Here is a 144,179-nt window from a genome sequence, read left to right as displayed (position 1 = left end):
GAACATGTTCCATTTCTAGGTCCGTCAGAATTTAAAAAAAAAAAAGCCAGATGAGGCATACACATTATCGGAATAGACGATGAAAAGCTTCCGTCTGACTTTTTCTGTCAGACATTCCGCTCGTGTGTACACGGCTTTAGAGAGTTAGAAGAAGGGTTTCACTGAGGATCCGGTCTGGAGGCTCCACTGGGGAAACTTTCTGCCTTAGTCTGGAGGCAGACATCCAAGTCCCAGGGACACTGTGAGTAGAGAACTGAGAGAGGGATCTTAGTGACTGTTGATCCTGTTAACCCCTGGTGTACTAAGTCTAAGGCTTGTCTGGCCTGGAACATTGCTAATGGTGTCCCAGTGCTGTCCACTTTATGTCCTACTGTTTAACCACTTGCTTACTGGGCACTTAAACCCCCTTCCTGCCCAGGCCAATTTTTAGCTTTCAGCGCTCTCACACTTTGAATGACAATTGAGCGGTCATGTAACACTGTACCCAAATGTTATTTTTTTTTTTCCACACAAATAATTAATCAATAAATTAATCACTGCTGGCTTTTTTTTTTTTTTTGCTAAAAAAACAAAAAAAGATAGAAAATTTTGAAAACAAAAAAAAAAGTTTCATAGTTTGTTATAGCATTTTTAAAAAACGTCATTTTACTCCTTCATTGATATGCGTTGATGAGATGGCACTGATAGGCTGCACTGATGGGCACAAATAGGCTGTACTGATAGGCACTGATAAGGCGGCCCTAATGGGCACTAATAAGTGGCACTGGTGGGCACTGGTGGACACTGATAAGGCGGCACTGATGGGCACTGAGAGTTGGCACTGAAAGGTACTGATAGGTGGCACTGAAGGGCAGGGCCGATCCTAATGGTCACAGACGCTTGGGCGTGGTCATCTTACCAACTCCTCCCCTTTACAAATGTTTCTATAGCAACGACTCAAACACAGAGATGCTCCCCTTAGAAGTCTTCGTTACCTTGGGATCCTCCGATGATCTCTTAACAATAAAGAAAATACAGGAAGAGAGTACACTAATGAGACCTGGAGGGGAGTCTCTCTGATGCACACACAGAGGGCTTCTGTTAGAAAGAGCCCCTAGACATAATACGGTCAAAGACTGCAGACATGATACAAGAGACGGTCAGAGATTGCAGACATGATACAAGAGACAGTCAGAGACTGCGATCATAGTACAGGAGATGGTCAGAGACTGCAGACATGATACAAGAGATGGTCAGAGACTGCATATATAATACAGGAGATGGTCAGAGATTGCAGACATAATACAGGAGATGGTCAGAGACTGCAATTCCTATGGACGTTAGTAGATAATGGCCGATCAGCCCTCTCACCTGACCCAGCGATACAGCAACGGTTCCTCTGATCAGGAGTCAGCTCACTCTGAATTGCCGCGGCGACTCCGCTGGGTAGCACCCAGATCTGTATTCCTGCAATGACCCCATTCCTTTCTCCGCCAGGGATGGCGCCAGGCTGTGTGGCTTTCCCTCTGGTGGCGCAGGGCAGCGGGGTTCTCTCTCTGATGGTGTTCTCTCAGCACTGCCCTTTCCCTCTGGAGTCCTGGGTGTACTTTCCTGGGTGTAGACCCCCCCAGGACAAACCACCCCCCTCCATTAGTACAGACCCCCACCAGGACAAACCCCCCTCCATTAGTACAGATCCCTCCCCAGGACAAACCCCCCTCCATTAGTACAGACCCCCCCAGGACAAACCCCCCTCCATTAGTACAGACCTGTGAAGGGAGCTGCCTCTGGACACAGAGAGGAGGAGGAGAAGGGAGGGGAGCACCCTGGCGCTTCAGCACCCCCACCTCTCTGGCGCCCGGGTGCACTGCACCCTGTGCACCCCACCTGGGATCGGCCCTGCTGAAGGGCACTGATAGGTGGCACTGATGGGCACTGATAGGCACTGGTAGGTGACACTGATGATGAGGCACTGATGGGCACTGATTGGCAGCACTGATGGGCACTGATAGGTGCCAATGGTGGGCATTGATAGGTGACACTGGTGGGCACTGGTAGGAGGCACTGGTGGGCACTGGCAGGTGGCACTGGTGGGCACTGCATAGCAGCAGTGGCTCTCCGGGATCAGGACCAATGTCCCTCTGATGCTGTCAGCGTGAGGAAAAAAGAAGCTGATTACGATCTTCTGTTTACATCACGTGATCAGCTGTCATTGGTTGGCAGCTGATCACACGGTAAGGGGCCAGGATACTACTGTACTTATCTGCAGTAAAATTGTGTTTTATTCAACTTCTGGCTCTTAATAAACAGTTGGAATCCAACAGAATATCTTGGCTAAAGTGCATTGTGGTGTCGCTATCCTCTTGTCAGTCCGAAAAGAGTCTGGCACTTCAAAGGTGCCACGTCTGCTGAGAAACTTGGTCTGCATGATGGTGTCCCCCTACTTTTCAGATTGGGGGATGTCTTCTGATCTTTGTGAACATTTGAGAGACTTGCATCTCTGAAACTTTCTTGTTTCTAATCTCCCAATGTCCTCAAGGACCTGCACTAGGTCCTTTCTCGGCCCCTATTGGGTTTCTGGATCAAGGTGCCTATACTCCAAGTTCCTGCTGAAGAGCGATTTCAAGGATTTGACTTCCTAAGACCAAAGAGGGCATTTGCCCCTTTGTAGGCCTCAAAGGGGCCACAGCCTGTTGTAATATTCAGCAAGACTCATCTATCATTTTGACAGCTGGGAATTCCCCAAAAGCAGTGAGGGGAGTGACAGAATGAAGAGAGGAGCAAGACATGTTACGTACACCTAATGTGCTTCGTTTAGGGTTTTTGGTCTGCAAGAGGTTGAAATGTTAAGTTTGTCATTACTACATTATAATGTCTAACAAGTAGGGCCTTCATACCTCTTGTCTCCTGTTGCTTTAATTAAATAGTGTTCTTAACAATGTATATTTACTATACAGCATATCATAAATCACTAAAAAAAGTTCAACGACACTAAGGGACGTATTTATTAAACAGTGAATGTGACTTTCACCAAATACCAGTGGTGATTCAATTGTTTGGGGTTTCAGTGTTTGGTGAAGGTCAGATTCCCTGCTTTATACATTTGCCACTAAATAAAGGATAAGAATATTATGAGCTTTGTTTTTTTTCTTATAAAATGTAATTGCAGGTTGGGATTACTGATAAGTGGTAGAGTTCAGCCTAGACATCTCGCACAAGACATATCTGGCAGGGCTGAGAATAACACAGGTGTTTCGTATCTCTCCGATCTTCTTTACAGCTTCTTACAAAACAGCCTATCCTTCTCTTCAACCAAAACAAATTCTTTTACTGTGCAAAATACCAGAAGGAGTTTTTTTCTTGAATCTTGCAACATACTTTGACAAAGGCAAACTGGTGTTTTTGGACAATACGTAGCTCTCTTAGTCCTTTTTTGCAGCCCTTGACCAGTTTAAAATGGAACTAGACCCTTACACTTAAATTATGTGTAAACCAAAACTGAAATAAATGTAGTTTGCTAAAGCGCTAGGCATCATAAATAACTGTCACTTTTTAAAATACTAAAATAGTTATTTGCACCTTTTTTATGGTGCAATAGTCTTGTTATTGATTTTTTTCATAAACTTGTCACAGAATGCAAATAAATCGTTGAATAGCCAGGAATATAGGACACAAACATTTGTGCAAGAAACAAAGGTAGTAGAGTGATTGTGTTGTGTATATGATGCTGTTTTTAAGCATCAGGTTGCTCTATAACGCGCAAGGTTAATATAAAGGAACTACATATATGCGGCGGTTCGATAAACAGAATCTCAATATATAGTAGAGATGTGCACAACAAAAAAAATTGTTTCATTTCATTTAGGATTCATTAGTTAGATTAATCGTTTCATTTCGTCATATTGGTTAGGTTAGAATGATTCATTTTCAGAATTAATTTCATATATTCAGATTTGTTTCATATATTTGTTGTTCACAACTCATTCGTATTTTCAGAAGTTATTTCGGAAGATTGGCTATATTTGTTTTAATGTGTTAATTCATTATTTCGGGGATACTTATGCACTCTGAGTCCCTGCTAGTCCAAACCACAAACAGAATGGAATGGGCTGATTGGAAGATATTGACAGAATTCATGTGTATCTGAAAGAAACGAATGGGTCAAACTTCAATGACTCTGTCCTGTTGCCATGGTAACAGATTAAATGACTTACAGAGACACCCATTCTAAGGCTTCAAAGAGAACTAAAAAGAATAATAAACTGACGAGCGGGACAACCTTGTGGACCATACCTCTACCTTTCAACCCTTTTTCTTCTTTCTCTTTCCTTTTCTCCACCTTACGATTAAAGCTCATTATCAGAATTTATTTGACCTATATACACTCTACTTGTAAACAATATGTATAGTAGGTATAAATCATTTAAATACCTACAAAAGTAACTAAGGAAATGATATATATCTTTAATTTAGGTTTACGTGAACCCAATGTTTAATATTTGAAATTTCATGATATTTACCTATATAAACCCTACTGTAAAACAATGAGCTTACTTTATAGATCCTTGTAAACTTACTTTATGTATCTTTATAACATTGTATACTCAATAAACTTCTTTTGACAAGGAAAGAAACGAATGGTACGAAATTAATTTCATATTCATTCGTTATGTTATGATTCAGAGATTCTGATGGATACACCTCCAGCCAACCAAACACAATAAGTAGGAATGATCTTATTTCACTTTAATACCTTGTAGTACAAAACAATCACTTCCAGAGGTCCTCAGAGATCCTCCACTGTTGAATAGGACTGTGCAACAATTTCAAATGCTAGGCGGATGCAGCCTTCTATGGATAGGGGAATCCAATGTGGAACTACAAAAACAAGGAGACAGGAAGGTGCAAGCACCTAGTGCATGACTGCAAAAAGTTTATTTGAGCAAATAAAATGGATAAAAATTGAATACTTACAAAAGTGCAACTGGTAAAAACACATAGACCACATAGTTACATAGATACATATAATTAATTAAAAAAATATATAATAATAATAATAATACAAACCCATATACACAATCCTTCACCCACAGTTAATCCAGAGGAAGACAAAAAAAAACCCAGCAAAGCATGATCCAATTTGCTGCAGCAGGGAAAAATTCCTGATCCCCAAGAGGCAATCGGATATTCCCTGGATCAACTTTACCTATAAATTACAGTACCCAGTTATATTATGTACATTTAGGAAAGAATCCAGGCCTTTTTTAAAGCAATCCACTGAGCTTGCCAGGACCATCTCTGGAGGGAGTCTATTCCACATTTTCACAGCTCTTACTGTGAAGAAACCTTTCTGTATTTGGAGATTAAATCTTTTTTCCTCTAGACGTAAAGAGTGCCCCCTCTGTGATGATCTTAAAGTGAATAACTCAACACCGAGTTCACTATATGGACCACTTATGTATTTGTACATGTTGATCATATTCCTCCTTAATCTCCTCTTCTCAAGAGGAAATATAGTCAGTTCCTCTAATCTTTCCTCATAGCTGAGATCCTCCATGCCTCTTATCAGTTTGGTTGCCCTTCTCTGCACTCTCTCCAGTTCCCCGATATCTTTTTTGAGAACTGGTGCCCAAAACTGAACTGCATGTTCTAGATGAGGGCTTTCTAATGATTTGTACAGGGGCAAAATGATATCTCTCTCTCTGGGGTCCATACCTCTCTTAATACAAGAAAGGATTTTACTCGTTTTGGAAACTGCAGCTTGGCATTGCATGCTATTATTGAGCTTATGATCTACCAACCCCCCAGATCCTTCTCCACCATTGATTCCCCCAGTTGTACTCCCCCTAGTATGTATGATGCTTGCATATTCTTAGCCCCCAAGTGCATAACTTTACATTTATCAACATTAAACCTCATTTCCCACTTAGTTGCCCAATTGGACAGTGCATTGAGGTCGAGGCTACAAGATGCCATATAGTATAAGATCCAATTTTATCCCGCTATATGGCCAAGCTGACGCATTTCTTTCTCAGAGCTGTTTTGTAAGAGCACATTTGTAAGTATCCAACTTTTATCCATTTTATTTGCTCAAATAAATGTTTTTGCGGTAATGCACTAGGTGCTTGCGCCTCTCTGTCTCCTTGTTTTTGTAGTTTCATGTTTATGCCTTACTGTATTTATTGCAATATGTTTCTATGTCATATGTAGTACATTTTTTTATACCAATGAAAAATTTTAAGGCAAAAAAGAATTTCATGTGAAACATAAGTATTAATTCATATGTTATTAAGTTTAATTCATTTTCGTTTTTTCAGATGCTTCAAATATTAACAAAAGACACAAAACTATGGCATCATGTCATCCAAATTAAATTTCTGAATATAAATAAACTTGTGGTTTTCATTATAATTTATTTCTGATTTGTTGAAATTCGTTACTATTGTGATTTGGAGATTCTGATGCATCTGAATCTCCGAATAACGAAAATTTTGTTCGAATTTCGATTTGAATTGAATCGCACGTGTCTAATAAATGGTAATGAGACAGTGGGGATCACATAATGGAGGAAAGGGAAAAGGACTTTCCTGTCGCATCCTGGCAGCATACACCTATGGGTTGTGGCTCCGCCCCCGCAACCTGATAGGACCGCGTAGCTATTAAACTCTGAGAGAGTCCCTGCCCCAGCATTCTCCTTTTTTCCCTCACCTGTCAAGGACCGAACATGCATCCCTTACCAAACTCTCGCCCCAGCCACGTTCTAGCCTCTCCTGGTTGGAAGTCCTCTCCTGAACAGCCTCTAAATGAGCTTAACGAAAGGAACCCCACTCTGATGGTCTCAGGGATATGTTATTTTGCATTACAAACCTTAAATAGGTTTCTGTCTTGCAGCGGTGTCCAGCTCTTCTCATGTGCACTTGTGGGTAACTTCCCTTCTCTCTGTCCCCATAGCATCCAGCTTTGTGTCTCCTCTCCGCTCTCTGTGCTAGCGCTGAGCATCTCAGCTCTTCGCGCATGCGCAGACAGCGGTATCTCGTCCAGGGCACCCCCTTTCCAGCTTCCAAGATGGCGTTGAGCACCTCGGATCGCTTCTGCGCATGTGCGAGCGTGACGTCATCACCAACGCGACGGCGGCAAGTTTAAAAACACTGCAATATCAGTTTTTCTTGTCTCTTCACTCCTGAGCCTGCTAGGAGGAATTCTGACCGGATTTTTTTGCTACACTATCCAGCTGCACTGCCTTGTCTCTTTCTTACTCTCTCCACGTCCAGGTAAGCTCTCTGGCTTCTTTGCTTGCTCACTAACTGCTATATCTCATGCATGCTAAACTACCTATATGTTATAGGTTGGTTCATCACCTTTCATGGAGACCGCTGCCCCGGTAGACCATCGCCAGCCTACTAGGTAAGAGGGGATGATGGGTAAGTATGAAGAAAGGAAAAAAGAGAGCCTTCACTAATGCTGTTTAAATTGAACAGCCCCACCAGGTCTTCCAGATCGTCATATTCAAGACGAGGGTAGCCTTCAAGAAGGAACCGCTCAAGCCACAGGCAGAGTCGCTCAGAGCGCGGCAGAAGTCGCTCAAGTTGCAGAAGCCGCTCAAGTCGCAGGAGGAGCAGATCAAGTCGCAGGAGAAGCCGATCAAAATCAAGGCATAGTCACTCCCATCACAAGAAATCCCCTGCATGCAGGAAATCTCCTGTCACCCAGTCTTCCCGTCCACCCGGGAACTCCTGCTGGATTTGCAGTGCTACAGCACTTCCAGACAAACTAGCCTGTTGCACGTGCTTCATCGAGGCAACTAAAGACAGGGAAACAGACACAAGGGAACCGAACGAACCATCCCTGCAAATCGCAGGGCCAGAAACCAGCAGACCCATACAAAATACCTCATCCGCTGCTCCATCATCATCAAAGACGTCAGACCCTCTCTCTGACATTGATGATCTAGAGGCATCCACCGGCTTTGACTTTTCACTAATCGATCCATTTGTGAAGTCAGTAAAGGAGGCGATCGACTGGGTGGAGGAAAAAGAAACTCCTCAAAAAGTGAGGAAATACTTTCCAAATCTTAAAAAAGACCCGGAGACCTTCCCGTTCATTGACGAACTTGAGGATCTAATTAAGGATGAGTGGCAAAAGCCAGAGAAAAAGACCGGCCTTAGCAACAGATTAGCAAAGCTCCTCCAGTGGTCGACTCCTCTCTGATGCACCTCGCTAGACACGTAACACTCCCAATAGAGGATGCAGTCACATTCAAAGATGTCCTGGATAGGAAGATCGATCTGGATCTTAAAAGAACCTACCTCTCGGCAGGTGGCGCTTGCAGGCCAGCAATAGCACTGGCTGTTGTCGGCAAAGCTATCTCAAGCTGGTCCACGATGGCCGAGAAACTGGTGTCAGAAGGAGTGGAACAAGAGAAATTTATCTCAGCCCTCCAAGAGCTCAGTCTTGCAGGCGACTTTGTCGCAGAAGCCTCTGTGGATATAATTAAAACCACTTCAAGAGCAATGTTAAGTTCAGTAATGGCCAGAAGGGCACTTTGGTTAAAACCCTGGTCGGCAGATCCCTCCTCAAAGTCTAACTGGTGTAAAATACCCTTTGATGGCATAAATCTTTTTGGAGTAAAACTGGACTCGGCCATTTCTAAAGTCACCGGAGGGAAATCGGGACTCATTCCTTCAGATAGGAGGCCCAGACAGCAGAGACCACCTGTTTCTAGAAGAAATCTCCCGGATAAATACAGGGAGGCAAGATCCTACAGGCCTGGGAAAGAGTATAGGAGGAACTGGAAGAACCCCCAGTCATCATTCCTCAAGCTCCAAAAGTCTAAGACCCCTACCACAGGGGATCAAAAGTCTTTTTGAAGGTGCGTCCGCCCAACCAGCTATAGTGGGGGCCAGACTCATGAGATACAAGCAGGTCTGGGCGGATACAATAAAGGACCCATGGACGATAGACACTGTCCAGTTCGGGCACAGATGGAAATTCAAGACACGGTCTCCAAGAGACCAATTCTCTGTAACCAGATTACCGGCATCTCAGGAAAAAAGGACGCTACTAACAAGATACGTCCAAGATCTGCTACAAAAGGAAGCCATAGTGGAAGTCCCACTATCCCAAAGGTCAACGGGATTCTACTCCCCGTTGTTTCCGGTGAAGAAAAAAACAGGGGATCTCCGTCCTGTTCTAGACTTAAAGAATCTCAATCGCTCAATCTTAGTCGAGACATTCAAAATGGAGAGCCTCCAGTCAATTCTTCGGGCCATGAATATTGGGGATTGGATGCTTTCCGTCGATTTACAAGACGCCTATCTGCACGTCCCCATTCACATCTCATTTCAAAAGTTTCTCCGCTTTGCGGTAGGTCTTCATAATTTTCAATTCTGAAGTCTCCCGTTCGGGATCTCCACCGTTCCAAGGACATTCACAAAAGTCTTACTGTCAGTAATAGCCTTACTGAGAGAACAAGGATTGAGAGTCCATCATTACTTGGACGACATCCTCTTGCTAGCAGACAATCAGAATTCCCTTCTATGGCATCAATCCATTCTGATCACCACCCTACAAAACTTTGGCTGGATTATAAACTGGGGGAAAAGCAACTTACAGCCCACTCAGAGAATGATATTCCTGGGGGCGGAACTAGACACCCGTCTCAACACGATAGAACTTCCGCAGGGAAAAATTCCCAGTCTAATTCAGAAGGCAAGAAAGCTATTAGCTTCTACCACACTACCAGCCCGGGAGTACCTCAGCATACTGGGGTCATTCTCAGCAACCATACCGATGGTACAATGGGTCCAGTGGAACACCAGACCCCTGCAAGCATCACTGTTAAGACAGTGGAACGGGGTGTCATTGTCTCAGCCAATCATAATCCAGAAAGATGTAAAACAATCACTCTGGTGGTGGACCAGATTGAACAATCTGAAGAGATGCAGGCATATAGTCCCTCTTCCTCAAGAAGTAATCACTTCAGACGCCAGCCTGAAGGGCTGGGGGGCACATTACCGCCATCACGCAGTCCAGGTCCTTTGGACATTCAGGACACAGAACGTGGTTTCAAATATATTGGAGATGAAAGCAGCATTCCAAGCTCTGTTAGCCTTCAGTCCCCTCCTCAGGGGGAAGGAGGTCCTGCTAAAATTAGACAACAGGGTGGCAGTTGCCTATATCAACAGGCAAGGGGGCACCAGGAGTCGCTCCATGATGCAGGAAATCCATCCAGTCTTCTAGTGGGCACAGCTGAACCTGTCGGGATTAACGGTAATGTATGTCCCAGGAGTTCAAAACCAACTAGCCGACACTTAAGTCGGACCTTTGTATCAAACAACGAGTGGGCTCTAAGTCACCAAGCCTTTACCCTCATAACCCAAACCTGGGGGATACCGGATATAGACCTGGCAGCAACACCGGTCAACACGAAATGCCAGAGGTATCTAGCCAGAATTCCTTTCCCATCGGCAGAAGGCACGGATTGCCTACAGCATGACTGGAACTTCCGTTTGGGGTACATCTTTCCGCCAACGCCACTCATTACGAGATTCTTACTCAGACTCAAGAGGTCGAAATCCACAGTGTTAGCAGTCCTCCCATTTTGGCCGAGACGACCATGGTTTACGACGCTCCTCCAATTGAGCACAGCAGAACCACTGACACTCCCAATGACAGCGGATATACTGTCGCAGGGGCAACTCCTTCACCCATTTCCGGAGAGGTTGCATCTAACAGCCTGGAGATTGAAAGGACTAGGTTCTTAGTCCAAGGATGCTCTCAGAAAGTGGTAGACTCTCCTTCAGGCCAGGAAATGCACGACCAATAAAACCTATAAAAGCATCTGGGAGTGTTTTCTCTCAATCGCACAACGGCAATCTTGGAACCCGGCATCTCCATCAGTTGCTCAGATCCTCGAGTTTCTCCAGCTAGGACTAGATAAAGGTCTTAGGTCTAGTACTCTTGAAGGTACATGTATCAGCCCTGTCCGCCATGACAGGAGTGAAATGGGCTCAAGAACCTCTTATCATCCAATTTCAGAAGACCTGCCTAAAGTTGAGACCACCTAGAAAACCTTCCTTCCCGACATGGGATCTTTCGGTAGTGTTGGAAGCCTTATCCCATGAGCCAGTTTTTCCGTTACAGGACGTTTCCCTGTGGGACCTAACTCTCAAGGTCACCTTCCTAATAGCAATTACATCGGCCAAAAGGGTCTCGGAAATTCAGGCCCTACAGGCTAAGGAACCATACCTAATGTTCTATCCAGACAAGGTAGTCTTAAAACCATCGGATCACTTCATCCCGAAGGTGTCATCGTCTTTCCACTTTAACCAAGAGCTATGTCTCCCCACCCTCTCCACAGAACAGGGTGATCCACACCCACTTGATATAAAGTCTAATATCCAGGCCTACCTCTTGGCAACCAGCGATCTGAGGAAGACAGAGAACCTACTAGTCATTCCTCATGGCTTTAGAAGAGGACAAGCAGCAACCTCTCGCACCATCGCAGCATGGTTGGTGAAGATCATTAAAAGAGCTTACGCATCTAACAACACACGAGTATCTGAGGGCTTAAGGGCACACTCCACAAGGGCAATGGCGACCTCCTGGGCGGCCTACTGCAGGGTATCAGCCGAAACCATCTGCAAAGCAGCCACTTGGTCTTCAAAAACCACCTTTATTTCTCATTATAAAGTGGACTCCGCTAGATTGTCCACGGTTGAATTTGGGAGAGCAATTATTCAGGCTAACTCCTCAATACCTTCTAAATAAAACGTATCTTTTGCTCATACCCACCCAGTTTGCGAGTTATTCCCCATAGGTGTATGCTGCCATGATGCGACAGGAAGACGGAAAATTGTATACTCACCTTTACGTAATTTTCCTTTCCTGTCGCATCTCATGGCAGCATACAAATGCCCACCCATCTGAGGTGAGGTATATATATACGGAGAATGCTGGGGCAGGGGCTCTCTCAGAGTTTAATAGCTACGCGGTCCTATCAGGTTGCGGGGGCGGAGCCACAACCCGTAGGTGTATGCTGCCATGAGATGCGACAGGAAAGGAAAATTACGGAAAGGTGAGTATACAATTTTCTGTTTTTGCACCTTTTTTCATCTTCTAAACATGCATGTACTCTAGTGATGGAAATATGGCATTTCTCAAGGAAGACTTACTGGTTGTGACGAAATTGGACCATACCTGCACAATGTAAGTTAAAACATATGACTGCACAGTGAAATACACTGTGGGATGGATTTACTAAAGGCAAATAGACTATACACTCTGCAAGTGCAGTTGCTCCAGAGTTTCATGAGGGAAGCTCTCCACCAATCATGTGCAAGCAAAAATGCTGTTCTTTTTATTTTTCTTGCATGTGATTGGGTATTCTTTGCAAAGCAAAGCTTCATCTCATTTACTAAGCTCTGCAAAGCAATTGCTCTTAAAGATTGCAAGTGCACAGTCTTTTTGCCTTTAGTAAATTCACCCCTATGGGTCGCTTACTGTGCCCTATTGTCCATTCAGCAAAAGACCTTGCATTCTTTTCACAGCAAGCAAGGTGTTCTGCAATAGGAGGAGAGACGTTCATTTGCACTTCCAACAATTACAGAATAGAATTGGAAATCTCAGTTGCAAACAGTCTGCAACAACGGGCGAGTGCTGTCTGAATGAAAGTAAGAGCTTTAACCCACGCTGCCGCAGCCAGAAATGGGGCATGCTTTATTAGTAGAATTTTATTTTTATTAATCTTTTTAAACAATTGATCAATGGACGACTATTGCTATGGTAAATAAAATAATCTTTTCAGTCTTTCACTATTATTCATTTATTGGCTTTATTGTTTTATTTTGTGAAGTCATTGCTCTTATAGCAGATTACATACCACTGGTGTAACCATTGCCATATAAAGTTATAGAAATCAAAACTGGAATATGGAGATGTCTTTTATGAATTATCAATAGGGATTTCACAGCAGACTGCACACACTAATGATTCTTGTGCAAGCAAAGAATAGAAGTGCAGATCCCTTAAACCTTCATAGAGAACATCTACCTTGCAAACAAAAGGGGGATACACATGACCATACATTATGTTTTTATTATAGATGAATAAAGACTGAATAATTTCTTGTTTGTTACTGTCAGTTGTGTGTAATATTGTGTGCTAGAAAGTGTGCACCTGTTTAACAATCAACAGTGAAGCATCAACATGATGCAAACATAGAACAGCTAAAGAAACATGGTTGCATTACACCAACTAAGGTCTTATTCTCTTAAGTAGACCCTAACCTAACTGAACTTTACAAAAAGAGAACTCTAGGTATAGTACTTAGGGTCCAGCATTGAGGCAACCCTTCTGTTCTCATTGCAGGCTTTCACATATGGTTCAACATGTATAGCCTGTGGGCAATCTATCAGAACCTTATTCTGGAGGATATGTCTCCCATTGCTAAACTTACGGAAGTGAAAGTTGAATGCCATTTGATAGTAAGATCTCAGGTTCCAGTGAGTGTTTGGAACTCCCTGAACCCACAATGTATATAATCTGGCAGTGAATACCCAAGCGGTTGAATAGTTTTTGAGACGGGAACTCCAGTCTGTTGTCCAGTTTAACATACACCTTTAAGTACTGCTGTAACTAAGACAGGTTGGGTAGATCTCTTCCCAGTCCATTATCTGGTGGGAGATGCAAATCTGCTACCAGAGTCACAACCCACATATTGGCTTTACACTGTACTACGGCCCTTGCAGAAGGCATAGAGTTGAGAAGGAACCACCCTGTATCCATTTTTCCCTCTCTGGACTGGATGACATAGAAATTTAACAAAAGGCATACTTAGAGCTATAGACCACATTGCAGGTATTCTTCCAGATGGCACAACGGTTCGTTGCATCCTCAGGCCTTTCCACTCTCAGGGAAACCAGCATGGGACAATGGAGCAGACAAAATATAACTTTCCATAGCTCAGAGAACTTTCTTCCTGGGTCCAGCCAAAGGAACTACTTCAGACTCTGGGGTTATATCACAGACATGCTTTGGCATAGCCTAAAATCAGGTACTGGAGAACACAGAAAGGGACATTACCAGGGCCTCAGCCCATCTGTATTTGCCAGCGTTCTGTTATTCAGAAGCTACTGACGTCTGTAACACCTGCTTCCTGGGTACCTCCAAGGTCATTGCCCTGCTCCAATTCAGGTGCAAGTTCCTTGGCTCAGTATGCTCTGGCAGCAGTTTAAACAACAGTTCTTTGCAATGTTCACACCTGTCCCATGCTCAAATATTGAGTGTCACTTTCAGACTGCAAAACAAACTGGCAGGGACACTTCCAAAAGTGCAATATGGTAAAGCACCAGATGCAATTCAAGCAAAAAAATGGAGGCCAGCATCAAATTGGGCCCATTTAGCAATGGTTTGCATTCATCCTTTCTTCTATCCTCAGTAGTACAACATGTCTTGGCTACTACTGCTTAATCCTTGTGGGTGTAGACTGGCAAGAAATCTGTACTATACTTAAATAAGCACAATCCTGTTCCAAGTAATTTCTAACATAAAAATTAATAAGAAAAAGAAATCCTTTCTCATTTCAACTCCATTGCCTTGAGGAGGATCATACCAAATTATTCCATAGTATCCCAGCATCTACATTATTATTATCATTATTATACAGGATTTATATAGCACCAACAGTGTGTGCAGTGCTTTACAATGTGAGGGCAGACAGTACAGTTATAATACAAATCAATACAGGAGAAATCAGAGGGCCCTGCGCATTAGAAATTACAATATAAAAGGGAAGGTCTAAACATAATAATGATGGGGGAAGAGCTGATGGAGAAAATAAAAGTACAGTTGTTAGGTGGAGGCAGGATAGGCTTCTCTGAAGAGAAAAGTTTTCAGAGATTGCCTAAAAGTGGCCAAAGTAGAAGCTAGTCGGACAGATTGGGGTAGGGAATTCCATAGGATGGGAAAGGCTCAGGAGAAGTCCTGGAGGCGAGCATGGGAGGATGGTTAAGTTGGTATTTTGAGACTAGGTTAGTGATGTACCTGGGGGCAGAGTTGTGGATGGCTTTGTAAGTTATTATTAGTATTTTTAATTTAATTAGTTGGGAGAGTGGCAGCCAATTGTGGGATTGACAGGGAGTGGTGGCAGACACTGAACGGCTGGTAAGATGGATGGCAGCAGCATTCATGATGGACTGAAGGGGGGATAGCCTATGTAATGGTAAGCCAATGAGGAGGGAGTTGCAGTAGCGGAAGCTAGAGATAACCAGGGAGTGGATTAGGAGCTTTGTGGTGTCATTGGTTAGGAAGGGGCATATTTTGGAGATGTTGCAAAGGTTTAGAAATTGATTGGACGTGGGGCCGAAAGGAGAGTTTAGAGGCAAGGATTACACCTAGCACAATGGCATGTCAATCTTGACAGAGAAGGAAAAAGGGAGCAAGGAGATGGGGCATGGTTGTTAAGATTGGTTGAGTCGAAGGAAGGCTTTTTAAGTATGGGGGTGACTTATGCCCCGTACACACGGTCGGACTTTGTTCATTCCGACAACAAAATCCATGGATTTTTTCCTACGCATGTTGGCTCAAACTTGTCTTGCATACACACAGTCACACAAAGTTGTCGGAAAATCCGATCGTTCTAAACGCAGTGACGTAAAACACGTACGTCTGGACTATAAACGGGGCAGTGGCCAATAGCTTTCATCTCTTTATTTATTCTGAGCATGCGTGGCACTTTGTGCATCAGATTTGTGTACTCACGATCGGAATTTCTGACAACGGATTTTGTTGTCGGAAAATTTTATATCCTGCTCTCAAACTTTGTGTGTCGGAAAATCCGATGGAAAATGTGTGATGGAGCCCACACACGGTCGGAATTTCCGACAACAAGGTCCTATCACACATTTTCGGTCGGAAAATCCGACCGTGTGTACAGGGCATAAGGCATGATTTAGAGAGTTGGGGAAGATGCCAGAAAAGAGGGAGAGGTTGAAGATGTGAGTTAGAGAGTGTAGGATAGTGCCAGAGGGTGACCGCAGTATTTGAGAGGGAATAGGGTCAAGGGGGCAGATGATAAGGTGGGCGTTAGAAAAAAGTTTAGCAACCTCATCTAAAGTAGCAGGGTTGAATAAGGGAAGTGTTGAGTGTACCTGTGGACATTGGGTGTTAAGTGGGGAGGATATCTGTAGAGTTGAGATTTCAACATAAATAGTAGCAATCTTATTTTTTAAGTGATTGGTGATCTCCTGGGCAGTGAGTGAGTTAGTGGATGGTGGTAGTAGAGGACGATGATGACTTCTTATCCTCTACTTGAATTCTACATGATGACTTCTTATCCTCAATCTCCCCCAGTGGAATTAAAAACCCAACCACTCACTTGCCAGGCCTCTACTCTCCACACTGACACTTCATACACCACACCAACATGTTGGCATGATATCTTAACTGGTGACTACCCATGGTCTAAAAAATGTTCTAGTACAGACAATTAAAAGCTAAACTCTAGCGAACAGATAAAGTTAAAATGATATTGTTTCAATTAAAATAAAAAGAGGTTATACTTTGCAATGATATTGTAAAGAGCAGTCCCTTACCTCCCATTTGGCGGTCTCCTGCCGGCACCATCCGCTCCTTCTTCCTTTGGGTGCCCCCTTAGCAACTTGTGTGCTATGGGGGCACCCGTGCAGACATGCTCCTGATCTGGGCTGTGTGTGACCATAGATACACACAGAGCCAGGAAGCCATGCCCCCACACCCTCCTCACTGGAGTTTGACTGACAGCAGCGAGAGACTATGTCTACCGCTGCAGTCAAAGTATTCTGTGAGACCAGGAAGGAGGAGAGGGAAACAGTGCTGCATCTGGGACAGTCCCGGGAGATGCAGCAAGTCCTAGCCGGTGGTCTTAGCAATCGACAACTTAGTGAGGGGCCGGGTTGGGCAAGCATTGTCAGGCTGTGGTACCTGCACTGTATACTGTCAGGGGTGAGTATGCTGTGCAGTTCCTGCTACCCGACATAGCTTGAGCAGAAACCAACCCGTCTAAGGACTCAAGACTCATAAAAAACTTCCCAGCTGGGTGTGGCCCACGGCCGTACTTTGGAGACCCCCTGGTCTACAGGACAGGAATCCAAGGGAACACTCTCTAATGAGACACAGATGAAAGCTGGCAAAAAAATGAAAAACCTGAAAAAAGAACTAAACAGATTCTACCCCCTATAAAAATATGAAAAAAAGTTTTGGCTTTAAATAAACTTTAAACTACATATAGAATATGTAATTCTGTCCAGCTAACATATCCAGTCCTTAAACCTCTCTGTAGACTACACTGCAGTTAATCAGTACAGCCTGGTCCAGGAGCCACCTCAACCTGTAATTTGATGCGAAGGAGCAGCAGCACACTGAAATGGTCCTCCTACTCAAAGATAGAAGGTCATGGTTTCCTTGGAGTACTTTCCCTCTGTCACCCAGTGTGAGTGTTGTAGTACACAGAATTACCGTAAGCTAACATAATAACAGATTTAGGTACTGATGCCAGTTGTCGGTAAAAATACATGTACTTTTTTAATGGTTAATATAACAGCATTTAATGGTGTTTTTTTTTTTTTTAATGTACCTGGATTTCAGCTACAATTGTTTTTGTTTTATAAAGTTTATGGTGACAAACACAACTAATTTTCTCTTTAATGCTTTTTTGCATTCCATGTTCTTTATTGAATACCCCCAGGATCGCGGGCCAGCAAAGTACAGATTTTAAACCAGTTAACAAATTCTAAAATTCTTTCAAAAACAAAGTTATAGCTCTCAAAGTCTTCTTTCGGTATCATATTTCTTAAACATGTTTCAGGCTCGATGTTTCCACACTCAACACCAGTTCAGGCACCATAGGGCGTTAATTTCCTTTTTAAAATGTATGAAATATGTCATTCTTTTTTTTTTTGTAACTGCACTGTCAGCAGGGACCCAGGCAGCCTTTAAATTTTCTACATTTATAATCTCCCAAGCATCCATAAAATGAATGACTCACACCATCAGAGGGACAGTAATAGGGAGGCGCAATTTGCAGGAGTGATAGGTTAATCTGTGTGTATGCATAGATCAGATTAAATTGTTTAAAGGTTCCATCAAGAAGAGTGTTCGTGATGGCTGGGTGAGAGAGAGAATACTACTAGCCAGAACAAGGCTTTAATCGCTTCCAAATGTTGCCTTCTGCGCTCCGAGTGACAATTTTCATTGTGATCTTGCCAACATTTCAGAAATCCGAAATTACTGGCATATTTTCAGGTTTCATTAAATTTCACATTTAAATTAATTGCATGCTGTGATCACACCTCTGTTGTTTATGAGGTTATGTGATTGAATCCATGTTTTCTCACACATACAGTACAGGACAGCAAGAGGTAAACCTGAGGAAGTTAGAATTTATGTTGGGAAATATCCAATATGTAACTGTTCATCAAGACTGGGTTCACATATATGCGAATTGGATGTGGGTTTCCCTGCATCCAATGTGCATGACAGGCGAGTGTGACTGGCTCTCAATGGAGCCGGATGACACAGGTGCGGGCCAACCATGGTCCGGATTGCAGAAGGGTATTGTGCGTCTTTGGGTCCGGTTCAGGTGCTAATTCATGCAAAAATTCAGACCTGAATTGCGCCTGGACCGGTGAATAGACACACACCGGACCCCAGGCACGAACCCGCGGCCACACATTCGTGAACCCAGCCTTATACGTGGTTTTTACTATATGCAAAACAAAGTTGTGGGTTATTGGTGCAAGGCAAGTGCCAGTGTGTCCAGAAGATGCTGCAGATGTCAAATATTAAAACCAATAAATAACTCTAGGTAAAAAATGCAAATAAAAAATGTCCATAAAGTCCATGGAAGTCTCTAAGCTTTATCACTCAGTGGCAGCTCAGTGGGCAAACAAGAAGCAACTTGAAATGAGCTGAGGAAGAAGCACAAAGCGCCTTACTAAGTGTAGCGTTTTTGTAGATTTTAATGAATCATACAGAATATTACTCACAAGGAGAGTATATTATGAAGCATATGACACTGTGAAGTTCCCCGTCCCTGGAGCGGTCAGTCCGGAGGGTCCTGTGCGGCTATGGGCTCGGAGGGACGTGGCCGGTGGATCTCTGCATTTCCTGAAGCAAGGGTGCTCAATGGTGACGTCACTTCCTGGATGTTGTGGGGTAATCTAGGCCTAGAACAACATTCTGTATGAATGATTCATTAAAATCTACAAAAATGCTACACTTATGCCGCGTACACACAATCGCACATCCCGACAACAAAATCCATGTTTTTTGATGTTGGCTCAAACTTGTCTTGCATCACACAAATCTTGTCGGAAATTCCGAACGTCAAGAACGCGGTGACGTACAACACGTATGACGGCACTATAAAAGGGAAGTTCAATACCAAGTGTGCCACCCTTTAGGCTCCTTCTGCTAATCTCGTGTTAGTAGAAGTTTGGTAAAAGACGATTCACGCTTTTTAGCCTCGTGCTTTTCAATTCGTTCCTGCTCTTCAGTTTGTGCTTGTGGGTTTGTATCTGGTTTTCAGTGCGTATAGTCAGTTCGCATTTGTTTTTCAGTGCATATTTTATAGTACGTATTTGATTAGCAGTGCGTTCTTGTCCACTCGTTTCTGATTTTCAGCTCGCTCTTCTCAGGCCTTTCTGTTTTTTTCTGTTTTTCAGTGCTTTCTGTTAGTTCGTTCTGACCAGCCGACCATTTTGAAGCAATGAGGACCCTCACCCCGAACCAGAGGGTTTTTAACTACAGGCTGGCCAGAGTGGTGAAGAACGCTTTCGGGATAATGACCAGCCGATTCCGCCTATTCCTTATGGCAATCAACATGGCGGAATATAAACTTAACCATATAATCCTTGCATGCTGCATTCTCCCCACTTATTTAAAGGAGAAATTCAATGAACTATGTGGCCTCAGTTGGGCCTAAAGGCCGGACTTCAAGAAGAAAACCTGACGGCGCTTGAAGCTGACCTTCCTGGCTTGCCCCCCCAAAGCGCCCGCAAAGTAAGACAGAAGTATGTCGAGTACTTTGCGGGTAGGGGGGCCATTGATATGCCAGAAAATGATTAAGAAACATTTAAAAAAAAATTTTTAGTTAAACTGAAATAAGATTTACTTTGAGTTACTGCTTGTGTTTCTTTTAGCTGTCTCCTAAATTATCCAATGGGCTTTTCTTTTTGGCCATTTTCTTCAATAGTGCAAATGTAATTTATTTGCTACATGAGGTGACAACCTCTTCTTTAGCGAACTATTATTATGTTGTGGGTCTGCTACACACACACACCTTGTTTTTGTTGTTAATGTATGTAATGCATTACTGATAAAAATATAAATCGTTTTCAGCACGATGAATGAATTTTGGTAAATCACGAAAATGGTATGTGGCAAATTATAAAGCACTGTGGGAGTTATTTACTAAAGGAAAATCCACTTTGCACTCCAAGGGCACTGCATAAGTGCACATGAAACTGCACTTGAAACTGCACTGAAAGTGCACTTCTAGTGCAAAGTGGATTTGCCTTTAGTAAATAACCCCCATTTCAGTGTAAACACCAACTTAGTCCAAAAAATGATCTTGAGCCTTGAAAGAAGAAGCCAAGTTGAGTAGAAAACTTTTTACTCTGTGCACATTCAAATGTGCTTTAGAAAAGGGTTTTTGAATAAACCAACATATTTTAGTAATAACATTGTTGTTTTTGACAATACAAATAGCCTTTTTTGTCTTTAAACAAGCATGTTTAAAACCACAAAACAATACACAACTCAGGAACTTACAAAGTTCAACTTTGACAAAGTGAAGGCAATATCAGACATTAGTATGTCCAAACTGTGTTGATCTTGCCCTCATCAGATGGGGTGATGTTACCCCTGTGAAAGCCAAATTTTGAAGATGCACACAAAATGAGAGTTAAAATTGGGATTTCCCTCCTGATCCCATGCCTAATGTCAACATGTGCTAGCTTCCATCATGGGAGATCAATGGACGTGTTTCAGGGGTGCAACCCCTTCCTTTCATCTACTTTAGTTGCGAGGAAGGGGTTGCACCCCCAAAAAGCGTACCTTGATATCCCGTGATGGCAGATAGCACATGTTGACAAACTGTGTGTATGTATCTTCAAAATTTGTCTTTTTAAAAAATATTTTAAATGTGTGAAAATAATAAAAATACAAAGAAACTTGAAGAATTTTGGGGTGTTTTAGATTCTGCCTAAAACATCAATGATGTTTTTGAGTCTTTTTTCCACATAGTTACATTTTTCCTCTTTTTACATAGTTACATAGTAGGTGAGGTTGAAAAAAGACACAAGTCCATCAAGTCCAACCTATGTGTGTGATTATGTGTCAGTATTACATTGTATATCCCTGTATGTTGCGGTCATTCAGGTGATTATCTAATAGTTTCTTGAAGCTATCAATGCTCCCCGCTGAGACCACCACCTGTGGAAGGGAATTCCACATCCTTGCCGCTCTTACAGTAAAGAACCCTCTACATCATTGATGTCTTCCTGGATCTTCTGTAAATCACGATTGCACACCATGATTTCCCCGATGACGTGTGCACTTGCACTTGTGAAATTAGATTCTTCTTCCACAACATCCACATCACCTAAAATAAAAAAACACACCATGTATTATAAATATGCAGGCATACATCTATTACGTGAAGCTGTGGTCTCAGACACTCACCTGTTGTGGTCACTATTTCGCCCACTTCATAAACCTCTCCTTCCTCCACATCTTTTGGTTGTGGTGTGGCGATTTCCTTTTCTTTAGGAGGTGGGGGGTCCCTGGTGTCCTCAGATGTCCTGAGTCTTTTCTCCCCTATGTGAATAAAAAAAAGGTATACTTAGCACACAGATATTTAATGCGAGAAATAGTAATATGAAAGATTGCTTGGAAGTGTCATACAATTGTCTTTTTTGGCAGAGTTCCAAGCTGAAGACATTATTTTTTTCCCTTTATAAATCTGGAATACTTAACTTTTTTGTACATTTTTTCCCCATGGAGACACCCTTAGTATCCACTGGAGCACCTGTGTGGGACACCCTAAAAAGGGCGTTCTGGTGTCCCACACTAGTGCTCCTGTGTCCAGATGTGTAAACAGCTGCTGAGTGTCCTCTCCTTACACTGAATCAAGTTAGCATTTCATTATAGTTACAAACCCATCTAGACAACAAACTTATTTTAATACAAATAGGCATGAACAAATGTAGTTAACCTGCATCTGCCAAAAACATAGTATTAGTGGGCGAACGAACAATGTTTACTACGAACAATTACTGTGCCCACGAACCTGAAACTTGCCATTTTAAACTGTACAACAGTAAAGAAAAGCACATGGAGCAGCATGCATGTAATAATAATAATAACAGGAACACATGACAACTACTTACTTTTTTGAAGAACTCTCTTCATCCTTCTGTACTGATCGTGCTCCCTCAATTTTAGATCTGACCAGCGTTTCCTCAGTTGATCCTTGGATCTCCGTACCCCAAAATTCCTGTGCAGACTTTTCACAACTTTAGTCATGATCTTGGCCTTTCTCACATTTAGGTTTTAGTAAGGTCCATGCTTCCCGTCATAGTCGGCCCTCTTCAAGATGTCCACCACCTCCACCATCTCTATAAAAGACATATTTGAGGCCTTTAATCTCCTCTGGGATCAGGAAGTTCGTGGCTCCGGCATTTCGTCGTTGCTGCTTCTGCTGTCTGCATGCACTTGCTGTTTCTCCGCCATGTGCTCTCCCACTGCGCTGAAAGACAAGGGGCGGAGAATAGACTAGAAAGAACATCAGGGGCAGGAGGAGTTTCACGCATGCGCAGTGTATATAAAGCGTAACACGTGTGCATCGTACATATGATCTGTGAGCAGAGGAAGGAGTATCGGAAGTGCCGATCATTAGAACGAAGGTACAATTTTAACTTGGTGCATCAGTGGCCTATACTGCTTCTAGTTTGAGTCCTATATTGGGACAAGATTAGGAGAGTATAGCCTAACATTAGGGTTTGTCTTGTGTTGTGTCTTGCAGAGAAAATGGATCTATTCAATTATGAGGACTTTATCCCCATATTCATTGCTATGTACAGGGAGCTGCCCTGTCTGTGGCAGGTAAACTACCCCTTTTATAACAATAAACCAAAGAGGAAGGCAGCGCTGGATCAATTGCTGGAATTTGTGAAGCTGGTGATCCCCACGGCAGACATCCCTTATTTGAAGGCCCTATTTGGTGGCATGAGGAGCACTTATAATAGGGAGCGCAAGAAGGTTCAGGATTCCCTGAGATCAGGAGCTGCAGAAGATGACATTTATGTACCCAGGCTGTGGTACTATGACAGACTGCATTTTCTGACAGGCCAGACTGAACCCAGGCCAGCACTCTCCACTCTTCCTTCAAGGCTTCCTTCCACCTCAGCTGAGGCTTCCGACATCCAACCTGGGCCTTCCAGCCAGGAAAAAGTGGAGGAGCACAGCTTGAGCCAGGTATAGCATTGTTCAACATATTTCTAGTCAAATAATTAATGATGTTAATTAGATGTTATTATTGATCTGTAATTTCTGATTTTACTAAGTGTTTTGCATATCAATAGATAGTAGTAGCCACAAATGATTGGGACAAGAATGAAAAATGCTAGCGTCAGAATGATAGTCTCTTCTATTTATTAACATTCAATTAGCAACAGTCATGAGCTGAAAATTGTGTGTGATGAACCAAAAACCAAAACTATGTCCCTTTTTCATACACAGGAAAGTCTCAGCCAGGAGGAGGCCATGGAAAGTGGCAGCCAGGAGGTGGCCGGACCCAGTAGCCTGCCCGAATCCCAGGTCCCTCCCCTCCGCCTTCCAAAAGAAAGTCCCAGGAAGAGGAGTAACCTGGAGGAGGCAGCATTTGGCCTATTTCGGAAGGCTACGGCGGCCCTCAGATCCCCCCAATAATCAAGATGACTATGCCTACATGGCAGCCTGCAAAATGCAGGAAATGGAGGAGGGCCAATGCCTCTTATGTGAGGAAGTTATGTTACAAGCCCTAAATAAGGGGTTGAGGGGTGAACTCACAAGCCAAAGCCACGTTTGTGAGTTCAACCATGGTCATCCTCCTCCACCTTCTGCCACAACTACAACACCAGAGTCACAGCTTGGAAGCAAGCATGGAAGGAAGACAAGAGAGTGATGGCCTGGGTTCAGTCTGGTCTGACAAAAGATGCAGGCTGTTGTAAGACCACAGCCTGGGGACAGATATGTCATCTGCTGCTGTTCCTGATCTCTTGTAGTCCTGGACCGGATTGTGCTCACTATTATAAGGAATCCTCAGGCCAACAATTTTGACTGTAAAATAATTGATGTCTGCCCTGGGGGGTACAAAGGCTTTGCAAATTTCTCCAGTTTCTCCAGCGTTGCCTTCCTCTTTATTTTGTTATGACCCATAACAAATGGCTCCTTATTTTTCACAAATATTTGCCTATGTGTTTAACTTCAAAAAGGACAGTTTGTTTGTGGGTAGGCAGGTACATTTCAAAAATACAATGTCAAATTAACAAGGGACACCAACCTCCTTGAGGTTAAAAAATACAAGATAATAATGGTGTTGTGGTAACTTGACACAAAACGAAAGAAAAAATTATGGAGATCACTATAAAAAATAAAAATAGGAGATCTGGTCTGAATAAAAAATCAAAAAAAATCACTATAAACAAAAATTCTAAACATTTATATGGAGATCTGACGAAAAAAAAAAAATTATTCATGAGATCACGAGAAATAATAAAGAAATCAGGTTGTCAGAACTGTGTGAATATCAGCAGCAAAACAACTTCATTATTTTAGCATTATAAAGAAGAAGAGAATGCGCTGCATTAAAAGATTTTAAAATTTGCAGTGTGACAAATGTGCTATGTCCATTACGAATGCTAGTTTTACCAGACCGAGCGCTTCCCTCCCGTAATTGATTCAGAGCATGCGTGAAACTTTGTGCATCGGAATTGTGTACACACGATTACGAGAACGGATTTTGTTGTCAGAATTTTTGAGATCCAGATCTCAAAGTTTGTTTGTCGGAAATTCCAACGGAAAATGTCCAATGGAGCCTACACACGGTCGGAATTTCCGACAACAAGCTCCCATCGAACATTTGTTGTCGGAAGATCCGGCCGTGTGTACGCGGCATTAGTATGGCGCTTTGGGCTTCCTCCTATATATAAAATAATATTGTTATCAAACTGGATATTGATAAGTGGAGACTGGGCTTGTAAATAAGGATCAACACTCAAAGAACCAAAAGCTGAAAAAAAAATTACATGTTAATAAAGTCAAGTTCAATACAGACATTCAAGATAGCCATTAGATGTTTCATTATTGCCTTTAATACAGGGTATAAATTACACCATACTATGCATTTTTTAAATAGTAGAAAACATCTCCATTGGTTAATAAATGAACTACGAGATTGACAACTTCTTAAAAAACGTAAACATTCAAAAATATACATTGAAGCAGATGGTATTCTTGAACAACCAAATATATCTGCTCCAGCATGGATATCTTGTTTCCAGCAAAAACAGGGTTGCATATTCGTTTTAACACAGTAACTTTTAGGAAAGATATGTCACTTTTCTGGAATAACTACTTTCCCAATAAAAGAAGAATTTACCCTCATGAATGAAATAGACAAATGATTATGCGATAAATACCATAGACAGGTAATACTTCCCTGTAAAGATCATTAAAAAAGAACTGCAAAAATGATAACCATACATACTCACATAGATAGCTGCAGCATCCATCCCCTGACAGCTCCAACACCGAGAACTGAGCAATCAAAGACAGTTGATCAGCTCTCTGCTCTGCCCTTCTAGCACTCATGGGAGAGCTGGGTGGAGGGGGTGGGAGCGGCTGGCTCAGGCTCTCAACTGAGAGCCTAAGCAAGCTGCCGGGCATGCATCTGGGCGGATCCCGACATTATTGTCGGGATCCCTGCAGAGCCTGGAACGACTCTGTGACCTCAGCCGGCAGCGGGTTTTAGTGCACTCCTATGACCCACAGAAGTATGGCCAAGAGAGCCCTACGTCTCCTTTAATTTCAGTTTGTACACTTCACTTTTCAACTTGCAGTTTGAAGATCTTTTTAAAAGTGTTAATATAGACAAAGCTTCTTCAGAGAACACCGCTGTCTTCCATTTTCAATGCCAAACAGCTAACCTGCTGCATAGCAAACACTGAATGCAAAGTGCTCTCAGATTGGACAAGGTGGAGATTGTGATGTTGCGACTTCTGATTCTCTACTTTGCCCAATCAGAGAATGTCTTGCATCAGGAGCAGCATCCCCGACCTCTAAAGTTAGGGAGAGCTGACATCCTTCTTCACAGTATGGGTTACTAGGCATGGTGGGTGTAATGCAAGTTGAAAACATGGGCGCCTGTCACTTTTTGGATGCGAACAAAAGAGATTTATTGTTTCTTAACAAGAACTGAGGGAGAGAGGGTTTAGGGTGAGGACACCCTTAGGCAGATGCAATAGCAATTGTCAGACTAGGAGACAAAGATAGGCAGACATCTATACAGGTAGAGGGCCTTTAAGCTGGATGCAGCAACTCTATTTGTAGACCTGCTGTCTCCTATGGCAACTGAACATTGAACAGTCGATAGAGATCCATACACATAACTCACAGTAACCCGTTATAGATCTTTTCTCACATCTCACAGTATCTTACTGTAGATCTTCACTCACTGAGTGCCCGGTCTCTCACTAGACTTCAAGATCCCAGTCATCACTGGATTCCCTGAGCTCTTCCACAGCTAACCCGCTGTATTCCCCTCAAGCGACACCCCTTGCTAACCCACTGGGTCCCTGGCTTGGCATTCTGCTGAAGCTTTCTCACTTCTTCACCGTTCCCGGCTAGTGAATAAGGTTGCTCTGGTACTTCTTCAGACTTCTATAACTGGCCTCTGATAACCAGAGTGATTGTCCCTTAATGGCAACTGTGTCTCCTTTATGTCTGACCTTGATCCTCACTTGCTTCTGGTAACAGGAGTGGTCATCCCATGTGGCAACTGCTTCTCTGTCACAGCTGGCAACGATGCAGTTCCCCGTCCGGTGGAACCTCTGCAACTTGGTTGGGCTTCCAGCCGAAAGACCCAACCCCGCGCTGCTTCTCTCAAACCTGGATAGGCCCCAGACAGCCTAGCAGCCAGATGCTCCCGGGATAGGCCTCAGGATTCTGGCCTAGCAACCCGGAGCCTTGTGACACACGTCCACCCAGACAGCCGTCCGGGTGGCACAGAACCCCGATCACCTGACTCCTCCCAAACAAACAGGCTCTCCAAGCAGGCCAAGGGACTAAAGAAACCCCTGCCAATTCGCTGAGACAACCCATCCACTCCTAATCTGAATTCACTATGCCCTAGTCATACTAATGCCACAGGCAATGATGCCAAATAGTGACAGAAGAGAGTGGTGCATCAATCCAGAGTTAGGGAAAAGCCAGTGAATCCCCTATCAATCAGTCAGGCTAGTTACCACCTAGCAAGCTTAATTTGTTAACAACCCTGCCTACTACCAGGGTGCTACACATCCATTGAGAAAAATACTTGGCATTCTGTGAATGCCGCCCATAGAAAACGAATGCAGCCACCACATTTAAGGAATGGTAAGCTGAAATATATTACATTTTTGTTCTCGGGTTTGATATACTTGTGCGTCTTGTCACTTTGGACATCAAAGTCATGCCCCCTGGTTTCCAATGATAATCATTCATATATGTGTGACTTAAAGTTGCAGCGACTTCAAAGTAGTTCATGTACTACTTTGGTCCAACTTTAATGAAACTTGAGGGTCACAGACTTCAAAGTTAACCCTCAAAAATTGCATGAAAGTCATACCTGAATGTTATACAGTGCAACAGTTGTGCAACAGTTATCCATTTTCACTGGTCAAAGCCAAAGTGTTATCCAAGTTAAACCCATCCAAAGTTGCATCAAAGTTACTCCAAATTTGCACTCCAAAGTCAGTGCAACTTTGGGGTTGTATAAGTGTGAATGGAGCCTTAAACAAAGAGAATCCCGTGCTATCTTTTTGATTGCCACTTGATAAAAGCCAAGTGAACTCTCATCAGCAGTCAGTTAACTGGTCCCCGACCGGCTCCTGTAGATATACGTCGGCAGAATGGCACGGCTGCGCAAAGTAACGTACCTGTACGTTACTTTGAATTTGCTGCCGTGTGTGCCGCCGTGTGGGGTTGCGGGTCCCGCAGACTAGAACGCTGCGGGGATACCCGCGATCGCCTCACGGAGATGACGAATGGGGAGATGCCGTAAACAGCATCTCCCCGTTCTGCCTAGTGACAGTGTCACTGTTCTCTGCTCCCTGTCATCGGGAGCAGAGATCAGTGTAGTGACACACACAGCCCATCCCCCCTACAGTTAGAATCACTCCCCTAGGACACATTTAACCCCTCCCCGCCCCTTAGCGGTTAACCCCTTCACTGCCAGTGTCATTTACACAGGTATCAGTGCATTTTTATAGCACTGATTGCTGTATAAATGGCAATGGTCCCAAAAATGTGTCAAAAATGTCTGATGTGTCCGCCATAATGTCGCAGTTCCGATAGAAATCGCTGATCGCCGCCATTACTAGTAAAAAAAAATTATTCATAAAAATGCCATAAAACTATCCCCTATTTTGTAAACGCTATAACTTTTGCGCAAACCAATCAATAAACGCTTATTGCGATTTTTTTTACCAAAAATATGTAGAAGAATACGTATCGGCCTAAACTGAGGGAAAAAATGTTTTTTTATATATTTTTTGGGGATATTTATTATAGCAAAAAGTTAAAAATAATGCAATTTTTTCAAAATTGCCGCTCTTATTTTGTTTATAGCGCAAAATAAAAATCGCAGAGGTGATCAAATACCACCAAAAGAAAGCTCTATTTGTGGGAAAAAAAGGACGTCAAGTTTGTTTTGGAGCCATGACGCACAACCGCACAATTGTCAGTTAAAGCGAAGCAGTGCCGAATCGCAAAAAGTGCTCTGGTCAGGAAGGGGGTAAATCCTTCCGGGGCTGAAGTGGTTAAACTGGCCTGAAAAAAAAAGAACATTTTGGTTTTCAAAAGACAGGAGCTTTGGAGGATCCCCTTCTATTAACATTTTCATTGTTCATGCAGGGTGAGATTTTCAGTGTTACCGACCTTTAGTTTTCCAAATGAGCATTTTAAAGGCCAACCAGTAAACTGCTAATTCTGTCCAGCTAACATTGTGATTGTGCTAAGGTCTAAAAGTGTCTCCAATTTTCTTTATGTAAACATATGCTTTTATCAAAGCAACAGGTTCACTTTAAAGCTGCCCATACATGGATTGAAATTTGGCCGGTTCAGCAGGGACCCGTTGAACTTTGATCCATGTGTGGGCATTGTGGGTGAACAGAAGGCGATCTACCGATCAACTTCTGTTCAATCGCCCTGTTGGAAAATTTCCATTTGATCAGCACTGAAGACTACAGAATACACTGACTCGGGGGGGGGGTGAGAAGTCCCGCATCCACATCGAGTGTGTGGACTGGGGAATCGTTTGAGTTTTTTCGTGCAACCCACTGGTTAACAGAAAAAAAAAAGTGATTCTTTTGCTTTGCCTCAAATAGACAAATTGGTTTGTTTTAAAGCCCAATCCTACTCTCCAAGTCCTCAGAGGTAGTCAGTCATAGCCAATAAATTAATTTATTTTACATGAAAGCAGCGCAAAAAAATCATATGCACTATTATTAAAGGCTCACCCTGTTCAAAACTGACATTTAAACAAAGACTATCTGCTAAATACTTGAGTTCTTCATCAAGGAATTGCTATACTGCACTCTTTTTTGTCGATAATCTGGTGACCCTGAAAGACATCAACTAGAAATGTTGGACTAGACATATTTCATCATTTAAGAATAACATACCTCCCAACTTTTGGACTTGAGAATGAAGGACACATTAGGAAGACAGAAACCGTTGGCATGAATGTAGCATGCCCCAGCAAAAGTGGGTGTGATTAAATTATGCAAAATTTTTGGCGTGGAATAATTGCTCCCACTCCCTTTTTACACTACCCTGTATCTGTACACACTGCCTCCTCTCTGTGTACACTGCCCATCCTCCCGGTACTCCATTTCTGGGGGAGAAGTTGCACCCCAAACCCCTGTTTGTGCTCATGTCTGCATTTTACTCCCCCTCTTCTTACCTTTACACTCCAATCACCCTTTGCTGACCCCTACATCCCAACAACCCTCTCTTCTAACCTCTGAACCTAACCTCTCTCAGCTAACCTCTACACCATAACTCTTCCTTCTCTCCTAACCTTTGCTCCCCTCTCTGCTCACTGTTGCACCACACTCTCTCTGCTAACCTCTGCACTCCAACCCTTCCCTGCCCTGCCCAACATTGGACCCCCTCTCTCTACTCACCTCTGTACCCCAATCCCAGCTCTGCACCTCAGACCCACCTCTAAGCAGGGCCAATCCTAGGGTCACAGACGCCTGTGTGCAGAAATATTTCTGGCGCCCCCCCACATGGGCATGGTCATCTTACTAACCCCTCCCCTTTACAAATGTTTCTATGGCAACGACTCAAACACAGAGATGCTAAGTCTTCGTTACCCTGGGATCCTCCCATGATCTTTTAACAATAAAGAAAATACAGGAAGAGAGTACACTAATGGGACCTGGATGGGGGTCTCTCTGATGCACACAGAGGGGGCTTCTGTTAGAGAGTCTGTTAAAAAGAGCCCCCAGACATACTGCAGACATAGTACAGGAGATGGTCAGAGACTGCAGACATACAACAAGAGATGGTCAGAGACTGATGACATGATAAAAGGAATGGTCAGAGACTGTGGAAATGATACGAGAGATCAATGCATCAAATGCAGCCTACCAGTGCCCCTCAAATGCAGCGCCATCAGTTCCCACCAAATGCAGCCTGACAATGCCCACCAATAGCAGCCTACCAGTGCCCGCCAATAGCAGCCTACCAGTGCTCACCAATTGCAGCCTACCAGTGCCCGCCAAATGCAGCTTATCAGTGCCCATCAAATGCAGCTCATCAGTGCCCACCAATTTCATCCTACCAGTGCCCCTGACTCACACAGAGCGGCGACGATCTCCTGCTGTCACGGAGCTTGGATTTGAATCTCCCGGGCAGCCACTGTAACAAAGTCCTGCCTCCTAGACCGGCTCTCGGCTCCTATGATACACGTCACACTAATTCAATTTCACTGCATTGGATCAGTGTTTTGTCTATCTCACAGCAGCCTGTCTAGGAGGCGGGACTTTGTTACAGCGCTGTCGGGCATTTCAGACCAAAGCTTGCGTGGTGTGTGTGCAGTGGAGACTCTAGGAACAATATATAGGGGGGGGGGAACACATAAGATACCACAGTCAAAACTGGGGGGGGCACTAATAATTTTCGCACTGGTCTCAGCGGACACACTATTAACTCCCAACACTGGTCTCAGCGGATGCACTATTAACCCCCAGCCCTGGTGTCAGTGGACACACTATTAACCCCCAGCACTGGTGTCAATGGACGCATTATTAACCCCCATCACTGGTGTCAGTGGATGCATTATTAACCCCCAGCACTGGTCTCAGCGGATGTATTATCAACCCCCAGCACTGGTGTCAGTGGATGCATTATTAACCTCCAACACTGGTCTCAGCGGACACACTATTAACCCTCAGCACTGGTCTCAGGCGGATGCACTATTAACCTCCAGCCCTGGTGTCAGTGGATGCATTATTAACCCCCAGCACTGGTGTCAGTGGATGGATTATTAACCCCCAGCACTGGTCTCAGCGGACACACTATTAACCCCCAGCACTGGCCTCAGCAGATGTATTATCAACCCCCAGCATTGGTGTCAGTGGACACACTATTAATCCCCAACACTGGTCTCAGCAGACGCACTATTAACCCCCAGCACTGGTCTCAGCGGATGTATTATCAACCCCCAGTACTGGTCTCAGCAGATGTATTATCAACCCCCAGCTTTGGTGTCAGTGGACACACTATTAATCCCCAACGCTGGTGTCAGAGGACGCACTATTAATCCCCAACGCTGGTGTCAGAGGACGCACTATTAACCCCCAGCACTGGCGTCAGTGGATGTACAATTAACCCCCAACACTGGTCTCAGCAGACGCACTATTAAACCCCAGCACTGGTCTCAGCGGACGTTCAATTAACCCCCAACACTGGTCTCAGCTGATGTACTATTAACCCCCATTACTGGTCTCAGCGGACGAATTATTAACCCCCATCACTGGTCTCAGCGGACGCACTATTAACCCCCAGCACTGGTCTCAGCGGATGTACAATTAACCCCCAACACTGGTCTCAGCAGACACACTATTAAACCCCAGCACTGGTCTCAGCGGACATACAATTAACCCCCAACACTGGTCTCAGCTGATGTACTATTAACCCCCATTACTGGTCTCAGCGGACGCATTATTAACCCCCATCACTGGTCTCAGCGGATGCACTATTAACCCCCAGCACTGGTCTTAGCGGACGCATTATTAACCCCCATCACTGGTCTCAGCAGACGCACTATTAACCCCCATCACTGGTCTCAGCGGACACACTATTAACCCCATCACTGGTCTCAGCGGACACACTATTAACCCCCATCACTGGTCTCAGCAGACGCACTATTAACCCCCATCACTGGTCTCAGCGGACGCACATTAACCCCCAACATTACCCCCTACACTTCACAAATACCCCCCTTCACAAAGACCCCCCACTTCAAAAATCACCCCCCCACTTCACAAATACCCCCTTTTCACAAATGTCAACCCCAGTCACCCCACTAAGGACTTTGCTCAGCCTCTGTGTGATGGCTCACTCACCTCTCCTCCTGGCAGTCAGCTGGTGGCCTGATCTCCTGCCTCCCGAGTCCTCTCCTCCTGTTAGGTCCGCCAAGATCTCCCACCCTGATTGGAGGCGCCCGATGGGTAGCAGCAGGATCCTGGATCCAGGGCGGGCACAGCCTCCGAGGGAGCTCATCTCTCGCTCATCTGTGCCTAGGTGGGCGACGGGCGGCTCATTCCTCTGCTCGGTTCTCTCTATTCTCTCCTGTACTATGCGCGCTGGGCTGCAGAAGCATGTGTGGGAGAGGACACAGGCAACAGAGAAAGCTCCCAGCCTCTGCGTGCTGCCGCATGTGACCCCCCAGCCCCCAGTGGGGGGCACAAGCGGGGGGGGCAAGGAATAAACATGCTCTCCCGTAGCGATGCCACTGCATAGCACCCAACTGTCTCGGATTTTGAGGGACTGTCCCTGATTTGGAACAATGTCCCTCTGTCCCTCATTGCTCCTCATTTGTCCCTCATTTTGGTCTGATCCATATAGTTGTAGATAAAATGCACTTTTTATCTATCAAAAAATGTTTTCCAGTGCTAAACCTTTCATCTGATTTCTAAATTGCTGCATTTGTAAATTTCAAAAGCCAATATAAAGGAATAGTAGTGGTATAAAAAGCACTTGTGGGTTTACCCAATCTTGATCTTATTGTACAATTCTCCTTTAAGGGGGTGTGGCAGGGGGTGTGTCCTATGCCTGCATACTTTTGCTGATAGGTGTCCCTCATTCCCATCTCAGAAAGTTGGGAGGTATGCCACTGTGTGTGTGACACAGACAAGGCCAAGGAGAGGAGGAGGGAGGGGAGCACTCTGGCTCTTTGGCGCCCCCACCTCTGTGGCACCTCGGTGCGGTGCACCCCACGCACAAGCCCAGGATCAGCCCTGCCTCTAAGTATAACTAAAGGCAAACTTTTTTTTTTAGTTTTGGAGAATAACCCTTTCTATATGTCCTGTTTACCATTATCATTGAAAGTAAAAGTAAAACCCAAATTTTGTCTCCTCCCCAGAAAAGTAATAAAGGGGAAATCTTACACTGAGTACACTAGTTAGAGATTTTATTAATTTGAAGGGATTTCCTGTCACTTTCCGTTTAGCTATGGGACAGGGAATGAAGAGAAATCTCTGAAATGAGACACAGAGGGCAATATAAAATATGACAGGGGTTCTAACCCTCCTTGATTCACTTCTATGCTTTTGAGCGTTTCTGCAGTGCTTTTTGCTGTGCTTCACGCTTTTTTTTTTACCACGATTTGCGTTTTTTTATGCTTTTTTTGGTGGAAAATTTGTTGTTGGGCAGATTTAAAAGCGCAAAATGTGGCACAATCACCGTAAGAATGCACTACATGCTTTTTTAAATGCAAAACACTGTTTTGCATTTAAAAAAGTCCCTGACCCTTTGCAAAAACGCAGAGGCACAAAAATGCATTGGTACGAACGTGTTCCATAGGAACCCATGTTAAAAAAATGGCCTGCATTTCTGAAAAAAGCATAAAAAAACACATTGGTGTGAATTGTGCCTTACTCTATCCAAAATAATAAAAAAAAAAGTTTATAGTTCTATTTGCCTATAGTTAAGTTCTTTAAAGAGGTTGTAAAGCTACCTGAGACATTTGTACCTATAGGTAAGTCTAGAAAGGCGGCCCTATAGGTACTGTAAATATCTCCTAAACGTGCACCTTTTAGGAGATATTTACAAATGAAAGGGGGGAGTTTTGGGAATTTAAATGAGGCACAATGAATGTACCTCCATCCCTGATTCAGGTAAACAAGAAAGGAATGTGGGCCTTTGAATGAGGCAATTGACTTGTTAAGTTAGAGTGGTTATATCAATGCATTTTTGTGCCTCTGCGTTTTTGCAAAGGGTCAGGGACTTTTTTAAATGCAAAATGTGTTTTTTTTTTTTTTTGCTTTTTTGGTTTAATAGAACAGGGGAATAATTCTAGCCCTAGACCTCCTCTGTTTTTAAACATCGCCTATGGAGGTTTTAAAGGGTAAAAGTTTGTGCGGGACTTGGTGTCAGCCTTATTCGGAAAGGGGTACCACTTGTATGTGGACAATTATTACATGAGCATGACACTCTTTATTCACTTGTTTGATCATGGATTTGGCGCATGTGGCACCATGCGATCTAATTGTCGGGGCTTACCCCAGCGGCTTGTAGAATCTCGACTTAGGCTGAGGGAGAGAGCCTGCTTGAAGTGTAATAATTTGCTCGCAGTGAAGTGGAGGGATAATCGTAATGTTTTCGTTTTGTCCTCCCTTCACACAGATACGACGGTCCAAATTCAAACGGCAACTGGTGTTGTTGAGAAGCCCCTCTGTGTCCACGAATATATCCTTAATATGGGAGGGGTGGACCTCAATGACCAGTTGATGGCGCCGTACCTAATTGCCCGTAAGGCCAGATGCTGGTACAAAAAAGTGTCTGTATACCTTTTTTCAATTGGCTCTGCTGAACACTTATATGCTATACAAGGGCGAACTGGATCCTTCCTTAAATTCCAGGAAGAGATCATCACAGCCCTTCTGTTTCCAGACGGTGCTGTGGCCCAACTTCCCAATGCAAATGCAATGACCCGGGTGCATGAGAGGCACTTCTCAGAAGTCCTCCGTGGTACCTCAGGCCAAAGAACACCCTAAAAAAGATGTCGTGTCTGTAGGAAACGCGGATACAGGCGTGACACTCTCTTTTATTGTGCCTCCTGTCCTAACTAACCTGGTCTCTGCATCGGTGAATGTTTCCAACGCTACCACACACTAGTGGAGTATTAGCGTAGGGTACAGCACTGCACAGTCATAGAGCACACTTTCACAGAGTCTCCAAAGATGCCATCGCATTTTTAGAAACCCGAATCTGGAACCTTTACAGTTACAGTTACAAATAAAAGTGTCAAAGAAATAAACAAAAAGTAAAAAAAAATAAAAACATTATAAAATAAAAAAGCCAAAAAATAGTTGTTGTTTTATTGTTCCTCTCTCTCTATTGTTCTTTCTCTATTGTTCGGCTCTATTTTAAAACTGCAATGTTTTAGTGTTACTATGTTGTATCATGTTTACTTTGCAGGTATGTAATTCTTTTATACTTTACTGTTTACTGTGTTTTATTGTTAACCATTATTTTGTTTGTAGGAACGCCATTCAGCTGTAGCACTGATTTTTATATTTTGACAACAACAGCGACTTCATCGGTGTAGGTGGTGAATTTACCACCACAGTTAAAAAAAACATATATGCCGAAGCATGGGAGCAGGGGTGGAGGGGCGATTTGCTCCTAAAATTAGGGGCGGATTGCCCCAATGCTTTAGCATATATTTTTTAGGCACAGATTGCAATAAAAAAATAAGTTGTTTTGTTGAGTTAATGTTTTATTGTTACCATTGTTTGCTTTTCAGGTACACCATTCAGCTGCAGCACTGATTTATTTATCTTGACAGTAACAGGGATTGCTCTCATGATACGTAAATCAGCGATTCCAGCGCTGAAGGAGGTGATTTCACCACCACAGTTTAAAAAAAAAGGGTGCATGTATGCCCATCATTAGAAGTTGGTGGATGCAGGGCGGTATTCTAATGGTGGGCATACCCACCGATCAATCTCTTTTTTTTGTTCAGCCCACAGGCTGCATGAAAAAAAGAACATTACAATATATGTCCAACAAGGACCAGCAATGTACTGGTATGTTCCTGGACTTTGAGTGGTTATACCAGAATGATGCCTGCAGGTTTAGGTATCATCTTGGTATGAGAAAGCAGTCGGCTTTCATGTAAAAGCAATTCTAGCGGCTAATTAGCCGCTAGACTGCTTTTACAAACAGTAGGAGGGAACATCCCCCCGCCATCTTCCATAGTTTTCTCGGGCTCTCCTGTCCCAACGGGGAATCTGAGAATGCAGGCGGTGGTTCCGCCAGCTGACCATAGAGCTGATCGGAGACCAGAACGGCTCCAATCATCTCTATGCCCTAAGAACCCAGAAGCTATGAGCATTTAATGACTTCGGTTTCGCCGGATATAAACAGTGCCATTGGGAAATTGAGAGAGCATCTTATCACACCGATCTTGGTGTGGTCAGATGCTTTGAGGGCAGAGGTGAGATCTAGAGTCTAATAGACCCCACTTTTAAAAAAAAAAGAGTACCTGTCACTACCTATTGTTATCATAAGGGATATTTACATTCCCTGTGATAACAATAAACATATTAAAAAAAAAATGAAAGGGACATTGTAAAAAAAAAAAAAAAATAATATTAAAAAAAAGCACACCTGCCCCCCGTGCTCTCGCTTAATGGGGAACGCAAGAATGTGAGTTATCACCACGAAGGTCAGATTGAGGGTAGTAATTTTAGCAGTAGACCTCCTCTGTAAATCTAAAGCGGTAACCTGCAAAGGCTTCTAAAGGCTTTTAAAAATGTATGTAGTTTGTCGCTGCTGCACGGTTGTGTGCAATTTTAAAGCATGTCCTGTTTGGTATTTATGTACTTGGCATAAGATCATCTTTTATATTTTAGCAAACATTTGGGCAATATAGTGTGTTTTAGTGCATTAAAATTCAAAAAAGTGTTTTTTTTTTCAAAAAAATTGCGTTTGAAAAATCGGTGTGCAAATACTTTGTGCAACACTCACGATTTTATTTTGTAGGGCCTTTGCTTTAAAAAAATATATAATGTTTGGGGGTTCAAAGTAATTTCTAGCAAAAGAAAAATATTTTTTCATGTAAACAAAAAGTGTCAGAAAGGGCTTTGTCTTCTAAGTGGTTAGAAGAATGGGTGATGTGTGGCATAAGCTTCTTATGTTGTGCATAAAATACCAGGACAGGTCCCCCCCCCCAAATTACCCCTTTGTGGAAAGTAGACACCCCAAGCTATTTGCTGATAGGCATGTTGAGTCCATGGAACATTTTATATTTTGCCACAAGTTTCGGAAAAAATTACAATACGTTTTTTTTTGTTTTTTTTTTGTTTGATAATGATATATTGCTCAAAAATGGCATAGGCATATGTGAAATTACACCCCAAAATACATTCTGCTGCTTCTCCTGAGTACCACATGTGTGAGAGTTTTTGGTGGTCTAGCCGTGTACAGGACCCCGAAGACCAAGCACCGCCTTCAGGCTTTCTAAGGGCGTAAATGTTTGATTTCACTCCTCACTACCTATCACAGTTTCGGAGGCCATGAAATGCCCAGATAGCACAACCCCCCCCCCCCCCAAATGACCCCATTTTGAAAAGTAGACACCCCAAGCTATTTTCTGTGAGGCATGTTGTGTCCATAGAATATTTTAAATTTTGCCAGAAGTTTTGGGAAAATTACAATTGCCAATCACCAAGGCGGCGATAGGTTTTTGAGGTCCTGTATGCGGTTAGAGTGCCAAAAAGTCCCTCACATGTGGTATCCTCGTACTCAGGAGAAGCAGCAGAATGTATTTTGGGGTGTAATTTCGCATATGCCCATGGCCTGTGTGAGCAATATTATCATTTAGTGACAACTTTGTGAAAAAAAAAATAAAATAAAATTATTGTAATTTTCCTGAAATTTGTGGCAAAATATAAAATATTCCATGGACTCAACATGCCTCTCAGCAAATAGCTTTGGATGTCTACTTTCCAAAATGGGGTCATTTGGGGGGGCTTTTGTGCTATCTGGGCATTTCATGGCCTCCGAAACTGTGATAGGTAGTGAGGAGTGAAATCAAGAATTTACACCCTTAGAAAGTTTGAAGGCGGTGATTGGTTTTCGGGGTCCTGTACGCGGCTAAACTGCCAAAAAGTCCCACACATGTGGTATCCCCGTACTCAGGAGAAGCAGCAGAATGTATTTTGGGGTGTAATTTCACATATAACCATGGCATGTTTGAGCAATATATCATTTAGTGACAAGTTTGTGTAAATTTTATTTTTTTGTCATTTTTTCAATCACTTGGGACAAAAAAATGAAGTATTCAATGGGCTCAACATGACTCTCAGCAATTTCCTTGGGGTGTCAACTTTCCAAAATGGGGTCATTTGGGAGGGGGGTTTTGTACTGCCCTGCCATTTTAGTACCTCAAGAAATGAGGTAGGCAGCCATAAACTAAAAGCTGTGTAAATTCCAGAAAATGTACCCTAGTTTGTAAACGCTATAACTTTTCCGCAAACCAGTAAATATTATTGACATTTTTTTTAACCCAAGACATGTGTCTGAATGCTTTTTGGCCTAAATGTATGACTAAAATTAAGTTTATGTATTTTTTTTCCCAAATGTTTGGTCTTTTTTTGTTTATATATTGCAAAAAATAAAAATGTCAGAGGTGATCAAATACCACTAAAAGAAATCTCTATTTGTGGGGAAAAAAAAGGACGTAAATTTCGTTTTGGTACAACATTGCATGACCGCGCAAGTACCAGTTAAAGCAGCGCAGTGCCAAATTGTAAAAAGTGCTCTGGTCAGGAAGGGGGCAAATCCTTCCGGGGCTAAAGTGCTTAAAGTGGTTGTAAACCTGTTACAACCACTTTTACCTACAGGTAAGCCTAGATTAAGGCTTACCTGTAGGTGCTCAAAATATCTCCCAAACCTCCACGGTTTAGGAGATATTTACAAAAAAGGGGATTGCCGATGTCAACGGCGCATGTGCCGCAGGCACACTTTAGACTCCTTTAGAAATGGCGAGCGTACCGTTTCTAAAGAAGATCGTGCCGTGACTGGCGGCTCCTGCGCGCATACGCGGGAGTGACATCACAGCGCCGGAGCCGCGATACCTGGAAGGAAGATGGATGCTTCGTGGAAGAGGGGACAGCGGTGACATTGGATGCTCCGGCTTCAGGTAAGTGACACATAATGGGCTACTATGCGCTGAATAGTAGCCCATTATGCTTTACCTTTGTAGGGAGACAAAGAGGAAGTAAAACCCATCAGGGTTTACTTCCTCTTTAAGTGGTTAATTCCTATATATTCTATACAATTGACATGGGATTTTATAGATAGGCAACTCCTATCCTCATATTGATTAGTGGTTCCAAATTAATAATAACTACTGCAGTAATTGAACAGACACAAAGATACGCTCAGCATCTTTCCAAATAACTGTTCTGCTTTATTATGACGAAATTGAAGGTTTTTATACACATGATTACGTAGGTATCACATTAATATTACAATTGTACGTTTATGGTAACAATTGGCGTAACATAGGCAGACTAATTCTAATCAGGACTCTGAAGTATTCAAACATGTAATGAAAACATTATTAGTGCTGTGTGCACAGTGAGGGCAGTGTGCAATACATACAAAATACAATACAATTATATACAGAACTTACAAATTTCCTTTACACAATATAATTAAAAAATAATTGTTTTGTCAATATGTACACTTCAATGTGTATCAATAAATAAATGTGTATAAATAAATAAATGTGTATCAATAAATAAATGTGTATAAATAAATAAATGTGTATCAATAAATAAATGTGTATAAATAAATAAATGTGTATCAATACATAAATGTGTATAAATAAGGATTCCTCATCAGTGGGATCTAACACTCTTGCCGAGTCTGAGTGATGTGACTCCAATATGGCTCCCGGAGGGTAGTAAGACACTTAGTGTCTAAGGGGTTTATCCTCTAGTGCTCGCTAATGACTCCCACGCCCCCTCTAGCGGCGATCGCTTAGCCACGCCTGTTTTGTTCTTCCCTCCGCACGCTGGCTTCTACAGTGTCAGTGTAATAAAGTTTTACCGCCTTTGAATCCCTCTTCCCTTCACGCCGCCGGCGGCCACCATGGCGGACTACGATCTCACCACCAGGATCGCTCACTTTCTGGACCGGCACCTGGTCTTCCCGCTGCTCGAATTCCTTTCGGTGAAAGAGGTGAGTGATAGGAGAGGGATAGGGGGATATATGGAGAGGAGGGGAGGGAGGCCGCGGCCTGCAGGCTGAGTCTCCCGTATGGATGAGAAGCGGCGCCATGTTGGGCCCTGGAGAGGAGTACAGCCGGGGGGTTTATCATTATTGGGGTCCTGTGATTGGCTGGGAGCAGTGCTGTACAGAGGCGGTTATGGCACCACAGACAGGTCATTGTGCAGGCCTATCATCTCATGGTGTGTGTCCTGTGCTGAGTCTCCAGAGGACCATCAGGCTGGGTGTGCGGCTAAACTCTCCGCTCCTCTGAAAAGCGTTTTGATTTTTAGAGGTGAATCCACAGTGGGTGAGGGGACGCCGTCTCGCCCCATTTTTGCAGAATAAACGCACAGCAGCTGCAGGTATTGCGGCCCTCCGCATCGCATTCAGTGGGCTTGTCGTCCCCCCCCGCCCCCCTGATAGCACCATGTTGGAGATCTTGTACCGCGGGAGCTCAGCGTCATCACTGAAGGATGTGATCACCCCGTCCATCGCCAGCGCAGATTACCGCCATGTTAAAGCGGAGTTCTGCTAAAAAAAAAAAAAAAAAAAATTAGCAGCTACAAATACTGCAGCTGCTGACTTTTAATAATCGGACACTTACCCGTCCCGGGGTCCAGCCATGTGGGGGAAGGAAGCCTCGCTCCCCTCCTCTCTGCGGCGCTGGCACTGTAACTGTGGGCGCCCGGCTGTGGCTTCGCATGCGCGAGCCGTGACTGGCCAGGCAATCATCTGAGACCTGTGACGTGTCCCAGATGATTGCCAAGAGGGGGGAGAGGAGATCTCCCTTGCGGTGCGCTGGGAGGAAGTGGGAGCTGGGACCTTCTGAAAAAGAGTATCTGCCCCCCCCCCCCCCCCCCCCAAAAAAAAAACATGCCAAATGTGGAATGTCAGGGGGGTCACCATCACTTAGGGCTGGGGGATTTTCTAAAAAAAAAAAAAAAAAAATCTGCGATTTTTCTTAAACTCCATTAACGATTCAAATCCAAGTTTTTTTTGACACGCCGCGGCTTCGCCTAAAAACTCCTGCTCCTGAGGACTGGCGCGGTGTCCAAAAAAAAAAATCTAAATTTTGAATCGATTTGACCTCTCAACTTGATTCAAGATTTAAATCGATTTTTTTCTTTTTTCCCCCTAGCCCTACCATCACTTAAAGCGGAAGTTCCATTTTTTTGGTGGATCTCTGCTTTAACCACTTGCCAACCGCAACACGTATATATACACACAGGTTGCAGCTTTGAAGTAGTTTATTGGTGTTCTGTCTGAAATGATTTTCCATATCCCCGCTATTGTGTTTTTTTTTTTCTTCTCATGATAGCGTTCTGAGCAGCTCAGGAGCCAATGGATCGCTTTCAGAAGCGCCAGCAGGGGACACCCCCCCCCCCCCCCAACCACGCACACATCCCTCCACCCTTGCACTCACCCGAAAAACAATCCAACGGTGCAGCCGGTGTTCTATCAGAAAGAGCAACCGAAGTGATGTTCTGTTGCGGCCATCTTGGTACACCCAATCTCGCCTGCGGCAAGCGAACATCTTTTTTACACCCACCGGAGTCTCTTGCATTTCACACTAATTTTTACCAGTAAACTAATAATCTCTATTTTATATAGCGCCTTTAAATGCGGCTTCTCAAAGCACTTTACAAGGAAGACACAAGAAATACACAGCATAACGTGAAGGAAAAAGGGACAATTTAAGTGAAAGCTTGTCTAAAGAAAAACGTTTTTAGATTTGATTTGAATGAGTTTAGAGAAGATGATTCTCTGATGTTCTTTGGAAGTGAATTCTGGAGTTTTGGCACATAGCAGGAGAAGGCTCTGTCAGCCATAGAGTGTAGGTGAGTAGGGGGGACAAACAGAATTTGAGGAGCGGAGGTTACGGGGGAGGGGGGTAGTAATTTTAAAAAAAAAGTTCAGACAAATAATGGTGTGCCAAGCCATGAACGGCCTTGTAGGTGAGCAAGAGGATCTTAAAGTGGAGCTCCACCCGTTTTTTTTTTTTTTTTTTTTTTTTTTTTAGTTTATTAAAAGTCAGCAGCTACAAAAAGTGTAGCTGGTGACTTTTAATAAAGACACTCACCTGTCCCACGGTCCAGCAATGCGGACACCCGAAGCCTTCGCTCCTCTCACCCTCCTCTCCACCATAGCAACTGTGGGCACCTGGCCGTGACAGCCTACGGCTTCACAGCTGGGCGTGCACTGCGCATGCACGAGTCGGGCTGCGCTCAGCTATTGGCCAGGCAATCTTCTGGGACCTGTGACGTGTCCCAGAAGATATCTGGTGGCCGAGAAGAGGAAGCGGGACAGGAAGTCCCACTAAAACCCCCCCCCCCCCCCCCCCCCCCAAAAAAAATGACATGCCAAATGTGGCATGTAAGGGGGTGAGGAGTGCTTAAAGCTGAAGTTCCACTTCTGCCTTTAAAGTCTATGCGAAATCTGAGCTTATATAGTGAAATGCAGTATTTTTAATTTTTTTTTTACTGCTTCCGTACCACCTACCGCATATTTACCGCGGCCCGGCTGTACAAAACCACGTACCTGATTTAGTGCACAAGGACTGTGGCGCGCGTACCGTCGGCGATTTGCTCCCGCTAGGATCGGACACGGGGAGCCAATCAGCGGGTCCAGCAGAAGCAATGTACACCGGGAACATTTGTAGAGAGGCAGAACAGCGGTCTGCCTATGTAAACAAGTCAGATTGCCGTTCTATGAGAGGGAAAGAGGGAGATCTTGTGTTTCTTTCTAAACAAACGAAAGAATACATTACATCATCTAACGAGAATTTTCATAACTCTAGCAACCTATTAATTTTCAATATGAGATTAGCATGCATAAAAAAAAATGATTTGTCCAATATTCTCAAGGCAATAGCCCCCATCATACTGTGATGTGGGTTGTTGTGCTTCTCACATAGAGCATCCCATTACTTTCAGTGGGTTGTCCTTCACACCACCAGGAAGCTCAGGAATCACTTTGCACATTATTAATATATATTTTTTTTTCAATTGTGGGTTTTTCATGTACAGGACCACACGCCTTGCTTGCCGCATATGGTCTGCCAATAAAGCAGAACTAAAGGGTGAATCCTCCCCCATACAACAATCTCATATCTTCATCTTCTGAGTGTTGGTCTTCAGGCCTCTCTATTGGCACAGGATGACATCACTCCTGCACATACACAGGAGCCAGTTGTCCCCGTGTTCTGTCGATTTGTGCCCTCCATTGAAAAGTGCATGCGCAAAACGGAAGGGCACTCCAGCTGATTTCCCAATCAGATGGCGTGACGTCACGGTAGCGAATGCCTACGTCGTAGGAGGCTTTTGAAATTGAAAGCTACGCAAAGAGCGGAGGGACACCGTAGTTGTCAGATTGAGCCTCACCATTAAAGGGCGGGTTTTGTCTGTGTTGCAACCCGCCGTTAAACACACAAAACCGGACCTTGAGCACACTGTAAACCTGCCCCACAACAGCGAGGCACAATATGAAAAAATACGGTGTCCCTCTGCTGTTTGCATAGCATTCAATTGTGCCCGTGAAATGGTATCTCCCGACGAAAAAAGCCTCCTACGATGTGCGCATGCGCTTCGGTGACGTCATGCCAGCTGATCGGAAAATCAGCTGGAATGCCCTTCCGTTCTGCGCACGCGCGGCCACTTTTCGACGGAGGGCACAAATCAACAGGACACAGGCACAGCACTGTAAGCGCAGTTTACAGTGCCAAAGAAGACAGCGAGGCGGTTTATTGCAGAAGAGACATTGCATGTTCCTTGTGCAATCAAAGCTTGCCTGCTCGCTCTTTCTTACAGTGGAACTTCAGTTTCTCTTTAACCACTTCAATACCGGGCATTTTCACCCCCTTCCTGCCCAGGCCAATTTAGAGCTTTTAGCGCTGTACGTGCGACGTTGTACCAGAATTTGATAATTTTTTTTCCCCCCACAAATAGAGCTTTCATTTGTTGGTATCTGATCACCTCTGTAGTTTTTATTTTTTGCGCTATTAACAAAAAAAGACCGATAATTTTGAAAAAAAAACACTATTTTTTGCTATAATAAATATCCCAATTTAAAAAAAAAAACAAACACAGTTTTTTTCCTCAGTTTAGGCCGAAATGTATTCTTCTACATATTTTTGGTAAAAAAAAATCGCAATAAGTATATATTGATTGGATTGTGCAAATGTTATAGCTCCTACAAAATGGGTTATTGATTTATGGCGTTTTTATTATATATATATTTTTTTTTTTTACTAGTAATGGGGGCATTCTGCTATTTTTGTCGGGAGTACGACATTGCGGCAGACAGATCGGACATTTTTGACACTTTTTTTGGGACCGTTGACAAATTTTACAGTGATCGGTGCTATAAATATGCACTGATTATTGTGTAAATGTCACTGACAGGGAAGGGGTTAACAGGGGGCGATCAAGGGGTTAACTGTGTTACCTAGGGAGTGATTCTAACTGTGGGGGGATGGGACTGACTAGGGAAGGAGTCTGATCAGTGTTCCTATATACTAGGAACACACGATCTGTCTCTTCTCCCCTGACAGGACGTGAATCTGTGTGTTTACACACACAGATCCACGTTCCTGCTCTGTGGCGAGCAATTGTGGCCGTCAGGCACATGCACCGGCTCCCGAGTGGCGCGTCCCCCCTACAACACCGGAAAGGCGAGGACGGTACGGTTTAGGAGATATTCACTTTGCATGCTGACTTCAGCGGCACATGCGCTGTGAATGCCCGGGTAAAGGTCCGGCAGACGCTGCCGGACATTGCCGGGAAGAGGATTCCCGCGCATGCGTTGGAGTGACGTCATCGCGGCTCCGGCCACTCACACCGCTGGAGCCGCGAACCCGGAGGACACACTGAGGGTAAACTGTCAGCTCCCTCGGCATGGACAGGCCTGCGATACGGGGACCTCGTTCTAAGGTAAGTATTTCATAATGAGCTAGTATACAGTGTATACTAGCTCATTTTGCCTTTGCCTTACAGGGTTTTTTTTTTTTTCTTGAGGGTATACAACCGCTTTAAGAATGAAAGGCGCTCTGCATGTCCACATGATGGACAAGTGTGAATAAAGCCTTTATAGGGACCTTCACTTTTTTAATGAAAAGGTGAACAAACACCAAATATCCTGACCACCCCTCCAGACCTCCCTGCACATAGCAGTCAGTATACACTGGTGTAGTGGTCCGTACAGCACAATACACAGCCCTGGATGGAGTATTCATTATAATGCACACGGTGACAAGTGCTCCTTGGTCAGGGCGGTCACATGTCCACATTGAGAAGCTCTTCATCCAGGACACCTTACTGGAAGAAAGAGCTTCAGATACGTTTCTCATTTTACAACACAGTCACATGATTGTACTGACCAATGAGCACTTGCCATTGTGAGCATTATGATGGATGCTCACTCCGGGACTGTGTTGTGGTTTTATGGTCTGCTGGCTGGGGTGAGGAGGTGTTATGGAGCGGACTTTGTGTTTTCCCTTCCAACAAAACTGGAGTTCTACCTTAAAATCTGTACTGCTAGAGAAAGTCTACCAGTGTGGACCTATCCTTATGAAAATACTAGTTGCTTGCATGTTATGCTTATCTTATAGATTTAGTGTTTTGTAAGTCGCTGACCCTGAATGCTGATCAGTATTTCTGACTCCACTTGCTACATACTTTCTTCAGTCCAGTAACTCAGTGTTGATGTGAGTGGCAGCCAGACGACGAGCATTTTAAGAAGATGGTTAGCAATGATAGCCTTCATTCATATTCTTCTCAGTGCTGGTTTATTTTCAGGTGTTGTCACATGTCATTGAACAATGCAGTATGCCTCTGGAAGTCATATCCTTGTTGATTTAAACAAAATGAAAATCCTGTGTTTTCTCCTTTAGTGACTGCCATCTGTCTTTTGCATCACCTACATATTTTGCTTTGTCTTTGCAGATTTACAATGAGAAAGAACTCCTTATGGGCAAGTTGGACTTGCTCAGTGACACCAACATGGTGGACTTTGCAATGGATGTGTATAAGAACTTGTATCCAGACAAGGAGATTCCTTTTGGTAAGTTATGCTGAGGTAACACGCAGTCCTAATCCAAGGGGGAGAATTTGAAAGCCCAATTGAATATTCAGTTCATTTTAGGTGTATCAAAACAAAAGGTGTTCACAGCCTTTATTTTAATTTGAATAGAAAAGCCCCTCCCCCGCCAGCACACTGCTGAGGAGGACAATTGCTCTCTGTGTGGAATTGGAGATCTTTCTGTAGAGGTTTGTCATGTACCTGCTGATTCAGTGTCCAATCAGTAGGGGAGTGTAAGCTTTGCTGGTTGCAGACCTGTAGGTCTGACTTGGCGCGGGGGGGTGTTAGAACTCTGCACAGAGACCAATGCTTTCACACAGATAGCAAGGGTCCTTGTCTTCGGAGTGCTTATGGGGAACAGGCTTTTCTGCCTCATGTAAAAAAATAAATAAACACCACAAGGATAAAGCAGGTACCTCCTTAAGGCTACAAAGCAGTTTTATTGAAAAAATGGAAGTAATATTATCAAAACATAAGTGTATGCCTGCAACCCACCATGGGAGTTGACCCACCCTTACCCATCCCTCCTATAACCCTAGTCCCCCCATGATAAAATTAGGAAGGCAGTCCTATAGAATATAGATTCCAGACAAAATGATAAACTGAGATGAAGAAAAAAATGAAAGTAAGTAAAGTTGATTTACAGCGTCTCTGTCTAGGGAATGCCAGGGATCTGTGACATGGAAGGGAGCAATGAGGAGCTTTTATAGCAACCTCTGAATTCTTAGTTGGTATAGAAAGAGGAATGGCATAGTTTACATTAAAGTTGAATTAAAGTCAGGTAGAGGAGGTCGGCATTTGCCATAATGTGTTACTATGCATAGCATAGTATAGAATGTTAGTAAGGCAAGGGTTACCCCTATTGAACCCTCAGAATAGGATAAATTAAGGTTTTTATTTTATTACATAATTTGTGCTACTTTTTGGGTACCGAGAGAGTCTAATTTTTTTTTTTTTCCTATGCTGCGGGTTCAGTAGGGGGTAACCCTTGGCTATAACAACATCACTATTAAAAGGATGATGGTATCTGGTAGAGACCTAAGCATTTTGAGGCATACATTCTCCTATATGTTTAGCATATGCACATTTTGTTTTGGTTGCTCTCCTCCAGCGTTGTGGGCCAAGCTCTTCTTTTGCACTCTAGCCCTGCTGGTGCCATATTGTTCCCCTCTTCCTCCGGGTCCGCCATTTTTTTTTTTTTTTGTCCATTGAATATTCACTAATGATGTAACTCTTGTACTTCATTCCCCTAATCTGTAAAATTGTCAGTGTTTTCAATGCTTTTGCACTGTTTGAGTTTGTATTGTAGAATAAAAAAAAAATCAGACAGAGCGGCATCTCTATCATATGATCAAGCAATGGCCTCGTTCACATGGGTGTACTATAGCATACACCTGTGCGAGGGGCCACCTTTACCTCAAAGGGGATGCACAGGTGTTCAGGCATTCCCCTTCAGGTAGTCCCATTCATATCAACTGGTACACTGCCGCTGCTCCCAATTTGACATCTGTGTGGGTGCAGGTGTGTGTCCCCAAACACAGTGTGCTTTCAGGGTTTTGCACCCACACGGATGTTGAACTAGGAGCAGCGGCTGTGTCTCAGTTGATATGAATGGGACTACCTGCGGGGGGAGATGCATGAACACCTGTGCATCCTTATGCGAATAAACATGGCCCTCGTATGCTGTAATATCCCTGTGTCACCGTGGCCCAACATACAGTCCTTTTAATTTCAAGTGCTGAATCGTCGCTGCCGGAGTCTCCACTGTTAAATTAACGTACTCCTCGGCAAAAACAGAAACCTCCAAACAGTGCACAGACTCGTGCTTTAGCTTTCCATAAACTTAAAGGAATAACCAAGGGGAACCAATGATTTGAGAAACTCAGATTATTTTGATTCAATAAAAAGATATTGTTAGTTCCCTGGAGATGTGGCGGTCTTGGTTTACCTGTGCCAAATCAGATTTGTCAATCTGGCTTTCACTCTACTTTGCTCAGCATTTTTTTCTTTATACCGTGGGTAAGAATCCTACAGAAATTTTGCTGGTTTTTGTATTTTTTTTTTTGTTTGTTTGTTTATAATGTACATAATTGTAGTATTTAGCAAGTATTACCATTTTCCATTATTTGTAACATCTTTTATGTTTGCTGATTTTGTGCAGCTCTCAAAGAGAAGAGAACCACAGTTGTTGCACAGCTGAAACAGCTGCAGGCTGAAACAGAACCCATTGTAAAGATGTTTGAAGATCCTGAAACAACGAGGCAGATGCAGTCTACTAGGTATGTAAAGGACTCTTTATTGACCTCCTGCATTGGAGTCAGAAATAAGCACTACCCGTGGTCAGCTCTCACCTCTAATGTACTCAAATGGTGAAATATGGTTGTAAACAATACTGTTATGCCTGAGAACTTTTACCAGCAGCACATTGGTAGGGTCCTGAATGTGCCGTAAAGTTGATGACCATAAGACAACTGTCTCCTCCCTCAATTGGATACAGTATGTGTGTTTTATGTATGTACAGTGGGGACGGAATATATTCAGGCCCCCTTAAATTTTTCACTCTTTGTTATATTGCAGCCATTTGCTAAAATCATTGAAGTTCATTTTTTTTCCTCATTAATGTACACACAGCACATCATATTGACAGAAAAACACAGAATTGTTGACTTTTTTGCATATTTATTAAAAAAGAAAAACTGAAATATCACATGGTCCTAAGTATTCAGACCCTTTGCTCAGTATTTAGTAGAAGCACCCTTTTGAGCTAATACAGCCATGAGTCTTTTTGGGAAAGATGCAACAAGTTTTTCACACCTGGATTTGGGAATCCTCTGCCATTCCTCCTTGCAGATCCTCTCCAGTTCTGTCAGGTTGGATGGTAAACATTGGTGTACAGTAATTTTTATGTCTCTCCAGAGATGCTCAATTGGGTTTAAGTCAGGGCTCTGGCTGGGCCATTCAAGGTCGCGGAGTTGTTGTGAAGCCACTCCTTCATTATTTTAGCTGTGTGCTTAGGGTCATTGTCTTGTTGGAAGGTAAACCTTCGGCCCAGTCTGAGGTCCTGAGCACTCTGGAGAAGGTTTTCGTCCAGGATATCCCTGTACTTGGCCGCATTCATCTTTCCCTCGATTGCAACCTGCAGCTGAAAAACACCCCCACAGCATGATGCTGCCACCACCATGCTTCACTGTTGGGACTGTATTGGACAGGTGATGAGCAGTGCCTGGTTTTCTCCACACGTACCGCTTAGAATTAAGGCGAAAAAAAGTTCTATCTTGGTCTCATCAGACCAAAAAATCTTATTTCTCACCATCTTGGAATCCTTCAGGTGTTTTTTTAGCAAACTCCATGAGGGCTTTCATGTGTCTTGCACTGAGGAGGAGGCTTCCGTCGGGCCACTCTGCCATAAAGTCCCGTCTGGTGGAGGGCTCCAGTGATGGTTGACTTTCTACAACTTTCTCCCATCTCCCGACTGCATCTCTGAAGCTCAGCCACAGTGATCTTTGGGTTCTTCTTTATCTCTCTCACCAAGGCTTTTCTCCCCCGATAGCTCAGTTTGGCCAGACGGCCAGCTCTAGGAAGGGTTCTAGTCGTCCCAGACCTCTTCCATTTAAGGATTATGGAGGCCACTGTGCTCTTAGGAACCTTAAGTGCAGCAGAAATTTTTTTTGGTAACCTTGGCCAGATCTGTGCCTTGCCACAATTCTGTCTCTGAGCTCTTCAGGCAGTTCCTTTTGACCTCATGATTCTCATTTGCTCTGACATGCACTGTGAGCTGTAAGGTCTTATATAGACAGGTGTGTGGCTTTCCTAATCAAGTCCAATCGGTATAATCAAACACAGCTGGACTCAAATGAAGGTGTAGAACCATCTCAAGGATGATCAGAAGAAATGGACAGCACCTGAGTTAAATATGAGTGTCACAGCAAAGGGTCTGAATACTTAAAACCATGTGATATTTCAGTTTTTCTTTTTTAATAAATCTGCAAAATGTCAGTAATTCTGTGTGTTTCTGTCAATATGGGGTGCTGTGTGTACATTAATGAGGAAAAAAAATGAACTTAAATGATTTTAGCAAATGGCTGCAATATAACAAAGAGTGAAAAATGTAAGGGGGTCTGAATACTTTCCGTCCCCACTGTAAATAAAATAATATGCAAAGTGGTTGGAGGGAAGCTTCAGAATGTCAAAGATGTTTTTATTACCAATTATGTGAGTAGACTGAAGTTCCTCTTTAATACATATGTGCAGCGGCAGGAAGGGTGGGCTGTAAGGCCCACATGCTGCACGTAATGCATTTTATAGACAGCTGAGGTTTCTGTGCTGAGAATGCGCTCCTAGCTTAGTAACCGAGCTGTCAGTTGGCTCTTAGTCATCTGTAACCATGATTGGGAACTGGTAGGTGGGACATTATCTGGGCAGGAACGGATTAATGCAGGTAGAAGTACAAAACAGATGGGGATCCAAGCCTTCCCTACTCTATCCTAAACTTAAAGGAAAAAAAAATGGTTATCTGGCCAGGCTCTGGACATTCCAATATTCACGTGTACTTGACAAGCATTACCAATAAGTCCTCATTGCACATCTGTTGCCACAGGCACTGTGGAGTAATTCATCCTCAAAGTTTACAACAAAAATACTTAGCTGTAATCTTTTAAACAAAGTACTATTATTTTTGTCCACCATGATTTGCACTCGGCTGAACTTTTCATCCTACTTTAGATGAACATGGAGCTTGAAACTCTGGCCTCCATTCTTAATTTACATCTTTCCTTTAATCCCTAGGCGCCAACAGTATTCAAAATTGTGGTCGCTTGGTGGGTGGGCTTTGGCACAAAGAGGGTGCATATTTGTGTACCAATTAGCAGCTGCATCTGTGCCGAGAGCGTGTACCCTGTGTACTCCTGGCACAATTACTGTCAGCTAAAGAAAAGCTCCTGATCGTTTTTTTGAGATCAGCAGCTTTCTGATCATGTGACCGTCAATCATGGTGGTCACCTGATCATAAACCCATCATCAAAATCTGAAATTCCTTAAAGGGCTGGGAGGCGCCGGTCCAATACTTGTGCATAAGCTTCTTTGAGCTCTCCCAAGCACCTACAACCTCAGGGACAGCCCTAGCCCTGAGGTCTATAGGGAGCTGCCTTGCAGGGTAGCCGCTAGGCATTAGAACTGTATCATGGGAGGAGGTCACATGTTTCCCCATACCTGGAAATGAGTGGGGGGGGGGGGGGGGGGGCTTTCCACACATCCTCAATATGCCCAGAATGGGGCGGCCAAATTTCTTTCTTTGTTTTTTCTTTGTTTTTCTCTTACTGCTGTTCTTAACCCCTTTGGGGAGATTTTAACCATTTCTTGCCCTTGCCATTGTCACCTGGACAAGACAGTGATGGTAACCTGACAGGTTATAATTCTTTATTTTACTGGAAATTAAACGCCTTTTATAAGCTTTGTTCCAGCTGCAGAAATTAGGAAAATTCCCCCAACAGGGCCACTGACTATAATGTAAATGTGAACTGTAGTTCTACCACTTTCCAGGCATTATAATCACCCTTGTGCTCCTTAGTCTTATTGCTCGGGAATTAATATCTAGCTAAAAGATCGCCTTGTGCTTTAATTCATGATTCATTTAATTCGCATAGCATTTGATCTGGGCAAGCGTGGCCTGTATTCTGTGTGAGTGCTGCTCCTTCCTGATGTCGGTCTTGTTTAGAAGTGTGCAGAACACGATTCAGCGATACATCCCAGAGTCACCTCATGTATGCTGTTCAGCTCTGTAATTCAGAGCCTTTGATAAAGTGAAATGTCAGGCTGCGGCTTTTAAATCCTAAGCATGTTCCACCTGTATCTCCAACACTTTAAACTGCTGATCGTTCCAGTAATTGTCTACAAGAACTCTTTATAGTTTGCAGTTAATCAGGATGAGGAAATTGTCCCTTCTGTGTAATTAACTCCAAATGTTTGTATTTCTTTGGTAACGGTTATTAAAGGTTACAGGAGATTGTCTGGCTTTCATGGTTTTAACCCTGCAGCATTAATTTTATGAACATCAGGCTGGCTTATATTGTGCATTGCTCAAGCTTGGTTTTTTTTTTTTTCTTTTTCCCCACTTGATAGATTAATTCTTACTGTATAGAGTGGAACTGCCGTCATCTGTCTTATAACTAGAGAGAGGAGGATTTATGCTGTCCACTTGTTCATGAATGAGTTCTAATATTGTAGGCATATTCTTTACTTCAAAATGGGAGTTTAGAGAGGAGATGAAGAGAAATGGTTAGGAGAGAAAAGAAGTCTCGGCTCACTCCAAGGCCCCACCCTCAATGTTTGGCCCCACCCTGGGGCTTAAGTATGAAGGACCTCCATGATTAGGCATCCTCAATCTCTCCTTCTCTTCCCCAACTCTCTAAAACATGCGTTAGTCACCCCCATACTTAAAAAGCCCTTATTAGACCCCACCAATCTTACCAGCCTATGCTATATCTTCTGGCTCCCCTTTTTTATCATAACTCCTCGAACATCTGGTCTTGGCACATCACCGAGAATAACCTTCTTGATCCCCTTTAGTCTGATGTCCGCGCTCAACACGCCACAGAAACTATTTTCCTAAAACCAATACCATATACCATGCTAACAACACCCAAATTTTTCTCTCTACCCCTCAGCTTTTTCCTTCAGTCTCATGTATCACTAATTTACTAACTGACATATCCGTCTGGATGTCGCACCACTTCCTCAAACTAAATCTATCCAAAACTGAGCTCATGATTTTTCTGCCCCTTCCCCTGATTTCTGTCGAGATCAGTAGCACTACCGTCAGCCCGTCCCCACATGCCAAGGTTCTATGTGTAATCCTGGCCTCTGATCTATCCTTTCAGCCCCATGTCCATTTGCAGCCTCAACCTTTGCAACATCTCTAGAATATGCCCCTTCCTAACCAATGTCATCACAAAGCTCCTAGTTCACTCCCTGGTCCTCTCCCGCCTCAACTACTGCAACTCCCTTCTCATTGGCTTACTTTTACATAGGCTATTCCCCCTTCAGTCTGTCATAAATGCTGCTGCCATATTCATCCACCTTACCAACCGCTCAGCGTCTGCTACTCCTCTGTCAGTCCCTCCATTGGCTTCCACTTATCAACAAATTAAATTCAAAATTCTAAAAACTACTTACAAAGTCATCCACAACTCAGCCCCCGGCTACATCACTAACCTAGTCTCAAAATACCAACTCCTTGTTCCCTTCGTTCATCCCAAGACCTCCTCCTCTCTAGTTCCCTCGTCACCTCCTCCCATGCTTGCCTCCAGGACTTTTCACATACCTTTCCTATCCTATGGAACTCCCTACCCCAATCTGTCCGATTATCTCCTACTCTGTTTGCTTTTAAACGATCCCTGAAAACCCTTCTCTTGAGAGAAGCCTATTCTGCCCACACCTAACGACTACTTTTATTTTCTCCATCAGATAATCCCCCACAATTACCTTTTTTTGTATCAGTTGACCCTCCCTAATAAAATGTAAACTTTAACGAGCAGGGCCCTCTGATTCCTCCTTTATTGTATTGTAACTGTACTGTCTGCCCTCATGTTGTAAAGCGCTTCGCAAACTGTTGGCGCTATATAAAGACTGTATAATAATCAGCCCTGAGGGCGGGGTGAAAAATTTTGGGGGCGGGGCCTTGATGGAGTGAGCTGAGGCTTCTTTTATATGCCAACCATATGACTGGGTGAGATGTGCGGCTGTCGGGACATTTCTCTTCATCTCCTTTGTGTTCTTTCAGTCAGGACAGACTCATCCCCAGGCTGCACCCTCAATAAACAGAGACAACCACCTCACAGGACTTTGGTAGCCTGAGTGGGACCCCTAAGCTAAATCCAGGGTCAAATTGGGGGTTTAATTGGAATCCAGCTTCTTTATCACACAAAGATGGGAACACAGACTTGTAAAAAGTGTGCTTGTGGGAATGCAATGGAATATATTTATCTCATTCACACAGGTGTTGCTAATAGGCAGTTGACAGTAAAAATGTGACCTGTCAACACCGCTCACTATTGTTAAAAATGGAGGTGTACACATGGCAAAGGTTGTCGGGAGTTGATGCTTTGCAACCGCCCCTATTCTCCTCTATTGAAAAGCACTGCAAGCACACCTGTGACATTTACAGTGTGTTTTAAGGTATGGTTGCAAAGCATCTAAAGTGATTATTTTCCTTTTTAGTATTGTAAAAGAAAAAGGTGTTGATTGAATGTCGTGTGATACAACCTAACTGCCTTGTGCAGTATATGCAAAATGTGCATTAATGCTATGGGTGCGTTAATACATGTAAAAAGGCTGTTAAAATTCAACGCTTGTGTGAAGTTAGCCTTAGGTTGGCTATTATGTGATCTGTGTTTGATGTGACAGCCTAGTTTGAAATGTATCAAGACTGCTACATTAAATTAGCTAATATTTAATGAATGTTTGCCCATCAATCCTTTCAACCCCCCCAGTGCATTCTTCCTAGAGTCAGGCTCGGTTCACACTGGAACCGGCTGCGGATCGCACAAGAACGCTTTGCGTCCCTGTTCTCCGTTTCAGGGACAGATCAGGGCAGAATCTATGCCTGAATTCGGCCCTCAAACTGAGCCAAAGACGCAGAGTGTTTCAGTGCAGTGCGCTCCGCAGCCGCAACAGAGATATGTGAATCGGCTCCATAGAGAGCCAGTCACATTCTCCTGTTAAGCGAATTGGATGGGAAGAAATCCCATCCAATTTGCATAGGTGTAAACTCTGCCTACAGTTTTGCTTACCTGGTGAAGTAATTTATACCCACCTGATTCCTATCTCACATACACCACACAAGAACAGAACTGAGGCTGTCAATCAGCTGGAGCTCCCTCCCGTCACCGTTTTTATCTTGGTGTCAGGAAAACTTGTCAGAAGCGATTCCTGCTGATGACAGAGGAACTATACAGCAGACATAGATGACACTTAGTGCTCTGGATTGGGACAAGTACACACTATAGAGGGATATGCTTTGTTCATATCTTAGGTCTGAGATTTACAACCACTTTTTTACCAGATATTCATGAGCAGGCACAAGGGTTAAAGCAGAACTACATACATTTTTTTGCAAATAGTAGATAGGAATAGATCAGATGTATTTTGTTACTTATAGTAATAAACTCTCAGGTTCTAAATGTTTGCTTGGTTCTTTCTTTTCCTTTGTTTTAAAGAAAAAAAAAAAAAAAAAAAAATAGTCCCTCACCCTATATAAGTGCAATGCTCCCCACAACTTCAACCTGTCAGTCAGTATGCACACGCTCTTCATAATGTACGGACAATGGTTCTTCCTCTCCCAGGATCCCTTTTTTTTTTTTTTTTTTTTTTTAAATCTCCTTACATGTGCACGGCGTCTCATTAATTCTTGTGCTTGGAAGTGCTTCTCCTGTAAGACTCAGTGGTGGGCTAAGCTGCCAATCATTAGCAGATCAAATGTCCTTTGCCTGCATTCCAGACATACGTCCCTAAAAATGAATACCACTAGGTACAGCGTCTAGCCGCTGCATATTTCAGCCGGTCATGGATTTTGACAGGCTGCTGCTGGCTCCAGGACTGGACGCTGAACCTTAGTCTCCCGGGGGTCCGAAAACACCAGGATTTGACATGCAATGACCAAAATATTAGTGTGCGTGAGGCCTTAAAATTACATTTCGTAGCAGGACATTTTGTGCTTGGTAATATGTGAAACATTTGGATTGTAGTGCTGCTTTATCAGATATATGCCTGTTATGATGCACAGGTTATATTACTGAAGAGTAGCTTGCTGACTGTAAAAAGTGATTTTAATGACCTTAAGTGGTGTCACTTTTTAAGTCCTGGAAGGGCAAAGTTTTATATAATGCAAGTCATCCCTCCCTGCTTCTAGGCATCTAAAGCTTCTTGAAAGCCATTGCAGTTGCTGGCTTTAGCTTATAAAGTTTGCTAATGAGATTGCAGGCTTTTAGCGCACAGTAAAGCTAATTAGAGGTGGCGTAAAATCCCAAAAGTACGTAGCAAGAAGAATTCATATTTGGCTCTGGATTCTTGATTCTGAGAAAGGAGAGGTCATCCTGGAGTTGAGGGTACAGGCCAGTCATTGTTGGAGATAATTAAAGCTTGTTGCCAGACCTTAAAGTGGTTCTCTGCTAATTTTTAAGGTTAAAATGTTATTAAACTCTGGATTTTTATTAACGATTACAGTAGCTGACATTAGCACTTACCTTGTCTGCTGCTTCATCTTCGTTAAAATCTTGTATAGCTCCTTAATTGAGGCTGTTTATAGATTAGTGCCGCAGGTTTCCTGTGTTAGGGTGGCTCCATTGCCTTGCACTGTTTCATGGCGCTACTCCTAATGTGTTCTCCCAGCCCACTGTCTCTACAGTAAAATAACATATTATACAGACATAGACTGGGCGGAGGGAACCACGCATTCGTCTAAGGCCTGCCAGTTCCTAAACGTCTTGCAGAACACTTTCATGGTTCAGATGGTAGACACACCAACTAGAAATAAAGCGTTACTGGATCTACTGATTACTAACAATACAGACCTGATCACAGATATGGAAATACTGGGCAATTTAGGAAACGGCAATCACAAGTCAATTGGCCTCAGTATAAATCACACAAGTAGGAAACCTAAGGGGAGTAAAAGGCACTGAATTTCAAAAGAGCCAACTTCCCTAAACTACGTACCTTGCTAGAAGGCAAACATTGGGATAAAATCTTAGGAAGAAAGAACATGGAGGAGAGATGGATTTGCTATAAGGGCATTAGCCAATGCAACCCATTGGGTAATAAGTTTAAAAAGCGAAAAAAGTCCTGAATGATTTAACTCCAATGTAAAAATGCATATAAAAGCAAAGGAGAAGGCCTTCAAAAAATACAAGGTTGAGGGATCATCATCAGCATTCAGACTTTATAAGGAATGCAGCAAGAAATGTTGGGCGGCTAAGATGGAACACGAGAGACACATAGCGGAGGAAAGCAATAAAAAAACCCCAAGAAATTAATTACGTATGTAAACAGTAAAAAAGGGAGGACAGACCATATTGGCCCCATAAAGAATGAGGAAGGTCATCTGGTTACAAAGGATGGGGAGATGGCGAAGGTATTGAATTTATTCTTCTCCTTGGTCTTCACGAGGAAATTGGGGGAGCTTCAGTTACCAAAACTGCAGTGTTTATCCTCATGACACATTAGAGGAAGCACCTCCATGGTTAAAGGAGGACAGAATTAAAATTAGACTTCGGGAAACTTCAACATTAATAAATCACCGAGACCAGATGACTTGTACCCGGGGGGTACTTGGGGAACTCAGTCAAGTAATTGCCAGACCATTGTTCCTAATTTTTACTGACAGTCTACTGACTAGCATAGTACCAGCTGATATGAGAAAAGCCAATGTAGCTCCAATATTTAAAAAGGCCCAAAATACATCCCTGGGAATTACAGACCAGTTAGCCTAACATCAATAGTATGCAAGCTCTTGGAGGGGATAATGGACTATATACATGATTTTAGTAATGAGAACGGTATCATTAGCCATAATGGGCATGGATTCATGAAGAATCATTCTTGCCAAACCAATCTATTAACCTTCTATGAGGAGGTGAGTTGCCATCTAGATAAAGGAAGGCCCATAGACGTGGTGTATCTGGATTTTGCAAAAGCATTTGACACCGTTCCCCATGGTCAGGGGTGGGAAGTGGGGTCCCCCAGGGTTCTGTGCTGGGACCAATCCTATTTAAGTTGTTCATAAACGACCTGGAGGATGGGGTAAACAGCTCAATCTCTGTATTTGCGGACGATACTAAGCTAAGCAGGGCAATAACTTCTCTGTGGGATTTGGAAACCTTTCAAAAATCTGAACAAATTAATTGGGTGGGAAACTACATGGCAAATGAGGTTTAATGTAGAAAAATGTAAAATAATGCATTTGGGTGTCAAAAATATGAATGCAATCTATACACTGGGGGGAGAACCTCGGGGGGGGGGGGGGGGGAATCCAGGATGGAAAAGGACTTGGGGGACCTAGTAGATAGGCTCAGCAATGGCATGCAATGCCAAGCTGCTGCTAACAAAGTAAACTGAATATTGGCATACATTAAAAAGGGGATCAACTCCAGAGATAAAACGCTAATTCTCCTGCTCTACAAGACTCTGGTCCGGCCGCACCTAGAGTATGCTGTCCAGTTCTGGGCACCAGTCCTCAGGAAGGGTGTACTGGAAATGGAGCAAGTACAAACAAGGGCAACAAAGCTAATAAAGTGTTTGGAGGATGTTATTTATGAGGAAAGGTTGCGAGCACTGAACTTATTCTCTCTGGAGAAAAGACACTTGAGAGGGGTCAGGACGAAAATGGTCAGGATCTGCCCAGATGCCTTGACCAGCAGCTGGCTCCAGCTCTTGGTGACACGCTGAGAGCCTGAGCCAGCCCTTCCAGCCTACTTCACAGGAACAGAGCAGAAAACCAGAGACTGGCTGTCTCCGGCTCTCTGCTCACAGAGCACTAATAAGTGAGTGATGTGGTCTTTGCTCAGTTCTCAGTGCATAGCTGGCAGGGGACAGATGCATCTAGGTGAGTATAAATGCTTGTGTGTTTTTTTTTTTTTTTTTTTTTTGAAAGTCCAGTCCATACTTTTCTTTTAATAAGGAAATCTGTGAGCATGTAATACTAAAGTCTCTTTTTTTAATTTTTTTTCATTAAAAATAACAGACCTGTTATACTAACCTGTTTCGTGTAATGGTTTTGCACAGAGCAGCCCAGATCCTCCTCTTCTCAGGTCCCTCTGTGGCACTCCTGGCCCCTCCCTCCTGTTGAGTGCCCCCACAGCAAGCAGCTTGCTATGGGGACACACAAGCTGAGCCGCAGCTCCCTGTGTCCATTCAGACATTGGGCTGTGGCCTGGCCCCACCCCCATTCTCTCCTTATCGGCTCACTGACTTTGACAACAGTGGGAGTCAGTGGCTCTTTCAACCGATGAGGGGAGTACCAGACAGCCCAGTGTCTCTCTTGCAACATCGCTAGATCTAGATGGGGCTCAGGTAAGAGGGGGGCTGAGGGAGGCTGTTGCTCACAGAGGATTTTTAATTTTAATGCATTAAGATAAAAAAAACCTTCTGCCTTTACAACCACTTTTAACGTTATTTATGCTATGAATTATTACAGTGAAATGCTCCTGCAGCCTCTGAAAACTAGTATAATTGGGTACCTTTACTGATAAAGTTCTGTTTCAGGATTGCTGTCTGTATGCGATTACCCCCACGTAATGAACGTAGTGAATAGTCCATCTTGGCAGCTTGTTAGTAATATGGTTGTTGATGAATGACTAAGGTTCCAAAAGACTCATTGTGATTGGTGGATGAAATACACCTGGGTATTGTGGTAACATGCAGTTTCCATAAAGAATAAAGAAGATTGCAGTGCGAGGTATTCCCATTCATTTAGTATGGCACTCCCAGTGCACCTTGCCAGCAGTCTTTGTGTTAGTGCACTGTGGTAACGAAAATGCTGCAGGTCCAGTAACATGCATGCTGTGGTGCCATTTGACATGGGATGCTTTAGCACCCAGAATGGAGCCACAATGCAGCAGAAATTTCCAAAAGGAATTGACAACTTTTATGGCCCATTTACACCAGCGTGCTGGGCAGGAAATGCGCATTTCCTGCACGACATTCAACACTCACTGGGTGGGCGATCTGATGTGGGTGTCAGTGTTTTCCTAGCACCAGTGGTGGCTGGTGGAAAATCTTTTGGGGGGGGGGGGCGGGCAAACAATATGCCACCCCTCCCGGGTAGGTTGGTAGCACTTACCCCATCATCGGCCTCTCCTTCTCTGTGTCATCACAGCAGTGGCCTTCATTTTTCCTCCCTCCACTTTGGCCAATAGGGAGTCTTTTCTTGTCTTTTCTTTGTCTTTTTCTTTTCAGACAATCGGAAACCGGGTCTCGCACCCGCTTCTGATTGGCCAAATTGAGGATGAGTGATTCAACAGCGACTATTCATTCGCTGTTGTAACACAACTCGGTGGGATTGGAGCACCACCTCTGCGACCCGAGCCCACCCGATTTTTTTTTTTTTTTTTTTTTTTTTTTTTTTTTTTTTTGCTGCTGTAATTCATGCACCGGGTGCCCTGAAAGGGGCCAGATGCAGCAGACGTGGATAGATTCATGCTATGCATGAATCTATCCACTGCATATAAGGGGGGGTGGAGTGGAGAGAGGGGGCAGCGCCTGGGCTCCCCTAATGGTCAGGTTGCCACTGCCTAATGCCCCAAATGCAGATCACAAATGCAGTGCCATGCAATTTGGTTGCCGTATGTTTTTAATAGAGATGCACCGAAACATTTGGGCCGGAAATGGTGTTCTCAGCATTTTGCCGATAAGGGAGAAAGTTGCACTGAAAGCTGCACCGAAAACGCAGGTGATTTTGCCACAAATTCAGCGCTATTGTACAGCGAATTCACACCCAACTTTGGTGCTTTTTTACCACAACTTATTTGCCGCAACTTTACCACGATTTTGCGTCCATTTTACCACGATTTTACTGTGTTTATAGTTTGTTTTTTAACCACTTCCTGCCCGGCCTATAGGCAAATGACAGCTGGGTGGTGGTTCAGTTATCCTGACTGGGTGTCATATGACGTCCAGCAGGGTTTTCCCACATCCAATTTGCATGTTAGACTGTGATGGTGCTGGTAAGTGAGCTTATATTGCCCATTATTTAATTTCTGTGGAGTTTTCCTTGTATCTGGTATCCAACCTGTTGACCTTGAGAGATCCAGGTAGCCATGCCTGCCAAATCGCTGACATAATATTCTAAGAAATGGTGGTTTAAACGAAAGCTAAGTTGCCATTGGTCAATTGCAATTGCACAGCTCCGGGAAGACTGCGGAGCGAATTGCACAGAAGTCCTGTGCGTGTCCTGGTCCGTTTCAGATCCGAATTCAACCAAAAAATCGGACCTGAAATGGTAAACAGGGAATTATATAAATAATGTACTAGTTCTCGCTCATGTGGTTCATGCATCGAAAGAGACGTGTGCAGCCTTGTTACTAGTCATAGTTCTGTGTCTTAGTGTTATGTGAAAAAACAAGGAACACCCCTCAGATGAGTGAATCCAGATGAATGAGTGAAGTGAATTGAAGGACTCGTCTCAAGGGTGCTAGCCACGGCTCGCCCGCCATACAAAACTGCAAAAAGGAAGAGACGGCTGCACCTCCCAGATGATGAATATGAGTCCTTCACAGGAAAAAACGACAATCAAGGTAAGAATGTTTCACACAGTATCATGTGCTTAATCATTCCAATGATTAAGCACATGATACTGTGTGAAACATGTCTACCCTGATTTTCGCTTTTTCCTGTGGTGCGTCATTTGGATGGATCAATAAAGGACTCGTATTCATCATCTTGGAGTGCAGCCGTCTTCGTTTTATGTGCCAGTCTTATTGGGACAACATAAGATAACCTAATGGAAATCTATTGAACACAAGTTTTTTTTTTTTTTTTCTCTACAGGGATGGAAGAATGCTGTTTGACCATCTTGCTGAAAAACATGGGGTATGTATAAGACTGTTCTGGTTATTCCAATGCATAAAAAAAAAAAACTGTCTATTTCAGTACTGTAATAAGGCCTCTGTCATAATGGCTGTTGTGACTATTTGTCTGCTTCCAAAGCTCAAAGGGATTGTAAAGCTTCTTTTGATGTTTAAAAAAAAAAAAATGTCATACTTGCCTCCACTGTGCAGTTAGTTTTGCACAGAGTGGCCCTGATCCGCCTCTTCTGGGGTCCCTCAGTGGCGCTCCTCCCAGTATCGAGTGTCCATGTCAGAGAAGGCTCTCCTTGGTGGACACCTGTGTGGGCACGCTTCCGAGTCCTGCATCTGTGTCCATTCAAACAGAATGCAGGACTCTGCCCTGCCCCCCCAGAGCTGCGTCATTGGATTTGATTGACAGCAGCGGGAGCCAATGGCTGCACTGCTATCAGTCTATCCAATCAGGACACGAGACATCAGCTAGAGCTGGTATGCTCGTTCCCGGCCGAAGAATGACAGCATTCAGGTAAGTAAAATGGGGGGCTGGGGAGCTGCAGCACCACAGGAGGTTTTTCATCTTTAATGCATAGAATGCATTAAGGTGAAAAACCCATGAGGGTTTACAACCCCTTTTAGGCAATTGAAGCTGAGTTCCAGGCAAATCGCTAAATACACACATGAATACATGTAAGGGAGCAATTAAATGTGCCTAAGAATTTGTTTTTGTCCATCCAGATGTGAGGTTTACACAGCTCTGCCTCACAGCACAGTCCCACATTGAGTGTACAGTGAAAGGAAAAGCAGCAAATTGCTGATCTCTACTAGCTATCATTCTGCTCTCTGTCAATATGCTCTTTGCCATGCAGCACAACCCATTGGCGCCTTGTGCTGCAATAGGCAGGTACCAAATCAAAGTATTTACCCTGCTTGCATTTAAGGAAAAATGAAGCTTAGTTCTGTATTGAATACAGAGCTGCATTCATTTTAATATGTCTGCCTGGAGTTCACCTTTAAAGCAGATCTGGATATGGTCCTTCACAGAATACACAACGTTCTGTGTCCCTGGGTAGGGGGAAGATAAGACACTAGAACTTCCGACTACAAGCCCCACGGCTCACACATTCCTGGTCAGGAGCTGTGCTATCTGGCAGAATGAAAATAGATTTTTTTTTTTTTTACAGTACAGGGCAGCTATGTGACCATTTACTACACCTGAGCCAACTCTTTGTTTTTGCACATAAGAGCTGATGAAAATGCCTGGGGTCTGGAGTTCTGCCTAACCATTTGCGTTAATGTTTTGCAAAGCGCACAACATTTCAGTTCATATTAAAGAACTGAATAGTTTGGTGTATCACGGCCTTAAAACAAATCATCTCGGAGTATGTGTGCCCTACCTTCACTCTGCACAACTGTATTTTGGCAGTAAAACAGCGACACATTAATGAGGTCATCCTTCCTGTACACTTGTTCATTGTCGGGCTGACAAGTATATAATAGAGCCCCAATAGGCTTTGCAGATTACAGGTGGCCCTTATCAAGACCAGTTTAGATGCAAATGCTAGAGGTGTGTAAATATATATATTTAGTGTTTTTTCCAAGGTATGCACATCTGGATTAAATTTTAGTTTTTTAATGATTGGAGTTCAAATTTTTAAAGTGGATTTCAAGGCGATATGTTTTTTTTTTTTTTTTTCTTTTTTTTTCATGTGTACCAGTCCTTGGTCCTGAAATCATTATTGTGAATTTATTGGGGAAAAAGATCAGATTTTTCCAATCTGTATCAGTTCTTATGGTGGTGATGGCGGCACACAAGTGTGGGTGGATGTATAACCATTTTTTTTTTAGTTTTGGATAAAGTGGGGAAGGATTAGCACCCCTATCAGGCTTTACTGCTGTTTTTGTGACAGTTTTACCAGACAGGAAGTGGGGGGGCTTCCAAACAGGAAGTTGGGGGGGGGGGGGTAGAATGTTCCAACATCAACGCAGAAATGCATATTTTGCTTTTAAGTAGGGGATTGCAAGAATGCCCTGCCAGTTTTTAATTTGTTCACCTGTTGCAGATTTTCACTTCCTTTCTGGTGGAAAAAAGTGTCACTATGACAGAAACTGAGAGAAAATTTCTGTATTGAAGTCCTGAATTGCAGATAAACTTGGCAAGGGATCTTGCCTTTCCTCACCCCATCTCAAACGATAATAAAAATGTTTTTTGGCTTTAGATCTCCTTTAAATAAAAACAGTTCTGTCATTTTAGTGCCCACATGGCTCAGTTTTATGCTCTGAACTAGGAGCCCACCAATAACTTTAGGAACTTTCATCAATAAAGGCTGATGACCGCATAGCTCCTCCATGTTGAATGTTTGGTAAAGAGTTGAAGAGTGACTACATCATATTACTGTCTGCTTTAAAACATAGGCTCACCTTTAGTAACATGTTACATTTGTATTTAGGGTGTAACATGTTACTATGCAGCATCTCTGCTCACACCCTGAGCCCCACGTGACATTAAGTGGGGGATCCTCTCTCCCCCAGCCACTGCCACGTTTTAAAACTCACGCGGATGTGCGGAGCTCCACCCACAAAACTGTGGTGTTCATTCACAGAGATCCATGAATGAATGAACTACAAGTTCTGTCTGCCACCTCCACTGAGCTTCCTCATGGTGTATTCCCTCTTCCTGCACCTCTGAAACTGACAGCCCATACAAAGGTAAGAGGACGCAGCAGTCTGACATTGCAGCCACAATGCTCTGCACGTTTCTGAGAAAAGAAAAATAATAAATGCACATCCCCCCCCCCCTGCATACATACCTGCATTTATTTTATTATTTTTTTTAAAGGTCAACGTTAGTCTTTTAAAGTGTTACTAAACCCAGGACCCTGCAGTCACTGTATCTGGTCTCCCACAGTACACAAAATATGGAAATGGAATAGTTTTTGTAAATATTAACTGCTAAATGCTCTTTTTCATCAGCAGTATATAATAGTCTTGTGACTTCTTAAAAGCTTCTAGGAGTTGTTTTCATTCTCCTCTGACTGTCCTATGAGGCTGCATGGCACCCGACCCTCTGTCTGGACAGTGCTGATTGGCCCTGTGCTGATCACATGCATTCTCCGCGCAATAAAGAACGCTCCAAACTGTGCATGTGCCGCAATGCTCTGTACTATCAGACGATGGATTGGGGAGAATCGGAGAAGACCGGATCAAACAGCCTTTTTACACAATGTGGATGATTAATCCCTTAGGTTCCACAGTGAGTATAACAAGCATTGTGGGTTTAGTAACACTTTAATTCTTCATTCTAAGATGCATCTTTTAAAATGGGAAGCAGACTATCGGCATCATGTGACCTGATTTTAGAAGGCAGTGTTGTCTACTTAACTATGTATTGTTTTTAAGTGGAGGATTTCTATTCTGGATCTGATCTTCTGGTCTGTGTTTTGTGTTGGTGCCTGGACTTCTGCATTAAATAAGTAGTCGTGTTTTTTTTTTTTTGTTTTTTTTTTTTGTTTTTTTTTTTTTGTTTTTTTTTTTTGTTTTTTTTTTCCCCCCCCCCCGTTCTATAAAAAGGAATTCATAGTATCCCACCAGGTGAGAGTACAGATCTGGAGAGGTCCGGTTTTGCCTTCTTCGGTATAATCTGTATTCTGACAGACCAGCGTCTGCAGTCCAAATGACATTTAAACTGGCAAAACACTTGATGGTCCCAGTTCTGAATCTTAGTGGAAAGGGAAACCTTAATTTTTTTTTTTCCTGAATTTGTTGGATTTTTCAGAATTTATAAAAGGAAGTATGATTTTTCAAAAGTGCATTTTTTTTTTTTTTTTTCTTTAGGTGTTGTGCCAAAGCTAGCTTCCTGCATCTCATAGTAGGCCTTGATTCTGCTTTTAGTGCACACTTTGATATGGCAGGATTTCTATTTATTAACATTTTTGTTTTCTTCCAGTTTAGGCAGGAGTACTTGGACACCTTGTACAGATATGCAAAGTTCCAGTATGAGTGCGGAAACTACTCCGGGGCCGCAGAGTATTTGTACTTTTTCAGAGTGCTGGTAAGTGAGCTTATATTGCCTATTATTTACTTTCTGTGGAGTGTTCCTTGTATCTGGTATCCAACCTGTTGACCTTGAGAGATCCAGGTAGCCATACCTGCCAAGTCGCTGACATAATATACTAAGAAATGATAGTTTAAACGAAAGCTAAGTTGCCATTGGTCAAATGCAATTGCAATTAAACAATGTGTATAGATTGCCATTTATTCTACTGGCTTTCCACACACCTACCTTTTTTAACTTTAATAATTGCACAGTTTTGTTGTTTATATTTTGTGAATTGGTGTATGTGGTTAAAGCGGAGCTCCACCCAAAAGCGGAAACTCCAGTTGTTTGCTGCCTCCACCCGCCACCCCCCCCCCCTCCGCTGCCACATTTGGCACCTTTTGTGGGGGGAGCGGGTACCTTGTTTTGTGAGATACCCGCTCCCACTTCCGGCTGAGCTTGCCACGACAAACTGAACCAGGTCAGCCCCCTTCTCCTTCCCCTGCTGCCAGGCGACTGGCAGTTTTCCTTAGCCGAGATGGCAGCCCCCAGAGAACTGATTGAAAAAATTGACTCGGTAAGACACAGATTAGGACACTTACCTGTGCACAAATGTTAAGTCAGCAGCTACAGTATTTGTTACTTTTATTTTTTTCGGAAGGAGCCGAATTCACATAGCAGCAGTGTAATATTCCATCCACCAGATACGTGGATGTCAGCACTACACTGGGGTAGTGAGGGGAACGATCCCTGTAAAGATACAAGCAGGCAAACCGGTCCAGTTCCTGGGACATAAAATTATGATAGAGAGGTTACTGTTGTGTGCATAAACAATATGGTTTTGGAGAATGCACAAAGGAAGCCGGTAAATAATTGCCAATACGCAGTTAGCGGTTACATTTTAACCCCTTCATGACCAGACTAAAACCAATTCTAATGCCTGAATACAGTTTTGCAATTTTAACATGTCTTTGTCAAACAAAATGGTAAAAAAAAAAGTTTTCAAATTCAGCTGTGTATTTTTTTATTTATTTTTTGCCATTACAATAATCTATCATAAAAGGACAACTCTGTTCCTGACAATTGCAGTGATGCCACATGTATGTATGTATGTATGTATGTTGTATGTTTGTTGTTTGTACCTGTAGTAGGGCCCAAAAACATTAGTGCACATTTTTGCTTTTTTTTTTTTTTTTTTAAAATCTTAATGCATTCTTTACATTAAGATAAAAAGCATTCTGTGTGCTTCAGCCCCCTGATACTTACCCGAGGTCCATCTAGATCCAGCGATGTTGCAGGAGTGTCTCGGCTGCCCGGGACTCCCCCTCCTCATTGTGACCTGGGAAAAGTGTGTGTGTGTGTGTGTGTGTGTGTGTGCCACTCAGGCTCGATAGGGACGGGGTATGTAGACAATGCATCCGCAGCTGCTGCTAGAGTTCTGACGGGATGGAGCCCGTCCTGCCTCCAAAGGTTCAAGGAAGAAAGGATGACCCCTGGAAGTCGCTCATCTATGTTGTCCTGCTACGATGATTGGAGTGGCAACCTAAGCCTGGACTCTGACCAGACCAAGTCGCCAATGTGTTTCACTCCCCCCCCCCCCCAGCCAATGAGGAGAGAAAGGGGCCCGGCCATGGTTCCATGTCTGAATGGACATGGAGCTGTGGGTCGTCTCAAGTGCCCCCATAGCAAGCTGCTCGCTGTGCGGCGAATTAACATAAGGGAGTGGCCAGGAGCACTAAAGGGGGACCCCAGAAGATGAGAATCGGGGCTGCTCTGGGCAAAACCAACTGTACAGGTCAGATAAGTTTAACATGTTTGTTATTTTTAACAAAAAAAAAACGAAACTTTATTATCACTTTAAACATACTGACACTTTTTTTTTTATCCCACCTAAATTACAATACCCTTTACCTTTGACCCCAATCCTTACACTGACCTAGATCGTTCTATTTCTTCTTTCTCCTCACATTTTGTTTTTGTTTACATTTTTTTTTTCCTCTTGCAAAGAGAAACACATGCATTGCATCTTTTCTCTGTTTAGGAGAGAACAAAGCACAGGGGCGGGCTGCACAGTGATTAATCGTTTTGATAGCCAATTGGAGGCTATATCAGTGATTAGCTGATTGTGTCCAGGGCTTCCTGATTCCCAGTCGTTAGTATGGGACTGCCTGCTCCCAGCACAAACACATGTATGCCGCCTCATGGAAGAAGAATGAATACACTAATAGAAGTGCCAAAATATTTAGTAATGGGGCCCCACATCAAAAATCTATGCAGAAAGCAAAACCATGTATAGGATGAGGGCGGGGGAAGGGAATTTCTCGCTACCCCCAAGAAATGACTACAACATTAACAATATTTCTGAGAATTATAAAAACGAATTCTTATTGTTACAAAATGTGTTTAAAAGCAATGTACATGTTGCGCCTCCTCAAAAAGACACTCCTACAGTTGTGACTTGTCCCCATGAAATATGAACATACGGCTATTCAAACCAACTTTGGCTCATGGAAGAAGGCCCACTTCTGTGAGGCCGCATATATGTATGTGCACAGGGCTGGAAGGGTTAACCAGAGTTGGGCTTTAAAAGATTGAGATTTTAGTAGTTAGGATTTCATACATTTTAAGCGGGGCGCGATGCTTTAACAGATGGCTGCTGTCTACTTTTTCTATAGCGGATGAAGCAGTATTTTGCCATGCAGAGAACATTTGTTATTACTGGATGTATTCAGGATGGGGTTTAATTCCTGCAGCCCAGGTGGACCACATCAGCGATTGTAATCTATATCTACAGCACAAAATTCAAATGTTGAAAAGCAGACTGGCAAATTGAAGGTAATGGGCAGTAATGTTCCGTAGCGGCCCGACCTCCCCTTATCAGAGCCTTCCATCAGCCTTCTCTGGAATATTACTACGGATTTAAGAGAGGCAGAGTCATTTACTTGGGAAATGTAAACAGCTTAAATGAGGTTAATAAAACCAGGCCCGTGGTTTCATTACAAGGCCTGAAAAGAGCTGCTTATTCATATCATTTGTTAATGCTGGGAGTGAATTTTGAGAATGAAGATTTAATGTCTTGTTCGGGGCTCTGCACAGTAAATTTATTGTTGCTGGCCAGTGACTGAATGTGCCATTCCCCCAGCAAATGGAAACTTAAGGTAACCCCTGTAAAATCCAGATATTGAAACTATTCTAGCATATCCTTGCTTGAAAGGTTAGTATGCAGAGCCAACTGTAATGACATGGATTCTGGCCAAGTGAGCTCGCATGAACCTCCTGCCTACTTAAAAAAAAAAAAAAGATAGCAAAATTGTGCATGGAGACCTCATAAACTGCTGGTTTGAGAGTGACGATGGTTTTAATTGTCTCATTTTCTAAATTCTCCATTTATGAACAGTTGTGGCTGTGATGTGTGAACTACTTTTTAAATTTTTTTTTTTTTTTTTTTTAAATAAAAACACATTTTGGTGTGCAGCAAAGCTTACAGCCCGAAAGCCAAGTAGCCAAAGCACCAATAAACAAAAGCATCTTGATGCCCCCTTCAATTATTTAGAGGGAATGAGCAGGATTCCAAATTACATTTCAGAAAAAAATATTACTTTTAACCACTTGCTGAGCGCCCTATAGCAGTTTGCCTGCTACAGGGCGGCAGCTGTGTGCCGGATCTCATATATATATATATATATATATATATATATATATATATATATATATATATATATATATATATATATATAATATATATTAAATATAATGAGAGAGAGAGAGACGATATTGCACTTTCACCTGCAGGGGGCTGCGCGAGCCGCTTTTGCTGTGATTATTCACAGCAGGAGCCGATCTGCAGGTGCCGGGCACTCAATGTCCCCCAGAACCTGCCGGTCGTTGGGCAGATACTCAGAACAGAGCTCTGCCTATGTAAACAAGGCAGAGTTCTGCTCCGACAGTGGTAGGGAGGGATTTTGTGTTCCTGCAAAGTAAAAGCAGTACAAGAAAAACACTGGTTAGGCATACAGTTAACCCTTTGCCCTATATGTTTAACCCCTTCCCAGCGTCATTAGTACAGTGACAGTGCATAGGTTTAGCACTGATCGCTGTATTAGTGTCACGGGTTCCCACGAAGTGTCAGTGCCCGATTGTTGGTCACAATATCGCAGTCCCGCTATAAGTTGCCAATCGCCACCATTGCTGGTATAAAATTCAATAAATGAATACCATAGTTTGTAAGCATTTTAACCTTTTTTTTTTTGTTTGTTTTTTTTACCAATTTTAATTCCAAAAAAAAAAAATTGATTGGCTATATCGTATTTTTCGCTCCATAAGACACACCTAGGTTTTAGAGGAGAAAAATATTCTGAACCAAATGGTGTACTAAAATATTTACCAGTGTCCATGAAGTGCAGCCTGACCATTGCCATTGCTCGGACTGCTCTGTCTCCTCAGCAGGTGTTAGGCCGGGAGATCGCCTGGCATTCGTGGGGGCCTTGGATGTCTTCCGAGACTAGCATTGTGGGGGGGGGGGGGTAGGGGGAGGGCGGTGGGGGGGGGGTGCCTGTCTTATATTCGCACCATAAGACACAAACATTTTCCCCCATATTTTTTGGGGAAAAAAGTGCGTCTTATGGTCCGAAAAATACAGTGTTTTAAAACTTGTAAGTATAAAATATATATATTTTTTTTTTTTCCAAGATTGTTCATTTTAATTTATTTGGGTACAGTGCTGCATGACCGCGCATTTGTCAGTCAAAGTAATGCAGTGCTGTATCGTAAAAAATGGCCTGGTCATGAAGGGGGGTAAATCTTTTGGAGGTTAAGTGGTTAATCTCCCACCCAACAAACACCGATGCTCATAGGTGTGTAAAGCACAATATACGCAGAAGATGGGCAGCCTCGTATAGAATGGGGCTGGTGATGACAGGATGCACCAGCAGCCATAGACTAAAATCTAACCAATGGCACAGGACAAGGACTGTGAGCCACATGTTGAAGTGGTTTTGAGTTGTATAGAATACGGATGTTACGGTGCAGTATAGGCAGAAAACCGAATCCGTCAGTTCCATTTAGTGCGAGGAAAAGACATCCGTGACCTCAAGCATTGTAATCTGTTTCTCATTGTATTGGAATAATGGTTTGTCACCACAGTATGTCTTTAGAGTATGCACTGTTTACATGACTGCCACGGGCTGGGCTACACAGAGCCTGCCACAGACTTCTTGCGAAAATTGGGATGGGGGGGGGGGGGGGGCGGATTTTAGAAATGAAATACATTAAATGCAGATGGTAAATTGTATGATTTCGGAGTGTTGCATGGTATGAAATTCTAGCAGATTGCTGTGAAGCTGCAGTCCTTGACATTGGTATGTGTTTAAAGTTCAACTCCGAGGAGACAAGAAAGGCACAAATGTAGTTCCTAATCATTAATACAGCATTAAGGGCCCTTTCACACGGGCCTACCGACTGGGTCCGTCTGTCAGTTTTTAGGTGAACCCCATCGGGCCATCCATTGCCCTCTATGGAGTCACAGGTGTAAACATACATGCAGGCATCCGATCCTATCCGCTATCCACAGACTGATGGGGGGGGATCCGTTCCCTATCCATTCAGGTGGACACTGACAGGTGTTCTGTTTCCATCTGACTGCATCCGCTCTGCATAAGCAGAGCAGACACGAACCTGTCATCTGCCGGCTCGGTGGGGATCATCAGACAGATCCCCCAATGAGCTGGCGGTGTCTGCCTGTGTGAAAGAGCCTGTAAGTGTATTTATTTTTTACTTGGTATTGGCCTCTTGCAGTCTACTGTACAGCAGAGCTAGTAGGGGAGGAGTAAGCAGTGCAAGGTGCCAGTCAGATGTACTGCAGTATAGAGAGTATGCTGATTGCAGGATAGAGCAAAGTGAATGAGGAGAGAGCTAATCGGTGCGCTGTTTTGTTTTTAATGTCCAGTTACATGGTGCTGACAGAGAGGGGAACTGTAGGTGAACTTTTAATGCAGAGATATCAAGTACCTCATGTGCCAGAATACAATGGAGGAACCCGTGATAGGCACTCCGAGTGCCCGACTATGCCCGTCGTTTCCACCTAGCTCCAGCTTTCATAGAAAAATTGTAACTGCAGCTTCTATGAATGGAGGGGGGCGGAGCGATAAATCATCCACCCATCCTCCATTTATAAATTACATTTTATTCATAGAAGCTGTAGTTATTTCTTCTATGAATGATGGATCTGGTCAGAAAGTGTGGGCATAGTTGGCCACAATTGCTGAGTGCCTCTGTTCCATTCCCCCCCCTCCGCACAAGAAGATAACAACGAGAGGGATAAGGGAGGTTGGAGGATGACGATTGCAAGTAAACCAGGAACCAGCAGCATTGACGCATTGGATTAAAGTGCTTAAAGACAGAAGGTTTTCTTTTTTTTTTTTTTTTTTTTGTTTTTTTTTTTTTTTTGTTTTTTTTTATCTTAATCTATGCATTAAGATAAAAAAACCTTCTGTGTGCAGCAGCTCCCCTACTTACCTGAGCCCCATCTCTATTTAATAATGTTGCACGAGTACGTCAGCTGTCCGGGACTTTCCATCCTGATTGGCCGAGACAAAGAAATGGACACCATTGGCTCCCGCTGCTGTCAATAAGTCAGTGAGCCAATGAGAGGGAGGGGATGGGGCCAAGTTGCAGCTCTATGTCTGAATGGACACAGAGCAGTGACTCAGCTTGGGTGCCCCCATAGCAAGCTGCTTGCTGTGGGGGCACTCGGCAGGAAGGAGGGGCCAGGAGCAGCAAAGAGGGACCCGAGAAGAGGAGGATCAGGGCTGCTCTGTGTAAAACCACTGCACAGGGCTGGTAAGTATGTTTTTTATTTTAAAACAAGACTTTAATATCACTTTGATTATAAATTTTGTATAATAATATAGTGACAAGTTTGCACAGTGCTGTACAATCTAAAAGGAGACGTACAATACAGATTAATACAATATAATTTTTTTTTTTTTTTTTGTTAAAATGGGAAACGTCTGTAAAAGGAATGCTTACAGGCATATTTGGCGTTTCAAATGCCTTTGAACATCTGTCTGAACCCTTTTTTTTTTTTTTTCCAAAAAATGCTTCTAAACTCAACTGTCTAGATTATTGATGCCCAATTAATATGAAGTGTAATTTTAGTGAGATGTTCCCCTTTCAATGAAGGTCATATATTTCAGTATTTGATGGTTCTCCTCCATGTATTGAAATGTTGCCATATAGAAAAAGCTTTTCTCTTGGGGTTTCGGTGTCTGTCAGGTAGTGGGGCTCTTGCAGCAATGTGCTGTGGGACTTGTTTGTTGGGTGAAGATTCATTTAAAATGATGGCTGGAGAAAGAGAAGCTATGAAAGGCCCATTGTATGCCTTCTCTGAGATTAGAATTTGACACTCTGAATGACCTAGTGTAGTTCAGTGTTGTATAAATTACAGCTTTATGGCCCCAGCCTTACCTCTGCTTTCAGAAGACATGAACTGCACTAGATAAAATAACTAGACCTGTTCTCAAGATTCGGCAGACTGGGTGGTGGGCACTCCTGTTGATTTTGGGGATACAAGCTTCAATTTCACATGGAAATGGTGGGATTTTTTTTTTTTTATTATTATGGAATGGAGTTCATGTGAGCCATTACAACCCTCTCCAACTGTTTTACCTATTTTGTTAATGGCTTTAAGTAATTTTTTTTTTTCCATTTACTGGTCTGGGAGCCATTTAATCAGCTTTGTTAGTGTAATATTTTATCAGATCTTTTAGGTATTTAGGCCAATGCAGCAGGTAACAAAATCTCTGGGGATCCTTCTTTCACCTGGACTACACACCCTCTGGATCATGCCAAGGTCTACATAAGTTCTAAAGGACATTATGTGTTGAGACTCGTGAACAAACGGGAGTAGCCGATACAAACATTTGCATGCAGCTTGTCAGGATCAATGACAGACTAAATTATGCCGTGGCTGTACACAGCTGGATACCAGCAGTACATGTGTTTACGGCCATATACTTTGAGATGTATTTTCCCCCGAATGTATGAATTCCTGTGTTGGGTTCATACCGTCCTAAACACTAATAGACTAGCTTCCATCACTGCTTATTTCAGCCTGTCATTGATTTTTTTTTTTTTTTTTTGACTGCACCTGTGCTTCCCTTGAGCCCAATAACGCTGAAGGTTTATGATGCGTGGGCCAAAACTGCTGAGGCTGAGCCGGTTCAGGCATGTGGGCAGATCCCAACTTCATTGTTACGATCTTTTCCCTGTCTGCTAAAAAAAAGTCACAGGAGTGCGATCTGCACTCCTGTGATTTCCAGGAGAAGTACAGGCAAATGAGCCCTTCCTGACTAACGACACCACAAAACAACTTATTCACTTATTTCCCAGCCTCGACTACTGCAACTCTCTCCTTAATGGCCTACACTTTACATTACATTAATCCCATCCGATTGTCTCTACGCACGAATAACATCAACATTTGCTATTAGTAGTTCTTCCGGGTTCTGTTAGACTCTCCTTTTAATTTCTCCAACCTGAGATTTTAATGGCCTACCCTTACACAGGCTATCCCCCCTTCAGTCTATTATGAATGCTGCTGCTAGACTAATACACCTCACTAATCGATCCGTGACTGCTGCTCCTCTCTGCCAATCCCTTCACTGGCTTCCCCTACCCCACCATATAAAATTCTAAATACTAACCACAACATACAAGGCCATCCTCATCGCCCCCAGCTACATCACCAACCTCTTCTGCAGAGATTGCCCAAATCGTCCCCTCCGCTCCTCCCAAGACCTCCTGCTTTCTAGCTCCCTTGTTATCTCCTCCCATGCTCGCCTCTAGGACTTCTCCAGAGCCTCTCCTATGCTCTGGAACTCCCTGCCCTGGTGTGTCTGGTCAGCCCCTACCCTGTCCGCCTTTAGGAGATACCTGGAAAGTCATTTATTCAGGGAAGCCTAAGCACTATACCCAAGTCACCCCCATCAGACCATCCCCCACAGCTATTACCTTTTATACCACCTCCCCCTCCCTTTTTAGAATGTAAGCTCCACAAGCAGGGCTCTCCTGTCCCTTCTGTATTGGACTGTATTATAATTGTGCTGTCCCCCTCTACATTGTAAAGTGCTGCACAAACTATTGGCGCTATATAAATCCTGTATAATAATACGTCTCCTTTAAAGAGTAACTGGATGATACAAATGCCCTTTTCATATGGACTGCTGACACATTTTTTTACAGTAAAAAATAAAAATAAAAAATGGAAAGCTTGGCATTAAAAATTTTCATCAGTTGATAATATTCAGTTACTTTATAATCGCGCACATTTCTGGACAAGGCCTGAAGTGAGAGAGTGGTTTAGGCTCCATTCACACTTATGCCGATGTGACAGTGCGCTTGTGTTCTTGCGCCCTTCTGCACTTTGCGTTTAGTGCAGTCCATTAATTTCAGTGTCTTGCCTTACACTTGAAAAATGCACTAAGGAGCATGACTGTTATGAAAAATCGCACCACACCAAAGCGCCTGGTGAACGCATGTGTTTTGACGCGCATGTTAGCAAGCTGTTTGGAAATGCTATTAAAAATTAATGGGACAGCGGCATGTCTGCAAAAGGGCTGCATGTTTGTTTTTTGCACAGTTTTTCATGCATTCCCACAATGCTCAAATGTAAAGCCGGCTTTGGTGTCCACCAGCAGGTAAACTGGTATCTGCATACATGAGAACTTGCCTGCACACCCTGGATCCATTCTGCTGCTAGTCACATTCAATGATGAAGAGGTCCTGCGTGGCCTTAGAATTTTGCACCTGCACTTTGTGATGTGATCACTTTAAATAAACTCTTGAACTATTGACTGCGGATCCATGAAGTGCAGGCGACATATGTTCTTATCTATGCATAAAGTAGAGCCAGATGTCCATGACGGCTTGAGCATATGCAAATGGAAACTTTCTGATTCTTGCCGAAACACATGCTATTCCTTACTTAATGATGCTCAGAGCCCAGACCTGGGAGGCCTCAAAGTATGTCTTCTCTGCACATTTTGCCTCTTTGACGTCATGTAAAAATTGTCTAGCTCAGTTCTTTAATACACAAAAAAAGCACTAAATGGTAACGGTACCTTACTGTGGATTACAGCTTCCACCCTTTCTGTTTAGGCGCTGGTGATGTCACACACGGCCTTCCCTCACCCTTTTTGAAAACATGCAGATTCCAGATATCATGAAAGTGCTCTGCTGCATGGTGCACGACTAGACATCACTGGTGCTTGGGCTGAAGGGCTGGAAGCTTCAGTCTACAGAACATTTTTCTTAATGTTAAAGCCTAACGTCATGGGAAAAAAAATGTATTCTCACATGCAGTGACGCACTGCGTGGGTTAACTGCTCCTTTTGTCTAGGGGTGCAAGGAAAAGCTGTACTCACCTGGTCCTTCGATCCCCCGGAAATCCACACTCCCCCTGTCCAGCGGTGGACTGTTCCTGCCGTCCTCACGTTCAAAGGAGGTCTATGGGTATGATGACGTCAGGAACAAACCATTCACAAGACCACTAGCATGCGGGGAAGCAGGAGTGGGGGAGACCTTGTCTTGTCCTCGGAGGTTCGGCGTATTAGGTAAGTATATGTCGGCTCCAAAATCCCCTAGACAAAAACGAGCAGTTAACCCATGCAGTGCGGGCACAGCCTCAGTCATGCAATAATCAAATAATGGTTATACTTATGATTTTTTTTATTCCTTTTTTTGTTTTGTAACAGGTTCCTTCAACAGATAGAAATGCTCTCAGTTCTCTCTGGGGAAAACTGGCTTCAGAAATTTTGATGCAGAATTGGGATGCCGCTATGGAAGATCTCACAAGACTAAAAGAAACAATAGATAACAATGTAAGAGCTCCTTCTGACTTGTAGTCTTGTTGCCACAAACACAAAAATTACTTCTTTCTTTTTATATGCCCAACTTTCCAGAGGCTTTGAAAATTAAAATATTCCCAAAAGAATTCTTTTGTCATGTAATCGCTTGCCTCCCGCGCACAGTAGGTGTACTGCGAGCAGGTGGCAGCTCCAGGCTGGTGACATAACTGTATTTTGCAGCCTTTCTTCCATGTTTGGGACACTCATGCATGCGCCCCCTGCTGACCCTTGCTGTGATTGGGCAACAAGCAGTTTTTGCAGCTTATTTCAGCCAATGATTTTTACAACAGTGATCTATCTGTTTTTTCCTCCCTGCAAAGCAGTTGTACTTAGAGAGCCATGGTCCCATGCTGCCTCCCTGCTCTGCACTGCCAGAGCCCTCGCACATGATCTTCTTAATGTGACAAAGCTTGTGACAAAGCTTGGGCCTTGCAGCCAATCCCCAGGCCCAACTACTGTCATGTGGGAGGCCCATGGCGTTCTCTCCTTTCTAAACGCTAACACCACAGCTTAGACAGGCTGGGTTTCTACAGCGGGAGATAGCAAGGTGTCGTGGCTCAGTATGTGTAATGGCTTGCAGTTATTCGCAGATAGTGCAACTCTGCCCATTAGGAAAAGGTGACAGTGTCTTTCTTATTGTCAAATCATGCTGGTTTTGTGACATGAGTTGATTTGGAAGAGCGGATTTTTCTTAAAGTAGTAATTGTTATACATTTTGTTTTTCAGATAACTAATTTTTTTTTTTTTTTTATTTTGCAGTCCGTCAGCTCTCCACTTCAGTCTCTACAGCACAGGACCTGGCTCATTCACTGGTCTCTCTTTGTGTTCTTCAACCATCCCAAGGGAAGAGACAACATCATTGACCTGTTCCTTTACCAGCCTCAGTAAGTGAACTGTGAATGGTTGGAGCAAAGATTTGTTTTAGAAATACTCTCATAGGCCTAAGACTGAAGTCATTTCTTTCTACTTGAGTTTTCAAAAAGAGAAGACCGTTTAATCTGGAAAGATTATGCCATAGACTTTTAGGCTGCCCATGCACTCGCAGATTTTGGAGTTCTCTGAATGTGAAAAATCGATTAATTTCCACCATCTAAGCTAAACAGAATGGATGGAGGAATCTCCCCTACTGGCTATTGTATTCTGATAGCCCACACCCGGAAAGTGCCTACAGCAAATTGGCTGCAGTCACCATGTGGCTGATGATTTTCCACCTGGCTCCTTTAATTTCTCAGATGAAAGGATGTTAAAGGAGAAGTACAGCCAGAGCTTGTTTGGCTGTACTACTTATGTGGATCACAGCAGTACAGTTCGTTCTGCACTCCTGTGACCCATTTTCAGCAGACAGCAGGTTGAAGCCTGCTGTCGTCACACAGTTGGCCCAGACAAGAACGCGACAATGGAGTTGTGATCTACCCACATGCCTGAGCTGGCCGCTCCCACAGCCCAGCTCCAGTGAGCACAGGGGAGCAGAGCGCTGCTTACTGACAGTCACCAGCTCTCTGTTCACATAGCTGTGATAACCAAGTGATTGGCAAGGTTTGTTCACTTGGTTCTGAGTGTAAGAGGCGCCGTGGGACAGATGCTGCATCCACCTAGGTAAGTATGAATCTTAAAAGAAAAAAAACATGCATCTCTTTTGAAGTAGAATCTCAATGAGAAAGTGGATTGCTTCAGGCTGATCACTTTTTCAGGTATAGCTATGTAAAACATTAAAAATAAGTGCCTCTAGTGTTTAAAATCTAGTAGTACATTCTCAGTTGCTCTCTATTGTTGGGCACTGTGCTGAATTTGCAGAGGCCAATCTACTGACACCCTAAAGATTTACTGCTGTTCCAGCGCTCTGGGCTTTAGCACAAAGGCAGCCTCCAGTAAGAAAAAGCAGGAACAATGCTGGAGGCCATTTCCAGCACGCACCAATTTTGGTAGCATAAATATTAATGTGGAGTGTATGTTCCTTGCTAAGAACATTATTTTTATCAGGTGGTTATGGTTACACTTGAAGTGGAATAGTGCCAACCGGGCGACCCATGTCTCTCAATTTGTGTGTATGGCCATCTTTATTCCACAACTGTACAGGAATCCTCCTATTTACGTTCATTGCTCTAGGTCATTTGTATCACATACTGTTATTTGTATCTGACTTGTGACTTGGCTTCCCTTTTCCTGGTAATATCCTATTTGTTTCATGGAAAGAGGCACTTTGTTCAGGCCTGTTTTTTTTCTGAGTTGGTGTGTTCTTACAGTGCAGGTCTGCCTTAAATTTGTAATCATGTCAACTAATTGAAGTTTTGCAGGGAGCAATTTTTTTTTTTTTTTTTATGAGCATCAGGAACTCGTATGGTTCTGAGTGCAAGGTATGCAGAAGTGTGTAATTGAGCATCGTCCTGTCATATATTTTAATTTTTCTTTTTTAATAGTTTGGACATTTTGGTCAAAGCTCAGTCAAAAGAGCAGTATGTGTACCCCCCCTTTCAATACTTACCTAGGTGGATGCAGCATGGGACCAATGCTACACCTGTCCCCCAGCGTCTCTGCACTGAGAACCGAGAGGAGAGCTGCTGACTTGTCAATCAAGTCTCTGCTCCTTCACGCTCATTGGAGCGCTGAGCTGTGGAGGGGCGGGGATTGACCGTCTGTCTCCCAGCATCTCACTGAGAGGCTGAGACAGTCATCAGTCCAGGCACCTGGTGGATCCAGACTTTATTGTTGTGATGACGTGGTCCCTGGACTGATTCCAGTGATGTCAGCAGAGAGTGGACCCCAGATCGCTCTCTGCTGAAAACGGGTCACAGGAGTGCAAAAGTAATTGCCCTCCTGTGATCCATAGAAGTACAGCCAAACAAGCTCGGGCTGAACTTCCCCTTTCAACCCTGGTTACAGCTGACTTAAGTCCACACTATTGTGAATAAAACCTGGCTCAGATGGGGATGTAGGTGCCGATAAGTCTCAAATGTTGTAATTCTAGTTATTTCTGTCTCTTATTCTGTAATCACGTGAGCAGAATAAAGATTGCAAAGGAAGCGTTTTAGCTATATAAGGAATCTTGCCTTGTAGGAAGAGTCTCGGGACTGCTGTGACCTGAGACAGCTAAAGAGCCCATCCAACTCTGAAAATTCATTGCCCAGCTTTCTATACTAAGTGGTGCTAGTGGTTCTAGGGCAGAACAAGTCTCCTCTGCATCATCCGCAGTAACTTGCCTTCACTGACACAAGTTAGAATGTTAGGGCCCTTTCACACTGGGGCGGTTTGCTTGCGCTAATAGAGCCTGCAAACCGACCCGAAACAGCCGCTGCTGTCTCTCCTTTCACACTGGAGCAGTGCGCTAGCAGGACGGGAAAAAAAGTCCTGCTAGCAGCATCTTCGGAGCGGTGAAGGAGCGGAGTATACACTGCTCCTTCACCGCTCCTGCCCATTGAAATCAATGGGACAGCGCGGCTATACCGCTGGCAAAGCGCCTCTGCAGAGGTGCTTTGTGGTGGTTTTTAACCCTTTCTCGGCCGCTAGCGGGGGGTAAAATCGCCCGGCTAGCGGCCGACTACCGACGGTAAAGCGCGGCTTACAATAGCGGCGCTTTACCGCTGTCCCCGCCCCAGTGTGAAAGGGGCCTTAGAGTTGGTTTGTACAAATATTGGTATAATGTTCAATGGCCCATACATCCTCTGGGAGTGACAGGTGTATTGTAAAGCCACGGCCAGCAACTGGTTAAAAAAAAAAATGATAGGCAGGAGTGGCTCTGAATGCAGTCTGCCTGTGCCTGGTACTGTATTGATATAAATGCTTGTAGAAGATCTGAATATCCACGGCGTCTTTCAGCCTGTTGATTTTGTATGGGAGCTGTAAGTACAGTGATCTCTAGAAGTTTTACTTAATTTGCCTCTAGTCTGTCTCCCTAAAGCAGAGCTCCACCCAAAAGGGGAAACTCCACTTGTTTTCTTCCTCCGCTGCCACATTTGGCACCTGGGGGGGGGGGGGGAGTGGCTACCTGTTTCTGACAGGTACCTGTCCCCACTTCTAGGAGACCACGGCGAGGTTCCCCCAGAAGTTTGCCGCCCCTCCTCCTTCCCCCGCCGCCAAGCCATTCACAAGGCGCAGCACGCTTTGCACATGCGCAGTAGGTAGCCAGCTGTGAGGCCAGTTTCCCTTGCAAGGAATGGCAGTGGCAGCACCCGAGAGAGTGCCGACCTCATGGGATCCTTGGACAGCTAAGTTTCCAAATATTAAGTCTTTAAAGAGGATCTTCACCATGTAAACAAATGAATAGTCAGGAGCTACAAATTCTGTAGCTCCTGATCAAACACACACTTATCAGTCCCAGGATCCAGCGATGCCCTCACCCGACCTCTTTTTTTTTTTTTTGCTGGTCTTTGGGTCCAGGCGCCGGCACTCCTTACGGGTTCACAGCTGACTGCACATGCGTGAGCCGACCTGGTCCCGTGTTCTCCTGGGATCTATGACGTGTCCCAAGGGGCTGTGGGGAAAGGAGGGGAGACCGAACCTCTGCTCAAATCACCGCGGCGTTCAGACCGGAAGTGGGAGTGGGTACCTATCAAAATCGGGTACTGAATCCCCCTCCACAAAAAAGACATTCCAAGTACGAGAGAAGAAGGGGGGGGGGGGGGGGATGCGAAACTTCCCCTTTTGGGTGAAGTTTTGCTTTTAAGCAGGTCTCCAACAGCTCCTATGGTCATTCAAGATCTCTTACCATCTCCTGTAGCTTATCTGCAGTCTCTGACCTTCTCTTGTACTATGCCTGTATTCTCTGATGTCTACACCAGTGTTTCTCAACTCCAGTCCCCAAGGCGTTCCAACAGGTCATGTTTTTAGGATTTCCCCCAGATAAAACAGATGTGGTAATTACTAAGGCAGTGAAACTGATCAAATCACCTGTGCAAAATAATGGAAATCCTGAAAACCCGACCTGTTGGGACACTTTGAGGACTGGAGTTGAGGAGAAATGCTCTAGAGTCTGGCAGCTTTCTGTAACATAATCATGTTGTGTGGCGCGTTGGTAGTGTCAGAAACCTAGTAGTCTGTCTTCCAATCAGAGAACAAGAAGACCTATAAGCTGTGTCGCTCTGTCATCTTATAAAGAAACCTGCTGGAAAATCGCTTGTGCCGCTGCAAATCTAATGGTTATTTTTTGTCCTTGTGCTTAAAAAAGCAAATAGAATCTTGAAATAGCTGAGCCATGGTTTTCCTAAAGCCCTGTATCTTGGCCGGTGGGGAATGTTAGGAGCTTGTCCTTTCTAGGTGAATGACTGTAAATTCAGTGTCTGAAAGCTTGAAATAAAGAGCATCTGCTGTTTCACAACTCGGTAGGCTTTTTCTGGTCCTCTAAATGCTAACAAATGTTCCTTATATCCTTCTGCCTGCAGGCCATGGATAGAGCTTTGATTAACAGCAACTGATTATAAAGAACGTTAGATGCCGATACGTGGGTAGTTGTACTTTCATCGTAACATTCTCACATCTTGTTTGACTCGTTGGCCACATGCGTGGCTATTGGATTTAATTTGTGCAACCGTCCTGCAGTGTGCACATGTTCTTTATAGAGCGGATGGTCTTGTTCCTTACGATTTGTCACTGGACAGAATAGGTTTCCCATTTTAATTCAAACAAGCATTATAGCCGTTTATTTATTAGACAGCTTAAAGCCAATTCCTCAGTTTTGGGTGGGCCCAGACACTTGCTAGTTTCTTGGAGGATAATGGGGGCTCAGATGCCAGAGGGTTGGAAATGTGAAGCATCCAGTATGTGCTAGGTGTCTGCTGAAGTAGGAATGGCCTTATCACTATCATGGAAGGGTTGGAACTGTGATCTGCGAGAGAGCTCCAATTCTGCGTCCTAAATTTAAAGTGAAACTAAACTATTTGAGTAAAACTAAATATGCTATTCATTTTTATTATTTGCAGCAAACTCCCCCCATCCATCCATGCCTCCATGTTTTATTTTGTTGAAAAATTACTTTGAATAACACCCCCCAAACTTGTGTATCTGTGACCATATGCAACATTTACTGTCTGGAATCCATCTGCACTTAGCTCAGGCATGCAGGCTACATAAAAGAAAAAAATACCCATGAAGACTCCTGGGATGTACGATGTCATTTTGGCCTAGACCAGAAATCAGGAAACAAAATGCTATCAACATAAGGATTAAGCATAATTAATGTTGATTGAGAAAGTTTAGTACCGCTTTGCCACTTGAGTAAACTTTCTAGTGTCTCTTTAATCTGCAGTAATCTGTTTTCTGTTTTGATTACACTTCAAGCGGAAGTAAACCCATCCATAAAACAGTTTCATTTCCGGCATGTGCCGAAAATGTTACACTCCCATTGGTTGTGCTCGCAACCAAACTGTCAAACCATCCAATGGCCGGTGTTATAACTGATCACATGTGCAGCGTCATGGCAGTTGTAGATTAAACAGAGGCAAAGATGGCACTTTCCTTGGCTGAAAATGATAGCGGGGGTTTATTTACACTTTAAGCCTCGCACACACAAGTAGAATGTCGGGAGACTTTTTGCTACTTCAAAAAAAAAAAAAAAAGCCAACATTCTGCCTGTGTGTATGTCAGTCTGTCCTACAGAAGCCGACCTCGCATGCTGGAAAAACCAGCAGACGATTAACTCCTGATCAGTGCTTTCAGCCACTGTGCCTGTCCCCCCTGTTGGAACACAACAGCTCAGCAGGAGAGATCGCTGTACCAACCACCCAGCATCGTTAGTACAGCGTTTTCGACTGGAGCTGCCAGTTTTTTTTTTTTTTTTTTTTTTTTTTCGTTCAACCCATGGGGTTGATCAAAAACGAAGTGTGTACCCGACTTTACAGTAGTTACATTTTGTTGCTTTGCAGCCTGAAATGAAGACCGTTTTTGTTTTATCCAGCTCTATATAACATCCAAGTGAAAGATATAACACCAACATGTCTGAAAAAAAAAACGAATCCCTGAGTTAGAAAAAAAAAAATCCCCCTCTCCCCTGGTCAGATGAGACCAAATTGAATTATTTGGCCTCAACACCAAACAATATGTCTGGCAGAAATCCAATACAGCTCACCATCCAAATAACACCATTCCTATAGTAAAGCATGGAGGAGGTGATATCCTGTTAAGGGGGGCTTCTCTGCAGCAGGGACTGGAGTATTGTCAGGCTAGAAGGAAAATGGATGGGGCAAAATACTGTCACTTTCTTGAGGAAAATCTGCTTCCCTCTGCCAGAAAGTTGTCAATGGGAATATGATTTGCCTTCCAACATGACAATGACCCAAAGCACACAGCAAAGATGGACCACACAGTGGTTAAAGGAGAAGATAATGTGAATGGCCTAGTCAGAGCCCAGACTTAAACCCCATTGAAAATCTGTGGAATAACTGGAAGACTGCAGTTCACAAATGGTCACCTTCAAATTTAACTAAACTTGAGCAATTCTGCAAAGTCTAGATGTGAAAAGTTAGTAGAGACATATCCCAACAAACTAAAGGCTGTAATTATAGCAAAAGGTGGTTCAACAAAATACTGACACGGGGGGTGATCCTTTTCCCAACTCACTGAGTTAATACAGCTGGATAAAACAAAAAATGTGGCTGCAAAGCAGCAAAATGTGATTATTTTCTAAAGGCGTGATTCTTTTCTATACCCACTGTGTATATTTTTTAAAGCTGTTGTAAACTGCTGATGTTAAAAAAACACGCAAGGCAGTAGCATTATGTGCTAGTGTGCATCGCATACTAGCACATTCTGAAATACTCACCATAGAACAAAGTTTTCTAGACCTGTAAAGTCACCGCTGAGAAGGATGACCTGTTCCTCCTGTCTTTTGGGTTTGCAGGCTCCAGCTATGTGATTGGCTGGAGCTGAGATTACGTCACTCACACGCATGTGCACTGGAGCCACCATTTCCGCCACAGGCTCTGAAGGTCCGGCAGTGTAAGCCGCACCTTTAGAGCACATGTGCCGGTGATGTCATCGGCTGCATACACTCTGAATATCTTCTAAACGGTGCAAGTTTAAAAGATATTCACAGTACCTACAGGTAAGCCTTATTATAGGCTTACCTGTAGGTACAAGTGATAGTTCAGAGTTTACTTCCACTTTATGGATTGAAGTGATGTGAAATTTTCAGGATTATATTCATTACTTTAAAATTTCCTTAAAGTTCTAAAGTTGAACCAACTAGTCAAGAGCAGATGGAGAAGTGAGATGCTGCCCCAAATTTCTTGCATCGTCCTGAGAATTCCTGGAGACCCCGAACCTGAGGTGCTCTGTTTACAAGTGTAGCCTTTACCTTGTGTTTGAGCTCTACCAACCCCCCCCTTCTTCCCTTCTGCATGCCATGGGCGGGGTTGGTTTTTGTACATATGTGTTTGCCTATCTTCTTGTCTTATTGTTTTCTTAAAGAGGAAGTAAACCCTGGTGGGTTTTACTTCCTCTTTGTTTCCCTGCAAAGATAAAGCATAATGGGCTACTATGCATCGCATAGAAATAGAAATATTTTAGCTTTGAGATGCATATTAGGGGCATGGTGATCTGCCCCATCTCATTTTCCATCCATGCCAGCTTAGTGCTTCATCTATGGTTCTGGATACGCCGATTCCTAAACTGGAGTACACGTCCACAGTATAGATTTTGCCCATTATATGGTCCAAAGCCAAATGCAAAACTACACAGATTAATGTAACAAGAGACTGCCATGCCAGCAAGGCCCTCCGCCACGTAGTTGCAGCTTTTACTGGATATCTTGGATTTTCTCACACCACCTTTTGTACAGCAATGAGTCTGCAAAGATATGAGCCTGCTCATTGACCCATTCATACTGTATACAGAGATAAGCTTACAAATGACCCGTGTTAGCATGTCTGTTCTCGGCACACTGCAAGAGATGTTCCAGCTAGTCATTCTGATTAGTGCTGGTATAGCCTACTCTCCATCTGTGTACTGCATTGGCCCTGACTGTTCTAATTAAAGGGTATCGGAACTCAATGTAAATGTAATTTATTTCAACGTACCAGTTATTAGACAGGTTGGTGGCATTCATTTTTCTTTTTGTTTTTTTTTTTTTCTGTGTTTTTTTTTTTTTTTTCATGAATTTCTTTTATTTTCATCTGATAGTTCTTGTCAGTAACGTGACCACACTCCCTCATTTTTATTTATCGGGACATCAAAAAGAGTAATGGAATCTTTTCTCTCTCCTATCGTCCATTACATAGAGGGGCATGGCCCTGTAGTACTCAAAGAACAATGTAATTGGACTACCGAACTATTCTTTCCTCACTCCCAATGGTGCCTTGCTCGCTCCTGGCCTTCCGGGCGTTGCCTTGCTCGCTCCTGATTCACTGATAGTCATTACAGTGGTAATCTGTGTTCTTAGGGATGCTGTGTCTGTGTGTATCTATCTATCTATCTATCTATCTATCTATCTATCTATCTATTGTGATATTTCTACTGGCTTGATCATATTGCACAATGTTTTTGTCTGCTCCTGTGACCTCTTCTACATATATATATACATCTTGCTTTAATTAGAGGTTTATTGGCTGTGTGTCTGTAGACTGTGCACATGAACATCTGGGACATTCCCCACACCGCTTACTTCTCAGGGACCAAGTCAGGGACGTTCCATGCTTCCCTGACACAACTTGCACACTGCAGATAAGCCCATCGTTAAGGATGGGCCTAATTAGCATGAACACGCCTAAGAGCCAGCCCACTACATGGGTGTGCTCTTTGGGGGGGGTGGGGGGTGGAGAGGCTGCAGTGACATGTGGGTTGTGTTTTGGCTCCTCCCACACAACTGGGGATTCTGAAGACTGCAAGAACTGCGATTACATCATCACCCTAATTTTATTCATGTTCAAGAAGGGAAGGCGGCTTCAGGAAATATGTTTTCATGATATTAAACTTCATCTTTAGGGTGGGTTTTGCTGCGATTCAAATCTCCTGGCGGTGTTTGGAGATTCCTTGTTTCCATTTTAGTGTAACATGGCTACTCCAGTTTATGGCATTTTTCTACCTGACTAGGAGTAATACTTGCATGGAGCGCGTGCTGCCCTGGAATTACAGCTGCACATCAAAGTTTGGAGCCTTCTCTATAAGCAATCCAGTTCACGGAACATCTGTTTGCCATCAGCATTTTGTCTGCTAGAGCGAGAAAAGAAAACACACTCATACAGATGTCCACATGCTACTGAAACGCATCAGGGTCACATTTGGCTTTTATTTCTAGGATAAATGTTATACTTGGTGTTCTGCGTGATATTGTCATAGTCAGGTTTTCTAAATGAGATGCTTCTAAATTCAGCAAGAGCAATATAAATGCCTTATAGAAGAGTCATTAAAGCTTTCCTCCAGGCAGGCAGCTTGAAATAGCTGTATGAGAACTGTCTTGCTTGCCAAAGGATTTGTCTACTCTGTTCAGCTATTCTTGTGATCCAGGTTATCCCCAGGCACACAGCACAGCCAGGTCCTTGGCCTCCTTGCAGACTACATTACAATTAAGGCTAGGTTCACACCTGAGTGGCTCTGTGAGCTGCGTTTGTACAGGCTCGGCAGTTTGTTCATTTGAATGGGCTGCTGTGCCATACGTTTGATTCATGCAGGAAAAAAGTTTCCTGCGCCATTTCTAAAATTTAACTGGAGGGAAATTGCGTGGTGCTTTTGGACCACGGCTTTCCCACAACCCGGAAACCTGCTTCATTTTCAGATGCTTGGGAGTGACGTTAAGAATAAATGGCAGCCCCGCACATCTGCAAAGAAACGGCACGGTTTGGATGCGGGAGCAGGTGCAATTTACACACTGTCCTGCAAAGACCTGCACAAGTAGGCACCTAGCTTTAAAGTGAAGTTTCTTTTTTGTAAACAGAAGATGCAATAAAAAGTGTTTTGTTTTACCCCTCGAGCCAGCAGAGCATTGCACCTGCAAACAATGGATCACAGATTTAATGTCTACCTCCTGCAGATACTTTGCACAGCTGTCTGCTCATACTTCTGCAGTTGCTCAGCACCAGGAAGCGTGAATGGACTACCATGGAACGGATTAGTCCACTGAGAACTGCAAGGCTATCTGCTGCAGTGGCAGAAGAGACCTGTAGTTTATTCATTTACAGATCACTGATTTTAAATGTGGCAGTTGGGACAGGAACCCCCACCCGCTGTCCTGAGTGGGACTCCAGGTGAGGGAGACCGGCATTTTAACAACATGTCACCCATAACACCCCAAGCACAGGTGTAACCTGTTGCTAAAGTTGAATTGGTTCTTTAAGCCAGTGGTCTCCAAACTGTGGCCCTTTTCTTGCCTCTATCTGACCCTTAGGGCACTGTTCTTCCCACTGACACAAGGCACTATTTCTTCAACCGACGCATAATACCTCCCACTGACACCAATGATGGGACACCATTCCACTGGCACCAGTGATGGAGCACTATCCCTCCTGTACCAAGAATACCAATGATGGGGCACTATTCCTCCTACTGACCACAAAATACTGTGTAATTGTTTTTAATCACACTGACCACCAAGCCTCAGGCTTTGTTTACTCTCACTGATGCGGGGGCATTATCTATTCTCACTGGTCAGTCTGCCCCCCTCCCTTCCTAAGGTCTGAAGGACAGTAAAATGGCACCTTTTGTTTATAAAGTTTGGAGACCCCTGCTTTAAGCAATACAGCTCAATCCAGAATCCACACCTGTGTCAGTGATGGCAGAGTTGCTGCAATGAGATTGTCCCAGTGTTGTCTCATGTAGGCATAGACTGACAGCACTATTCAAACAGGCATTACTGAATTCGTTTGACACCCAAAAATATTAAAGAAAAATGGGAATATATGCTGTACAATATACCGTTCAGTTAAATATATTTCAAATTGATCAGAGTTCTAATTTTTTTTTTTTTTTTTTTTTTTAGATACTTAAATGCCATTCAGACTATGTGCCCACATATCCTTCGGTACCTGACCACAGCCGTCATCACCAACAAAGATGTGAGGAAGAGACGTCAAGTTCTAAAAGATTTAGTGAAAGTTATTCAGCAAGTAAGTGAGCTTCCACCTGTATACGGACTTTGAACATTGTAACTTGATTATATCAGTATTTATGTGGTCCAGACTGAATTTTTGCCGTTGAAAGAGAAGTGCGCCCTTTATTTACACTTTACTCCTTTTTCAGACACATGTAGATGTATGGATGTGTGTCTACCTAATACTGACAGTATAAGTGCTATGACCTCTGTAAACTTGAATTGTTGGATTTGGTGATATGGCATTCAGTTTTCATACTTGTCAATTATGTCTTCATATGTGATTTTTATATTCTACAGTGGTAGATTTTCTAGACCTTCTTGGTTCTAATTTACCTATTCTTCTAAAAGGACTGAGCATATGGTAGAGTGTAAATTGTGCGTTTTGTTGATCCAGAAACAGAAAAAAACTCAAGGTTGTGTTTTGACAGCACTTACACTGAATGGTCCAGAATAGGGCCTTGGTAGTCACAGCAACACTTTCATTGCGCATATATTTCTCTTATCAACTGTACAGTCTGCCTATGTGACTGGTGTAACAACAGTATAGGATCAAATCTACAACATCCAGCTGCTCAGCAGATGGAAATCAGCCAGTCACTAGTCCTGGGTGGGTCCATTCTTCACCCAGTGCAAACCTGCACGTGCATATCCAGCTTGTGCAACTTGTCATCTTGTCTATTCCACGCAAAATAGATGATGGCTTAAAACTGATTGACTGACTGTTCTTGTACTTCAATTTGGTATATCCAGAATGCTTAGCAATTCGGGTGAGTTTCACATTGACTAGCACATCTTATACTCTGAGTAAGCAATAATTAGGCAAAAAGGTGTTAAAGCAGTTTTATAAAGCTCTTTTTTTTTTTTTCCTTGTAATGAAAATGGTAAACATGTTATACTTTGTCTGCCCTCTGCGCCCCCTAACCCATCTCTTCTGAGGTCCATCGCTGCTGATCTTTTCTCTCTTTGAGTGCCCCCATAGCAAGCTGCTTGCTATGGGGGCACTTGTGCAGGCTGAATACCAGGCTCTGCTGTGTGCCAATGGCTCCTGCTGCCACTGAGTATCCTGTGAAAAGACGGGGGGGAGACTAGCATAGCGCTGGATTGTGATCAGGCTTGGGCTTAGCTAAGTGTTTATTGGGGGCTGAGGAAAGCAGCTTTTTTTTTTTTTCCCTTTTAATACAGAGAATGCATTAATCTAAAAATATTTTTGTTCAATTCTGGATACCCTGTTAAAGTGCAGTAAAGAATTTACACAAATTCTGGTTTTGCGCTGTCATGAATATACGACTAGCTTATGCCCACCTTGCTCACAGTTGTACCCACTTATATGTCCAGAGGGATTTTAGCAACAAGGGCATTCTTTCAACGTTACACCCATGTGTTGTGGTCATTAAGGCTTTGTTACTCTTTGCAATGGAGAACATAGAGAAACGGCAAGATGAGGTGGTTGAAGATGACTTCTTCCCATCTGAAACCCAATGAATAGACTGTATCCTACTTAAAAGAATCGGCAAGATATCCAGGCTGACACTGTCAGGGCAGTAGACTGAAGAGATTGGGTACTTATTCTTGCTAGATAGGGGATACATGTTTAGGAATGACGGGAAAACATATTCATACTTTCTCTAATACTGTTTTATTTAACTTTTAGGAATCCTACACCTACAAGGATCCAATAACTGAATTTGTTGAGTGTTTATATGTCAATTTTGACTTTGATGGGGCTCAAAAGAAGTTAAGAGAGTGCGAGTCGGTAAGTGAATATCCTCTTTCAGATTTTCCTTGGTGACATGTTTTGGTTACTCAATGCCATAGAAAAGCATTTTTGTCTGTCCTTTCACAAAAGCCCAATACTAATGAGAAACTAAACATCAGATTTTGAAAGCTGCCGATTCAAGAAGACGCAGCTTGTTGATCTGTAGATGTGTCACAACAACCACCAAAGCTTTAACTTTAAGATTTGGTGTGGGTGTTGCATTGGTGAGGGCATGCTCTGGTAGCGACCTATTTTAATCGATCTAATTACATTTTTTTCAGAAAATGTAAGCCATACAGGTAATCTGCTTTTTAAGGCTTACTCTATGGAGTTCATTTACTAGAACTGGAGAGTGCAAAATCTGGAGCAGCTCTACATAGAAACCTATCGGCTTCCAGTTTTTTTTTTTCTTGCCAAAGCTTAATGGAATAAGCTGGAGTTAAAAGCTGATTGGTTACCATGCCGAGCTGCACCAAATTTTGCACTCTACCGGTTTAGTAAATCAATCCCTAGGAGTCTGTTGTGGCAATGACTCAACCCTATGTCTTTGATCCACCAATCCTGTCCCATACTGGGCTTTGCAGTTCCTGTTCAAATTCAGAAACCCATAAAATATATAACACAGAAGACAAGGCCCAGATGTGTGGGGATAAGAATAGTGCCAGAGTTGCCATATTACACTAGTGCTCTTTTATAGCAGACCTATGATTTGCCCACAGGGGCAAAACAAAAAGCTTGCTTTAATCACACCGCCCCTAACCGCACATTCCTTTCTTTTTGCTTCTCTTTAGTTTCTAGTAGTGATAATACCCATTACTTCCATCCATATATATATATATATATATATATATATATATATATATATATATATATAAAGGAGCATGCAACTCATCCAATGTGACAATGCTAGGCCAATTTCCAGTCACATGAGGAAACTACAAATCGTGTAGGAGCGAGAGCACATCATGCCATGGATCTCTAGAATGGGTCCAAAAATGTATTCTGTGATCACATTGTTATAGCAATGGAGCCTTGCGTGATCCCTTTATCAGGCATGTGACAAAGTGAATTACAGAACAGAAATTATTTTTTTAAAAACATCCGCTAATCGGTGAACAGAAAATCACCTCAGCCCCACCCCCTGACATCATAATGACATATTCTGTGTAAGTTACAACTTAAGCACATCTGGTGGTGGGTTCTACTCTCAGCAGCCAAATCGAGTGATAGAAGAGTAAAGAATTGTATGTACTGCTTGGGAGGTAGTTTTTAGAATTAACTTTTTTTCTTTGCCCTGCATGGGCAAGGCGCACGTTCATTTTAACCACTTCCCGCCCACATAAAGTCATAAGACGTTGTGGACTTTGAATGGAGATATCTGGGTGGTGCCTGTAGCTACAAGCATCATACAGATATCTTTTTAGACCCCTGATCCCTCCATAAAGAGTACCTGTCACTACCTAATACTGTCACAAGGGATGTTTACATTCCTTGTGACAGCAATAAAAGTGAGTAATTTTTTTTTTTTTTTTAAAGTGACAATGTAAAAAAAGTAAAAGTAAGAAAAAAAATGTTAAAGCGCGCCTGTCCCCGCGAGCTCACGCAGCAAAGAAAACGCACACGTAAGTCGCACCCGCATATGTAAACGGTGTTCAAATCACACATGTGAGGTATCGCCACGATCGTCAGAGCAAGAGCAATAATTCTAGCCCTAGACCTCCTCTGTAACTCTAACCTGGTAACTTATTTTTTTTTTAAAGTACTGCCTTTGGAGATTTTTAGGTACCGTAGTTTGTTGCCATTCCACAAGTGTGCGCAATTTCAAAGCATAACATGTTGGGTATCTATTTACTTGGTGTAACATCTTTCACATTATGCAAAAAAATTTGGGCTAACTTTAATGTTTTTAGTTTAGTTTTTTTTTTTTTTTTTTTTTTTGATTCATGAAAGTGTTTCTTTCCCAAAAAAATGTTTTGAAAGACCGCTGCGCAAATACAGTGTGACATAAAATTTTGCAAGATTTCCATTATATTCTCTAGATTCTCTGCTAAAAAAAACATATCTATAATTGGGGGGACTAAGCCATTTTCTATTAAAAAAAAAAATATGGATTTTAACTTGTAGCAACAAATGTCAGAAATGGGCTTAGTCATGAAAGGGTTATGTGATGTTTGATGTGGCCATTCCTCCTTTTTTTTTTTTTTTTTTTTTTGCTCTTTTACAACAAATTTCTTTGCTTTGGTGCTCAAAACAGACTGTGGTTAAAAAAAAAAAAACCGAGGCTAAAAATAGTTGCGGCATGCACATGGTCATCTGTTACTAGTCATTGTAAGCATAGCAAGATGCTTTCTGAAAGTCAGGTGTGTACCAATAAATGACCTCGGCATGATCAAACCCCAAATGTCAAATATTTTGGTTTTTCTAATTGTGCATCTCTGACGAGGCTCATTTTGTGTCCATTTATAGCAAGTCATCTTTATAAAGCAGTTTAGGAACATTTTACGTGTTGGTACAGTAGCAGTATATGATCGCAAATTGGAAATGTATGTCTAATCGGGTCAAAGCTCAGCAATGGGATATCTTGTCTAGCGTTACTCACATGGGAGTGTCTGTCTAGAAGATAGGTGTACTGATCAGCAATCTGTCCCTGCTTTGATGTGATAGGATAACTACCTTGCTTCATATGACTTTAATTAGCAGGGTTGTTAATAATGGTGACCAGTCAGGGAAGGAAGTAGCTGAACGTTTTGTTGCAGTTCTTTTCACACAGTAAAATTACAGTATAAATCAGAGGCACGCAGGGGGGGCAGTTATGCATTCTTGGTAGTAATTAAGCAGAAGTTATTGAAGTGGAGGGCAGTATAACGAACTTACAAACGACATGTTGAGTCATATGGATGGAATATGGAGGATCACAAATGGTTAGTCACTTGCTCGTGACCTTACTATATATAAGATATGTTTTATGAAGCACGTTAAGCTTTAATAGGAGTTTTTTTTTTTTTTTTTTGCGCAATTATACTGCAACTTCCACCATCCCAGAAGACATACAGAAAAACTCAGAGTAGAGACCGTTTAATAAGCAAATACACATAGGTCACATATGAATGTAGTTTGCATTTAAATAATAATAGTCTGCATCATCAACACTGCTTAGAAGTGGCAAATATGTTTGTATATTACTCTCTGTAGTGAATTGACTGCTTTTCGATTATAAATAGCCAGCTGATTAAAACTTCTAAATTTACTAGTGTTCTGTGGAAATTTAGGCTTGAATTGAATTAGGTTATTTAAAGCGTACTTGATCTTAAAATGTTGTTTAATTTTATATTATTATATTTTCATATTCTATTTAATTTAATGAACATATTGATGATCTGATATACTTTTGCATAAAAAAAAAAAAAAGTTTTTTTTAGACCTACTTTTTTGTTAAAATATTTAGGTAAAGCCTGGTCCTCACTATATGTTCAATCCAACGTGCTGCAGGAAACAAAACTGACAGATCGTCGTACTAACGGCAATGATGTTACTCTAGCGATCTCCCCACTGTGTCGTTGTGTTTTGACGGGCACACTGGTCAGTGCTCGCAGCCATTAGCTACAAGTGCTGATCAGATGCTGGTTTTCCTGCATTCTTGTTTAACAGAAGCTGATCCTGAGATCGGCTAATGTCTGGCAGGCAGTTGTACACACGGGCCAAAAGTTGGCCGGTTTCTACTGTTCCCGGTGATTTCTGACCATATTCAGCCTGTGTATACGAAGCCTTTGGCTTAGCTGTGATTTTTAGGATATCACTCTTACCCCAGTCCTGAGTCTTGCTTCTCTCATCCTTACCAAAAAAATCACCTTTCTTTTGTCAAACCTATGGCGGTCAACTCTTTGCCATGTGTTTAAAGGAATATTGTGTATAAGTTGTACATCAAAGACTAAGGTGTTTCAGCCTTATGTAGTTGCCTTATGGTAAACAGTTGATCAGCGGGGTGCAAGCAGGAAAACCTGCTTTTGGTCGCATAATCATTAGAGTAGGGCTTTGTTGCATAACTTTTAAGTCTATCCAAACCCAAAAAACAAAAATTATTTTTTTTCGCCCTTTGAGAGTCGCATGATTTTAGATGCTATTGGGTTATTCTGGTGCTTGCAAGTGGATTGGTCACTGTCGAAACAAAAAAAAAAATTATAGGCCAGCCCAGAATAACCCCTCTTCTCCCCAATGTTTTTGCTATTGTCTTAGGAGGGTGTAAATCTTTTCTTCAGCTATGCTGAGAAAAGTACAAGCACTTTCCATATCCATAGCTGTGGCATTGCCTTAGCACTTGCCCAGTCTGTAAGGACTCACTTTGTTGCGTTAACTGATTGGACTGAGCACTAGCAACTACCTCATGGCTGGCACCGAGTGGCACTTTTTAAATTTACCACTACTTCCATTTTATCCTCAAAGTTTTAATACTGAAGAATTGAGTGCAGACATCATCCACTGGGTGGAGTTTTGCATTGCATACACACGCTCTACGACTATTCAAAGTAGAGGAAGTCCCACACCTACTACCAGCCTGCAGTGAAGCTAGTCACTCTGGCAACCCAAGGCTCATCCACCACTGACTGCCTGTGTTTGTGAGTGCCTTAGGCCTTGTCTTATACCCTTAGCCTAGTGGCATCATGGCAACAGTGTGTCTGTATCTAGACACCTAAGGAACAGTCCCCACTGTTAGGGGTTGCCTCAGCTCACACTCCCCTAACTCCTCCTGGGGACTTGGGACAGGCTCGGCCTCCGGTCACAGTGACCATCTGTGTGTCCCCAGTCCCTCTCTGATCAGTCTCCTACTGCCACCTCAGAAATACAAGAGGGCGTTTATACCCTTATTGATGCAGTACACACTGCCTTGCATTTATAGGTTCAGAATTCTGTCTGCAGCCTTGGGTCTTTTAGAGCTCCTACCGCTACAAAGACTTTTCCATTATACCCCCTACTCAAAGTATTTCTCTATGCAGACTGGACACACTGTGTAGGATCCTAGGCTCCACCTGAGTGTTTTGGAACTGTTCCTATTTGAGATGGAAGTTGTTGAACAATGGTCTTTATACACTGTGGATCTTCAAGTTGACTGCTTTCTGGTGTTCCAGAGCAGGTGGTTCATCCCATATTGTTGGATTCCACTTCAGGCAGGTCTCCTGGTTTGGACTCTGTTGGACACCATTTAGTTGGTGCTGTGTGTCTTTATCGCCAAGAAGCAATGCAAGTCCTTTCTGCGACAGGAGAAACAGTATATTTTTTTTATGCTGGATGATGATTTCAATCTCCGCTCACATGCATTGATCCTTTTTGAGGACAATTCCTTACCTTGTTTCCTTCTGTGCAGTCATTTTCTCCTGGTGGTGACATTTTCTATCTTGGTCTTGAGCATCAGATAGATTTTTTTCCATCCTTCCTCAGGGTTTGTTGGCATTTTTTCCTATTTGGTAAGGGGCTTGACCTAATCTGGTATCAGATTTGAGTGGTTGGACTGCTTTTGGATGTCACAGCAATTTCTGGAATCCTGTCTCTCAATTGATGAGTGAGAAAATAGGATTGTTGTACACAATATAGTTGTAAAATTTATTGGGGTCCGTTTGAGGGACACGGGTTCCATCCCTGCGTGTTTGATTCATGCTCTTGGTACTGCTTGCTACAAACTGAAACACGAGGGGGTAAAAAAGGAGTTATCCTGGACTGCTCTTCAATTTTTATTTTGGCAGGGTCCAATTCTCATCTAGGAGGCAGTAAAACCCAACAGTATCTGAATTCCTGTGAACCTCCAGAAATGGGTTTTACAGTAAGTACAAAAGTCCTAGTTTTTATATTGCATCTTACCAGCCCTTTCATGTGGCGGGTTTGTTAGTTTAAATTTGTCAAGTTAAGAACATTTTTGCAAAGTACAGAAAATGCCTATTGATATTGCCGGACATGCAGTTTCCTTGTCACTTTCTTTGAACTGAATAGGCAACCCCCCACTGCCCAGACTTACTCATCTGGCCCTGAACCAGTGAGTTCTCAGCTCTGTGGTATGCACAGCCTAATTTCCGCTGGTCCTGCACATATGTGCCCTAATTTCTATACAGTCCTGTAGGAAGGTTACAACTGGTATAGTTTACACACTTCACAAACGCAGTATTGGGCTAATGGACTGTTTTCTCTGCAATGTTCTGTATGTATAATATACTGTATGTATAAGCATCTGTTCTGAGAAATGCTGAGCGTAATTCATTGCATATTTAATAGCGATTCTACTTTACTTGTACAACTTTAACTTCCAAACCTGTCTTTCTCTTAGGTGCTGGTGAATGATTTCTTTCTTGTGGCCTGCTTGGAAGATTTTATTGAAAATGCCAGACTTTTTATATTTGAGACTTTCTGCCGTATCCACCAATGTATAAGTATAAGGTATGTCTATGCTGACTTGGTGTAAAATGACTTTTTTACAGGTAAGATAAGGTAACTACTTGGAGAGGAGTAGGTGTCCCCAGTTCTTGCATGCAGGAGTTACAGCAGCCTGGCACCCCTCTGTAAAATGTCAAGCATGAACTAGGGCATTCACCACACGCAGTTTACACTAGGAAATATAATTTTCTAGAATATAAGAAAAGTGTTTTCTGCTGTCTACTAGCATATTTTTTTCACTAATGTTCCACCTGAAGAACAATAAAGATGAATAGTTATAAGCCATAGATTCGTACTCAGATTGAGTATGGTCCGTGGTGTGTGATTTCTATCCCACACTCTCAGTAAGTTGGAAAAAAAATGTTTATCAGAGGCTACTTGTTCCTGTCTTTTTGTGTAAAGGGAACATAGTTTTTTAACATTGGTTCCACTCGGAGGGAGGTTTGTGTGTTGTGGGGTCATGATTTAAGAGGATGGGCAAAGTTCTTACTACCCCTCTCTTCTGCAGTTAGTAATCTGCTTACCTATGTGGTCACTAATTATCCATCTGCTAAAAGCCTTTGAAATCTCTTATACAATATGACTTATATCGTTGTACAGGATTTATATAGCACCAACAGTTAACACAGCACTTTACACTATAAAGGGAGACAATACACCAACGGTGCAATTGAAAACAAGAGGGTTGGAAGGGCCCTGCTCCTGTGAGATTACAATCTTTTTGAGTGAAACTGGTTCTAAATGCTGAAAGTTAAAAGTACCAAAAGAATGCCTTTGAGGATAAAATACTTGGAGTTGGGGTGCCCATAGTTAGAGTTCTATACAAGTTGGGCAGGCTACATCATTACAAAGGAGGATGCATAAGTCATGATTAGTCAACGTGTCTAATCAGCCCTTTTCCCCAGAGAGCAGGTTACTGGGGAAGGGCCTGCCTCACCTTGTAGATATGAGATGGTCACCTGATCCTGGCTGAAAATGGCTGGATTGTGTGACTGTCATGTGGACAGCCTTTAGAATGGGTTAGATTGTTGAACCAAGAGTATCAGGTGATGTCTGCATTTTTAAAGTTTTTTTTTTTCGCTGTTGCTGTTCTCTGGAGGTTCCTGTACATCTACCGTTACATGTAAGTAAAAATGCTGTCTTCTACCCAGGGACCTCTCTGCCTCATGTCATTCTGCTTGACAGCCTTTTCCACCCCAGTGCATAACATAATACCCAGTGCCCTGAGATTACAAGAATCTGAAAGCTGTAAAAAGAATGTGTATGTGGCTCAATTGAGTCTCTTTGTAAGATGGTGAAAGGCATTTTGGGAAGAATTTGGTGAATAAATGACACCCTTGGAAGTTGGGTGTTCCAACAAAGAGCACATGCTCTGGGTTTGGTGGAATTATTTGCAGCTAAAAGGACACTAAAGAGTCGTAGACACAGGCTGCATATCTGGCGGCATCGGCCAGTTCAAAAGAAACTGGCCAACATTCAGCCCGTGTGTATGGCAGCCAGTCTTACAGAAGCTGGTCATTCTGCCGAAGGGGCATGACCGAAAAAGGTCTGCCGATTGGTGCACTCACAGCCCCCCTGTCAAAACACAATAGCTCAGGGGGGGGAATTGTGGCACTAACATCGAATTGTTAGTACAGTGGCTCCGACCTGAGCTCTTCAGTTTTTTTTTTTTTTAGTTTTTTTCAGCCCGCTGGGTTGAATGGAAAAGTAAAAACCTACTAGTGTTACCAGGCTTTGTGTGTTGTGGCTCAATTGTACGAAGGTCCTAAGACCATGTGGTGTTTGTTGTCTTTTTTTTTTTTTTTTTTCTTTTTGTGTGTTGGATATTGAGACAGCGATAACTGAAAACCTTCTGGAGTAATATCTTGGCTTGCAGGGTTGAATAGACTGTATTGGGTTGTAGCAGCAAGGACTGCTCCTCCTTGCCCTAGTCAGCCATTTTTATCTACTGTACGTTTTTGGCCTTCAGTTATCCTTGAAGATTGTTTATGGCAGTATTCGTTACATGCAAGTATCTTCACATCTGGTTGCACATTGTGCTTTGAACATGCCTGGCCTTTCATTATTTCAATAATCAGAAATCGCCACTATCTTTTTGTTGTTTTTGAAGTATTTATAGCTTGTAGTTAAAAACATATTTTATGTATTAAGCTTCTTGAATCAGCGTTGGTGGATTCCCTATTTTTTATTTTTTTTTCCCTTTAATGACGCCTAGTCATATCTGGCCATATCATGGATTTTGTCTTGTATCGTGAGTACTGGTGTCGTGCAGAGCTTAGAAATGTTAATTATATAGTGATTTTAAGGTTAATTGGCACGTTGGCAAATCTTTTTCTAGGAACTGCTATTTACTTGTTATAGTAACAGCAGAAACAAAAATACTTTTATGAGGATTTGTTGAATATATGTATTTGTGGATGGATAATCAGTACATGCTCTGTAACTGCCTTCTGGTGTCCTGATGCTATGTACCAACTGACATTCACTGTGGTGCCACTATGCCAGCATCTTGTTTAAATCATATACATCTACTGCGGCAGGGCGGCCCTTTAGCGCGAAATTACATACCTGTACATGATTTTTTTCTTCCCGGTCTGCGGCGTGCGCGCTGCCGGCGACCCACTCCCAATGTTATTGGACAAAGTGGGAGCCAATCAGTGGGTCCGGCACACTCGATGTCCGCTGGGACCCGCCGATCGTTCCCGAGGCAGACAGAATGGTGGTCTGCCTATGAAAAACAAGGAACACGGATCTATCTTCTTACAGTACAAGCACTCCCAGGGAACACATTTAACCCTTTTGATTGCTCCTGATAACCCCTTCCCTACCAGTGTCATTAGTATAGTGCCAGTGCATATCATTTAGCACTAATCATTGTATTGCCATTGGTCTCTAAAAAAAAAAAGCTGTTACTTAGTGTCCGATTTGTTCTCCGCAATGTCACAGTCCCGCTATAAGTTGCAGATCGCCGACATTACTCATAAAAAAAAAAAAAAATCAATAGAAATATCCCATAGTTTGTAGACGCTGTAACTTGTGTGCAAACCAATTAATATACGCTCATTGGATTTTTTTTTTACCAAAAATATGTAGCAGAATACATATTGGCCTAAATTGATGCAAAATTAGTTGTTTTTTTTTTTGTTTTTTTTTGGGGAATATTTTATAGCAGAAAGTAAATTTAAAAAAAATGTTTTTATTAGTATAATGTTTTTTTAATTTGTCTTTTTTTTTGTAGTGCTAAAAATAAAAACCACAGATGTGCTTAAATACCACCAAAAGAAAGATCAGTTTTATTTGGGAACATTGTCGCATGACCGTGCAATTGTCAGTTAAAGTAACGCAGTGCTGTATCTCAAAATTGGCCTGGTCATGAAGGGGGGGGCAAACCTTTCCAGAGCTGACATGGTTAAAGTATAATTCCAGTTTAAACTGAACTAGTCTTAAAAGTATTCCCTGCTGGCTAGCCTGTGTTAAACATGTATATACTTATTTTTAGCATGTCCCAGTCCAGTCATGTGATCTGGCTCCGCTGTGTCGGCAAGCATCGACTGCAGGAGAGAGCGGACAATAGCTGGGACACAGGAGCCTGTGTGTGACATCACTGCTCCAGGCTTTACCAGCCTATGTAGAGAGCTCTCTTCCCTGCAGCTGGCTGGCACAGGGGATCACATGACCTGACTGGAGTGGACAGGAAATAGGCACGTATATGTATCTTTTCTACACAGATTAGTCATCAAAGGTGTTAGAAGGGGAGGGGAAATTAAGGATTAGGCTGGAATTCTACTTTAAATGATAAGTTCACCTTTCATAACATATTACACCTAGGTTATACCCTGTTATGAAAGGACTGCCCCCCCCACTTCCCTGCTTTAACAGTTAGCAGGGGATTTTCTCCCCCTGCTAGCTGTCACAATTTAAGAAAAACCCATCCATGCTGGCCCAGTGTTCCGTGAATTGAAAACTACAAGTCCCAACAGCGTTAGCGGCTGTCGGCTTGTAGTTCTCAACAGCGCCGTGTTAGTTCATTGATCCTTCCTGTCAGTCTTATCGGCTTACTTGTATGAGGTACGAGCAAGCAAGATACACTGACAGGTCTGCAGGAGATCTGCGTGGCATCAGCGATCTGATTGCTGGTCCAATGCTTTACAGGCTCCTGCAACAAAAAATAGTAAATGCACATTTTTTACCTGCAAATAATGCATTTGTTATTTTTTGTCAAAAGGTGAACTTATTCTTTTAAGAGTAACACTGCAAAAACAACTAAAGATGTCACTGAAAATGCTGTACTTGGACTTTAATAGCCATAACATTTAGTTTGAGAGTTTAATTCTGCTTTAATGTAAAAGTATGACTGACCCATCACCTGCCTGCACTTGACGCTCTGTAAAAATGGCCACATATAACCCTTGATGTGGCAGGACAGGCTTCCCTCTGCAGGCCTCCCACCCACTGCTCCCAGGTCTTCTCTCTACTATCTTATCAATACTTTGTTTATAAAGGAAATAAGCTGATGGGGGCTGCAGGAAAATGTCCCCTAATGTGCAAGTATGTAAGGCATACTTTGACAAGTGGACACCTACTTCTCAGTTATCCTCTCCAACACTGACGTGTCTGTGCTCTGTTGTTGCCACTTCAACTTCCCCAGTGTGTCCTTTCTTTGGCTGTGGCCAATGATGATTTAAGTTGTACACATATGTTAGATTGTCCAGCGAGTAACATTGATCCCCTGCACTAAGCTCCACAGTTCAGTACAAGCTCTTGGTATCTATAAGTCACTATCCCTGCTGAATTTTTATTTACATTATAGAAAATGCAGCACTTCTCTGCCCCATCTGGAGTTCCACATTTGTGGAGGTCAGAAGTAGGGTTATCATGCCACAGCAGTCCATGAGGGATATGTAGATGGCCAATGGGTTGCTCGGGCTGCAAAATGTGCCTTTTTAAGCAAAAAATTTAGTTTTGGTTAGAATAACCTTTTACATGCAGTAATGTGACGTTTTTTTCTTCTATAACATTTGTGAGGCAGCAGTTGTAATAACTTTTGAGGTTTTCTTTTTAATTTAGTCCATTGGTGCCTCCCCATACTTGTTGGCATGGCTAAGTGGTTCCAGGGAAGATGCAGCTTCAGTATAGAGTCAAGACACATTTCACACACAGTCCATTACAAGAGCAATACAACGATGAAGCCTGTAATCCATTTTAGATTAATGTGAGCCTAACCGTGAGCTGCCCCCTCTCGTATTAATGCGGTGGCTTGTCGGGTCTCCTGATGACTTCCCCACATAACTGAGTATCCCAGCGATGGTTCTCATTTTATAGGTGTTACTGGAAGAGACAGAAATAAGCCATCAGAATGTACGATCGTGCAACACAAATCAAATCTGATTATTCCACTTGTTTAAGTGACACATACTTTTATTAAAACCTTACTGGTTACATCATTTGAAGTCTTCTGAGAGATTGCAGTGCAGAAAAGCTTGTAAAATCGCATTAGATTTACTCTTCTGTGATGAGTCAAATAGATATATCACGACTTGTGTGATCGATTTTCTTCCATGCTGGTTTTCACCCTACATTGTACAGGTTTCAGACAGCAAGTTAACGTTGTTTTTTTTTTTGTGCTAAGCCTGTTGATTCTTAGGATGTGCTCCTTTTCCTTTTACTACTGAACTCCAAGGAAACTGCTAAACAGTTGAAATATGCGTATGTGACCTGTCTGATTTGTATCCAGCCACCATGTGATTCATACACTTAGCCCATCCAGAAGGGTAACAACACTTTCCCTTAGAATTAACAAATGCAGTGATCCCTCTCTTCTCCCTGCAGAAAGAGGGGAACACCTAAAGCTGGCTATGTACGTCTACTATTGGTTTCTAGTTTTAGCTAATGATAAAAAAAAACTTGGGGGGGGGGGGGGGCTTAAGCACTCCCTGCCCGCCGTATTGAAAATAACGGGAGCAGGGTAGTTGTGTCATCCTGACTGAGTGTCCTATGACGTCCAGCAGGACAAGCCGCTTGCGCGTGCCAATTGGTAGTGCGGTGTGCCGCTTTGACACACTGCATCTCCGATCTTGGTTAAGAGCCTATGACGTAGACTCTTTTTACCATGTGTTCAGCTGTGTCCAATCACATCGTAACCAGGAAGTGCCGTTTATTGGCTTTTCCTCTATTTGCGCTGACAAGGCGCGAGGAGAGCCGATCAACGGCTCTCCTGATATGGCGGGGTCTGCGCTGATAATCGGCGCATTTGATTATCAGTGCACACCCACCAGGGATGCTTACCCATGCCCCCCAGGGATGCCTGTCGGTGGTTCCTCATCTGTGTGGCCAAAAACTTACTTTACAAAAACGGAAACAAAGAAACTTTTTTTTTTTTCTCAACGTTTTCGGTCTTTTTTTTTTTATTTAGCAAAAAATAAAAAACCCTGTGGTGATTAAATGCCACCAAAAGAAAGCTCTTTTTGTGGCTACACTGTTGTATGGCCGTGCAATTGTCATTCAAAATGCGACAGCACTGAAAGCTGAAAATTTTGCCTGGGTAGGAACGGGGTGAAAGTGCCCGGTATTGAAGTGGTTAAATGATTTATACACCGTTTTAGGGTCATACGAATACTTTTCTATGTATCAAGGGATACTTTGTTATAAGATGGTGTTTACTGGCTTTATCAAGGGATACATATTTTAATGAAGGCTGGAAACACTGCTCCTCTGGGAAGTTTGCCATTATATGTATGAATGTGGATGCTTCTGCATGCCAGTTATTGACTTAAGGAGCTTGTTGGTTAGTTTGTCAACACAGGTGAATAAAAATGTATTCAAATTGCATATAAACTTTGTTTTGGAATGACAAATTTGTATAATCTTTAATTTCTGAAACAATTCTTAATGTGCCTCTCTTCAGGACTTTTTCTTGTACACTCTAAGTACACAGGATCTGATGGCCATTTTGCATTGATTGTGGTGTACTGATCCTCTTCACAGTGCAATCTATGGGGTTGATTTACTAAAACTAGAGTGCAAAATCTGGTGCAGCTCTGCATTGAAACCAATCCGCTCCCAGGCTTTTTTTGTGTCAAAGCTTAATTGAACAGGCTAGAAGCAGTGGGCTACCATGCAGAGCTGCACCAGATTTTGCGCACTCCAGTTTTAGTAAACCAATCCCTATGGGTCTTTCTACTCCCTCTAGACGGCTCACAGTCCCATGTGAAACGGAGAAGATAGAGAATTGCAGTGACCTACAAAAGCCTTCAACAGTAGAGATTCTGCAGTCTCAGAATACAGTAACATAATTTGCTGTGAACGTTGTTTTCCCATTTTTAGTGCATTTGGGTTTGCTTTAATCCCCCCATTCCTGCAACATATACTTACCTTTCCTTCACACCACTGTTGCTCCATCCAACTTTGGCAATCAAAGGAAATACTTCAGAGTACAAAGGATTATGTGATGAATCACTCTGTGTGACGTATGGAAATTTTGGTGCCGGAACTGAAACCATAAATGACAGTTTTTAAAAAAAATACATCCAAGATGGTATTGTCAGCAGCCCCAGCAGATTCAGAGCAACCTCTTAAAGTGATTGTAAACGATCACCTTTTCAGTTTAACAACTTGCCTACCAGGCCAATTCTGACATTATTCTCCTACATGTAAATATCATAATTTTTTTGCTAGAAAATTACATAGAACCCCAAACATTATATATGCTTTTTTAGCAAAGACCCTAGAGAATACAATAGCGGTCATTGCAACTTTTTATCTCGCACGGTATTTGCGCAGCAATTTTTCAAACACGTTTTTTTTGGAAAAAAAAGTTTTGTGCTTTTAAAAAAAAAAAAAACAAAACCATAAAGTTAGCCCAATGTTTTTGCATAATGTGAAAGAAGAAGTTATGCCGAGTAAATAGATACCTAACATGTCATGCTTCAAAATTGCACACGCTCGTGGAATGGCGCCAAACTTCGCTACTTAAAAATCCCCTTAGGCGACGCTTTAACATTTTTTACTGGTTACATGTTTTGAGTTACAGAGGAGGTCTAGGACCAAAATTATTGCTCTCGCTCTAACGTTCGCTGCGATACCTCACATGTGTGCTTTGAACACCGTTTTCATATGTGGGTGGGACTTACGCATGCGTTCGCTTCTGTGTTCGAGCTCACGGGGACAGGCGCTTTAAAAAAAAAAAAAAAAATGTTATTGTTAATTTTACTTTATTTTAGCTTGACACTTTTTTTTTTTTTTTTTTTTTTTCTCAAAAGATTTTTTTTTAATCACTTTTTCCTTCTATAACAAGGAATGTAAACATCCCTTGTAATATGAATATGGCATGACAGGTGCTCTTTACAGTGAGATGTGGGGTCAATAAGACCGCACATCTCACCTCTAGGCTGGGAAGCCTGAAATTAAAAAAAAAAAAAAAAAAAATCACCGCTTCCCAGCACAGATTTGCCGGCTCTAAAAGACGATATCTGAATGATGCCTGTAGCTGCAGGCATCATTCAGATATCCCCGCTCAAAGCCAAGGACGTCATTTGGCGTACGGCGGGTGGGTAGCTGTTAAAATTGAAACAAAAGGCAAAACGTTTGTGTAAAAAAAAAAAAAAAAAAAAAAAAAAAAAAAAAAAAACATTATACATACCCTTCGCCCCTTTTTATGCAGTGAGGGGAAAAAAAGTGTTTGATCCCTGCTGATTTTGTATGTTTGCCCACTGACCAGGAAATGATCAGGCTATAATTTTAATGGTAGGTTTATTTTAACAGTGAGAAACAGAATAACAAAAATATCCAGAAAAACGCATTCCATAAAAGTTTTATAAAATTGATTTGCATTTTAATGAGTGAAATAAGTATTTGTACCCCTATTAATTGGCAAGATTTCTGGCTCCCAGGTGTCTTCTATACAGGCAACGAGCTGAGATCAGGAGCACTCTCTTAAGCCCCGGTTCACACAGGGGCGACTTAGCCGCCTGACAAGTCGTATCCCGTTCTGTACTAACCGTTCTAATAGGAGCGACGCAAGTTGCTCCGACTTAGAAAAAGGTTCCTGTAGTATTTTTGGGGCGACTTCAGGCGACTTGCATTGACTTCTGTAAAGAAGTCATTTTGCAAGTCGCCGCTGAAGTCGTGTGCAGGTCGCCTCGGTGAGTCGACCTGCAAGTCGTGTTGCCCCTGCGTGAACCGGCAGTAAAGGGAGTGCTCCTAATCTCGGCTTTTTACCTGTATGAAAAGCACCTGTCCACAGAAGCAATCAATCAGATTCCAATCTCTGCACCATGGCCAAGACCAAAGAGCTGTCCAAGGATGTCAGGGACAAGATTTTTAGACCTACACAAGGCTGGAATGGGCTACAAGACCATCACCAAGCAGCTTGGTAAGAGAGTGACAACAGTTGGTGGATGGAAGAAACAAAATAACTGTCAATCTCCCTCGGTCTGGGGCTCCATGCAAGATCTAACCTTGTGGAGTTTCAATGATCATGAGAATGGTGAGGAATCAGCCCAGAACTACATAGGAGAAACGTGTCAATGATCTCAAGGCAGCTGGAATCATAGTCACCAAGAAAACAATTGGTAACACGCTACACCGTGAAGGACTAAAATCCTGCAGCCCCCGCAAGGTCCCTCTGCTCAAGAAAGCACATGTACAGGCCGGTCCTGAAATTTTGCTAATGAACATCTGAATGATTCCGAGGACAACTGGGTAAAAGTGCTGTGGTCGGATGAGACCAAAACCAAGCTCTTTGGCATCAACTCAACTTGCCGTGTTTGGAGGAGGAATGCTGCCTATGACCCAAAGAACTCCATTCCTACTGTCAAACGTGGAGGTGGATACATTGATGCAGTTAAGTTTCTGTCCCCTTACAGAAAAAACCCCCAAAGCATAAAGAGATGATGGTCGTGTACCATCAAAACTTAGGCGAGCCAGGGGATTGAAAATGGGTCATGGATGGGTATTCCAGCGTGACAATGACCCAAAACACACGGCCAAGGCAAGAAAGGAGTGACTCAAGAAGAAGCACATTAAGGTCCTGGAGTGGCCTAGCCAGTCTCCAGACCTTAATCCCATAGAAAATATGTAGAGGGAGCTGAAGGTTCAAGTTGCCAAAACGTCGGCCTGAAAACCTTAATGACTTGGATGGGATCTGCAAAGAGGAGTAAGACAAAATCCCTCCTGAGATATGTGCAAACCTGAAGGTCAACTACAAGAAACATCTGATCTCTGTGATTGCCAAAAAAGGGTTTCTCCACCAAGTACTAAGTCACGTTTTGCGAAGGGTCCAAATACTTATTTCACTCATTAAAATCCACTCATTAAAATCCAAATCCATTTTATAACTTTTTTGAAATGTGTTTTTTTTTTTTTTTTTTTGTTCTGTCTCTCACTGTTAAAATAAACCAACCATTAAAATATCGACTGATAATTTCTTTGTCAGTGTGCAAACATACAAAATCAGCAGGGGATCAAATACTTTTTTCCCTCACTGTAAGTGATCACATTCCCTCTGTTCCCTCTGTTCTTAGCTGCATAAGAGTTGGGGGGAGGAGAAACCGCAGCACACTGCGCTTATTCTGAGGAGAGCAGGCGGAGTTTCCCAGCACAGCTAGAGAACTGACCATGGTGTGTTCTCCTGCTTAGTGCGGTCAGTGTTTTAATAAAGCAGAGGGACTGGCATAAACACCAGGGACAAAGGAAGCAATACAAAAAGAACAGGAGAGTTTTTCATACAAGTACATGGTACAACAGGCACATATCAGGAATTTGAAATGCTGGGGTCACAAACGCTTTAAGTAACACTCTTCCCCTGACTGCTACATGAAATTTTATATATATAGGTGGAGGAGCTGGGCCAGCACAGATGGTAGAAACTCCCAGAAAAAGAAAGGGCTATGACATGCAAAGTTTAAGACCTTGCAAGTCTATATTTTTATTTTAATTAGTGACCTGGTCTCTTTAAGGTAGAAAGTTTTTTGTTTTGTAAGTAAATGAAAATCTTCAGATAACTTCCAGGTCCTTTAGCTGTTGTCAGACTTAACATTACGCAGCCTTTTCAGTTCTTTCTGTCATGGTATCACTTTCATGCAGACAAACAATCCATCTAGGAAACCCGATAGAGGCTGTAAACCTTATAAGTGAGTCATAGTTGTGTTCGCCACTTTAAAGTTTTATGTACTCACATGTCTAGCGTGACAGCGGAACAGTCTGCAACTTACTCACTGTTTGTTTTAGGCAGCGAGGAGGTCAATTTTAAGCAGGAAGCTATAAAGCATTAAGAAAGGCATAGTGGATGACTTGATTATTGCTCATTTGCATATTAAGATTCAGTCCTTAATCAAACATTGTGTAAGGCTGGGAATTGGGCAAAAGGGATTAGCTGTCAGGAAAACCACATTAGTTGGCCGTATAGTGTGCGTTGTATGCCGGTCAGGATGACTTGTGGTAACAGTATGGAAATGTGGCCTCTTGCGTGGGATGTGTGCTGGTTTAAGAGCAAAATTTATACACTGGGTGCCTTGTGATGTTTTGTGAACAAGTGTTGTGACAAAGCACATCAAAGTGCATAGCCAGCTGCGTGCTACCATGTTACTAATTGAGTTAATTAGAAACACTTCTCCAGACCAATTATCTTTCTGGCCTTGCAGGTCTGGGCAAAAGCTAAGAACAGAAGCTGAACTACTGCCTTTAATAGAATATCTGCCACAGTAAACAGTCAGAGGTCTGCTGGATCCTGACGGGTTTATAACTCCAGGCAAATAAAGCAATCTCCTTCAAAAGTCATGAAATGATTTCACACAGTTGAAATGTAAAGTCTTATATTGAGCCATCGCAATGCTGCTGGGGAAAATATCCTGCCCTCTAATCAGAGGGGGGAAGCAGGGGGTACCTTGGTGGGGTGATAAAAAGTGGAGGCTTTGGGATCGGGATCACCTGAGTAGAGAGATTTACCAGTGATTAGAAGACATTGGAAGGAGCTAGGGGCAGAGTCTGCAGACTTATGCCTACATTGAGCTTTGTTACACATTAGGCCCAGTTCACACTGATGCAGCAAATTCTGTGCGGTTTCCTCACTGCGTGAAAAACGCTCTCCCTGTTCATGCAAACCGCTGCAGTGTGTGTTAACGACACCCCAAAATCAGTTGGCAAAACACAGTGCAATTTGCAGAATCTGATTGCATGGGTGTTCACACATCCAATTCTGGTGTGGCAAAAAAGTGCCCTGCACAATTTTTTTTTTTTTTTTTGTGGATGCGGTGCGAGCCTTACAGAATGGCTCAAATCGCACCGCTGCAGAATTGCATGTGATTTGAACAGGAATGTGGTGCGATCCAGTGTGAACTGGGACTTAATGTATTAATTGGTAGGTATTATGGGACCACAAGATCCTCTGCATTACCATTTTAAATCAAATATATTTAGCTGGCTGGTGTTATTCTTTAACCAATGTGTTGCTAGCAAAGATTCTGGATGGCATTAAAGGCGCAGTCAACCATTTGCAAAAATATAATGTGTGCACCCAAAATAATAATAATATAAAAAAAGTGGGATTTATTACACCTACGCATTGGAGCCTGAAGAGCATTGCAACCAAAATCGATGCTTCACAGTCAGTTGCCAGGCTCCTGTAGAGCAGGAAGTAAGCAGTGGAGTATGTGTGGTGAAGTAGTAGTTTGGTATATTGCATGAATTGATGAGCGCCTCCTTATTGGTTGATAATTTACTTATGTTCTTTCCACAGCATGTTGGCTGATAAATTGAATATGAGCCCTGAAGAAGCTGAAAGGTGGATAGTCAATTTAATTCGCAATGCCAGACTAGATGCGAAGATAGACTCCAAGTTGGTAAGATTTCTTTTTTTTTTTTTCTGGTTTGTCAGATGTTCAAAGGGTAGGTTCACATTTTAAACCTGTTACACTCACATTTAAGGTGTACATGTTCCCTTTAACTGCCAGAATCTTCTGCATCTAATAATTCTGTTAGATTTCTATAGTTGTAGTATTCCTTTTAATATTCCTAACTGAGCCCACTGCACCTTGCCAGCAGACCTTAGATCATCAATGTAGGTTCGCCAATCGGAAAAAATGTTCTAAATCTTTTGAAATTTTGCATTGCTGGCCTTTAGAAAATTAAGTGAGGGTTAACTGAAGTTCTAACCTAAAGTAACATTCATGTTTTCGTTAGCAGTCCAGTGATTGATTGCCACTGTTCATCCCCACAAAAATGTAATTGTTGTTACTGGTGGACATTGAGGCGCAGGAACGCATCTGGATTCTTCTTGTGTCTCTTGAGAACTCAATAAGTGACAGATGTCCTAAATGTTGTCCTCAACCTAGTTTACTTTGCTGAAGATATTTTTCAAAGGATAAAAATACCTTGAACCAATTTATTTTTTACAGAGCCCCCACACTCCCTCCCCATGCTAGCTTTACCACAAACTAAAGACCAGCAGTTGTCGTGGACCAGCATCTTGTTTTAGTTGTCGCCCCTGTCATCTTATGAGCTGGCGGGCTGCAAAGCCTTCCTCTATAGACATTAATGGAGAAACCATCTACTTGTAGGCCTGTAGTCAAAAGGCGACAAATGTGCAGCCTACATGGTTGGTAAACCGGAGTGCTGCTAAGAATAGGCAGTGGTTACTAGTTTTAAAGGATAAGTTCTCCTGTAGGAACATGTTATATTACATCCATATTTAGGGTGTAACATGTTCCTAATCACCTAGTCCATAGTTTTCAATGAACTGAGTGTGCTGATCAGTGCCCTTGTAGTCCATTGACACTTTTTCCAAGCTTCTAAGTGAATGCCTATAAGATGTGAGCAGAAAGCTGGAGGATGTCTTCAGGAGCCTGACATTGCACGTGCGATCCACTGTTGGTGGGTGCAATGCTTTGCAGGCTTCTGGGGGAAATAATAAATGTTTTTTCTCAAAAAGGCGAACTTAGCCTGTAACATTGCCAGTTAATTTTAGATGAAAGTGACATGGGCTTGGAGAAAAGGGGGGGCATTGGGATTTAAGCATGTCTAAACCCAAAAGCAAAATGCAGCTAACCTGTTCTTTAGATGTGGTGGTTGAATTATGTGTTTTTTTTTTTTTTTTTTTGTTTGCTTGGAAATCCCGTGAATAACGCGCTTTTTGTTCCAAGTGGCCCAGTCTGCTGTATCTATGGGGGCAACAATGATACATTGGTTAGGAGGAGTATTGTGCATTTAGGAATGCATAGGTGTACAAATGCGTTAAGAAAAGGACAAAAGTTTATAGAAAATTGCTGTAGTTGGAAAAAACTCTCTGATCATTCTGGTGGTCACTGAGACCTATATGGACAACCTCATTAATTGCCACCTGTATTTTTAGTTCCTTGTTAGTCATGGCAATTCTTGGTGTATCTAGAACAGCCATTTTCAACCAGAGTTCTGTAGAATCCTAGGGTTCCTCCAGGGTTGGCTAGGGGTTCCCTGAGCTTTGGCTAACTGTCCTTCCACCTACTGGTTCTTGCATAGTTCCAGGTCCAAACCCACTTGGCAGAGCCATAGCATGACTGCAATGGTTTCATTCTGGCCACCCTTCTAAGAGTAGCATTCTTCAGACCTACCACGACCAATGTAAGGGCCATTTTTCCAATGATCTCTGATGGACTAAATTTTACCAGGGGCTCCATGAGATCCGAATATTATTTTAAGGGTTACTCTGGGGTAAAAATTTTGAGAGAGGCTAATCTAGAAATTACCTGCAGCACAAAGTCCTTGCAGTGACTGATGAAATTAGTCATTTATGTATTCTCTTATTCTAAGTGTTGTAGCATTTATCAGTCAGTTTGGTTGAGATTTACAGTTTTCTATGTCTATTGTCTCTTACTTGCACAGGTTGTCCTTGTGGCTGCCTTCTGATTTATAATTGGTTTGAACAGCCTGTTCTTTCTATAAACCCATCATAAATACTGCAAAGACAGTACATAACGTTTCTCTTCCTTTCGTAGGGTCATGTTGTAATGGGAAATAATGCCGTATCACCTTATCAACAAGTCATAGAAAAGACGAAGAGTCTTGCTTTCCGCAGTCAGATGTTGGCGATGAACATTGAGAAGAAGATGACCCAGAACACCAGGGCTGAGGTGATGAGACTGGTTTATTCATGTCACTGTGTGCATAACCTTACCTTCACACAGGGAAGATAGACTTTTGTTGTCTTAACAGTTGTTTCTTAAAGTGGCCGTACTGTTCTATTCCTCGTTTTATTGTTCTTAAAGTAAACCAGTCATTACAGAGATGCAGGGCAGCCTTTGCAGACCTCTTAAAAATTCAAGCTGCATGTTCTGTCCTCTCTGACTATAAAGCTGGCCATTGATGAGTAGAATTTCAAACAAAAATTCTTAGGGAAAGAATGTTCTAGAAGTTTGTTTTCCTAATCACTAGTGGGGTAAAATGGACATTCGTTTTCTACCGCAGTGAGGAGAGAATTCAAAGGAGGAGGAGGGGAAAAAAATTGCACAAACTTTTAACAGTGTATGTGGTTTTCATTTGGTAAAGTCCATTCATTCCTAAATCAAATGTTAAAAGCAAAAGAAAATCTTTTGAGGGCATTCAAATTGTTCTAAGAATTTTCTTAAGACTTTTTTTCTTAAGCATTTTTGTTTGAAGTTCAATCAATTTATGGCCAGCTTAATACAAAGTCACTGATCCCATACAATTATATGGAGCCAGGACAGTTGGAGCAAAGTTCTGATCTGCCTGCTTGTTACAAATAAATTTAAAATATTGAATTTAAATGGTAAGCCTAACAGCCAGGCAACTAACAATTTCAGGACGCAAAGTCCGCACTGGCAGCCATCATAATCCTTATAGCATTTGATCTACATCCACCAATCTGATTATCACATGCACTGGATAACAGACTCTGAATGGACATTTGCAAAATAGCCACCATTTTTCATAAGAGTATTATGTAGGCTAGTTTCCTGGCTTTATTTTTCTAGTCACTGACTCTTAAAGCCCAACTCCAGGAATTAAAAACAATTAATCGCATAGCAAGTTGGGATCCAAAGTACCAGCTTAGAATCTTGGTTGTACAAATCCTTTTATTTGTAGCTTTGGATCCATGGCACCCTCGAAAGAAGCAAACGGACACGTCACTTCAAAAAAGACTGATGACTAAATGAGAGGTGCTTCAGCAGATGTCGCATTTGACATGTGTATTGGTCCACGTTAATATGGCCACTAATTTAATAAAGGCTTTCAGGGTTACTTGTCAATGATGCCCCATGACAGTGACTGTGTACTGTATAGTATTGCAGTATGTATGACTTGGTATAGACTTCCTCATCTAATTAATGTAGATGGAATGTGGACTGCTCCAAACATAGTTTGGGATGTGTCTGTGGTAGTCATTCATACTTTTTAGGATGCAAATATTGTGTAGAACAAACTTTTAATTTTTTTTTTATTTTCTTCTTTTTTAGGCTCCTAATTGGGCAGCTCAAGACAGCGGATTCTATTAATAAATGTATCAGAACATCTAAATATTCCTTTGCTAACTTCAGCAGTGTGCTTTCTCTTACATAGCCTACTGTAAGACTGATGTACACAGTGTTTTGAATAAAATTGGCCTCTCTTCTTTTATCTGTGACCAAGTTCGCTTTTTATTTTTTATTTGAATTTTTTTGTTCTTTAAGAAATATACACCACTCAGCAGTATAATTTTAGGACAACTGACAGGTTAAGTGAATAACGGTGATTATTTTGTTGAAATGGCATCTGAAAGTCCATGTATATTAGGCAGCAAATAACATGTCCAAGTGTTGAAAGCAGAAAACAAAAATGTGCATCACAGTTTGCTGGGTACGGGGCTGTGTAGCAGCAGACTGGTCAGGGTGCTCATGCTGACCTGTGCCCAGAAGCACCTAAAATGGGCACCTGAGCATCAGAACTGCATCATGGAGCAATAAAAGGTGGCCTGGAGGTGGCAGTGTGATGCTTGGGTAATGTTTTTCAAGGGAACTATGGGTACTGCCATTCATGTGGATGTTACCTGTCTAAACATTATTGCTGACCAAGTACGCCCTTCATGGAAACGGTATTCCCCACTGCTAGTGGCCTCTTTTAGCAGGATAATGTGCCATGCCACACTGTAAAAATAGTTCACAGATGGTTTGAGGAACACAACGAGTTTGAGGTGTTGCCTTCACATCCAAATTCTCCAGCTCTCAGTTCAATCAAGCATCTGTGGGATGTGGTGGAAAATCAAGTCCAATCCATGGAGGCCCTACCTCACAACTTCCAGGACTTAAAGAATCCGCTATTGACAGCTTGGCGCCAAATACCACAGCATATCTCTAGGCGTCTAGTGGTGTCCCATGCCTTGATGAGCCAGGGTTGTATTGGCGGCAAATAGGGGACCTACTCAATGTTAGATGGGTGGTCATAAAGTTATGGCAGTGATGCAGTGCGATTTGAGCAAAATGAATGGGCTAAAATTGCACCGCACTGAATTGCATGTAAAACCGCATAGACGTGCGATTTATAATGTGAATAGGGGCTTAAAGCAGATCTATTACATTTTAAATTACAAATTAAGGCACATGTCAGCGTTGCCAAATCTCATAAATATTTTTGGTTGAAAGACTCCTGAGCCCTGTTGTGACCTAAAGCCCAGGCATTCTAAATTATATGACCTCTGGTTATTAGAAGCAATGTGAGTGTTTCACCTTATAAAAGGTATCCCTGTGCAGACAATTTTTAGCCAGAAGGACCCTGTATGGTAGATACACAGGAGTAAATGAGAACAGAAAATAATTGTACTGCACCAAGCAGGAAGAAGATGATTCAATTATGAGTAAATATGGCTTCTACCATGTGCAACCACAAATTTTACTCAGAAGCAACATTTTTAGGGTTCCTTCAAATTTATGCTGCTCGTTCATGCACGTTTCATTAAGGAAACCCATTCATTCTAAGTGGGTTGACAATGCGCAGCAATGCATGAAAAACTGGACCTGGAGCATTTAACACAGTATGTGTACTGCAGTGCATGTTTATTGCCAGATACTGTATTTGTATGTTGGGGTGTCCTTCTAAATGAGTGGCACCACAATGCATGACTCGATGGCAAAAAACCATTCTCAAACATTAACGGACACTATGCTAAGATTTCAGAGTATTGCAGAATAGGGGTGAGCTTGAGTTTGACTCGAACATCGGCTGTTCGCCGAACATAGAACAATTTGGGATGTTCGCGGCAAATTCGAAAGCCACGGAACACCCTTTAAAAGTCTATGGGAGAAATCAAAAGTGCTAATTTTAAAGGCTTATATGCATGGTATTGTCATTAAAAGTGTTTGGGGACCTGGGTCCTGCCCCAGGGGACATGTATCAATGCAAAAAAGTTTTAAAAAGGCCGTTTTTTCGGGAGCAGTGATTTTAATGCTTAAAGTGAGATAATAAAATTGTAATATTCCTTTAAATTTCGTACCTGGGGGGTGTCTATAGTATCCCTGTAAAGGGGCGCATGTTTCCCGTGTTTAGAACCGTCTGACAGCAAAATGACATTTCAAAGGAAAAAAAGTCATTTAAAAGTACTCACGGCTATAATGAATTGTCGGTTCGACAATACACATAAAAGTTCATTGATAAAAACGGCATGGGATTTCCCCACAGGGGAACCCCGAAGCATAATTTAAAAAAAGAGTGGGGGTCCCCCTGAAGGTCTGGTATGGATATTAAGGGGAACCCTGCGCCAAAATTAAAAAATGGCGTGGGGGTCCCCCTAAATTCCATACCAGGCCCTTCAGGTCTCGTATGGATATTAAGGGGAACCCTGCGCCAAAATAAAAAAAAAAAATGGCGTGGGGGTCCCCCTAAATTCCATACCAGGCCCTTCAGGTCTTGTATGGATATTAAGGGGAACCCTGCGCCAAAATTAAAAAAAATGGCGTGGGGTCCCCCCAAAAATCCATACTAGACCCTTATCCGAGCACGCAACCTGGCAGGCCGCAGGAAAAAAGGGGGGACGAGAGAGCACCCTCCCTCCTGAACTGTACCAGGCCACATGCCCTCAACATTGGGAGGGTGCTTTGAGGTAGTCCCCCAAAGCACCTTGTCCCCATGTTGATGGGGAGAAGGGCCTCATCCCCACAACCCTTGCCCGATGGTTGTAGGGGGTCTGCGGGCAATAAAGGACTTGTCAAAAACCGTCTCTTGTGTTCAACCTTTTTGACACTTTTTGTGAAATGGTAGGGGTACATTTGTACCCCATTACCAATTCACACGGGGGGGGCGGGATCTGGGGACCCCCTTGTTAAAGGGGGCTTCCAGATTCTGATAAGCCACCTGCCCGCAGACCCCCCACAACCACGGACAAGGGTTGTGGGGATGAGGCCCTTCTCCCCATCAACATGGGGACAAGGTGCTTTGGGGGGCTACCGCAAAGCACCCTCCCAATGTTGAGGCCATGTGGCCTGGTATGGTTCAGGAGGGGGGGGTACTCTCTCGTCCCCCCCTGTTTTCCTGCGGCCTGCCAAGTTGCATGCTCGGATAAGGGTCTGGTATGGATTTTTGGGGGGACCCCACGCCATTTTTTAAAAAAATTTTTGGCGTGGGGTTCCCCTTAATATCCGTACCAGACCTGAAGGGCCTGGTATGGAATTTAGGGGGACCCCCACGCATTTTATTTTGGTTTGGGAGTTCTCCTGTGGGGAAATCCCATGCCGTTTTTATCAATGAACTTTTATGTGTATTGTTGGACCGACAATTCATTATAGCCGCGAGTAGTTTTAAATGACTTTTTGAAATGTCATTTTGCTGTCAGACTGTTCTAAACACAGGAAACATGCGCCCTTTACAGGCATACTATAGACACCCCCCCCAGGTACGAAATTTAAAGGAATATTACACTTTTATTGTTTCACTTTAAGCATTATTAAAATCACTGCTCCTGAAAAAACGGCTGTTTTAAAACTTCTTTTTGCATTGATACATGTCCCCTGGGGCAGGACCCAGGTCCCCAAACACTTTTTATGAAAATAACTTGACAATAACCAGCGCCGCTGAGGGACCCCAAAAGAGGAGGATTGGGGCCACTCTGTGCAAAAACGAACTGCACAGTGGAGCCAAGTATGACATGTTTGTTATTCTTTTAAAAAAGAGGGTTTACAAACCCCTTTAAGAGCTAGTAACTGGATCATACGATGGTATATGGCAACCATAAAGTTATGACAACCAGAACCAGTGCAGCTGACCAAAGACATATGGAAGGATGTAGCATGAAGGAAAGGTACTGGTGGACAGCTCTCAATTGTCTGGATGTGGAAATGGTGAAAAAGTCAATAGGGTCATAAATAAAGGTAATGTTTTTATACCATCAATAAACAAGGTAATAGATAAAAAAAAAAAAAGTTTGAATGAAAATAAAGAGCCAACAATACCACTTTGGATCCCAAGGGTGTTGAAGGGTTAACACCATCTGAAGAGCCAGCTGGTGGCACATGGAGGGGTGCCAATGTACATTCTGTAGAAGATAGAGACCTGGTCCGGGGAGAGAGACCTAATGTCTGGAGGCAGAGGCACAGGTGCGTGTGGGAGGTAACACTGCCACAAGCTGCAGGATGGTATGTTGCAATCGAGGACCCAGCTAGAAAATCCAGTGACACTGCCTTGGGGGTGTCTGCCAATCGTGGTGGAGGGGGAAAGAACAAAAAGGAAGCAGAACCAGAGACGGGAGCCGAGCTTTGCCAATGGCAGGCGCACCTTGATGTACGGTACCAACCGGAAGTGTGGAGGCCCGTGAACCAGTGTGGAACGCAGGCTCGTCTTTTGTTGTGACAAAGCGTTATACATGCGTGTTAGCACAGCTTGGCTCCCCTGGTCTCCGGTCCGCATCCTAGCTTTTTTTTTTCCCCCTCCACCACGATCAGTAGAGATACCCCCAAGGTAATTTCACTGGATTTTCCAGCTGGGTCCTCGGTTGCAACATACCATCCCCACAACTCGTGGCAGTGTTACCTCCCACACACACCTGTGTCTCTGCCTCCAGCCATCGGGTCTCTCTCCCCAGACCCGGTTTCAATCTTCTACAGCAGGTATCTTTAAACTATGGCGCTCCAGCTATTGCGAAGCTACACCTCCTATGAGGCTTTGTAAAATGCTGACATTCACAGACATGACTAGGCATGATGGGAATTTGTAGTTCCTGAACAACTGAAGGACCATAGTTTGAAGACCCCTGTTCTACAGCATGGACATTGGTGCCCCTCCATGCTCCACCAGCTGGCCCTTCAGATGGTGTTAACCCTTCAACACCCTTGGGATCCAAAGTGGTATTGTTGGCTCTTTATTTTCATTCAAACTTTTTTTTTTATCTATTACCTTGTTTATTGATGGTATAAAAACATTGCCTTTAGGATTGACTTTCACACTATTTCCACATCCAATCCATTGAGCGCTGTCCACCAGTACCCTATCTTCAGTGGTAACCCACTGGCTTTATATTTCCTTGAGGTACACCTAGTTGCTTAAAACTATTACAGGGGTGCCCAGTTCATGCTGCTACTTTCTTCCTTTATGATCATACACTGGTTGCAGCAGGATGAATGAGATTCAAGAAGCCAGATGATATTTTTATTCTTGGTGATCATAGAGAACTACAATATCACTGGATGTATTATACAGGATTTATATAGCGCCAACAGTTTATGCTCCGCTTTACAATGTTAGGGCTGACAGTTCAATAAATGAGGAATCAGAGGGCACTGCTCATTAGAGCTTACAATATAGGATTGGCTGTTGGACTTAGTTGTGCTCATAAGTTTACATACCCTGGTAGAATTTATGCTTTTTTTGGCCATTTTTCTAAAACTATGAATGATAACACAGACTTTTCTTTCCCTCATGGTTAGTGTTTGGCTGAAGCCATTTATTATCAATCAACTGTGTTTTCTCATTATAATGACTTCAGCCCTGGAAGATTTTACCCCCTTCCTGACCAGAGCACTTTTTACAATTCGGCACTGCCTCGCTTTAACTGACAATTGCGCGGTCGTGCAATGCTGTACCCAAACAAAATTTGCATCCTTTTTTTTTTCTCCCACAAATAGCTTTCTTTTGGTGGTATTTGATCACCTCTGCGTTTTTTTTATTTTTTGTGATATAAGCATGTGACAGTTTTGAAAAAAAAATGATTTTTAACTTTTTGCTATAATAAATATCCCCCAAATTAAAAAAAAAAAAAAAACAACAAATTTCTTCATCAGTTTAGGCCAATATCTATTATACATATTTTTGGTTAAAAAAAAAAAAACAATAAGCGTATATTGATTGGTTTGCGCAAAAGTGGTGTCTAGTGTCTACAAACTATGGGAAAGATTTATGGCATTTTTATTTTTATTTTTTTTTTTTTACTAGTAATGGTGGTGATCTGTGATTTTAAGCGGTATTGCAATGGACAGATCAGAGACTTTTGACACATTTTTGGGACCACTGACATTTATAGAGTGATCAGAGCTATAAGTATGCACTGATTACTGTATAAATGTCACTGGCAGGGAAGGGGTTAACTGTGTTCCCTCGCTGTGTTCTAACTGGGGATGGGACTAACTAGGAGAGATGACAGATCGCTGCTCTCACTTTGTAGGAACACACGTCTTCTCTCTGTGTGTTTACACATGCAAATCTCCCTGCTAGCTCTCGTGCACGCGATCGCGCCTGCTGGCCACGCGCATAGGGCACCCGCTGTGCAGTGGGCTTGCGTGCCCTCTGGTGGCTCTCCTGGGCAAAGCCGTGTGTGTATATATTATGGGATTTCGCTCCGGGAGAGCCATTCTGCCACAGTATATCTGCGTGAGCTGGTTGGGAATTGGTTAAATCATAATCACAACAGAAACTACCCAAATGACCCTGATCAAAAGTTTACATACCCTGGGGATTTTGACCTGATAACATGCACACAAATTGACACAAAGGGGATTGAATGGCTATTAAAAGGTATCCATCCTCAACTGTGATCTGTTTGCTTGTAATTAGAGTGTGTGTGTGTGTATATATATATATATATATATATATATATATATATATATATATAAAAGGTTAATGAGTTTCTGGACTCCTGACAGACCCATGCATCTTTTGTCCAGTGCTGCACTGATGTTTCTGGATTCATGGGGAAAGCAAAAGAATTGTCAAAGGATCTGTGCGAAAATGTAGTTGAACTGTATAAACCAGGAAAGGGATATAGAAAGATATCCAAGGAATTGAGACTACCAATCAGCAGTGTTCAAACTCTAATCAAGAAGTGGAAAATGAGGGCTTCTGTTGAATCTAAACCACGGACAGGTAGACCAACTGAAATTTCAGCTACAACTGCCAGGAAAATTGTTCGGGATGCAAAGAAAAACCCACAAATAACTTCAGGTGAAATACAAGGCTCTGAAAACGTGGTGTGGCTGTTTCAAAATGCACAATAAGGAGGTACTTGAAGAAAGATGAGCTGCATGGTGGAGTCGCCAGAAGAAAGACTTTATTACGCAAATGCCACAAAGTATCCCGCTTACAATAGGCCAAACAGCACGAGCCTCAAACCTTCTGGCACAAAGTAATTTGGAGTGATGAGACCAAAATTGAGCTTTTTGACCATAAACAGTACATTTGGGGAGGGGTCAACAGGGACTATGATGAAAGGTACACCATTCCTACTGTGAAACATGGAGGTGGATCGCCGATGTTTTGGGGATGTGTGAACTACAAAGGCACAGGAAATTTGGTTAAAATTGATGGCAAGATGAATGCAGTATGTTATCAAAAAATACTGGAGGAACATTTGCATTCACCAGCCAGGAAGCTGCGCATAGGACGTACTTGGTCATTCCAACATGACAATGATCCAAAACACAAGGCCTAGTCGACCTGTCATTGGCTACAGCAGAATAAAAATTTTTGAATGAAGGGGGGGGGGGGGCATAGGGGGTTATTTACTAAAGGCAAATCCACTGTGCACTTCCAAGTGCACTTGGAAGTGCAGTCACTTTAGATCTGACGGGGGCATGCAAGGAAAATAAAAAACGGCATTTTTGCTTGCACCTGATTGGATGATAGAAATCAGCAGAGATTCCCCTCATTTCAGATCTTCCACTCATTTCAGATCTTCCCCTCAGATCTACACTTCCAAGTGCACTTGCGGCGCAGAGTGGTTTTGCCTGTAGTAAATCAACCCCAATGTCTTCAGGTGAGGCTACTAGTTGGGAGTATATCTGAGAAAAGGGTATGCAGAAGAGGACCCGTCTCGACACAAGTTTTTCAAATGCAGTTAACAGGTGATGAAAGCTATGAGGGGGTGGAGGAGAGCTCAGGAAGTGCCGGAGTGGTAAGGCACTCAAAAAATCAAGATGGTAGCAACCTGATGCTGGTGTCATTGCCAAGATAGGCCAGTGGGCTGATTCCAAAAAATAAGAGTCTTGAAAGCACTGCCAAAAGCATATGGAATGGTTCCCCTTAAAGCCCAGGAGAAAAGTGATGGTTCATTAATATTGGATAAAATGGGTAAACTATAATGAGGTGGTCGAGCATATATAGGAACCTGTTCTCAAACTAGGTCCCAGTGTTTAATGAGGGGTGAGGTCTCCAAAGCACCACGCCGCACTCCGTAGGGACAGTGCTCTGGGACTGTTCAATCTGTGGACATAGCTTGATCTCAGAATGTCTGCACCAGTCAGTGAGCCACTTAATCATATTTCTGTACTGTGATACCCCCGTGGTGGTTAAGGAGGGTGATGGTATAGTCTGGGTCTCTTGTGGGCCCAAATAAAGTCAATAAACAGGGCATTAATTTGTTTGAAGAATGGCAAAGGAATGTGAATTGGCAGGGCCTGAAACAAATATGTGAGTTTGGGTAGGATGGACATTTTAATAATGTTGCCCCTGCCAAACCAGGCAAAAAGGCCTTGATGCCATTATGAAACAGGGTCCGTATTTTACCTAACAGTCAGACTGGGAGAAGAGGAGTCAGTACTGTGAGCCTTCGGAGCACTGTTGCTTTGCAAACTGTAGTCAGGCTAAAGCTAGCCAAACACTGGCAGATTTTTAAACAAGCATTCATATGAAAAATCTTAGCAGTGCATTTGAAAATGCCAACAGAGACTTGGTGAATGTTACTGGAAAGTACTTCAAAGTTTATTTTGCTTTTAGCATTTTGGTATGAATAGAATTTCTGTAAGAAAAACCTCATTCACTTATAAAAATTTGTTTGAGAAACATCTCTCTCCTGCTCCTTCAAATTTTTTCATTACTACTCTTGAAAACAAATGACGATTTGGTCCCACTAACGATTACAAAATTGAGTGAATGTTCCAAAAGCAATCTAAATTCTATTAGTGTATGGCTAGCTTAAAGCTGCATTGCAGAAGTTCAGCCAATTTGTAAAAAGTGAAGGCACACTATGAGTTAAGTCCAAAGAGGTGCTTGACATCTGGACATATCTCTGTTAATTATATTGGACAGGTCTATTGTTCTGCCAGAGAGACACTTGGGGCTGAGAGAGGAATAGAGGCGCTCAGAGCAGCTATACCCACCTCTCCCCTCTGCTGCCCATTCATAGAAGCCTTTGTATTTTGTGAATTAGTTCATATAATACCAAGGCTTCTGTGATTGGGCAGGAGGAGGGGAGGAGCAGGCATAGCAGCTGCTGCTACTCTATTGTTAAAGTAACTGAGACCAGTAGGATCAGTGTTTGGCTTCTGGGAGTTCTATAAACTTGTCAGATATAAATAACAGATGTCATACACCTCCTTGGACTCATAAAAAACGCAGCTAACCTACACAAAAACTACGGATACACTCAACTACAGCCAAATCGCAGTGGTTCAGTGCGAAATCTGGCTTGGATGAATTCTTGACTAGGCTGTTACTCAGCTGCAAGGTGCTCAGACTTGGCGTTTCTGTCTGGAGGGAGTGCCTGAATCGTAAGACTGGCTAAACAGATTTTTAGTTGTCTGGATGGAGGGGGTTATAACCGTTCCATGTATGCATTTCAAAAGTCTGTTTGGCTATTTGTCTGAAGGTCTGTTTTATGACTTTAAAATAGGATAACCATTTTGGTTTTGAATCTGAATTTTGTATATACAGTTTATAATGGGGATTGTTAAAATTTTCCAGGGAACCCCACCAGTCACTTTATTATCTGCTGCCATATGTGTCTCAGGCTCATCATACCTCATCTAACACTGGACATATTTTACAGCTGACATTTTTTATGTAGACTATAGTATATTCCAGCATAATGATACACTGTAGTTCATCTTTAAATCTACACACCATCAATTGTTCTACAAAGTATTACTGTCCACCTATACCTTGTTACCCACCACTGCGCCTCGGAGTATACACAAAATTATTATTATTTTGTGGAGAGTGTTGATGTAGATACCTCACTATAGCTGCCAGTGCCACTTTATATGAAAAATTAAGCAAAGTGTTTTCTTCTGTAACGTGTAAAAAAAAGTGTGAACAACACGTGGAATAAAACAATGGCGCTTACTTCAAACAAAAAATTACATTCTTACAGTGACTCCTTAACTAAACTAATTATACACCTGATAAAGTGTAAATAAAGTGTAAAAAATATATAAATACATATATATATATAGTGAACACCAGGTGATAAGTGAAAATCATATAACGAGTTATACAAAAAAAATATAAAAAAAAAAAAAATTCCCCACACAAAAAAATATATATTCCACTGTAACTCATTCATTTGCAAGGATCTAATCCAAGACAAAAAAACATTTAACAGCAAAAAATGTTCATTAGGTTGTTGTGATAAAGTCTTTCAAAAAGTGATGTCTTCTTTCCAACTTCCACCACACCCCAGTGTTGAGTGGGCCCACTCCCAATGAAAAACTCACTCACCAGCTCCAATTGCTCCCACTTGCGTGTAAGGCTGCAATTTCCTTGTTGTTTCCAAACAGGAAGGATTATAGCGACAAGCCAGCCATCCAAATATAAGTGCACAACCCGTTCCACATGTGAATGAAAGAAATGCTCCAATAGTGTAATTCGTACAACCAGTTTAATGGAAAACACACATGACAAATCTTCAATGGTTAAACTCACACTTTTGAAATTTAAAAATTGCACAGTAAAACTTCCACAGCACACTGCACTCCAATGCACAGCAAAGCAACTTGGATAATACTCGTTAGGGGTTGCGGTCACTGCGGACCCGAGGTATGCAGGCGTCTGCTCGCTTATCTCACCCACTCCTCGCTTGCCCAACCACTCTGACAGGTCCCCTTTCCTGGTAGGCTGAACCGCGACGCTCGTCTCCCTTCACGTCACTCGATCCTGGTGTCCACCATCACTCGGCCACCCCCCGACATGTTTCATCACGCCTGTGACTTACTCATGGGATAGCTATCCTATCCCATGAGCTATCCTATCCCATGAGTAAGTCACAGACGTGACGAAACATGTCAGGGCGTGGCCGAGTGATGGACACCAGGAAAGATTGACTCAAAGGGAGACGAGCGTCGCGGTTCAACCTACCAGGAAAGGGGACCTGTCAGAGTGGTTGGGCGAGCGAGGAGTGGGTGAGATAAGCGAGCAGACGCCTGCATACCTCGGGTCCGCCGTGACCGCAACCCCTAACTAGTATTATCCAAGTTTCTTTGCTGTGCATTGGAGTGCAGTGTGCTGTGGAAGTTTTACTGTGCAATTTTTAAATTTCAAAAGTGTGAGTTTAAGCATTGAAGATTTGGCATGTGTGTTTTTCATTAAACTGGTTGTACGAATTACACTATTGGAGCATTTAATTCATTCACATGTGGAACGGGTTGTGCACTTATATTTGGATGGCTGGCTTGTCGCTATAATCCTTCCTGTTTGGAAACAATAAGCATTGCAGCCTTACACGCAAGTGGGGGCAATTGGAGCTGGTGAGTGAGTTTTTCATTGGGAGTGGGCCCACTCAACACTGGGGTGTGGTGGAAGTTGGAAAGAAGACATCACTTTTTGAAAGACTTTATCACAACAACCTAATGAACATTTTTTGCTGTTAAATGTTTTTTTGTCTTGGATTAGATCCTTGAAAATTAATGAGTTACAGTGGAATATATATTTTTTTTGTATGTGGAATTTTTTTTTTTTTATATTTTTTTTGTATAACTCGTTATATGATTTTCACTTATCACCTGGTGTTCACTATATATATGTATTTATATATATTTTACACTTTATTTACACTTTATCAGGTGTATAATTCGTTTAGTTAAGGAGTCACTGTAAGAGTGTAATTTTTTGTTTGAAGTAAGCGCCACTGTTTTATTCCACGTGTTGTTCACACTTTTTTTTACACGTTACTGAAGAAAACACTTTGCTTCATCTTTAAATCTAGCTGTTCCTTTTCCTTGCTTGATCAGTCTGAGTTAAGAAATGACATTATCCCATATTTGCATTCTTTTCTAATAGCAAAGAGTCACCCTGTCACGCTTAACTAATACATACAGGTGGCATTAACTCTTATAGAGTTTTATGCCATAGATGACTTATGTGCAGTCTGGTGAGCGTACTCATTAGAATCCCCTAATACAGTCTACTTAGATTTTATATTCAGGACACAGGGACTGCATCACACTGGACTGATGCATCATACTGAAGCTTGGCACTTTTAGCTTGCAAGTTCAGGTTTGACAAATAGAGATAGGACAAGCAGCTGAATGATGAATGATCTTGCCTGTTCAGAATTTAGTGTATTACCAGTTCGCCTTCGGTATTCATAATATGCGTTTTCATAATGGTGCCTTACAAAGTTCTGCAGCTTTGGCATGACACTTACCTCAGTTTATGTAATGCCATGATGTAATTTTACAGAACTTTGCATTTAAAGTGGCCATATAACTCCAATGTAATTTAGAGAAGCATCTTCTGTGAAATATTCACTATTAGGCCTTGTTTGTATGGGCTTCAGCTTGTATACCAAGCACTGCAAGCAGCAGGCTTTTAAATAGCATTTGCTATGCTTTCAGAAGCTTTGATAGAGTCTTTAACCACTTGCCGTATACTGTAAATATATGGCGGCAAGGCGGCTCCTCTGGGCAGGATCATGTACCTGTTCGTGATCCTGCACTTCCGGGCCTGAGGTGCGTCCGCCGGGACCCAATGATTGTTCGGGACTCAGGCAAAACGGGGGCCTGCCTATGTAAACAAGGCAGATCACCGTTCTGTGAGAAGGGAAGGCTGTGATCCTGTGTTCCTACAAAGCAGGAACACAGATCTCTTCCTTCCCACAGTAAAAGCACCCCCCACACAGTTGGCAAGCACGCCTTAGGCACATTTAACTCTTTGATCGTCTCTGATGTTAATCCCTCCCCAGCCACAGTTCAGTACAGTGACTGCGCATATTTTTAGCACTGATCACTGGTCCCCAAAAAGTGGCACTAATGTCGCGTACACAGGAGCGGAATTTCCATCAGAAAAAGTCAGATGGGAGCTCTTCATCTTATATTCCAACCGTGTGTATGCCCCATCTGACTTTTTCTGTAGAAAATTCAGACGGACTTAGATAGAGAACATGTTCTATATTTTTCAGACTGAACTAATTACTATCGGAAAAAACGCTTGTCTGTATGCTGTTCAGACGAGATTAGCAGAAGGAGCCCAAAGGGTGGCGCACTGGCTATTGCACTTCCTTTTTCTAGTTGCGTCGTACGTGTTGTATGTCACCATGTTCTTGACAGTCGGACTTTGGTGTGACTGTGTGTATGCAAGACAGCTTGAGCGGAATTCCATCGTAGAAACCTTCAGAGTTTATTCCGACAGCAAAACCCTTGGTGTGTACGCGCCATAAGTATCCGATTTGACCGCTGCAATGTTGCAGTCCAGCTATAAGTCGCTTATCACCACCATTACTAAGTCCAAAAAAAAAATCCATTAATCTATCCCATAGTTTGTAGATTCTATAAGTTTTGCACAAACCAATCAATATATGCTTATTGGAATTTTTTTACCAAAAATATGTAGCAGGATACTTATTGGCCTAAATTGATGGAGGAATTAGGTTTTTAACATTTTTTATTGGATGTGTTTTATAGCAGAAAGTAAACTTTTTTTTTTTTTTTCTAAATTGTTGGTCTTTTTTGTTTATTGGACAAAAAATAAAACCACAGAGGTGAAAAAAAAAAGGACACCAATTTTATTTGGGTACAGTGTCGCATGAGAGCGCAATTGTCAGTTAACCACTTCAATACCAGGCACTTACACCCCCTTCCTGCCCAAGTCAATTTTCAGCTTTCAGCGCTGTCGCTGTTTAAATGACAATTGCGCGGTCATGCTACACAGTACCCAAACAGAATTTGTATCACTTTTGTTCCCACAAATAGAGCTTTCTTTTGGTGGTATTTGATCACCTCTGCGTTTTTTATTTTTTGCTAAACAAATAAAAAAAGGCCAAACATTTTGAAAAAAAGTTTTTCTTTTGTTTCTGTTATAAAATTTTGTAAATAAGTAAGTTCTCTTCTTCACTGATGGGCACTGATAAGGCGGCACCAATGAGGTGGCACTGATAGGCACTGGTAGGCAGCACTGATGGGCACTGAGAGGCTGCAGTGATGGGTACTTATGGGTGGCACTGATAGGCGGCACTGCTGGGCACTGATAGATGGCATTGATAGGCATCACTAATGGCACAGGCAGGCATTGGGGATGGGCACTGATTGGCAGCTGCCTGGGCACTGATTGGCATTTCCCTGGTGGTCTAGGGTGGCATGCCTGGTGGTCCAGTGTGGTGGCAATCCCTGGTGGTCCTGGGCTGCATCCTGGTGGTCCTGGGTGGGCATCCGAGGGGGGGCTGCACTGATAAAAAATCAGCACAGACCCCCCTGTCAGGAGAGCAGCCGATCGGCTCTCCTCTACTCACGTCTGTCAGACGCGAGTGAGGAAAAGCCATTCAACGGCTCTTCCTGTTTACATCGTGATCAGCCGTGATTGGACGCGGCTGATCTCGTGATAAAGAGCCTCCATCAGAGGCTCTTTACCGAGATCGGTGGAACAGTGTGTCAGACTGACACACCGCACCACCGATCCTCACGGTCATTCTGGAGGGCCGTCATGTGATGTCCACCCAGAACGAGAGCCGTGCTGCCCAGCTGTCATTTAACAGCTGGCAGGCAGGAAGTGGTTAAAGTAACGCAGTGACGTAGCGCAAAAAATGGTCTGTTCATGAAGGGGGGTAAACCTTCCGGAGGACAAGTGGTTATAACGAACTTCAGCTTCAGTTTTTTAACGTTAAACAAGTTAATTTTTCGAGTTCATATACAGTTGTGCTCATAAGTTTACATACCCTGGCAGAATTTATTATTTCTTGGCCATTTTTCAGAGAATATGAATGATAACACAGAAAGTTTTCTTTCACTCATGGTTAGTGTTTAGTGTATGAAACAGGAAAGGGATATAAAAAGTAATTCAAGAAAGCCAATCAGCAGTGTTCAAACGCTAATCAAGAAGTGGAAAATGAGGGGTTCTGTTGAAACCAAACCACGGTCAGGTAGACCAACTAAAATTTCAGCCACAACTGCCAGGAAAATTGTTCGGAAAGCAAAGAAAAACCCACAAATAACTTCAGGTGAAATACAGGACTCTCTGAAAACATGTGGTGTGGCTGTTTCAAGATGCACAATACGTGGCACTTGAAGAAAGATGGGCTGCATGGTCGAGTCGCCAGAAGAAAGCCATTACTACGCAAATGCCACAAAGTATCCCACTTACAATACGCCAAACAGCACAGAGACAAGCCTTAAACCTTCTGGCACAAAGTCATTTGGAGTGATGAGACCAAAATTGAGCTTTTTGTCCACAACCATAAATGCTACATTTGGAGAGGAGTCAACAAGGCCTATGATGTGGTTATAAACCATTACATAGTCTGAGCTGTCAAAAAACAGGGGGCAGAGAGCTGAAGTTGCACACTGCAGAGCTCAGTGAGGAGAGCTCTGAGAGCTGATTGGAGGGACGGGACACAGCCTCTTCACATAGCATACAGAAACAGCCGAGGCTGGTAATCTGCTGGAGGTCCCTCCCTCGTCACATTTTTTCTCTTGGTGTCAGGAAAACTTTTGAGACGTGATAGCAGAGGAACAAGGCAGCAGAGACAAATGTTAGTGCTCTTAAATGAGATAAGTACACTCTATAGAGGGATATGATTTGTTCATATTTAATGTCTGAGGCTTACAACCACTTTAACGAGTGGGATGCTGTAAGTAAAGTGAACATTTCAAGGTCAACTTTAAGATGATCGCAATCACATGTATTGTAGAAAAAAAAAAACACTAAAAATCCTTTTGCTTTATATGTTAAGTCTGGTTTGTTAGTAGATTAAACTACACATTAGGGAATTTGTTTTATGCAAAGTTCAACCATTCAATTGAGAATGTCCTTAATTATCTCCATGCCCTCTAAGCAGTAAGATTTGTAGGTCAGAGAAGTGATACAATTGCTGCTGTTTCTTCTATGCATTTGGATATCTCCATTGCTTGCTATATGAGTCATCCTCTCTCTCTTTTTCGTTCTGGGTGATACATAGTCGCTGTCTTGAACAAAAAAAAAAAAAAAATTGTTTAACTTATTGAAGGAACGTGACAAATCCAGAAACACAATGACACTTGTGCTAAGACTTCTCCCAGTCATACCAGTCATTTGTAAATAGTAGCCTTCTTTAACTTTTATTTTTTGACCCAGCAGGAAATGAGGATCTCAACCAGCACCAACATCAAACACAGAAATGTCCCAACCAGTGAAAAGAAATTGATTAAAAAGCCAGAGAGATTCCATATGTAGAGCTTTTCTATGGAAAGGATTAGGGCAATTTAAACCAAGTGTCATTCCTGCATTATAGTGTTTATGTAGCAAAGTCCGTGACGTCCAGTCTATTGCGTTCTTTGCATCATAGCGATTATCTATCTTCGATTGACCCAACCAATGACGCGTGAATCTTATTTCACTGTTAGTACTAAATGCACGGAATTTGAATGTATTTTATATGGGACACAGTAAAAAAAAAAAAAAAAGGGTTCATATTTCCAACATTCCTTACATAGTACATATCCTAATTTATCGTTAAATGAAGCAAATGGTAAACAATATACTAGATTTTACACTGCTAATGCGGGAACAAAAACGAAGGGAGTTGCTGTTCTTTTCGCTAAACATGTTTCCTTCTCCCTCACTTAAAAATGAAGGACCCACAGGACCATTTTCTCCTTCTAAAGGGTCAAATTGGCACTTTTGTTTTCTACTATGCTCCAAATAAGGCCCAGGCCCCATTTCTCACAAATATGTTTCGGTCCCTGTCCCAACATTTTGAAGGTACTGTGCTCTGTGGTGGAGACTTGAATCTTACCTTAGATGTCAGTTTAGATAAGTCTAGACCTTTAGGCACCCAGTTGCATGTCCCAGTCAAGGCTAGCCTCTGTCTGGCCAAGCTTTTACATTCCCTAAATCTCACTGACCTGTGGCAAGAAAAACACCCCACTATGAGGGACTTTACGCATTAGTGTGAAAATGTAGCGCTAAAACAAAACAAAACCAAAATGTATATAAGTGAATAAAGTTCAATGACCAGTGGATAATATCCACTATAACATAAATATAGACAGCATGAGTGATAAAGTCCCACGGTGCAATAAGATATGAAATTCAGTGCAAGTGAAAAATCTTCTGGTGTATAATTCATCAGCATGGGAGTCTTGAAGTAGAAAGAGGTGAAACACTCTTACCAGAATAGGTGGATTCGGATGTCAGCGACACGAAATCAAACAGGCTTAGAGATCCAGATGGATGGCTGTCCTGGGAGGAGATGGAAGTCCCGGATCTCAAAGGACCTCTTCTTTGGGCTGGACCTGCTGCAGTGGTGTTCACCAACCGGAAGGAACCGTGCAAAAAATGGAGGGCATCCAGATCTCGTGTCCAATCAATATTTACGGCATCGGCCGCGGTCACTCCGCATACGTATTATTCTTTACGCATTATTCCCATGCCCATCAGCTATACTCCAGGATAGACCATTTGTTCGTTTTCTCTTCTGTCCTTTCTTCAATTCATAAGGCCTGCTTTCAGGACACTGCTTGGTCGGATCAAAACTTTTTGGCTCGTTCTCGCACACTTCTTCTGGCAAATGTCCTTTTCATTGGAGTTTAAACAAATCCACTTTAAGTGACCGAGTCTGCTGCACTGAAATTAAGAAACATATAATAGAGCACTTTCAACTCAATCAATGTGACTCCATCTCCCCGTTCACAGTATGGGCCGCATATAAGGTGAGGATACGCAGTAAGTTGATACAAATAGCCACACAAAAAAAATGCGAACGCAAAGTAGATATTGAACGTCGCAAACCCCAATCTCTCTGCACTGCCCATAAACGGTGCCCAAGTGGTGAGCTTCTCTCTCGTATTGAATCTACAAGATTATCTCTTAACCTCCCTGGCGGTATGATTATTTCAGATTTTTGATGCTGAAAGCGGTACAATTATTTTGCACGGAAATTTGGCGTTTTTGTATTGTAGGCCTGTAATTCTTAGGAATAACTCACTTACATCTGTCCAAACAAGAGTCTAGTAGACATCCCGGGTATGATAAAGTTTGAAAAATGAAATCAAAAATTATAATATAATAAATAACTATAAATAATTATAACAAATAATAATATAATAATAATAAAAATTATTCAATAATGTAATCAAATCAAAAACACTGAAATTTGCTCAGTTGCAGAATTGTCGCTGTCATTACTTTTAGTGTTTGATGACGAATTTCCCCACAAATCACTATCGCTCAATTCTGCAAGTGATTCTAATTTATTATCGCTGTTTTCTAGCTGGTCTAAAAGCACTTTTGACATAAACTGACATTTTTTGGTTGCTATGGACATTCTCCAGTTTCCAGGCAGAAAGAATAGTATTTATAATATAAAACTGAATGCAGGACACTGGACAAACCACTAGGGACAAAGGGGATGTGTAATTATTTGATACAGTACTGTAATCTGTAAGATTACAGTATACTGTATCTATACTGTGTTTTTTACTTTTTGAATTTGGCGCCGAACTCCGTCCCCGTGCATCACAACGCTCGCAGGGAACGGAGCTCGGCACTGTGAATCGAGCGAGATACGGCGACTCGCAGATCACAGCGGGGAGACATCCCAGGATCCAGGGGACAAGGTAAGTAAACTCTACATGGATCCTGCGATGCAATCCCGAGTTTGGCTCAGGGATACTGCTTTTGGTACTGAAAATCCACCCCGAGCCAGACTCGGGAATACCGCCAGGGAGGTTAACTTATTGCTGACTACGCACACCGAAAAGGCCCTACGTTGGTCTTCTGCTAAATTCTATATGCAGAAAGACCATATTGGGACTATGTTAGCTGCTAAGCTAACTCCCAAAATTAGGCAAATGGCACCCCCTAAACTATTGTGTTCTAATGGCACATATGGAAGTGTGGCGGCTGGTGCTAAAAAATTTTGGGGGGGCACAAACAAACTGAAAAATTCTGAAAAAAAACATCAATTGCAGCTTCACTGTGCAATCAAACGCTGCCAGTGTGCCCATCAGACGCAGCCACTGTGCCCATTAAATGCAGCCACTGTACCCATTAAACGAAGCCACTGTGCCCATCAAACACAGCCACTGTGCCATCAAATGCAGCCACTGTGCCCATCAATGGCAGCCACTGTGCTCATCAAACGCAGCCACTGTGCCCATCAAACGCAGCCACTGTGCCCATCAAACGCAGCCACTGTGCCCATCAAACGCAGCCACTGTGCCCATCAATGGCAGCCACTGTGTCCATCAAACGCAGCCACTGTGCCAATAAAATGCAGCCACTGTGCCCATCAATTGCAGCCACTGTGCCCATCAATTGCAGCCACTGTGCCCATCAATTGCAGCCATTGTGCCCATCAAACGCAGCCACTGTGCCCATCAATTGTAGCCACTGTACTCATCAAACGCAGCCACTGTGCCCATCATACGCAGCCACTGTGCCCATCAATTGCCACTGTGACCCCCCACCTGCTCGCCATCTGCCCGGCACTTACCTTCTCGGTGGCGGGTCAGGCAGAGGGTGACAGCGGCGAGCTGTGGGACCTTGTAGCGGCGAGCTGTGTCAGCCATGCCTCTCCTCCCCTCCTCATGATAGGCGTCCAATCGCAGCGCCTGTCCTTTCAGCCAATCAGGGGACGGGTATCAGACCCGCACTACCTGATTGGTGGAGAGGCAGTTCAGTATTCATTCGCTTTTCTAACATACCTGGGTGGACTCCGAGTGCTCCGAGTTCACCTTTTTTGAAGCCTATTAGAGACTATGGCTCTAATCAGGTGCTTAAAAAAACACCCCCGCCGCTGTAATTCAGGTGCCCAGCGTCCGAAAAGTGGTCGGGCACCTGAATAGGGGGTGGCTGGGAGAGAGGGGGCGGCGCCCATGCACCATTAATGGACGCATCCGCCACTGGCACATATACTCAAGACCCGATTAAATCACTACCAGAATGTTATAAGTATTATAGCAAGCTGTAGCAGGCCTCGGTTTCTAAAGACCCTGACCAGCTATGGGCCTTTCTTCAATCAGAGAAACTTCCCAGGTTGGCTACAGTACACAGGGAGTTGGTGGATTCCCCAATTACGGCTAAAGAAATCCTTGGAGTCATCACACAGGTGAATCGCTCTTCAGCACCTGGGTCAGATGGGTTCTCGACGATGTATTATCAGAAATTCACTGTGACCTTAGCCCCCCATCTTGAATGATTCTTCCATTCCCTTTGAACGGGCCAACCTCTGAAGCTGAGTTGAACACCGCCTACATCTAAGTGATACTCAAACCTAGCAAGGATCCTGGAGAGAATTCTTGGCCAATTTCTTTGGTCAATAATGGTCTAAAGCTCTTGAACCAAAATTTTGGCAAACAGACTTTCCTCTTTTATTAATACTTATATTCATAAAGACCAGGTGGGGTTTATCCCTGGTAGGCAAGGCCCTGATCAGGTCCGCTGAGCGGTCTATATTATTTACCTATTACAATCAGGGTGGGCTGGGGGCTCGCACCAGGAAGGTATGGTGCTCTCCATAGACCTTCAAAATGCATTTGACTCGGTCTCATGACCATATGTCTTTGAACTGCGTGGGACCTGAGGTTTCGGGGCTAATTTCCTTACTGTTATGCGAATGTTATACGTGACCCCGATGGGGAAGGTACAAATGCATGGATTCTGTTCTGAACCTATACATATCTTGAGGAGGACTAGACAGGGGTGTCCGCTTTCACCCCTATTTTTGCTGTAGCCATTGAAACTCTGGCGATTGCGATACAGTCAGACCCAAATATCCATGGTGTCCACTGCAGTGGTAATAGTTACAAATGTGCTCTGTTCGCTGATGATCCACTTCTGTTTCTCACGTTGCCTTTAGTTTCTCTCTCCCGAATGTGACCCGCTTATTACACAATTTCGGAGGAGTTTGGGGCCTTCGCGTTAACCACTGTAAATCAGTGGTGATAAATATCAATCTTCCTTTACAATTGGTGTCCCACCTGCAGGAGGTGTTCCTGTTTTTCTGGTGATCTGATTTTGTCCCTTATCTGGATATCCGTCTTTCGCCTTCCCTGGCATCTTTATACAAGATGAACTATCCGCCACTGTACAAGAAATTGGAGGAGGATTTACAGAAGTGGACGAATCATGGTCTATCCTGTTTAGGGAGACTTCACTCTTTCAAAATGACACTGTTACTGCATATCTTATATTACTTTTTATCCCTATCCAAATCGATTGTTCGGTCAGACTAGTTTAGTTCCAATCCAAGTAAGTAGGCTATATTTGGGGTAACAAGGGCCATAGAGTTTCTAAAAAGGTACTATCTGCCCATAAAATGAAGGGAGGTCTGGGCCTTCCTCATCTCTTGCTCTATTACCAGGCGGCTCAGATAGCACAGTTTTCGGCGTAATACCCTCAGAGTGGATAGCTATAGAGAGGATGACAAATCATAGGGTTCCTCTGGCAACCTTTCAGAGGTGGAGATCTACCATGACAACAGCAAAGATTACCGGGGTTCCGCTGCCTTTTTTTTTTTTCCTTCTTTTTTAGAGGTCAGTATTTGGTAGGGCAGTGTACAGAGGTCAATATTGGGTAGGGTAGTATACAGAGGTCAGTAGTAGGTAGGGCAATATACAGAGGTCAGTAGTATGTAGGGCAGTGCACAGGGGTCAGTAGTATGTAGGACAGTGTACAGAGGTCAGTAGTATATAGAGCAGTGTATAGAGGTCAGTAGTACAGTGTAGGAGATATTCTAGCAAGCAGCAGCCTTTGACGTCACCGGTGCATGCACTTTGAAGGAACGGTGTACCCGTGCCATTCCTTAAGAGCAACGTGCCACAGTCCTTGAACCCAGAAAAAATACCGGGTAAAGATGGAAGCCTCTGCAGCGGTGACAGCGCACCGCTGGAGTGCTTTGTTCCAAGTTAAGTCTTTCATAATGTGCATAATAGCACATTATGATATCCCCTTGCAGGAGAAAACTTTTTTTTTATTTTTTATTTTTCCTAAAAGTTTACTACTGCTCTATAATATTAATAATATTTTTAATGGCAAGAATCCACTTTTTTTTATCTGACTGGCCAGTATGTGGAAGGCATAGTATTTCATCCTCTAATGATCCTTACGGGTTAATTATTGGCAGGGAGCATACCCCAAGAGATGGATGTGAACCTTGATACCTGGTTGATGACCGCGATTCACAAAAGGTTAGTCAGACACACACTGGGGACAATTTACTAAAACCAGAGAGTGCAAAATCTGGTACAGCTGTGCATGGTAGCCAATCAGCTTCTAACTTCAACTAAGCTTTGACCAAAAAAAGTGGAAGCTGATTGGTTTCTATGCAGAGTTGCACCTGATTTTGTGCTCTCCAGTTTTGGTAAATCAACCCTACTGTCTTCCCCTGTACTCTGCCCACCACTACTGAGAAATTACTATAGGCCAGGAAATGTGTGTGTGTTTTTTTTTTTTTTTGTTTCTGTTTTTTAACAAAAGCTCATAGTTTAGCAGAATATTGGTTGCTTATTGGAGTTCTACCTATAATTTAAAATATTTTTGTCACAAATCTAGCTAATTAACACATAGCTTGTAACTGTCTAAGTAGAGATTATTGTTAGTGAATGCTGCATGTCAACAGCATCAGTGGATCCAAAGATAATAAGCAGCTCATTTGTATGCAAATCTTGACTTTTCTTGTAAATGTTGAGCTTGGCCCTGCCCTCTCCCACCTCCAGAACTCTCCTGCTGGTCAATGTGGCTGCCCATCACATTAAAGGACCAATACAAAGACTTGGGAGAGGGGATAGAACCATGTTTGATTTTTTTTTTTATTGATAGAGGCTACTCCTAACCACGCCAAGTTCTTCACAACATCGAGTCGGTGTCTGGTCCACATTGTTCCTGTAGCTTCCATTTGAGAAGCTCAACTGATGAGGATTTTAAAACCTCCAAACAAAATCCTTGAGTTCTCCAGTGCAGGTGATGAGATTAAACTGTGCCACAGCCACAAGTATCAGGATAGTGTTAACATAATGTTTCCAGTCAAAAACTTCTATCAGATGCTGCCAAGTGATGAGACAGGAGTTCAGCATTGTGCAGATCGATCATGGAACAAATTCAAGTACTGAGCAAGTAGTCTGCTCTCAGTATGCATCCAAGGCTTAAAGGACAACTGTATCTTTTAATTCATCAACCCCCAAAAGTGCAGCCCACCTGGTCTTATACTCAGCTTCTTGCTTAATTCAAAGTCTTCAGTGTACAGCCCCATTGGAAGTTGGACAGCCTGACTTCACAAAACATCCTTGCTGGGCCCTCTTCAGCCTATGCATGTGTGCCATGAACCCACTGACCCCAGTGACCTCCAGTAGACCTTTTCTTCCTCTTGGAATGTGCAGCAAACTAGAAAAGGCATTTGTTTACTTCCACTGTGAAGAGTGAAAATTGAGTACTGTCCGCGATACTTTTTTTATTTGCACTAACATACAACTTTTCAGGACAAGCTTTCGGGGTATGTCCCCTTCTTCAAGGTCCAAGCAGTACCTTGAAGAAGGGGACATACCCCGAAAGCTTGTCCTGAAAAATTGTATGTTAGTGCAAATAAAAAAAGTATCACGGACAGTACTCAATTTTCTCTGTCACAATTGCACTAACACGGCTACAATCACATCACCTGTGAAGAGTGGAAGGCTTCCTTGTAAGGCCAATGCTGTAATGATTTGGTGCTGGTTGTACACAAGTCGATCGATAGACCAGGGTGCCCATACATAGACCGAACTTCATCTGGCCCCTTCTGAATCAGCTGAATTTTAAACCATGTATGGCCGGCTTAAAGTGGAAGTCCGCCCTAACTCTAAAATCGCTACATCTATAGACATCCACAATCTAACACTAACCTTTCTAGCCCTGTAAAAAAAAAAAAAAAAATCAGTATACGTACCTTTTTTGAAGCCACTCCAGGCTGGTCTCCAGTGGCGGAAGCTCTGCAGAGGACACAGCCGACAGCGGCTGTGAAATGAATGGGAAGTGACGTCACCCATAAAGACACTATGGTGCTTCTGTTGTTGGCTAGTTAATAGAGAGAGCGCAAGTCCTCTCGCCATACAAACTATTCAGTGTTGTGCTATGAATAAAATAAATCCAAACAATTCAAATTTATATAACCAGGGCTTTTTTTCAGGGGGAACTTGGTGAAACTCAGTTCCACCACCTCTGGCTCAGACCCTTTGGTGCCTGCTCACCATAATCACTTGTAAATACAGAAGTCTGGTTTCTGTGTTTACAAGTGACAGCTCTGCACTCTGTATGTAATGCAATCCTGGTATTTAATGCCCCTTTAAGACCCTCCTACTGTTTTTGTGAAATTTGACTGAACACACCCACTATTTGATGTGATTTGGAGGGTGTGTGTAGGGGGAGGGGTTTTTGTGGGGCCGTGGTTAAGTTCCAGCACCTATTGTTTGAGAAAAAAAGCCCTGTATATAACTACTAATAATTTGTTTCCTTACTGTGCAAATATGCAAATAAAGTGCAAAAAATATGGTAGTGCAAACAAATTGTATGCAAAAATACTAATATTTAGTGCAAAAATGCTCAAGTGTTTCCACAATAGTCTATAGCCACCAAAAACTATCTCTTAAAAAGAAAAAACATATATTTTATTAAAAAGTTGTGTTCAATGTAACCAATCGTGTGCTAACAAATATCCTATTTCCCTCACCCATGATTGGGTTTTTAAAGTAAATACAGGTTCCCCCCATTTACTATTATTCATTTTAAATAGTAACCATGAAGGGACAGGTTTATTAAAGGTTATTTGGCTGTTAACTTATAGAGAATTTTCCCCAGAGCTTAGAAAAAGAAAACCAGGAATTTTTTTTATTACCTTACCCATAATTGGATGATAGAAGTCAGCAGAGCTTCACCTCACTTGCTAAGCTAGGGGAAATATTTCTTGCAAAGTGAACAGTCTATTTGCCTTTAGTAAACCAACCTTGAAGTGTTGATTCACTTTACTGAGTAAAGAGCTTCTACTCCTTTAGTAGTCAACCCTATAGTGTATATGTACATATTTGTGAATAGTAATGGTAGCTTTGGGTTTATGAGCCATTTAACCTCTTGCCGCCCGCGCTATAGACGAAAGACGGCTATCAGCGTGGGCCTAAATTGCCGGGAGGGCGTCCATGTACATGAGCGCGGCTCACTCTGTGATCAGCTAGTCAATGAGACTCAAGATTGGAGTAAGGGGCCGACAGCATCAATTCAGTTGTTTTGCAGGCTGGCTGGTAAGTATGCTGGGAAATCTTTTTTTGTTTTAGAGATGTATCTAGCAGGGCTTTGTGGAAGAGGTGGTTATATCCCAAAAGCTTGTCCTGAAAATTTAACTGTTAGTTCAAACAAAAAAGTATCATGGACAGTACTTGGTCATTTACACAAATGTACACCACAATAGAAGATCTTTCTTAGGGCACCACTTACTCAATGCTTATTGAAACCTATTTTCCTACAAGACCTAATGTACCAGCCTAGGGCTGCTATTTTACTGCCGACTGATGGAAAGGTCAGTGAACCAGTTGTCTGGGACCCAATAAAGGTATACAACCCCAACTTAATGCATTTATGACTTAACCCAGGCGGAATATGCAAAGAACACAAAAAATATTAACTCCCTATGACAATAGAAGAGGCCACATATCAGGGACTCTGTCAATCCGGTGACGTTGTTGTGTGTAATGAAATGTAGCTTTGTGAGCAAGTTAATTTACTGGGGTTGTCTTCTTCTGAATTGGAGATGCTTTTTACTAGACACTGCTAATTGAAGACCTACTAGGAAACATGGCCTTTCAAGTAAAAGCCCAACTCCAGGGGGTCGAAGCAGAAACTCCTAAAAGAATGTATTTACAGTGATTAATATCCCAGTCAATGTTTGGAGAGCTCTGATGTCTGTTTCAAATAGTGGCCCAGCAATAAACCTTGTGTGACGGACAACACATGTGATCCCGCTTTTAATGGACTTGTAACTGCTTGTATTTAAGTGAGCAAAAAAATAAAGATAAGTAAGAATAGCAAAGTAAACAACGTCACAGAAGATCTGAAGGCCGTGTATCTGACACATCTTGCTCAGGGAAATCTCAGTGCACAAGGCTCATGCGTCCGTTAGATATTTTCTATTGATAAAAGAAAAGTTCAGTGGAGACTTGAAGAAAGACTATACACACAAAGTATTAGATCATTGATGTGTGGCGTAATTGTTTCAGTGTAATGACAATATGAGCTCTAATTTGTATTGAATCTTAAAGATTAAAATGATATCCTTATTTTACAAAGCAATTCCATAAACATCCATTACTTGACCTGTAATCTATTTTTCATGGAATTGTTTCTTACTGTGTTTATCTGCCTTCTTTAAATATTTCCTCATGAGATCCCGAACCTCTTCTTCTACCCCTGATTGAACGAGTAGTTATTTGTTATAATGTGCACTGCTCTATGCACATTACAAATCACATAGACCAGGGGTCTCCAAACTTTCTAAACAAAGGACCGTTTTACTGTTCTTCAGACTTTAGGGGGGCTGGACTGTGGCCAGCGGAAATAGAAATTTTTGGCATCAAGTGGAAGTAATTAGTGTCCCATCTTTGGTATTATGTGGAGAAATAGTGCCCCATTGTTGGTGTCAGTGGCAGGAATTATACCCCATTGTCTGTGTCAGTGAGCAGAATAGTGTCTCGTATCAGTGGGATGAATAGTGCCTCAAGGGCCGGATAAAGGCATGCAAAGGGCTGCATCTGACCCCTGTGTCACAGTTTGGAGACGACTGACAGAGACTATAGTCTATCTTAGAGGTGAGAAAGACAAGGGCTGCTGTTAGAAATCATGGGGTCCCCCCAACCCTGCCTTCACCCCCCTGAGGTGCAGTGGAACATCGGCACTGACTTTATCCAAAGTCCCTCCTCTGCTTCCACCTCCTGGGCCCCTCTGTTGACAAGACCACACTCCTGCTTCTACTTGCTTACCAGGACTTAAATAACCTTTCCCTGGGCCCCATCACGTCAACAGAGGGGCCCAGGGAAATGTAATTTAAGTCCTGGTAAGCAAGTAGGAGCGGGGGTGTGGTCTAGTAAAATCAATTTGTTAATTTAGGCAGAAATGAACAATAAAGCTGCCCTGGGCCCCCCCTGTTTAGCTGATGAAGCCTGGGCCCAGTGGCCCTGGTGGCTACATTCTACATGCAGTGAGATCACAAAGAACAAATGTAGTCACCCTTTGACAGGAAGTCAGATCACAGCACCAAAAAAAAGGAATTTGGAGAAGTGGCTGAGAGCAATAGAAGGGACACTTTTGAGTTAAAAATACATATGTGAATAGATTTTGTTTAGTGTCACTTTAAAAGCTTTGTTGGAGATATAAACTCTAAGCGCTGTGGGTTTGATTTACTAAAACTGGAGAGTGCAAAATCTTGTGCAGCTGTGCATGGCAGCCAATCAGCTTCTAACTTCAGCTTGTTCAATTAAAGGGGTTGTAAACCCTCACAAATCTTCTGTGCTGCAGCACCCCACCAGACCCCCCCCCCCCTTTTCTTACCTGAGCCCGGTTGTGCCAGCGATGGGGATGAGCACAGCAGCTCCAGCCGCTGTCTTGGGTCCTCATTGGATATATTGATAATAGCAGGAGCCATTGGCTCCCGCTGTGTTTGTCAATGGACGCAGCAGTAGGACTCGGGAGTGTGCCCGCACGATTGCTCCTTTGGAAAGCGACTCTTCGAGGGGGCACTCGAGAAGAGGAGGAGCCAGGAGCGCCGCGGGGGGGGACCCCAGAAAAGGAGGATTAGGGCCACTCTGTAAAAAACCCTTGCACAGAGGAGGTAAGTATAGCTTGTTTGTTATTTAAAAAAAAAAAGGAGCTTTACAATCACTTTAAAGTGGAGTTCCACCCAGAAATAGAACTTCCTCGGATCAGATTCTTCCCCCCTCCGGTGTCGGAGCGAATACCTGTCAAATCCAGGTAACTGCTCCCACTTCCGGTGAAAGATTGCCGCAATCTTGTGGGGCAAACTACGCAATGTCTGGCCCCTCCTCCTTCCTCCCGCTGCCTTCTGGGAGACACACAGGTCCCAGAAGACAGCAGGGACCATTCAGAAAGCACAGCGTGGCTAGGGTTGCCACCTTTTCTTCAAGCCAAACCTGAACACTTTAGCAGCCTGGGAAACCTTTGGGTGCCCCAAGGAGAGTAGTAATGTGGTGGGCATAGCTTGCCACAGTGAGCATTAGATGTAGCCAAATTGCTCCTGCTGACATCATCACCCTGCCCCCCAGTGATGTCAAACCTGCCCCCAGACAGCCACCCACAGCTCCCCAATGGCAACAGATTTGTGTGTGACTATCTTGGTTACTTGGGGAGCCACAGCCCGGTCTAAATAATGTGTTCGGGTTTCAGTCCGCCTGAAACCCGGACACATAATTCAAAACCCAGACTGTCCGGGTGAATCCCAGACAGGTGGCAACCCTAAGCACGGCTCGTGCATGCATAGTAGGAAACAGGCTGTGAAGCCATAAGGCTTCACTTCCTGTTTCCCTTAGTACGGATGCCGGCGCCTGCACCTGGAGCTGAGAGACGGGTTGACTTTGGGTACCGACATCGCAGGCTCCCTGGACAGGTAAGTGTCCATATATTAAAAGTCAGCAGCTGCAGTATTTGTAGCTGCTGACTTTTTTACCCAGGCGGAACTCTGCTTTAAGCTTTGACAAAAAAAAACCTGGAAGCTCATTGGTTTCTATGCAGAGTTGCGCCAGATTTTGCACTCTCAGTTTTTAGCAAATCAACCCGAGTTTTCTAAACAAGTGCCTTTGGGTAATAAAGGACTTGTTCTTGCCATTTTTTTCTATCTATGGGCATTCCAGCAATTGCTGCATGGCATTTCTCAGGATGGGTTTCCTGATGGTGACAACAGTGATCCTTGCTTGTGTAAGGTGTGTTGAAATGGCCAGTTGTAGCCTCCAGTAAAATATGTGATATGGGTAGGGTGACAACACAGTTGGTAGACAGAAACACAGCATTTTCAACCTACAACAGAAAGACAGAACAAGGACCTTCAGGGCAAGATCACCAGGGGTATTAATGAAATCTACAGATTTTAGTGCTGAATGGAGTGGCAGAAGAGAAGTAGGTATATCCTGGGGAAGATTGGAGATTAAAAAAAATATGTCACCAATTTAAAATATGGCGGGTAAATATACAGAAATATTGAGTATTTAAAAAGGAATTATGGCCAAAGCTTTTTAGGTCTTACTTCTCTTGTGAGTCCCTATTGCTCACTATTTGCTCACAGGACAGAGCTGTGCCAGGCTCAGGAAGGATCCAGACAATATTGTCAGAATCGGCCTGGCTACCTGATTGACATCTGTGCCCCCTCCCTCCCCAGCACAGCACTGCAGTGAGTGCTGAAGGAGCAGAGAGCGGTGACTGAGAGTCACTTCTCTCCTCTTGGAGCAGAATAAGGAATGGTCATGTGATCGCTCAGTTCTCGGAATCAGGATGGGACAGCTACAGAATCACACAGATGCTGCAGCATGGAGGTGAGTATGTATGTTTGTTTTTTTTTATACACCTCATACTTCTTTAACCACTTCAGCCCCGGAAGATTTGGCTGCTCAATGACCAGAGCATTTTTTGCAATACAGCACTGCGTCGATTTAACTGACAATTGCGCGGTCATGCGACGCTGTACCCAAACAAAATTGACGTCCTTTTTTTTCCAACAAATAGAGCTTTCTTTTGGTGGTATTTGATCATCTCTGTGGTTTTTATTTTTGTGCTATAAACAAAAAAAGAGCGACAATTTAAAAAAAAAAAACACAATATTTTGTACTTTTTGCTGTAATAAATATCCCCATTTTTTTTAAAAAAAGCTTATTTTTTTCTCAGTTTGGGCCGATATGTATTCTTCTACATATTTTTGGTAATAAAAATCGCAATAAGCTTATATTGATTGGTTTGCGCAAAAGTTATAGCATCTACAAAATAGGGAATAGATTTATGGCATTTTTATTATTATTTTTTTTTTTTACTAGTAATGACAGTGATCTTCGATTTTTATTGTGACTGTGACATT

At 42.8% G+C, this 144,179-nt stretch overlaps 1 protein-coding gene across 1 annotated transcript; it reads left to right on the top strand.

Moving 5' to 3' along the window:
- The first annotated feature begins 40,585 nt into the window (after window positions 1–40,585).
- EIF3E (eukaryotic translation initiation factor 3 subunit E) lies at window positions 40,586–114,130 on the top strand. Its single transcript, XM_073632152.1, has 13 exons — window positions 40,586–40,743; window positions 46,713–46,830; window positions 49,010–49,127; window positions 62,385–62,427; window positions 66,346–66,450; window positions 77,187–77,312; window positions 78,099–78,223; window positions 89,239–89,365; window positions 91,004–91,105; window positions 97,419–97,528; window positions 110,259–110,361; window positions 112,492–112,626; window positions 113,971–114,130. The coding sequence occupies exons 1-13, from the start codon at window positions 40,654–40,656 to the stop codon at window positions 114,007–114,009; spliced, it is 1,341 nt and encodes a 446-aa protein (XP_073488253.1). The 5' UTR covers window positions 40,586–40,653; the 3' UTR covers window positions 114,010–114,130.
- The last annotated feature ends 30,049 nt before the right edge of the window (window positions 114,131–144,179 follow it).

This window comes from Aquarana catesbeiana, linkage group LG05 (assembly GCF_042186555.1).
Source record: "Aquarana catesbeiana isolate 2022-GZ linkage group LG05, ASM4218655v1, whole genome shotgun sequence".
Classification (NCBI taxonomy): domain Eukaryota; kingdom Metazoa; phylum Chordata; class Amphibia; order Anura; family Ranidae; genus Aquarana; species Aquarana catesbeiana.
Note: the sequence above shows the minus strand (reverse complement) of the source record. Positions and strands in the feature narration are given on the sequence as shown.

Excerpts from the sequence above, each read along its gene's own strand:
- EIF3E (XM_073632152.1), top strand. The coding sequence starts at position 40,654 with ATGGCGGACTACGATCTCACCACCAGGATCGCTCACTTTCTGGACCGG. Across the intron at positions 49,128-62,384 it reads AGGCAGATGCAGTCTACTAG|GGATGGAAGAATGCTGTTTG; the intron begins GTATGTAAAGGA and ends TTTTCTCTACAG. Across the intron at positions 77,313-78,098 it reads AAGAAACAATAGATAACAAT|TCCGTCAGCTCTCCACTTCA; the intron begins GTAAGAGCTCCT and ends TTTATTTTGCAG.